The sequence below is a fragment of the Contarinia nasturtii genome, unplaced genomic scaffold, assembly GCF_009176525.2.
Source record: "Contarinia nasturtii isolate CC-2019 unplaced genomic scaffold, AAFC_CNas_1.1 Cnas_scaffold_4311, whole genome shotgun sequence".
NCBI classification, from domain to species: Eukaryota; Metazoa; Arthropoda; class Insecta; order Diptera; family Cecidomyiidae; genus Contarinia; species Contarinia nasturtii.
In genome coordinates, this window is record NW_022201606.1 from 2,211,943 (window position 1) to 2,356,121 (window position 144,179).

Consider the following 144,179-nt stretch of genomic DNA (forward strand, 5'->3'; position numbering starts at 1 on the left):
TGCCCCCCTGCGTAATTGAGTTTTGATGATTCAAATACTCAATTGCGCCTTATCGATTGAGTAAAAAAAAAAATCATTTTTACAATTTTCCTTTTATTGATGCTAAGTTGCACCGAATTTGTACCCTTCATTGTGAGATTGACAATGGTACGCTCATTATTTCCAAATTTTCCTTTCAAAAGACTAAACGGTGGTCTCGACAAAAAAGTTGCTTTGTCGTTTAAATTTTTCAAATAAACCACAAAAAAATCTGAGCCAGGGCTTTTATTTATTGAAAAAGAAAATAATGTGCTCGTATGACAAAAAAAATGTTAAAAGAATGCAAAAAGCGCCATATTTGTCTGCAGTAAAAGCAAATAAACATTTAGCTTTATTCATTTGATGAGCTATTGACCAGATTTTTTTTTTACCACAGACTGATATTTCGGCAAGTCGATTATACGCACTTTTTCATCGCATTTGCAGTTTTAAACACATCATTGAAAAAATTGTTTACCAACCACAAATCATTCTTTACTTTATGTCGTCCCATTATTTGATTGAGATCCAATTTTAACATCAATTGTTATCATTTTGTTTGTGAGCATAAAGGGTCGCACTAATTTGGGACCAAGTGGACTGAATAACTTTTTTTTTTTCAAACAAAAAAATTGTTTAATCGAACAACATGATGTGTGGGCTTCATAGTATTCCCTACTGGAAATTCTGTTTGAGTGAGAGAAATGACACCTTGATTGGTACTAAATAGAATGGACTCATAACATTTTAGATGATAACTAGTAAAAGTTAGACTTAAATAATCCTTTCTATATTAGCTTTGTTTGGAACAATTAAATTCAGATTTTCATCTACGGAGTAGTTGAAATGATTGATCACTTTTTTCACAAGGGTAAAACTGTGTAAAAAACATATTACACACTCAACACATATTGCACATAATGTAGTCCAATAAAAATGGAATTGATATTTTGTTGGATAAATATTTGTTCATACATGATTGCGGCGATATCACACATGTGTTATGTTAAGTGTTTCTATTAAAAAAGCAATTTTTTGATTGCAAAAAAAAACATTGCTGTAAATGTAAAATTGAAGGATAATCGTAAACGAATCTGTCGAGACATTGAGTGTATAAAGTAAACAGCTGGCGCTTTACAAAATAATTTATGTGGTACCGTTTACTATCCTCATTTCTCGCAACTCCGTCTGTGTTATAATTAGCTTGTTGTGTCGAAATAATTTTCCACTCTCGTGTGCAGAATAATTTTCTTGGTGTTCAATGTACATTTTCTGGTCAGATAACATTTTATGTAACCAATAACAAACCGGATTTAATCGTCAAACACATATCTTTTTGAGTGGGTTGTGAATGCAGCAGATGTACCAAATATGTGTACTGAACATGAAACGATGCCAACTAGTTTCCGATGGCAACCATTTTGAGTACATCGCTTTGACTGAATTATCCGCATCACAAAATCACATACCCGTTAATGAGTACATGTTTTTGGTTGGTTTTCGACAACGACGGATTAATTGCATTGATATTAAATGGACTTACGGAAGTTGATAAATGCCAACTTTGAATCGTTCAATATCCAATATGAAAGTTTTCAAGTATCACTCCAATCGATTCATAGACCGAATGGCATTCTGTCAAAATGATAGCAATCGGACAGTGCCAAACATCGAACCGCAGTAAAAAAAAAATGTGTACGGTGACACGATATAGGATGGTCGTTTTGAGACAAGTGACAATTAGTCAAAGAAAATAACTCAATAATTTATTTGTTTATGAAGCAAACTTAATTGCTGTTGATCCACTAGAGAAACTAATGACATGAATACGTCATAAACTCACCAAAATGTGTAGCAACCCAAGTCGGTGTTGAGGTTTTCCTCGATCCAAACTAAAATTAAATTCGAGTGAAATATCAAGTTTCAAAATATCGACAACTTACACTTATACGAATGCGAAAAATGTCCGAATGTAATTTGACACACGTTAAGAAGTATTTTCGAGCATGGTTTAGGTTTTGCATGATTGTTTTATTCGTTCGTTGATCCGTTGGTGTGTAACCGCAAAACATCTCGTGTTCACTTTCAATGAAGACATTTTAATGGGTTTTTGTGTCAATACGAAACGACTTAATTGTACATTCGTGAAAGTGAACATCGGCGTGCTCCAGTTGTGTTTAAGTGCCCATAAATCATATTTCATGCAATAATTCCAACAGTTGATATTACAATGCTTTCACCAAAATAAATGAATTGTGTCATTCAAGGACTAATTACGTCAAAATTGAAGAACATCGAAATTCGTCATATTTTTCAAATTCATTTGCAAGCGCTTACCGCTATTTTGCAATGTGTATGTAATTATGTATGTACTTTGAAACTAATTTGTCTATAACTTGGTGTCAACAGCAGACTACACACATTCAACGTACTTGATACAGTGTGATGATAAAAACGGATGTTGTAAGCCTCTATGTTAACCATATAAATATGTGACGCACTGTCATCCGTTTTGCCGCCCAAAAATAATTAAATTTTTGCTACTTCGCGTACGAAAGTACGCGCATTGGAATTCCAATTATAATTTTATTTGGTATCCGATACAAAGCGACGAAACCATTGTAATGCTTTGTTGAGAATCTCATTAATCATATAAATGCTCCAATAACATACTTTTCTCTTTCGAATTTCCGTTTACAATGTGTAAATGTTTACATTCTATACAAATAATAATCGAATGAGAGTGCCGAAGTTTTATCTGAAACAAACAACGAGCGGGAAACTATTTTGTACACGAAATAATTTCCAATGAATTCAGTTTTGAAAACTTCGTAACCGAAAACTGCACATATTTTTTTCTCAAACATCTAAATTCCCAAACAAATGTGCTATTCTTCCACTGTAAATCAACGCTGACGTTATTCGAAAGATTTATAGTTGATTTCGGGGTACAATGCATTTTGTACAACATATACGAAAATTTTTCGTCGAAAAAAGTCCTTTTATCATGTCGATAATTAATAAAAAATTGTTTTAAAATTTAATAAAAGTACACAAAATAATGGCTGTAAATTTTTTTGCAATCGCATACTCCGCAATGAAAAACGTCTCATTTCCCAATTTACATAGAATTTCACGCATTGGATGAAATTGCAAACATTTTAATAAATGTAGACACGCTTTTTAATTATAACCATCAATTTAAAAGGAATTTTATGGTAAAATACTTATTATGTTCTTACATGAACAAAGTTAAATTTTAATTATTATCGTAAAATATGAAAATAAAAATGTGAACGAACTTCTGATGTTTAATTAATTTTTTTGGAAATGTTTCGTTACATTATGTAAATAACCACGTATATACTTTAACATTTCCTCCATCTCAGTTTCAATAACAGGAAATTTTGGGAATATTTTATAGGATTTAAACTAAATAAGTGAGAAAAGTTCATACCACAACTGAGAAAATAGCCAGAAGCCGCATTATTTGTTTCGTACCGAACGCATGCATAACCTGAATAATTTTATTAAGATGTTGTTTTTTTCATTTTATTTTATATGGGTCAGCGGTAGTTCCAATAGTCCATGGTTATTGTCAAATGAATAAATAGATCGAAGTGACGTGAATGAAAAATGGCTAATTGCATGTAATACTTTTTACGATCTTTATAAATAGTCCCAAAATTGAACAACCTGAAAAGCACGCAACATAACTCTATCTACAAAAACAAAAACTCTTATCACTTACCGCGTAATTGAATTCCTTTATTAATCAATTCTTTTATAGCCAATTTCATGAAGATGGTGTAAAAAGGGAGAATCCAAGGAAGAATCGAGTTTTTGGAACAATGACCATTTACGAATGAAATTAATTGTCGAATCAAACAAATTAATTTAATTTGAGTCCACAATAAAAAAAAATGCTATTACTTGAAGAATTTCAATATAATGATTGAATGATGGCACGACACGACAATTAGATGTTGTTCAAAGAATGCAATAACATAATTTATCAAGTCATTTGTATCGGAAACTTTGTTCGAATGAGAATACCGTAGTAAAACAACCAAAATGATGTCAAGTTCATCGACTAAACCAGTTTCAATATATCGGCACTTATGTTGTGATATAAACGGACCAATCGTAACATATATATATTAAAATCAAAATGTCTGAAAAGACTTTTGTCGAAGTTCGACCACTTCGTAAATGAATAATTTATTGGCCAACTTCTGTTTTCTTTTCTACAAGCATCAACGTGAAGAAATCAATTCAAATGTTAAATTGTCTTTGCACAGACACATTACTGTCCCATTCTATCTACGATGAAGACTTTGGTAAATTGATATAAAAGCACTCAAGAATGACGGACTATGTTTTCTGATTAATTTGACGTACGAAAACAAATAGATTCCTTGCGAAATAAATCTAAATTCCACTTGTTGCATGTACTGCAGAAGAAAACTCATTATCTACCCTGGCCTATATACATCAAACAATTAATAGTGTATGGAAATGTTTGTTGAGTGAAGGGGTGCACATCGTAGAGAAGAAACTTGAGCGGCGATGTTTCGTAGTTAAGTTTTTAAGCATATGTCAAGTTAGATTCAAGACTGTGCGAATTTATCTTGAATTTAATCTCTTCATTTGATATTTCGATGGAAAAACTATTTTCACTTCAACCACGAAAATAACGTTTCAGCTGTGCGATTCAATCACAGTTGTGTTTTTGTGTAACTGCTCAACAGAAGGTAAAAAATCTTGCCTTGGAGGCCACACCACTAATCTCTTGTAAGCCTTGAAGGCATTCAATTTAATTCAGAGCGAAAGCTAAAAATCAAATAACCAAGCTTAATTGCTGTACCACGATACTATCAGTAAATAATTCTGTATTGAGATTTATGCTATAGTTTCGATGTTCACTCACGCGTACATCAGTTAAATACTACTGTAAGCTCAATTCTTGGCTAGTGCAATATTCCAGAAAGAAAATATAAAATATACAAACCAATTACCACGCTGCACTGAGACTCATTGAATGTTAAGTTAGTTAAGTACTTGTTGAAAAATGAAAAGAAAAAAACAACAACAACGATGAATCGAATTTTTAGGTTTCGCTTTGTTAACTTAATCTATTTGAAGCTTGAATGAAATAATTAGTGATGAAGTTTGTATATATACATAAAATTATATAAAAAACATACTTTGGGTTTTCTCCAGTGTCTTCAATAAACAGATCATTGTGGTAATAACGGATGAAAGAAAAGAGTAATCAATTTACGACACTACTTCGAAGAAGCATTCGCCGTTGTGCTATTTATATAAGTAATCTTATCATCCGCTTGCAGCGTCAAAGCATAAAAAAGATAACCCCAACACCGTACAATAGCTTCCATAAGTAAGTTTGACTACAAATGTTTATTGAAAGAGCAAACACTATTGAAAGTTAAAACCGAACATAATTTATCAACAATTTTTCTTTCATGCAGTGGCCGTTCCCAAGATCCTTTTTAATTACTCAAAATTATACTTCATTAGCAATTTGAAATAACCTTTTCAAACGAAACTTTTGTTCGGAATGAATTGAATTCAATGAATTCAATTCATTATCTTTGCGGGCAAACTACGTGTTGACCCTACCATCCAACGTGGATTTTTCTGTAAGCTCTCTGGCTGTTTTTACGCATCGTTACAAAATTCATGATCTTTTATTCAATTTCCACAAATGTTGGTCGCCAAATTACAATTAGTTTTATGTAATCAGCGAGAGTTTGATTGAAAATTGACAAAATATATTCATTCTTGTATTTTCATTTCAACGTGATTCCAAAGCACTCAAACATTTTGAAGATTGTTCTTTTTTATGTTATTTTTCATTACTTTGACATGAATGGGTTCCGATGAAAAGAATTTCATTTTATATACATTTTGTATTTTTGTATACATTCCTAAATTCACCTTTAATATAAGACCGTCGTCCCATTTGATTTAATATGCTTTTCAATCTTTCATTCGTAGCAAATAGAAGCGAAGCTTTTCTCTCATTTATTTGATTGATTTTAAATTGATTTGATCCGTTTCAGTTGAAGAGGATTCTCGCGGAAAATAAGTAAATAATTATCGTAGAATCGATAAGTCGTTTTTGCGTATTTGAATTTTTTTAATGAAAAATATCCGATGTCTGGAGAAAGCAATGTGAACAATTTTCATGTAACCTGAATCCGGCCTGAATGTGAATCACAGTGAATGTTCACTGAGATCAAGAGACAAAATGAGTTATTCATCTTGTAATTTCTACAAAATGTTTTTGGGGCAATGGTACTTTGATATATTTTAATAATGTTCGATTTCGCATTAAAATAAATAGCAGACATTTATTCAAAAACACATCACAATGCCAAAAAAATGCCTTTTTCAAGAATTCTTGTACTTTAGTCGACAATTCCGAAATTTGACATTCCTTTAATTTGGATTATGGGCTATATGGAGCTCTCGAGATAAAACGAATAAAAGCGGCTTTTTCCGTTCACACTACGAGAACGTTACAATTTATGGGTTAATAAATAATAAATGAATTAGATAAGTGTAAGGCCGACGGCATTGCTTTGGGTTTCTCCACATACATATACGAAGTTTTTTTCCACAATACTGACTGATTTGGTGGGTGTAATATATTTAGCCAGTTCCGATGAAGATGCAAAATTAAGCCACAAGCACGAAATTTATGTTGCTGTTGTAAGCATGTAATGATACAACTACTATATGAATTATGTAGACTTCCACAATGTTCAACAAGAAAAAAATACGATGCTGGTACTATTTCTACATACAGAAGAATCCTCTCATGTGCGAAATACTTCACATTCTTCTCTGTATGACCATACATTTACTCAAATCCTTTCTTGAAGCCGTATTACATATTGTCTGTCCCATTAGTGAGAAATTTTCACCTGTCAAGACCAATACAGCCGGCCGGAATCCGGTCTCACGCTGCTGTCTTGTTTAGTGTCTTGTCAATTTTATTACATTCAAAGACGCAATCCAAAAATACTAGTAAAACAATGTAATCAATTTATCCACTTGACGACAAGAAAAAAGGAATTAGAGGAAATCAATGATGCCACACGAAAGGAACTTGCTATAACATCTTGAACTGTATGTATTGGATTTCACTATGGAATGAACCATTGGGTCTCTTATCTCCAAGCATTGTTTTACCTTTTCACGTTCATGCTTATTTTTCTCGCTTTAATATGCTGCAAACATGGTATTCTTCTAATAATTTATCTTATCACCCCGTAAGATTTGTTCGATAGAAGTTCTGATTTCTTGAGAAGGCCACAAAAGTGTGGAAGAGGTCTTATGCCACAAGAAAATCAAGTGTCAAATGTCAAATAGTGATAATAAATAAAATTCCTACTTATTTTTGCTGCAAACATATTTTCGAATAAAATGCTGCTCCCGGTTAAAATGTTGTAATAAATGAACCTTTTTCGCCTTTCTTGCATTTCACAAAGCTCAACATTTCTTTTGGACATATGTTCGAAACGTGATTGAAGCAACACCCGTATGCAATCAAAATATCAATGAACGTGATTGGTACTCTTGGTTGGCGCCTGATGTAGCAAAATCAAAGTGTGAAATAAAAATAAATACCGTCGGTAGCAATGCATGAAGAAGTTGGCAGGCTCAATTTGTTAACAAAATAATATCGGAACAAAAAGGAAACATTCAATATTTTCGTTTTATTCGAACACACAAACAAACGGATGTATAGTCGTTTTCAATAAGATCTGTTACAGCGAACCGTCAAAATTTTGAACAAACAACATACCCTCAACAAAATTCAAACCAAATTGACACGTTTAACTAAGGAGCCTTGTGTACTTTTGAATGGAAATGCGTTCCGAAATTCATTGTATTAGTTTGACAACACAGATCTTTTTGGAAATGACTATACAAAACAAATGTTGAATTGTTCATGAGTTGTCAAATTTACGTTTCCTCGCTTAATTTGATTAAAAGGAGACGCACATAAAATCCTTGAACTCTTTGTTAAGACATTCATGAACAAAACTTGATGTATGTCTTTTATTTGGAAATCAAAAATATTATGACAGGCGAAAATGTGTTTTATTTGAATTTGAAAACTAAATTCAACAAAAGCCTGATGTGCCGATGCAGTGGGTAATGAAATTCCTGTTTTCAATTCACGGAAAAATCATAAAAACATTCATAATTGAATCATGATTACACTGAACTTGGTGTTGTGCTTGATTTCCCAAAAGAACTTGGACATATTATTTCCGGATAACGGATCCAAAGCCTGCGAAAGTTTCAAGCATAAATGGCATTTCTCCAGTGCATTGAAATCCATTCTGTTGTTCTGTTATTTTCATTCCAAGCGATGGCATATACATTTTTTTTATTTAGTTTGAATGAAAACTTTTAACTGAATTTGTGCAAAACAATGCGGTCGGTATTGTTCTAGAAATTCTTTGGGACAAACTTTGATAAATTGTATGTAGAATTCGCATTCCTTTCAATTCTGAATGTGAGATAGTATGGGTAAAAAAAAATTCAGCAGTATGCCATTATAGTGTGTACAATATGACATTCGGTTGGAGAGTCAATGTGTATAAAAGAGGGAAAAGGAAATAAAATAAAGGAGATTTGGGCTTAAATCTGTGCTCATGAATACAGATATGTATGAAATGCATTGTATTTCGCTGAAAACGATGGTTTCCGTTGTGTTTATTTTTATTGGCCATTCTGAGTGGGTGCGCACTTATGGGGGGGGAAGAATGTGTACGGTCAAAACGAATGTTTATTGACCACACAAACGTAAACATAAAAACAAAGGTAATTCAAGACCGAAACGCGTGCTCGAGTGATGTAAACCCGAAAGTCATCCAAAGTATCTTATTTTTTTTTCTTTCTCTGTTGGCAAGCTACTAACCTATGCATCTTATTTAGCCTTGAGCATTCACGCAAACCTTTTGTTCAAAAATAAATATGGTGGGTATATATATTTCCGATTTTGTTACATCTCAACATTATTTATTTTACCATTAAAATAGAAGGATTTTCCTTTTATCATGTCACGATCCAATGCAAAATGCTCACGAAGCAATTTTTTGGCAAGTGTTTTCATGAATCATGAAAGACTTAAAGAAATGTCACTTTTATTACATTTTCTTTATTCTATTGGTATTTTCCGCGGCTTTCATTCCAACATTTTACTTCTCAATAAAAAAAAACCATTTTAAAGCCATGGCAAAAAAGTCGACATTGCAACCCTAATTAAAATATGTATAAAAAAAATTCCGAAAGCTTTTCTCCCATTGAATTTACCAATTGCTTTTTATGGGCCATTATCGACGCAATACTCTTTTATCCGATAGAAGAAAATGATTGGCATACGATCGAAAAACTGAGTAAATACTTTAAAATTGACACATTAGCGCCATCAAATCACATTTTGAACATTCAAATTATGTTGATTGTAAAATTGATTTAATAAATCCAAGTATGTTTTCTATACACGTGACCTAGTTACGTGCATGACGAATAAAGCTTTATACTCCAAGAATATGTGTTTGAGCATATTGATTGAAAAATTACATTCTTTTATGTACGATATCTCTGGCATCGCGTTGCCAACTAAATAGTCCGACTTACAATCATTTCCTATCAATCACGGCTGGATGCTCAGATTATCACCATGAAAACATATATGCTCTTTTCCATTTCTAATTTGATGTGCGAATAAACATTTTGCTCAATCATCGAAACACATTTTTCGATAAAGACTTATGGATTTTACAGCAGTTTAATTTTAAAATGTTATTCAAAGCTAATAAAATTCGATCATCGTTAAAGGCCATGAATTTATTCAAGTTTCAAATCAATATAATGGAATGCGAAATCTATTCCAATCAGTGTGTTGAATTTATATATTTTTTACATACAAAGTTTGAACGAATTCTCTAGTTCTATCAAACATCAAAGCATCGTCAAAGTGAACGTTGATTTGAGTTGCATTTGAAACTTTTTGATGTTTTGAATTTGTATTTGCTTTGAGTTGAGCGTGATGTTGGAATAACATACAAAAAAAGAATGAAACAATTTTTGACCCGGAACAGTGACTTTTTTATAGCATCAATGAGAAATACTACGAGCACAATAATTGGATTTATTTGTGCATTCCCTTTTTGCAATTTTTTTTCTGTTAGATCGTGAAGTAAAAGAGCGTAGAAAAAAATGTTCGCTCAAATTGAGTGAGAGAAAAAAGCTCAGCTAAAGTCGCCTAAAGCAAAAGCGACATCGTCAGACAAAGGGAAATTACGCTCCAGTCATGTAATAAAAATGTGAGATATTTTGCTACATTTGAGATAGATTCGCATTTTGAAACATTTTTCTACCCTATTTACATACTTTTATATTAGCACGTACCATTAACGACAATGAAATTCTCTGTCGCACAAAACAACGTGTTTTTAAAATCGTGATCAAATACTGCTATGACATTATCTTATGCTCATGAAAGGTTTTAGCTATTGAGGCTCGAATTCTGTGATACTGGTATTATATATGTATGAAAAATAGCATCAATAAAACGTATAAAAGGCAATGCGTCATTGATTGGCTGACAACTAGGAATTCCAATCAATGAAATGCGAAATGTGATATACAGTCAAATTCATTCGACAGAGCACAGCAAAATTGCGGCAAAAAATTGTAAAGCTTGTGCCACACGCATCATATCACATGCAATAGAGAGAGAGATGTGATGATGAGATTAGTATGGCAACAGCGTAAACAAAACATTTGACGATTAGAATGTATTTTGCAGAAAGTACATTGTTTGCCAGCAAAACTGTCAATCCCGTGGGAATCGTGATTTTCCATCAGTCGCCGTGCGTTCAAAATCAATATTGAACCAATTTGGTCACAAACTTTTGATGAAAAAACTGTGTCCAATTTTGTTTGTTGAATTTTCCCCACATTTTTCAAGGTAAACACTGCCATTGGCGTCAAAAATGTCGGTGTCGTGGTGTGTATGCAACTGCTTTCATCTATAGGGCTTTTCAATAAAGTACGAATATTGCTTCATTAAAAAAATGGCAAAAAAATTTATCGTTCTACACAATATATTTTTCATTGTGATTCCATTCTAAGGGAAAAAAAGAGCCAAACAAAAAGTTTGATCCACAAATGCACACATACATAGATTTTTAAACGTCTTCGAATATTGCAAGAGACTAAGATTGCCTTCTTTATGTCGTTAAATCGATTCAATTTATTGTGTCATAAAGTAGAGAGAAGAATAAGCATCGACCATATTATTGATGTGTTCATGCTTTCAGGACGGGCTGCTAGCTCCGGTCTATCGTTGAGCGAAAACTAGCAAATTGCGTTTAAACGACATATGCTACACCATTAATTTTACAATAGAATGTTATATTCTCGTAATTTTTCTCTTTTTCGCTCTCTCGCTCTCTCGTTGGCGTTCCAAAGTTCCTTGCACGTGTGCAATGGCTTGAATTTATTAGCAAATGCGATATAAATTATCAGCAGTGTGACATTATGTTCGCAGTATTAAAATTTGTTGCATCATTTAAATTCGCAAATATTTCAATATGGAGCGATTTAATGAGGTACGGATAAACACACCAGGATATCGAAGCAGCCACACAATCAAGATAATGCAATGCAACACTTTTTCAATTTTCGGGATCGGATTACATCTGCAAACAGTTACGAAAGGATATCAATGTGTATGCATTTAATTTCATCTACTTGATGCGACAATTGTGTGCTTAATACAAGTAGCATTTACAAGAAACGAGCTACTGAAATCTGCCAGATATAGGTCAACTTGTTCATTTTAATTGGTGTACGCGTTATTGGTATGGTTTCATTGTAAATTGTAAACATTCTATTACCTCTTAGCTTCATTCACACCAGTGATGTACACACAGTTCTACGCTGGTGTTCTATATAAAAGATTCCTCTGTTTGCTATAAATTGATTTAATGGACTGAAAATCGTGCGAAAATTACTGGGTGTGTGTGAGGGAACAATGTGTTATTTCCGACTGCTTTCCAGTCTATTTAAATGGGTATACAAATAGCTTTTCCATCAACGCGTAGCGTCATTTCCTCAAATATGCTTTGTTTCGTGTATACAACGCAACAAATGAACGATATAATGTCGTTAACAATGCGAATGTTGATATTCATTTCCAAGCTTCCACCACACGGTATGAATACAATTTGTGTTCACTCTTGAAATGTGTGGATATTGTCGAGCCAGTTCTGACGTATGGGGTGTTGTACGTGTAACATCTCACAATTATCTCATCATAAGTTCATTGTCAAATAGTGAAATGCACGTACAAAAGCGATATTTACATGTTTCTAAGCTAAATAGTTCAAGTTTTCCACATAGAAACTGAACATTCGATGCTTACATATGATGGATTGTGCTACGGATTCCGATACTCAATATTTACCGTTTATGGGCACGTGATCGTTCAAACCAATACAAAAACCAGTCAAAAACAATAGCATTCACACATGTCGAGTCAAATGCACCTATTTTAAATTTATAGCACGTTTTCGGTTCATATTGAACCAAATGAATGAGCGTGGGTTTGCATCGAAACAAAAGGGACATTTATTGTAAATGAGCAATTTAAACCCTCAAGTAATCAACATAAATTCCATTGTCATTGCCAACATCTGAACCGCACACTATATTCTTGAAGTTGAATTTATAACAGACATATATGTGTGTTACGTAATTGCCTATTGGCTATGCATGCGTGATGTTTAAGCCGAATCAATAGACCCGCAATTAATTATAGTATGTGACAAATGAATTGATATTGACCATTCAATATGGTATTACATACTCATGCGATTGATGTCGGAAATGCAATTTTCATTTTTAATCGAAATCACCTCAAACAATTCAATTTCAACTAATTTGCTAAATTTCTGCATATTGGTAATTGGTTTTTATTATATTTTATCATATTGGATCACATCAAACCAACATTCACTAAAAACGCTTCAGCTGAGATTGAACGTGGAAATGTATGCGATGTTCGCTCGAACCTGAGCATGTGAACGTGTATCCAGCTCCAGTTTTACTCGGAACACATTTTCAATTGAGTTATAAATTGAATTTCTGAAAGTGGATGGAAATAAATTGATTGAACATTTTAAAAAATTCATCGAAATATAAGTCATCTCAAATGCGTCTTAAAAATTCATTAAAGTTTTGCTAGGAACCGAAGTACAATACCGACCTTTTTTTGAAATAGTAAGAGAATTCGCTGAATATAAAATTTAATATTATAGAAAGAAGTTGAACGGAAATAAAATGAAAATATGTGTTGCTCAGTGTGTATGGAATTGAGTCACTTCTGTCGTCGTTTAAGATGCCTCATATTTATTTCTTGTTGAAAAGTAATTACTGGTTTTTGTTTGAAAAGAAATGTTCAATTTAAATGAAGAATAGAAGAAAGATTAAGAAGCAAATGAAATGCAAAATGTATGGCATGTTAAACAACTTTGTCCTGTGCATGCTTTTATCGCACACCAAGTAAACTTATTATTCCATTGAAGATGACACGAAGTGGTTTTGCCTACGAAAACATACATCACGTACAATGTGTTCAGTGGCATCTCAATTGACACGCAATTTTCCGCTTAGCAACCGACTCCCCAACTCCTAAGATACACGTTCATCGGTGAATGAATGGTTTGCATTTCTTGAAATATAAACGTGCACTAGGTCAACCAATTTGCATGTTTAATATGTGTGTTTAATTTGATTTCCTTTCTAAAATCATTAAATCCCACTTATACTTGGCAAATCCATTCAGCTGCAGTGTTTGCATCTGCTTAAGCCGGAACAGGATTTTCTCTGAAACAGGTGAATTGCATTTTTGGAATTAAGTTCATTTGAAATACTTGTCCCTTATATACACAGTGCCATGCAAATAATCAAGCGCTCATTTGTTGAAAGATGACGTGTTTGTTTTTATACATCTAAATTGCTACTAAGTTCGAATGAACATCATTAAATCAATGCAAAAGAAATGTAAATATACTACCTAGAAGATTCTTTGAAGCAATGAACTTCGTATTGAACGATGAATATGCATGAGTTCACAATCCCACAAAATCGTACAAATCCAATGATTCCACGTTGAGAAAAAAAGAAGAAATATTGTAAATTTGAATTTGTTTTATTTGTAAACACGGACGCGCTCCCCTCCCTCGCTACATTCAAATGTGTTTCGTTAAATTCGACGATGCGGCAATGCGAATGTTTTGGTTCAATTTGTGTCTTTTTTTGTGCGATACACAGCGAAAATAAATGTGTCTCAAAATGGATTTTACCTGATGTGAGAGAGATCACTCACATGAATACATGGATGTGATGAACTCTCTAATGTATCTCTGGTGAGCAATGCTCATGTCTTTATTGTTCGTTTGTTTGGTTCGTTGTGCGCGCATTCCGGCGCACATTCACAACACTCTCACATCACAATACAGAAAATAATAATAAAAGCGAACAAACCCAGATTGGTATAATTGCTCTTTTGTTTGTAGTGAGCGAAACATTAATGATGAGACAAATATGTGACAAGTAAATAAACCAGAGTTTGTTGCATCTAAATAAAATAGCAAAAATCTCCGAATGCAACTGTCAACTGAATTTTCAAGTAAAATTATGTGACAGCAATCAAATAAATATCAGTTAAAATGAATTCTACGGCAAAAAATGTCGCTTCAGCCCAATATGTCATGGCATCGTTTACACAAAGACAAAACATATTTGTCCTCTGAGTATATCGTCTTAACTGCGAATGCTAAATTTCAATTTGGTTTTACCTTAAGGGGGCTGGAATAAAAATGACGGAATTGAATATTAAAATGAATGAAATTTTATACAAAAACAAAAAACTCACATGGAACCATTGCAGACAACATTCAACATCTCAACCGACCATTTAACATATTATGAAAACGAAATTCTAGTTCGATGTAGTGTCTGACCCCTATCTCCTTTGTTTTATGGTTTGGCACGGTTCAGAGTACGAAAAATCACTTTAGCAAGATTTATTTCATTGTATTCGCGCCGTCTTCATCGCCGTCACTCTGTATTGTATTGTAGTCCATATGTTATCAAGCCTTATTAATCTGATTACGTCGACTGAGCAAACGAGATATAAAAAACCATAACATTACATCTTTGATGGTCACTATTATTTTTGAACGAGCCATCTCTGCCGAATCCACAGCCTATGAACAATTGGCTTGTTTTATTACCTTTTTTAGTATATTTTATGCCTTATTCAAAAAGATCTTCATTAGTCGTACGATATTATTCATACATACGGCTGAACTCTTCACACATTTGTTTGTTTTTTTTTTTTTATTGTATACGTCAATGCTTTGTTATTTCAGCCGCTTCCGTATACTGTGATAGCTAGAATGACAACGACACTTGTTATTACAATACACATTTTTCTTTTTTGGAATATGTTTGTTTCACATGAGGCACAACACAACACATCTTTTGGTCATGGACCGATAGTTTTTTATGTGTGTGTGCGTATGGTGTTGTGTGACGCTATCCTTTTTGAATAATAATCAAGTGCCACGTTCAAAGCGATGCTCACAAAGAATCATCGCCATTAATAAACATGCTCACACATTTATCAGTTTCTCTCTCACTCTTCCTACTCAAATATGTACGCATATGAATTTTATTCATTCGCTTCAATTGTTTGTTAAGGAAAAAAAGGACTGAATAACATGAATTAAATGGCAACTACAACCACGAAAACTTTTCGTCAATCGTAAAGAATCACGCAAATGTAGTGGGCTGGTTCGCATTATTTGAGTAGTCAACAAATCTTGGTCAAGACATAAGCTTTAGTCTGAATTGAAACGGTTATCTCTTCTAACGTATATTTACTTAACTGTTTGGACATATTTTCATTCTCTTCGAGTCGATTAGTCGTTCTGCATAGTTTTGATCCGCATAGTTTAATTATTTAAAATATTCGACTGTCATTTCATAGATATAATTTAATTTCTTGTAATTATAAAAAAAGTTAACGATTTTTGTGAGAAATTCTATCTTTTATAAAGTGCTTAAAAACATTTTCTTCTAAAAATTCGTGTGAAAAAAAGTGATGGAAAAACTTTTATCCGTTTCAGATATCACGTACAGATTTTCGTTTTCAATGGAGGCTTTAAAAAAATAACGGAAAAAAATGCAACAGGATAATCCAAAGAAGAAAAATATGTGGCTGGTTTCAAGTGCAATTCTTTTTTGAGTGACGTAAGTGAAATTTAATTCCAGCAAAAGTTGAATCACAAAAGAAGCGCGTAATTTTTATGCAGTTGTACGTGCTGGCGTATTTATGTCTTTTTTCTCTTGTTTTTACTTGAGTTTCAATTTCTTCGCATGGAGATTTTCCGAATCCAAAGACTAAATCGTCATATCTGTTCAGTGAAATATACGTTGTTGCATGGAATAAAACTTCAAATTCAAAACAACAAAATGTGTAAAACTCATAGCACGTGCCACGAAAATCTCATTAGATCAACTCACTACGCATTGTTATTCGGTTTGTGTTTATGGAATTTTCTGCATAACCGTCTTAAAACAAAAAGTTGTTGGATCATTTTGTGCGCGTGCGATTTTTTTTTTCGTGTTATACTTGAACTCATCTAATGTGTTTCATTTCAGTTTATGGTACAATGTCAAAGTGTACGAAAACCGAGCTGAAAACTTCATGCTCATACAACCGCTTAGCTAATGTCAATGCTAGAGATTGTGTATCGTTTTAAGTTTTTTTATGGAAAAATAATGTTCGCAACACATTTCTTCAGATTTGTTATTTACCATACAATTTATGTTCATGCATCATCATCATCCAACGTAACGTGCTCTTGATATGCGCAAGATATATATGTGTGATTAGCATTGCAAGCGATTACATTCAAATTATTTTTAGCATCGCTTTATTATTCAAGTTCATATTTAAAAAAAAAAAGTAGTGAAGTAGTGCAAACCATATTAATTCAAAAATGTTTGTATCTTTATCGTCTAGCCATTGATTGTACCATGATTTTTTGTCAACGATAAACATTAACATTGGATACGAAAAAAAGTATAAAAAAAATCGCTTGAAAATTGGACGTACAAGCATAAAAATCATTGGCAAATCAATAATTTTCTTTTAACGTCGATTAATATCAAATAATGTACGGTTTGCTGCTGGAAAATTTGGCCGAGTACATCAAAATCAATTATGGAGAAGATAAATGGGATGAAATTCGTCGTAGTGTGAGTAGTTTTATTTTATTTAAACCAATCAAGTATGTCTAGAGTTTTGAATTTTCAACAGGCCGGCATCGATGCACCGTCATTCAGCGTACATCAAGTTTATCCGGAAAATTTACTCAATAAATTGGCGAAAAAAGCGCAACAAGTGAGTGCAATCACCATTGGCATTGTTCATGCTTGGATATTTGATTTTAATCATATTTCTTTTCATCATTCTGTTTATCGAAAAATTAGATTTTGAATGTACCAGAAAAGGAGTTCATGGATCAAATGGGAGTGTGTTTCGTTAGTTTCGTCGGTCAATATGGTTATGACCGTGTTCTGTCTGTGTTGGGTCGTCATATGCGTGATTTTTTAAATGGTTTGGATAATTTGCATGAATATTTGAAATTTTCCTATCCTCGCATGAAAGCACCAAGCTTTATATGTGAAAACGAAACAAAACAGGGACTCACATTGCATTACCGCTCAAAACGTCGCGGTTTTGTCTACTATACAATGGGTCAAATACGTGAGGTAAGCATTTGTACGCCATTTTTTTCAACCATGCTGATGGCAAAAACCGATTATGAATATAAACAATGCTATTGTCTGAGTTACGAGAAAACTACCATTCAATTCTAGGTGGCCCGACACTTTTATCACAAAGAAATGCATATCGAATTAATACGAGAAGAAATCCTGTTCGATACAGTGCACGTTACATTTCAATTGACCTTTGATAATCGTGCATTCACCTTAGCATCGCTAGCAATGACTCGCGAGGAAAAACACTTGCCAATTAGTGCATCAGTTCTTTTCGAAATATTTCCATTTTGTGTTGTGTTCGGGTGAGCAATACATTTATCGGTTTTATTTTTCATTGCAAACTCTATAATTGAGTGAGTCTGTAAAAAAAGAAAAATAATCTCATTCTCTTCAACTTGTTTTTTTTATTTGTGTTGATTTTTGCTCCCCATTGGAATATATATAGATCGGATATGGTTGTAAGAAGTATTGGAAACTCTTTGCTAGTAATTCTACCGGAGTTGGTTGGGAAAAAAATTACATCGTGTTTTGACTTGGTGCGGCCGCTGATAGCATTCAAATTCCAAACGGTAAGCGAAGTGTTAGCATTCCAAAACAGATCGAACGATTAACTTAAATTGCTTTTTTCTCTCGCTACAATTGATCCAATTTGCACGTGTACATGCAGATTTTGAATCGAACCAATAATATATTCGAATTGGTCACGGTAGAACCGGTGCCAGATCGCTTGGAAACACATAATAAGGATATTTTGGGTGGCGACATCGAAGGAGATGAACATCGAAACCTACGTTTGAAAGGTATTAACACATTTAAGTAGAAAAATGAATATTTTTTGTGCACATCGCATAGAAGATGGAACTGAGAGAAAATAAAAACGAATTTCCGCTAAGTTCATTATTTCATTTTCAGGTCAAATGATTTACATGGAAAATTGGAGAATGATTATGTTTCTAGGCACCCCCGTTAATTCAGACATTACGTCACTAATAAGTACAGGTAGAGATATAACACTTGATTGAAAAGGTTTTTGAACCATTTATTTATATTCATTTTTTATAAAATAAAACAGGGCTATACATAAATGATTTATCGATGCACGATTTCAGTCGTGATTTGATGCTGGTGAGTATGCGTTGCTGTTGCTGTTCATTCATTCTTAATCCAATCATATTTAACATTGGAATTGTTGTTCTTTTAACTCTCTAATAGGCAGGTACACAACAATCAGTTGAACTGAAATTGGCTTTGGACCAAGAACAACAGAAATCAAAAAAATTGGAGGAATCAATGCGTAAATTAGATGAAGAAATGCGACGGACAGATGAATTATTATATCAAATGATACCGAAACAAGTGGCGGATCGTTTACGGCGTGGAGAAAATCCCATTGACACCTGTGAGGTAGATATTATAATTTTCGAACGAGAATTCACTCGAATGAAATCGCACAGCATAGCTTTTTGATATTATTATTTATTCAAAATGGACAACACGTTTTCAAAATCAATTTTAATGAATTTTAATTTCTTATTTTCCAGATGTTCGATAGCGTATCGATTTTATTTAGCGACGTTGTCACTTTTACGGAAATTTGTAGTCGAATCACCCCAATGGAAGTGGTATCAATGTCGGTTTTTTTCAATATTTTATTTAATTTTGTATTTTAATTCTGATCTCTATACTTAATAACAGGTTAAATGGAATGTACAGCATATTTGACACGCTTACGGAACGCAATAATGTGTATAAGGTGAGTATGAGTTGCTGTTTCTGTTATTCATAGTTAATCCAATCACATTTAACATTGAAATGGTTGTTCTTTTATAATTCTCTAATAGGTGGAGACTATAGGAGATGCTTACATGGTAAAATTAATAAAATCTTGTTAATAAAATGTGCATGGTTTCTCATTGCAAACATTCGTTTTTAAAGGTTGTGTCCGGGGCACCCGAAAAGGATTTCAATCATGCTGAAAAGGTCTGTACAAATCAATTCATCAATTTAATACCACTGCACATGATTTCTTACACTTTTCTAAGGCAATATTTTGAATTACTAAATTAATTCTTTTTTCATGCATTCAGGTCTGCGATATGGCCTTAGGTAAGTACACTATGACAGCACCAAAGTCACCGTTCTGTCATTGTATCCCTTTATTATCTTAGATATGGTGGAAGCAATCACTGATCTGCAAGATCCAAGTTCGGGAACACATTTACGAATTCGAGTGGGTGTGCATTCAGGAGCTGTAGTCGCTGGAATTGTTGGTATGCTATTTAATTATTAATTGTGCGTAATTATCGAATAAAATTTAATTTTAATTCATAAATTAGGTCTTAAAATGCCTCGATATTGTCTGTTTGGTGATTCGGTGAATACGGCATCCCGAATGGAATCCACATCTGCCGCAATGAAAGTGCACATATCACAATCGACCCGAGATTTACTCGGCCCAAATTATCGGGTAAAAGAACGTGGTGAAATTGAGGTAAAAGGAAAAGGTGTTATGAAAACTTATTGGTTAGAAGAGAGGGAAAATCGCCAAAAATTGGGACACATTATACCACAGACCAATACTCCAATGCAATCGTCGGCTGTTATGACTACATTACGTCGTGATTCAATACGTGATCGACGTCGAAGTAATTCCGTATTTGGTTACGCACCAAGAAATCCGGTGAGTCCTCCGCCAACGGACGATCGACGCATTTATTCACCCGTTATGTTTGAAGACGTTGCTATGCATAGCATGTCAAGTTCACCAGTAAAGACACTTTACAGTGCACCGCGTGGCCGTGATAGTCGATCAAACTCAACTGGCCACGTATTTATGAATAGCCCAAGCGAATTATTCGGATCATTAATCAATGATACCGAAGAGTTTTTCGAAGATTTAACAAATAATCGAAAAGTTGAATCGGCCTGTAATTTACAATCAAGCCTGTCAACGCCAGCATTCAGTCCAAGACGCATTCCACGTGCGATGAGTTCAAGTTCGGGTAAACCATCGTTACCACCGCCACCGTCAACAGCACCAGCCCAAATGAAAAGTCCAACAAATTCATTGCGACAAATGCGTCTGAGCGAAAGAGAGTTAGTTGATTATAGTCGGCCATCGTCGTCATCAATGGTACCGCCGATTATGCACAACTTGACCAAACAATCGAATCAGGTATTGGCCGTTGTCAATCAACGCTCAAAAGAATCCCTAAATAAGTAAGTACCAATTAAAATTCATATCATAATTTGATTTCGTTGTGTACGTGCACTCATGAGTAAAATATTTCTATATTTGTGGAAAATTTACAGAGACACTCAAAAATTGGATATAAATAATTTAACCGAGTCAATCAATTCTAGTCAAATCAGTCGAAAATGTCCGATGAATTCAAAAAATCTGCGAGCATTCGAGGAAATGGATAAAATGATGGACGATATTTTAGTGAATGACATATCTGGTGGTATGTGCCCATACTTTGGAACGCACCATCAACCTTCATCAAACTCGGTGTCTAGCTCCAAATCAGACGGACACATTTGTCTAACGAATAAGTAAATAGAATTTTTTTTTTATAAATTTCAATGTCAATAAATAAATTTATGACACGAATGGTATTGTGTTTTTTTTAGGAGTTCACAAAAAAGCGCCGACTCGGCCAGCAGCAGCAAAATGTCAAATAGCCAAAGTTTCGCAAACAATAAGTCACATCAGTGTTGTCCGGGACACCAGAATGGCAGACATCGCGTTCATCCGCACGCATGTATCATCATATAAACATGATTAGGAGGATTGACTCCGAGGAATACTCCGCACCGCCCCGCACATGTATAGAAAATCATCAACATCATCATCCATTCGCTCATTTTAATATGCAAATTCATTTGTTTTGTAAGCATAATTTGCATCTCCTTTGACAGTTGCAAAATCAGTCGAACATTTTCATGATTATAGGGATTTCGTTTGGCCTATTTAAAATACAAACCACAACAGAGAAATAAATAAGATTTCTACCGGAAGCGTATGAGATAACGGAAAAGTTTTTTTTTTCTCTCTCATTTCCCAATTGATTTGAGTCGCATTGAATTTGTTTGTCATTTTGAGTCATTATCAATACGAATTGGCATTGTTACGGGCTGTAATGCATATTTATTCAGACAAAGAAAAAGTAATTTTTTTTTTAGCAAGAAAAACGTTTGCTTCAACATCATTGAAACGAACATCTTAAAATGTTACACTTAAATTAGCATAAGAAAATCCAACAAAAGAACAAACAAAATGCCATTCAGGATACAATGGACAATAAACTGTGCGTCAAAACGCAGTAACTTAATATCTACTTCAACATAGTTTTGAAATTGTGTGAAACAATTTTATTGTATTTATCATATTATTACATATACACAAATTTGTAGTTGAATTACGACAAACCAATCAAAGATATTCATAATTCAATTAAGTGCAAGTATCAATTAAAATTCAAAGTTGAAATCAACATGGTTTGTGAGTGATATGGATATACCAATAGATAGAATGAAAATATGATTTTCAAAAGTGCAATCAATTTTCAAAACGACAAGAATAAAACAAAAATTTAAAAAATATGTAACGTTTGTGTACAAAGCAAAGCTTTAATTGAAAATCACTTTGTTGATTTTGAATATTCTAACAAAAAGAAACCAATTAGTTTATAGCGAGAAAACCAAGTTTTTAAATCGATGTTAACTGTTGTTGCAATAAAAAAATGCTATTTTAGATTATTGCTATTGATGTACTGCACACATCGAATAGAAAATGTATAAGTTCCGCCTCGAAATGTAGGAGAAACGTTTCCATCGAACTGACTATATCATTGAAGGAAAGAATTGAATGCTGCTTTAGATATTCTCGTTTTTTTCAATTTCAGCTTTTGGAAAAGAATTTAGTTTTGAAACTGACACTTCGTGATCGCAATTGAAACGTGCGAAAATGACTAAAATTTAGTTTTGGCCTACTGTAAGCAAAGCTGGTCACAGAATCATTTCCATCTGGGTACATTTTTTATAAAATTATATTTTTAAAGGTGGCTCAATAAGGTAGATAGTGCAACACGAAAATGCATACACATTTGCTCACTAAATTTATAATTTTTTTTTTAAGTCTAATTAGTTTAAAACAATTCAATTTTAACTAAATTAATAATACGTTGAATTCAAATAGTAATTCAAAGAATAGTAGTATATGAATATATTTATTTTGCGTTAATTTTAACGTATTTTTGTTGCACCCAATTAGTATTTTCTTTCTAAAATACAAAACAGGAGGCGCGATATTTTTCTAACAAATACAAACAGTTAATGCAAATGCCACTCGTGAACGTATTTTAGGTGACTAAACTGGTAGTAAAAAATGGCACCAATAATTTAGTACCAATAAATTTCAACAAAAATTGACATTCTTTTGGAGAAATGAAGCCGAAATTGTATTTCAAAATTAATTGAAATGTTAGGCACGAATCGAGTAATAAAAAATATTAATTATGTGTTTTCATTGACTTAATGAGTCTGTTTTTTCATTGTTTATGTCTTGTATTGAAGAGTTAATGGTAAGTTGTGGGACAAACTTGGTGCTTGTATATTTTATTAAAATATGTAAGTAAATTCCGTAATTTCTTTTAAATCGAAAATGATAAATGAAAACCATCTCGTTTCAATTCAAAAAATACATCAAATCACCATCGAACGTATGAACCGAGCATAAATTCACCACAAATTCAAATCTCTTGCGGCCGCCATTTGTATTCACCACACCAACGCAACTCACCGCAACTCACCGCATTGCTGTGTGATGACAACTTGTTTGACTTTTGTTTGCCGTAATGATGTGACATATACATGTACGGAACGCGTATACCAATCAAATGCAAGTAAATTTCCAAAAAGTTCAGCTTAAAAAGAAAACGAAATTACATTAGACGATTAGACTTGTGCGTCTGAATAACTGGTGATCAAACCAAAGTTTCCACAGCGAAACGTTGAAAACAAATGTTTCGTCACTAAGGTGTCTACGATAAATGATTTTCTGAAATCAAAGTGCACGGAATTGGAATTGTGTGTGAATTGAAAGCCGCTTTTGCAGTGTTTTTCTTCCCAATTATTACTTAAAAATGTCTAAAAATAAACAAATCGTGAGTAAATTTATTGTGAAAATAGTTTTGAATACGCAATAATTCCCAAAGAACCTGCAAAATTGACAAAATGCCCATTACAAACGAATATTGCGAGGAGATTGTTTAGCGTCGATCGTTTCTTTGTGTGTGCGATACATTTTTTGATTTGTCATTGTTCTTGATTTGATTGAATGTCGAAGATCTTTCGCCGAATAATCCAATGCAACTGATACAATTTTGATAAATGTTTGCATGAAGCTGTGAAATGCTCGTGATTTATTTATATCGTTTTGTGTTTCAAGAAGAAACAAACGAAATATTGTTCGTTTATTGCTTCGTATTGGATAGTTTTGTTATGTAAACATAACCCTAAATGTTTTTGAGTGCATCTCATCACATATATACTTCCTATTGTCTATTATGTTTTCAAAATCAGCGATTCATTCATATTTTATTTTCAAATGCTAGAAATGTATTGCGCATCTTATTGTAAAAATTGACGCGTCAAATCAGTTACTCCGTCAGTAGCCGAACTCAAAATCGATGGCCTGTAATTTGGTGCAAATTGATTTTCAGTTGCTTTGCGATCATTCATGCAACTGGTCACCAATCATTTGTTGACAATAGATTCAGTTCTAATATAATACCATCAACAAAATGTCAATATTGAAATTGGACGCACTTTTCCATAAGCCGCCAAATCTATTGTATTCATTTTGCCGGCATCGTTTTTGGGTTTACTTCAAACAATGGGTTTTTGTCTGAATACAATTTTCGATATTATTTGATTTTTTCTGATTTTATTTGTTTACTACGCAGATACTTCGCGTTCAAAGCTCGGAAGGAACGAAACGTATTGAAATCCTTCCATCTGCAACGATTCGAGAGCTGTACGATTCAATTCGTGACGCATTTGATATGGATTCTTATAATTTTGCCGTGTATGGCGAACGAAATTATAAAAATGAACTCGCATCGAGCCGATCACAGACCCTTGATGATTACAAACTTAAGCATGGCGATATGGTTTACATAAAAACTATCGAGGCTGGTACATCATCGGTAAGTGGATATGTTTATTTTCAGATTGAAGATTTGTGTTAATTTTCTGTGTCATTTGTACAAAAAGGTGGTGGAGGCATTTGGGCCACAGCCCAGCACAAGCAGCTCAAGCAGTTCAATTTCATCGTTTGCGTCTTCATTCAAACCATCTAAATCGACGCCGCCAAGCAAAACCGAAGTGCAAGAAGATGAAGTTGATACAATATTGGCAAAAACTGATGGCCGTTTGCAACGCAAACGTGATCCAAAACTGTGTCGTCACAATTCAAATGGATGTTGTGTTCATTGCTCACCGCTAGAACCATGGGATGAAGAGTTTCTAAAGGAGCAAAAAATAAAACATTTGTCTTTTCATTCGTATATTCGAAAATTGACGTCGGGCGTCGATCGTGGTAAATTCGTGGCGCTTGAAGATTTGGTAAGTTGCCAAATAATCAGCATTTATCTATAATAACTAATATACTAAAATGAATTTATGTGAAAATGTAATAGGTGTGTAGCATCAAAAGTGGTTGCCGTGATCATCCGCCATGGCCGAAGGGTATTTGTTCAAAATGCCAACCATCGGCTATAACGTTGAATCGCCAAATCTATCGGCACGTGGATAATGTTATGTTTGAGAATACTGCGCTGGTTGAACGTTTTCTGAACTATTGGCGAACAACTGGACATCAACGTATGGGCTTTCTTTACGGTAGCTATGAAGTAAACAATGACGTTCCGCTTGGCATTCGTGCTCGTGTTGCTGCTATTTATGAGCCACCACAAGACAGTACACGGAACTCAATTAAACTATTGCCGGACGAACGAGCCGAAGAGATTGACGAACTGGCAACAAAGCTGGGACTTCGCAAAGTCGGTTGGATTTTCACCGATTTGATCAGCGATAATGCTGCTCTGGGGACTGTCAAACATATCCGGGGTATTGAGACACATTTTCTAACTGCTCAAGAGTGTATAATGGCAGGGCAATTACAAAATCAACATCCGAACGTATGTAAATATTCCTCAAATGGTTCATTTGGCTCAAAATTCGTTACCGTGTGTGTAACAGGTTAGTTGATTCGTATTTATATGACGGTCGAGTTGGATATAAAATAAATATTTTTTTTTTTGTGCGATTCAGGAGATTCATCGAAGCAGGTTCATATGGAAGGTTATGCAGTGTCTGGTCAATGCATGGCATTGGTTCGCGATAATTGTTTAGTTCCAACAAAAGACGCACCCGAATTGGGTTACATACGTGAATCGAGCGATAAACAATACGTTCCCGATGTTTATTATAAGGTGAGTCAAATTTTTCACTTTAGCATTACTCACCTAGTTTTATTCATCACGTGCATACATCCCAAGATTCGACTAGAAATTACAAGTAAAACACCATCAAGTTTTTTTTTGCTTCATTTATTGAATACGTTTACATCTTTATTTCTATAGTTGTGTTGTCAAAGTTTTTTTCTATCATTTTTAGCCCCGTACACAATTGAAGATAGATATAGAATTTTTTGGCGCATTTCATCTTTGTTTCAATTCAATGTCAATTTACAAATTAGTTACTGTTACGATTTTCTATTATTCCATGTGGTATTTGTTTGTGTGTTTGTGTGCCTGCTTGTTTGTATGTTTGTTCGAAAGTGTTTATTTCTCTCTATGGTTCAGTTATTGCAGAATGAATGAAATGTTTATTACCAAATGTCCTACTTCAAATAGTATGTACATGATTTAATCAAATCAAAGCTAATACCATGTGTTTCTGTGTCGTTCATTCTTCATATTTGTCATTCATTGTCACTCGTGCGATTTTCTAATTCAACTAAATAGTTTGGTTCACTGAAAATGTTTTAAAATGGTTAAAACTGTTATACATATATTTATATAATTTTTTTTTTAACTTTTTTTTGTGTAATTCAATCGTTTCGTGTTTCGTGGCTCATTGTCGTTGCCGTCGTCATCGCTCGCGTCTTCGAAATCGTGTTCGCCATTTCGTTTTCTTTTTCGTCAATTATAATAAGATAAATTTGCTAATATAAATTTCATTTTTCATATTGTTTTCTCAAGGAGAATTTGAATTTCAATTCGAACTGAAATGATAGCAGCATTGAAAATTAAATAGAATTCTTCATATGATATCACAAATTCACGTTCATTCGATATTTGTTCCGAGAAAAAGAATACAGCATTTTGCGTATGAATAACAAAAAAAAAAGTCGTAAATTTTTATGATCAATCGAATAAAATGATAACACGAAAATGTTCATTTTAAGTTTTTCTTTCGGTTTTTTTACTCCGTTGGAAATGACTGCGGCGTTAGATTAAAATAACAATTCATTTTCAACTATTAACTTTGTTGAGATCAACATAAGAGTGTGAACGTTATGTTTGGCTATTACATTCGGCTAAATCTTTAATAGGACGCTGATATCTTCGATAAAATCTAACTTCACAATTCTAGTCACTTGAGTTTAAATTCATGTCGCCTTTGTTTTTCGGTTGCAAAGAACTGGGGACTGCATTTTCAACTACACAATTTGTTCATTTTTTTTACACTTTTTCCTCGATTAAAATATAATTTAACATTTACATAAATATTCTCTTAATTTCTACATTTACGACATATATAGGTAATTTTCTTTTCTTCAAGGTATATTTTTATTATTTACTCGCATAATTTACTGTTAGTAGATATTTATTTTGTTTCATTTTATCAATTTGCTACATTTTTTGTTGTGTGATGTAATTCATATGTAATAACTCAATTGTCATCATTATTATTATTATTATTATAGAAGTATGAAGGAGATAAAGATATTTTTCGTTTGAAAAAATTTAAATCAAAAATTCAAATAATAAACTACATAAACCGAAATCGGGAAAAACCGTATTTGCACAAATCGTTTTAAAGCTTGATCACAATTTCGATAAAAATGCTCGCAACAGCGATTCGTTTTCATCATCTATTACACTGTCTATTACAATTGTTATTTACATTTGTTTTCTAGTAAATGTTAGTTTTGTTCTCTTTTTGGCTATGTGATCTCTAGAGCGTAAAAGTGTTTCTTGTTTGGTACCCATAAAATTTCATTTATTTTTTGTTTTCGATTGTCCTATTTCAAAAATCATTGTTCACAAAAACGGCTCTTTTGCGACCCGATAGTTATTCACATTATATTTTGTTTCTTTATTTGGAAGAGTTCATTGTGCATGCTATTTTTCTTTTTCTTGCCATTTGAAAGTTTTGAACGAGAAAATAAAAACAAATTAAAATAACGTAAAAGTTAATTGAAAAAATTCAAACGAAACGAAAACTAAAAAGTAATATGATGTATTTTTTAAATTTTATTTTTGAATTTTATTGATTTGAAACAACGACAAAAAGGAATGTCTATAATATATATATTTTTTGCTTCATAAATTTACACAATAAAATAGACAGAATACACATTTAAACACGCAGTTTACACAAATATATCAGAATATTGTAATTTAACGTTTTACAACGATTGTAATGTTTCATTTCTTTCTTCTTCGTCGCTTCTCAAAATTGCCAAATTAAATATTTGCGATGCAATCACATTGCCGTTCATTTTCACGATTATTTTAATATAATGAAAATTATGCATTTTTTTTCAAAATAGAATTATTAATATTGAAGAAACATAGATATATATGTATATTAAATTTTTAATCGTATCGATTTATTAATATTTTTTTTATTTTAGTAGAATTTCGCCAAGTTTTTAATCGAACGAGTGAAAAAAATACGTGTTGAATTCGTAAATACCTGACCATTTTTTTTCGTCAACAAAAACTCATTTGCTTTTTTCTGAGATTTTCTCTCGAAGTAATTTTTTTCCGGTCATTTATGAAACAAATAAAACGGATCGTTTCAATAAAATAGATATTGATACAATTCTTATAAATGTATTTATGAAAAAAGCGAAAAATCGATAGATTTGTAGTAGGAACGAAAGCGCTAACAATTTATAAAGAAAATCGATTTTTTTTCTTTCCGATTTATATATAATCAAATATATGATGTGTTTTATCGAGCAACGAATAGTTTACTAGCAATAAAGATTACAAATATAATGGTTATAATTTCTCACGAAAAACTTATGAAATTTTCGAATGAATATCGGAATATGGTTACTTTAAAAAAAAAAATTATATCCCTCTTTTTAATTTCCGTTCAGCGTGAAATTGCAAATAGGAAATTTTTAATCAGTAGAGCAAAGATTTGGTGTGTTTCCTATTGTGGATTCGATGATTTTTCTTTTTGAATACATTTTATCGCATAAATTATTATTTAATCGAAAATTATTTTGATGAAAAAAAAATTCAATTAGATCCAATCTAAGTTTTATTCAATGATTTACATTCAATACTAAATTAATTCCGCCACAAAAGCCACATGCAAGCGATTTTTTTTCTCGTAAAATATAAATGTTGCAAATTAGTTACTAAGGAAATAAAAACATATTTTTCATCGGCTACGAATAACATATTTCTACAATAACGAGACAGAAGACGAAGAGAAAAAGTTAGTGTGGAGATTGTATTGATTTGTCAAGATAGTTCAAAATGTTTCTTTTGTCACTTAAAACTATTTTTTTCGCATTGACGCGTCTGTGTATGCCGTTCACTGAATCCAATTTATTACATTGAAGTTTTAAGCTGTTGAATAGCTTGCCCTTTCCACATTTTGCCATTTTTTCGGATACTTTTTTTTTACATCGATACGATTCAAGATGTATTATTTCAGCTACACGATTTATTTACAATTCAATGCAGTACGTTGTTTTTTTTTTTTGTATATGGGGCGTGATATGGCATTGATAGCTCATTCACATTTTGAACCAAATTTGGCGCTAGAAAACCGCATCGAAAAAACTGTATATTTACCGATAAATTGCAAAATGCTGCATAATTTTGTTTCTCAACTGAATACATTGTGTCACATTGACAACTCAAAACGGCATTTTCTCCACAGTATTTGCATGTTTCTTTGTTGAATACAAATAATTGTTTTCTTCATTCTGTTATTGATGCTGAATTAGATAAGATTTTATCTTTGGATGGGAATAAATTTGCTTTGCATATTCGATGTTCATGCAAATATTGAACTCTTATCGCATTAATAACTTCGATTTTCTCGATTTGTTTGCATCGATTTTGTATTTAAGCATTTAATTTCTTTGTTCAGCATCTTATGTCAATTGTTATTTGGTTCGCGATACACAGGAAATATGCGCCGGTTTTACTTAAAATTTATAATTTACATAAATTCATTGATGTTTCTTTCGGTTTTGTACTATCCACAGAATAATTGTGTGCATGTGTGTGTATGTGAACTTTTTTATCAATATACTTGAATAGCTCTCCTTTGAATTTTTCATAAAGCTCATAAATAATCGTTTGGTTACTGATTTATTTCTATACTTTCAATCTTCATTTACTTCTCTTATCGCTTATGTATATATTTTGTGTTTTTTTTTTGTTATACACATCAAAATATTTCACAGAAGAAAAACGATTAAAGCGCTTTTTTTGTATGTTATTTGCTTTTGTTATCCATTTTCCGTTGGATTTTTACAATGCATCTAAAATATGTCATCAACTTGTTGCCGTTTTTTTAATGCTGGTTTTCAACAATCAAATTATTCAAATAATTCACGCGATTAAACTATCACCTCAAACTTCTCGAAATAGTGTAGTTTTTTTGTTTGTATTTCTTAAAGCATTCCCTGAGCTATTTAACATTTTCCAGTTGCCATTAAACGATTTTATTTATTTATTATTTTTATTTATTTGTTTTTCATACGATTTGATACATATTTTATTTCAATCAAATTTTCCAGCACCGCATCATCAACACATATATTATTTATTCAGCCGGATTCTATTTTTGTTTACATATTTAGCGCACGAGAATATTCACACAAAATATCAATCAAATTCACGTCACTTGGAATCCATTCACTAATTATTCAAGTGGTCTACAAAAATAAAACCGTTACAGATTTTTCATATTATAAGCCAATTTTTGCATTTTCTATGTGTGCAAATTGTTGACTTCTTAGTCGTCTGAATAACGACGTTTACCCATTTCATTGTGCAAATTCACATTTAAATTTTATAAAACATCGATTCTGACTTAAGACTTGGTTTATTCATATGTCTTTTTCGGAAAACAACAAGACACATACTTTGTTGACGGAACAAATCGACCTTATATTTGGATCATTACTTTCGTACAACTCCAAAAATAAATATCTTGTCACTTTTCATTCAGAAAGAAATACAAATAAAGTGAGAATTGTCTATGCTTGTTATATATCCGAATTGAATAATCTGTCGAGAATCGAAAGAAAGAAAATTCAATTGTGAAATACATGGAAATGAAATTTGTTTCGTGTTATTTAATGTGCTCCCCCTTGATTAATAAATCAATATCTCCATTTGTCTATTCTCAATTTTCTCCATTTTCCAAACTCAAAACATACATCATCCAATTTTAGAAGTTGATTTGCACGAGTTTAGATTTTTTTAGTCATCTCCATTCTATCTTAAACTAATACTTATATTTCTCAGCGTAAATGTAGATAGTTCAAAGTGTATTTTCTCAATGTATACTTCATAACGAACTGTTACTCACTTGAGTTTTGTTTATTTATTTTTTCTGCTTTAATTATTACGTGAATTTACATGCAATTATGTATGTGTTGTTTGTTTGTCTCATTTTTGTTAAACAGGTACAATGGCGTATTTGTTTTGTCGGTTGTTCACAATTCTATAGCTATTTATATATATTTATTTTGTTGTTTCGTGTTTCGAGCGAAACGATTGCAGATTCAAATCTTGACTGGTGGTGATAAGCGGTTATACATTTATTTCTGGTGTTTTCAAAAAGAAAAATGTAATACAAACAAACCCATTGAACATTGATTTTAAATTAATTATATTTTCTGATTGAATGCATATACATCTAAATAGAATATGGCGAGTACAATTAATGAAGTAAGAAGCCAAATTTTATGTTCTTTTAAAATAAATTGCATCGAATATTTCAGATCATCACCGATGCTGGTGATGCTAACTGAATCGTAATTTTTTTTTTGGCTCTCTTTCAATATTGTCGTTTCAGACGGATCTTTCCAATTTTGTTTAGTTTTTCTTAATTTTTTTTCATAAAAATTGTGCAATGTGGCCTCAGAAGCCGCAATGTAAAACTACCACCATAGAAAATGTCATTGCTTTTTGGTTGCACCGGGGGAGAAAATAGAGGGGGAGCTATTTACAATGTCACAATGTACAATCATCACGAAACAAAAACCCTTTGACATGTTTCTATTTCAATTCATTTTCAATCTTATATAAAAAAATTATAACATTCAATCCAAAACGAACTGAGGAAATGCCTGTGTGATACAGTACATCCGATTTGATCGTAATTGAAACTGTGGCATAAAACACGATAAGCAATTTCTATATGTAAGACGTTTTGTATGTCCGAATTTGTCGCTGTAAAGCTATGTGACATGTATTAATTTCTTTCTTTAATTAGCGAACAGATGATTATCGGCTGAAGCAATTGAATAAACTGACAAAATTATGTAACCGCACAATAAGCATATCATTTGTATAGATACTATCTATCTAGATAGAAAAATGGTCTGCCGTTCTCATCAGATGTGATGGGCTCATGTAAAGTATTGATTTATTTATTTTGATGTGTGCTGAAGTAGAAACACAATGCTTGCTATTGTATCAAAGATGTGAAGTGTAGATGTGTTTGCGTGTTTGTGTCACCTTCACCGTCACCGGTGACAAACTATGACTCGGCTCACACGTAATTCGTGCGCGAAATAATTGACGAAAATGTGTTATTGCCAAAATGAAATGAATTGTAAACAGTCGCACATGAATGAAGATTGAAAAACAAAAACGATGTTCGCGTGATTTTTCGTACCTTAGGTGATCGGACCACAGTAATTTGTGTGGGGATTGAATCGCAAGAAGATGTGTGTGTGTGTTTTTTTTGTCCAGAATTAGGTCTATTTTCAAGTCTCATATATTATATGATGTTGCGTTTAAATGTGTCTGTACTCTATGTCACCCTGTATGAATTTTCAAAGAATTTGTTTATTTGAACAACATTTAGAATGAATACTAAACTAATCGACGCGAGTTTTTATCGTTATCAAATTTTCTATTGATTCTTGAGATCACAGGCAGCGAGATGAGATATGATGCTTGCCGTCTGGTGTGCATTCGATTGAAATGAATTCTTGTTTCGAAAGCGATTTAAATTAATAATTCGATTTTTTTTTCTCTCGGAAATTGGAAGAATATCGATTCGATTCGTTTTGTATTTTGATCCGATTAAAACGTTTGTCCATTTTGTACTAGCTCAAGCGTTTCCATTCAAATAACAACGTGCTTAATCCGGTAAAGCGTTCCATACATAATGATTTATTACAAAGCGAAAGATTACTTTGAATTTGAAGAAAGATAGAAAAAGAAATATATATATGAACCCAAAGCATAAGAAACATATAAATTTTAATATGAATTCGTTCTCACGTCAGAGAGAAAATGAACAGTAAAATTGCTTTTATTTCTGTTGTCACGTTTTTCTTTTACGTTGAAAGGCAGACAAAGAGATCGATCGCTACAGAGATATTCTATTAAAATTGCATAATTTCTGATAAATTCGATAACAATGGGGATCTTGAAGTGCCTCTATTACACAAAATAGTGATGGGAAAAATTGCGATGAATGGACGAATGATAAAGCGCCATGGAAAAGAAATTAGGTCTCTGGTGTACGGTTTTTGTGTTTTTTTTTTTCTCGTAATGACGAAGGACATATTTTGTCCGTACATTTATTCATTCATTTTATATTTCGTGCGTGCGAATCGCACTGAACATTTAATGCGATAGTTTTTTTTCTCTGTGAGTTTTCAGACGTACATTTACATTTATATATTTATTTTATTTATTTTTCATTAGTTTAGTTTTTCTTAATTTTTTTTTTGTTGTTGTTTATGTGTTTCACTTTGTGAATGGTTGGGGTGTTTTGGTATACATAGAGACGATTAATACAATCTAATAAATATGCAGACAAGAGCAATATATTAACATGTACTATAATATTAAAACGAATTAAACGTTGACGGCATTTCGTGTTTGGCTTTCACATCTAAAAGTAGTTTGTTGTGTGTATGTATGTGGTTTTTGTCGTTTTATCCTGACACTGATTGTATCTCATTACTCTTTTTTTCCGTTTGTTCTATTTTGCTCTACATCAAAATTGCTTTCGCAATATGGTCTCCATTTTATCGATTTTCACGATTATAATTTACTCTGAGATTGAATTTTGTTGCGAACAAAGCGACAATAATTTTGTTCATCTCAGTTGACTGCATTTTTTGTGATTTGCTGTCCTATTCCATTTTTGAGAAATTAGATCATGTGCTTTTTTTTATTGCCGCTCGGATAGATTCACAATAAATATAAATATAAATATGACAAAATATATAAAATCACAAGATTGGCAAGGTGGTTAGAGTTCTTTTTATGATCAATTTGGTTCGTTTTGGTTTCTGTTTTTTTTTCATTGCACAGTATGTTCTCTTTTTCGCCGGGAAAAGAAAACCAACATGGATAGAGAGAGAGAGAGAGAGAGAGAGAGTAAAGGGTGAGCTATGGATTGACCAAGAAGAATCGAAGTGAAATTGATTAAATTCCAAGATATTATAAATTATATTTCATTCGGTTTTGTGTCACACACCACACCCTGAATGCGCGCTGATGAATTGGTTCTCTCTCGTTTTATTTGTCACCAATTCCAATCGATTAGATTCTCGATTTGTTATGTCTTAAACCTATATATATATTTTTGTTTGTTTATTCCTTGTTTTGTAGGGCAATTTACGTGAAAACATCCAATTAATAGAATACATTTTATTGATATTTGTTTACATGTTTTTATCCGTATTTAAACACGGCTTCATCATTCTCGGTGCTTACACACTCTTTTTTTTTCTTGTTGTAATAAAGCTAATTGCTATTTGTAAATCGATTTCGTTTTGTGTACATTATGCATCTCTCTTTTTTTGAACGAAAAAACCTCCTTTCTCTCAGTGTGAATGTGTCAGTTTGACATTGCATTTCAAACAAAAATCTAATTGCAGTGTGTGTATATATATGTGGGAATCAACCTGAATTCATTTAATCAGTTCACCATGTTACATGCTAAATAGAATATGAATTGTTTTTCATCATTTTTTTTAATATATACTTATAGTTCGTTGAAAATCGAAGACGAAACCAGGAACGATTAGTGAATTATTATTATTTCTTTTTGTGTGTGTTTTTGTGTTTTGGTGAATCGTCGTATCCAAATGCTTATGACAAAATTTTGTATTTGAATATTAATTCCACTGAAAATGCTTCATGTGATAGATCTTCGCTTCATTTTCTATTTTCTCTCAATTATCATAATTGGCGTGGTCGCCATTAATCATTTTCCTTTGTACTAAAACGATTTGTGTTTTCCGTTCATTTGATACGAAGACAATTTCTTAACTCAAACTAGCATATAGAATGCAGAGAAAGATAACAGCTGGTTTTATATTCTAAATATATTGTTGTTGTACACGAATTGTGATGCCTTTTTTTAAATTTATTTATTTATTTATTTCTCAAATCGCAAATTACGACCGTAAAATAAGTGTTCATCAAACTACGAAACAACGACAAAAAACTAAATCACATAAAATGTCTGGTTAATAAATAGATCTAGAGGGTCGGTGTGTGATGGCTATTATTCGTTCCCGTAATAATTATATTATTATTCAGTGTGTTTTCTATTCGTTTTTATTTTAACTTCCAATCAAAGCTATTACATCGTTTCACATTCGAAATACAAGCATGTTCGTCTCTCAATTCAGATTCTCTGATTTCTCATCTATGGAATATTTCGTCGTATGTATTTACATGCAAATCATCTCTCTTTTCATCTAAATATATTTCGTTCGCTTACACCGCAAATTTCGAATTAAAGCCCGGTAAAGTTTAATACATTAAACGTGCTTTTATCACGCGCACTTTGCAAATCGTCAAATAGAGGGATAAATCTAACGTAAAACATCAATTCATGATTACTTTGATTAAAGTGTTTGTTAAATATAAATCATATTTACTTAATTAGCCTACCGCTCGATAACTGTATGTATGCTCTGTGTTTTTTTTTTTTGTATTCTTTGTTTGGTTTTATGTTTTAAATGTAACTCTCATTAGATTGTTAAATGTTCAAATAATGTTCAGTTTTTTTTTTTGTTTTCATCGAATCCGTAAATTTGTTTTGATTTTAAATATATCACTATAGCGACGTACACGTGACCGTTGATTTTTGTGTGTGTATATATATGGATGTGGATGTCAAGAGTTCGGAGCTTGATTTTTTCGAATCTAATTCTCATGTAAATACACATTTCAATGCATTCTAGTAAATCTACTGAAATTTACCACAGCTGCTGATTATCACATTACTTTTTGGTTTGCCGGCAGTATCGCCCGTTTGACTAATCTTTTCGACCAGTTCCAAACCTTCGACGACATATCCAAAAATACCCGTAAAGCCGCGCATCTCACGTAGAATAATGCGAAACTGTGATCCAACCAAGCCCATGTTATCGTGTCGCTTTTGGCTGCGACGCATGCCAACCGAACCGCGAATTGCCATAATTTTTGTATCGTCTGGCATGAAATAAGCCTCCTCAAATACCGAACGTCCGCCACGACCATTATTTAACTCAAAATCACCAGTTATAATACTTTCATTTTCCCAACATTGGAATATTTGACAGCCCTTGTAGCCGAAACCCAGTTCGCCCAAAGCGAGCGCACTAAAATTTTTCGCCATTTTCGGCGCAACATCACTACGCACTTCAATCAAAATACGTCCGCACGGCGATCCATTGATCTCAATATTAAAATAATAAATTGGATATTGCACTGATGGATTACAGATCAACGAAGCGGCCTGCGGCGACTGTCCAAGACTCGAGCCAACGGTCAATTGTTGCTGTGATGAATGTTGTAAATGTTGAATCATTGTCATCGGCACCGATATGCCATTCATATCCGAGAGATACGATGACGGTGTGTGTCGCAAAGAACCACTGCCCGGCGCTTGATTTTGTTGCGACGATTGTTGTTGGGTGTTTGGCGACGGATGAGATCCAATTGCATCAGGCAAATGACCCGAAAAATTGCTGACCGGTTTTGGTGAGCCGGCTATTTCGGCAAATGTTTTGTGCTCTTGTGATGAATTGTTCAACAGTTGTGGTGATATGCTGTAATTTCCGTTGCTTGCGCCGCCATTATTCATCATTTGAACGTGTTTGTTTGTTAGCACGTGACGTGAGTAAAGCTGCGATATGCAGTAGTTTGCCAACAATAAAATTGAATTATTGTGAGCCAATCCATTGCTTGCCAATGCATTCATTGAATCGCCGTTTGACTGAAGTCCAGCCAATGCTTGTTTGATTAAATCAAAATCGAACAGTGATCCATACTGTCGTATCACATCGTCCAATTTGCACTGTAAATACAATTCTTGGTATTTTGATTGGAGACGTTGCTTCTCCAAATGCATCGTCGAATACAATTTGTATGCATCGGATGGTGATTGTTGATCCAGCATGCTCATGCATAGCTTTGCTTTGCCCAAACTTTCACGCATCTCGGCGATTTCAAGTGTAGGAATATGATTGATAAGCTCAGTTTCGATTTGAGTTTTCAACGAGGTGCTCGCCTCTAATATTTTCAATAGGAAATCGCGTTGTTTTAATACCAAATGCTGTACCTCGACCAATGTTTTTTGCATTGACATTAATTCGTTGGCAATTTCGCTACGCATCGTTTCTTTGGCTTCGTTATGCGATTTGACCGTATGATTGCGATGCTCGTCACCGCCAGCGCACGCTCGACAAATCGTTGTATGGCATTTTAAGCACCATAACGAATTCGGCATTGCATGTGTATGACAATTTTCACCTTTTTTGATAATGTTATTCGATTGTAAACTATTCGGTGGCGGCGTCAATTGTTGTTGGGATTGCGATTGGGACACGGATTGTTTGTCGGGCGCTTTTGGCTTCATGTTCAACATACTGAGATTTTGTGTTAAATACAGTACGGCCGTGTTGGTTGGTAAATTTTCTGGTTTTATATCAGGAGTTGGCGATTCGGTTGTCTTCCAACAATGTACACAGAATAGCTCGCCTCTCTTCTGTACAATCGCGTTGACGCATTTCAAACAGAAATGATGACGACATGACAGAAACTTGGGCAGTGAGTCCGTTTCATTGAACGGTTGATGACAATATGAGCACGAAATTAACTCCTCCAATTCGGTTGGTACAACTAAGTCCATCTGAAAGTACACAAAATACAGTTCGCATTAATTATGATTTTGCCGAAATTTCATTTATATAAATATTTGAGATTGAAAATGTTTTATAGAATTTTGAACAGGATTCGAAATCATTTCATCAATTGTCATTTTACATTTCACCAAAACAAAGAAAAAACTGAGTCACGCTATACCATATTGTATCTAATGCCGTACACCAAATTTGAATTGTTTTAATTTTCAAAAGGTGGATGAAATATTCATATATTCGCATTGTGTCATTTATTTTATTTTCGTTGCTACACACACCAAACCTATTCACAAATATGCATGCACAGTAAGCAATCAAACAAAATGAAATGAATCAATTACAATCATTAAATATTTATATAATATCCCTCCATTAGAAATATTTTCCACATAAATGCTCTCTCTCTCTTTCTCTCTTTATCACGCTAATTGCACATAGGATCATTAATTCAATGGAATTTACTTGTTCCGTTTAAATTAATAGCGCCAAGTGTGTCGATTTCATTGCTTTCACACAAATAATTTAATAAAATAAGATTCATAAATTAAATGTGTCCAGAAGTTGAACAATTCATCACGAGAATTTCCACCATTATCGCTGTGCTGCGCATAAATCTCCGATTTCAGTGCTTGTTATATTTTGGAGTCAAGTATCGATGTATCTCTCTGAGGTATCGTCCGATTTATAGTTGACGATGCACAGACGGGGGCGTTAAATTATAATGAGTACGTTTGGTATTGGATTTTATTTACTCTCTCTTCAACACACACACACACACACCGTTACTCTTTTTTCTATGAAAATAGTCTTGGTGATTGATTGACTGATTTATTTCGTATTCTCATATTTGCAATTTATCGATCAAAAGTCTGTCGTAGTAAATCGGATAAAAATTTGCAAACGAAACATAAACATAATTTGCACAAACTTGTTACGAGTTGATTGATCGATGACGAATGCATTGCAAAGGAAAATAAACATTGATGATATATTTACTTTAGTCAATCAGCGAAAAATAATGATTAAAATTCGGTGGAAATTCAATATAAATTCAGTGATCACACTTATTTCAAAATCAAAACGTTGCCAAATTGTTTGGAAGAAGAAGAAGAAATTCAGTAATTATTGAGAATAAATCAAAAGAAAACGATCGACCTGAATCCATGTGGCACAAGCAATTGAAATGATAATTTGTGTGTGGTACACGTTTTGAATTCGATTGGATGAAACGAGAAGCATGAATAAATTTGTCATCATCATCATATATCGGAAATGTACCAAATTTAATATACATCAGATACGAATAAAACAAAAGAAATTCCAAAAAATAATGATCTCTAAACGCTTCTGTGTGTGCACAAACACACGGACGCATCCACCACATTCAGTCAGTGTGTACATTAAAGATGAAACACACGACGCGCTTCATCGCCAAATTCAATAGCATTTAAATAGTAAACAAAAGGCTGAAAATAAAGTGTAATTTATCATATATTATTTTGTGCTAGTTGAAAATAACGAATAATTTTTTGCAAATCAACAATATAGTATCGAGTCGGCACTGCGAAAATTATACACATTGACATAGGGCCGAAAGCCACACAGTAGAACGTATGATGCGCAAACACCGAACGTGTGTACATCATGTATCGAACGAATGAGAATGAATGAGACAGGCGAAACGAAAAAAAAAGAGCAAAATCATCGCCGGGTCATACACAACAGCAAAAAAAAAATGACGATGAAAAAACAATAGCAAAACCAAACAAAATGCTCGCACATTTTGTGTGCGGCTTGAATCTATACATCAATCTGCAAACACAATCCAAAATTACGTAATACATTTTACACATATTTCACTGCTGAATTTATTTATACTTTGCTAATTTCGATTCGTTGTGTTGCTTTCGCTCTTCGCACAAGAGTGTCTTGTTGTATGTACACATTTGATACGAATATGCGAACTTTTAACTCCGATTTATAATAACAATAATAATAACAACCATATGAACACATACTCGCACTATAAAATTGAAATTGACAATTGACGGCGTAACAAGCGACGAAAACGAATCAAATAAATTTTATTGAAGTCCATACAGTAACAACAATCGCGTTCATAGTACCTCTTTCTCGCTCTCACTCTCTCTCCCGTTCAATTTTTTATTTTATTTTTTTTTTACTGCGTCGACGATGTGTACCGCTGAACGAACAAAACGAAAATAAACACATATTTTATCTCGTAGTTCACTTAATATTTTGTATTCTGACGCTTTCGATGTTTGCGATTCTTTCCGTTGTGCTGTGGTCTCGTTTTAAATCAAGCACACTCGCTGTGGTATGTGTAAATATGTGTTTGGCTTAGGTAAAACACTTTTTTTTTTGGACTGAAGTGATTCTTCCATCTCTGTTTTCGTCAATTCAATTTCATTTTGAATTAAATGTAATAGTCACAAGTAGTGTGTGTATGCATCACAATATTGCTGCCAAAGCAAATGAATGTAATGAGGAAATATTCCAATTAACCACAGAATTTGGCATTTATTTCGCAATAAAAAAATCATTTTAATCGGCTTTAGCTGCAATATTGTCGATCTATCAACATGAATTTATCTCTATGCGTTCAATTTCGGCTGAAAAATAATTAGCGAAAAAAATCGCTGTAGAAAATAATGTCCATAGTCATCGTATGTGTATTAGTAGCGCGCGAATTAGTAAATTTTTCGGTTTTTTTTATTCGTATAGGAAGTATGAATATTTCTGGTTAGGTTAATTACCGCTCATTTCGAATACAAGCCACTTTGTAGGCATGTGTAAAAAAATTCGCACATACGCAACTATTTCGTTTGCTTTGTTCTTTTATATTTATTCACGTTTTTTTGTAAGCCGACACGAGCATACTGGGGCTAGGTATTTTATCCATAAGAAAAAAAAACCTTCACAATAAAAGGAATAGCTCAACGCACTTTGCGTGTAATTCGTGAAATGAGACAAAGAATACAGAAAAAAAAAACGTTTTCATAGAAACAGCGTCTAATCCCCCAACAATGACTTCAATCAGGCAAATTGTTATAGGTGGTCAGTGGAGCATTGAGCTAGCACCTTTGGAATATTTAATAGTTTGAAATCAAAGTTACCATTACACGTGTACATATTACCATGCATGGAATCTATATATTTGAATAAAACCGCAGGGCTTCGGATTTGTAATTACAGTTCCTGTTGTAGTGATTGCGAGAATACATGTATTGTTATGATAAATTGAACTTAAAAACCATTTTCTCAGATTAGGGAAGGAGATAAAATATGCCAAGTACTTCGTCTTTTTTGTTCGCTTTGGCACCACTTTTATGGTTGTGGGTGCGCAATGCATTTAAAAGCACTTTTTTGATTATATACATTACACATCCTTGCTACGCTTTTGTGAGTGCTTTTCTATTATTTTTATTATCGATTTGCTAACGTTGTGTGTGTGAGTGAGAGCGTGTTTAAAACCAACATTAATGGAAATTGCTTTCTTCTCGATTGAATTTTTCATCTGTAAATGTATTGTATGGCTCAATTTTCCACGCGTCCTTATGAACAACAACATTGTGTTTTTTTCTGTACATTAAAACATGTTTTATTTTGGTCGTATTTTCCCATTTTCCGTTTGTCACAAACGCAACAAATTGCCTTCGCACGTTCCTTTTAGTTTTCTATTGTCGCTGTCGACTTCATGCTTATAATCGTATCGTGTCTGTTATTTTTGTTGTTTTTGTTATTATTTTTATATTTTTTTTTTCTTCATTTTGTTTTGTTTGGTTATAGAACATGGTATTTTATTTCAACGTAGATGAATCGTGCTTCAAAACGCGCTTTTAAATTGTGGTGTATTTTTCTTTCATTTTTAGCGTTACACATCTTTTGTTTTTTCATACATCATAAAAGTATTGTAAAAGACACACAGGCGCATGACTTCGCTCAAACTGAAATCGATTTTTCTTGCATTTTTCATCACAAAATGAAACTATTTTCTTCGCCTGTTTCACATTGGAATGAACTCGTGGAATTCGTGGATTTTATGTCATTTAGTACGCTTTTTAATATCACTAAAACGCAAACGCCGGACAGTTTTATGTTTATTCTCGTCGATTGGAAAATTGATGGCAACTTAATGAGCGGTCGTTGAAATATCGTGCAGATGTACTATGTTATAATGTCTCTTTGTAGTTTAAGTGTGTGTGAGTGTGTGTGTGTGTATGAATGTTGTGCTTATCGAATGTATTAACCTACAAACCAATTTGTTTCAATGTCAAAGTGATGTGGGCATGTCACTTTCAATCAAAATAACAAACACTTTGTAGTATACAGAAACCAGTACGGACAAGTTAATTCTTAATTTGTTTATTGACTCTGTTTTCATTTTCACTGGGCATTCGATTGACTGCCACCAAAAATATTTGCATGACTATACGTTCATTTTCTGTTTTCGACTTTGTCACAATATCAAATTGTGTGATTTAAACTCTAAAAAAATGGCAGTAAATGTTTTTTCTCATGAAAATTGTTCCAACTGTGAAAATTATGATACACGTTAACTTAAAGTCATCAGCCCTTAGCTTTCAACTGACAACTCATCCAATTATGGCTCTCTATAATAACAACAGAGTACGTCATAACTCACCATCGTAACGGGTGTTCGTATAAACTTACTTCTAACAATCAAGTTTTTTTTTGTTTTTACATTTTAACTTTGATCGAAAGGACATTGAACAGAAATTGAGTACACATTGACAATGATTGATGTAGAAAAATCGGCTTGTGGCATATATTATGTCCAAATGACGCAACACAATGTTAAACGATACATTGAAAAAACGAACGAAGAAAAATAAATAAGGATTAAATAGAATTTGATGGACAAAAGACGATTATCCACAATTTTCTCGGAATTTAAGTGGATTCGAATTTTTATCGAACATTTTTTTCTGTAAACACATTTTCGAGTACGAAAGAAAAAACAAAGAGGATTTGGATTTGAATTTCCAATTCGATGTTGTTTTTAGGGCAACCGCAAAGTCTATTCTTTTGACGATAATGAGATGTGTTGTAATGATAGCAGCGCAAGTACCTATATGTGCACAATGCCAATTAAAAAACGCTATCATATTCGTAATGAAAGTGGTTTGCATGTAGATTGACTCTTTAGCTTTTGTTGAAAGGAAAAACAACGTGTCGATCATTAATATGAAATAACCGTAATTACGTGTAGCATTGTACGTGCAACGATGTCTAATGACTAGATAAATCTGCGTAAGTTATTCAACGAAACTTTTCTAATGCACGGAACAATGTGAAAACTTTGCAGCGAAACGGGTGGTTAGTTTAAATTCGACCGTAATTTATATTCTTGATTTTTTTCGGAAAAAATTGGATGATTCATTCAAAAGCCAAAAAGATAAGGAATTGAAGCATGAACTGAACAAAAAAAATTGTGCAAGAAAGAAACCTTGATTTGTGCCACAAGCACAAACTTCAATTTACATTACATAGTTCCATTGGTTGAATATTTTATATACAAAATGCTTCAAAAACCCTATCCATGTTACCTTCTTCCATCGATTTGTCATTCTTTTGCAATTGTTGTTTTCTCGCCGAGATAAAACTTGTCTTGAAAACAAAAAGTACATTTGAAAAGAAGAAAAAAAATTGATCCGAAAAGTTACAATGAGAAAATAAAATTAGAAGAATAAAAACCCGAATCATTCGAGTTGCTCATTTACTGGCGTACATACAGAACGACAGAATTAGATATGTATACACAAAATGCGAAGTGAGAACCCGGTAATAATGTTCGCGCGCGTCAGAACAACAGTCAAGGTCATTCGGCAAATAGAAACACACTCACACAGAGAGATAGAAAGGAGAGAAAGAGAGAGAGCGACATAAGCGATACAAATGAGAAAATGAATATATATATATACGCATACACAAACAAAATGTCTCATATGTCGAGCACTAGTGCTTGCTGACTCGAAATAAACGTAAATGCGAAACCAAAACAGTGTTCAAACGGAGCCAGCCAACAAACATAAAATAAAATCTAAAACACACAATCACATCAAACAGCGCAAAGTGTACGCACAGGCATATATCGATAGAGAACAAGTATTAATATTATAGAGTGCTATACATCGTTCATCCATGTAATTCCATAGCGTGCGTGAGAGAGATTCTTTGTGTATATGTAGGTGAATATGTGTTTGTGTGAATACGAAACAAGCAAAAGTACTCCTCAATTTACTCGTGCCTATTCATGTGATTTAAATTACGTTTTTCGGAGAAACATGCGAAAAAGCGAGAGCGAAAGATTCGTTTGTATACAAACAGTGATGCGCGCTTCTTCTGGATGAGTCGAATTGAATTTTGAACGATTCTCTCTTGGTATGTGGAAAAAAACTGCCTATGTAACATCTGTACAATGTAGACTCGCTAAAGCTTTAGCTGGATCAAGTAATATGCGCGCGTGTGCCTGTGTATGGGTGTATGTGTGTGTGTGAGCGTGGAGAAAAGCACATGACGTATTTGAATTTATTGTTGGGTAAAAGAAAAAAGAAAATTTGGAATACATTCCTGAATTAGATGCACACGCTCAGATATGACTTGGCGTATGGTATGAAAATTTTCTTCTTTTAGCCATTTACAAAAGACGAAAACCATGTAGTAACGTGATTTTTATCGAACTTTTGGCTCTTTCATATGGCCATTCTGTTTCGCATTTTCTTTTCATTTTCTCATTATATTTGAGTTGTGTTATTTTGCGTCTTGCATGAAATCTAATTGCTGTGAAAATCTCTTGATGTTCAAGATTTTCAACACATTTCAACAACAGATGGGCTTCTGACGATTTGAACGCCTAACCACTTGGCACAGGGTGCTACAATGCAAAGCGATGGTTGTCTTCAAATGACCTTGGTTACTTGAGAAGTACATAAGTGTTTCAGCAAAACATTTTCCAACTAAATTTCCCAGTGGATTTCATTTCAGCTTTTCGAAATCGAATCGGTGGCAGCACAAAAACGACCACCCTGCCTGTGCTCACACATATTCAGTTCGTGAACGAATTTCTCATTGAAATAGATACAACATTTGTACATAGAGCGTGTGTGTCTTTGTCTTTTGGTTTTGTAATTGACAACCATTTGTAGTTGTTTGCCTGAAACAAGTGCAACGCAAAAATGTAGATAACATTCCCGAATTGAATCAACTTCAATTGAAAACGTTATCAAAGACGCATACAATCAACACTGTGCAGCGTGATGAAATGTTTCCAGTTTGACATAAGTGTACTATTTTCAGCAATTTTAAATTAATGCCATTTCTGCTGACGTGCCGATGTTTTAAAAAAAATGTTGCCTTTTTCGGTGACATTGTGCAACACTCCTTTTAATTATTCACTTGTCATTTTTAACGAATGTCTAACAATACAAAACCAAATTTATCATATCGTATGTATACATTCATGTCAGTTGACAATTACGTTGGATGCGAAAAATATATTTCGCCTATGTATGGTCATTAAATAGGAAAAAGTTGCGGGTGCGCGCGATTTGATAAGCTTGGCACTACGAACGAACTTATTCAAATGGAAAGGAAAGAAAAAACATTCATCGAACTAAAATGTACAGTATGCAAACACACGCAAAACATGTTATATCCCATAAAAGTGAACCGAAGTAGTTTGTTTTCGAGAACGCGACGAAGCCAAAACAATCGAACCGAATTCGACAAGAAAAGGTTTTATTTTTATTTTTTCGTCATTTGTCGACATTCTTGCTATTTTTTCCCTTTTTCTTTACATTAAACATGGAAAAATAATACCCCTCGATTATATCGCTTTGAGCCGCCACTATTTTCTTTCGTCATATTTCAATGGAAATGTTTTTCGAACGAAAATAAATACGAAGAAATCAATATGGTTTTGGATTCGGGATAGGGTGCGGAGCTATTTTCTTTCTTCGTCATTCGTGTTATGAACATTTTCATCGAATCTAATCTATTATTTTACTATCTTTGTTTGTCAAATCAAATCTCCAATTCAAATCACATGTATTAAAATTGCCATGCATGTTTGTGATAACACTTAAGCACGAGCATTCAGTTTTAACGTTGTTAACTCAAACATTTCCTGCGATAGACCACATGTAAGCAAAATCGATCAAGCAATTTTTATAATTAGAATCTCCCTCTCCGACCTGTATTCAGATCAAACGAACAACTTCTTAGCATGTTTACATTTTCTGTGTTGAGATTGGTTCGGGGCAATGATACGAAGGCACAAGCTCAAAACGTTTGATATACAAAGTTGATTCGATTTTGTGAAAGAAATTAGCGAAAATCTGATAAAAATTTATCTCGTTAAAAATTTCCTGATCTTTTTAATTCGATTACATTTTCAATTAAGTCATTCATTTGGAGCGTGGATTTAGGGCTTAGAGATTGTCATTGCAAACAACAACTGCGATTTTCTCCCCCGTTGCTTCGCAAGAATCTCTCATATGACGTCGGATAATGATTGTTCGGTTAAGCATTTAATTTTCTAACGAATACCAACCATACGCTGTTTCTTTTTCTCTACCAAAGAATTCCATTATGGAACTCAAATAAAGATAATCAATAAAAAGCCATTTATTCAGTACATATGCACTGCCATTTTCGCTCATTGCCACGAAAATTCTAATTACTTAAACGATTTTTCCGCACAAATTCTAGAGAAGAGGCAAAAAAAAATAAAAGTCACAAATGGTACAGAGATACTCTGCGAATTATGAAATAGAGTTTCCTGCACCGCAATAAACGGGTCATCTGTTTTATGATATAATCGCTATATTTGTTGAAATAAATAAGCATAAACACTTTGAAAAGAAGTTTTACGATAAGAAATAGTGAGAGTAATGTTCAATTGTTCATATAATAGACACATACCGTTGATTGTTTACGTAATATCACAGAATAGCCGCACTAACACTAGCAGTGATCATATCAATAAATTAGAAATTAGATTTTTATATGAATTTCGTTATACGCGTCCGTGTATGTGGGTATGTGTACTAGTACGTTGATTTTGATACTCCTTCAATATATTGCGATTTATTTTTTTTTGTTTCGTTTGGTTTTATGTTTATTTTTTGCAGTTGAATTCGTTTAGTTTTTAGATTAATAATGTATACGTGTGTGTGTTTCGTTCACGCAACAAAAAACATACTGATGAGAAACAACAGTCAAAATGATGATTTATTTTTGCCTTAAACTTTTTGTTTGACAACCACTTTGGTGTTTGCAAATAAACATCTGTTTGTGTTTCAATATGAATTGTACAGCATTTGTTAATTGCGGTATGTATTCGGATCTCGTTCTGACGTCTTTGTCCAAAATAAAAGCATATGTGTATTTATGAAATCACTTTTGGTTTTATCGTCGAGAAACAACTTCAGACAATTTATTTTTCTTCAGCTAGATTAATGTTCGACTAGTTTTTCTCGAGGATAATATTTAATCAGTGCAACAACTGCTCCAACAACGCTCGTTTATAGATTCAATAATGTTCCATACTGTTGATTTTTCTTTCGTTTTTTTCTCGCACACTCTCTAGATGTAAAACACTCGTCAGCCAAATGTATAGTCGGTGGAAAATCTGTAGAAAAGTTCACTATGATATTCTACGAAATCGGATTTAATTTTATCGATTCTAATTAACGTAAATCATATTCCGGTCACGAATTTGCACATTGAGATTTTGATATTCTCGATTTTCCTATCACTTTTCGATCGTTGCTTATAATGATATGATGAATTAACGCAAACGAAAGAGAGAGAGAGAGAGACGAGCAGTGAATAAGGGAAAGAGAGAGAGAGAGCTGTTATGAAGTCACGCAAAAAAAAAAAATCCAACGTCACTAAATTTTTTTCAATGATATTTTCTATATTAATACCAAATCCAGCCACAATATATTATTAATGGATTAATATTTGTTCAATAATTCCTTCTTCTTCGTTGATACGAACTTTGACTCTTTTGACACAAATGTTATTTTTGTTTCTCAACTTCTTAGATATTTCTCAGTTAGAACACAAAAACGAACAATGATGGGTTGCGTTAATAAATTGAAATATTGCTTCAGCGAACAACAATTCAAGACAAACGTAATAATACGAAGCACAATAAATCGAAATCAAAAAAACACACACACGATGATGAACGAATCAAATGAAAAAAAAATTCGAAATTCGAATCTATTTTTCACATGAATATTTGAATAAATGGTTTTATAGATTGTTGTTGTTGTTTATATACTTTTTTTCTCTCTCATTTGCCGTGGAAATGGCCAATTCGTTAAATTGTTGGCAGAAATGATTTATTTCGTCGTCGGTCGTCGTGTAATCGATTCGATGATATTTTTTCCCTTTCAAAATATATTTTCTGAATTTTTTTCTTACTTCACTTTTTCCGTACGTGTATTAAATTTAATTTAGTGGAATTTCATTAATACGTTTGGTGCGCTGATAATTCGAATGTGTCGACGATCGCTTCGCTCGCTCGATACGAACTACGACTGTGTTACAGAAAATTTTTCTATGTCGATTGGTGAATAATGTGATGTATGTAGAGAGCGAGAGAGAAAAATGCGATACATGTCCATGTGATTGTTGCCGTTGTATATACATGGATTCACGGACGAAACTCGTAGCGTCCATCCGCAAGTGTATTGGTGTGTGCGTATGTATATTATATATTTTAAATACAAAACGCAACCGAGCAACTCATTTGAATCAAGCCGTAAGATTCAAAATGAAAACCTACACAAAAAGCAATACATTGGGGTCTTCTTATTCTCCGCAAGTCAAAACTCTCCACAAATTTCAAATACACATGACTACGGAGTTTCCATTTAAATAATTCAAGTAAATAAAGTAAATAAACCGACCGATATGGCGTAACATGGTGTTGGAAAAAGCGAGCGCCCGAACGGTTTTCATATTGAGCACGGCACGGGAACGATGACGACGTCAACGCTAGGCCGCTTATTTGTAAGCTCGTGTACGTTTGTGCCTGTGTATGCGTTTGTACATAACAGATAGCTTGTCATATGTGCGTGCTTTCAAGCATTCGCTGGAAAGTGCGCCGCTTTTTTCCGTTGGGATGAGAAAATCGCTAAAAAGCCCAACGTGAACATGTGAATGTTCGTGGTGGTGGCGTTGCTGGTGGTGGTGGTGGTGAAGATGTTGTGTGTTTCACTGTGTCAGGAAGCTCAATCGGATTTTTTTTCATGCTTATATAAAAACCCACTCGAGAGAACTATATAAACCACTGAAGATAGCAGAGACACCATTATTTTGGTACATTTAATGCTACAAGTTATTTCAATTCTCCCTATGTATGTGTGTCACTGTGCACCGTTCATCCATACGTTCGATAGAGACAACACTCATTCGAGGCATTCTTTTATCTATTTTTATTCATTTAAATTCCACAAACGGTGCACGATTCAAGTTAGATTAGGTTTTTTTTCGCATGATTTTCATTATGTACTTCGATGTGGTGTACTCTTCGTTTGCATGAAATTAACATTAATTACAATTCGATTTGCATTTTTGTGATTTCATTTGAGAGAGAAAAAACAATCAATCACACAAAATAATCGTATATTCACGCCAATTGCCTTAAGTTTGGTCTGATTTCACACTGTTGCAATAGTGCATGAGATTTATTTATATTTAATGTTTGTTGATTTTGAAGCCAACCATACGTTTAATAGATCAATTTGTTGAAGGCAATAAATAATGATATTGTTCATTGAAAAGTTCAAAAGGTGATTTAATGGGAAAAGTCATTTTTCGCAGAAATAAATTGACTCCCCACCCCTCCAAAAATCAAACAGTCAACAAATTAGGAATATTTTTTATTATTCGTTTCATTCGTGCCTCATTGATGACTACAACAAAAAAAAAACAGCTGGAATCAAACAGCATAAAAATCAAAAGAAACATTCTGTCATATTAATGAAGAAAAAAAATTTAAGACGCACACAAATCTATTTATGGTATTATTTCGGACTATATTTGTTACGTGCTTATGCTTGAGTATGGTAAATGTTCACATTGATTTGCTAAGGAAATGGGTCTGCACACGCAAGTGCGTGTTTCTCCCGTCTTTTCTTCTCTTTACGCATCCACTTTTGTTGTATTTGATTTTTTTTCTTCGTTCGACATGATTAAAATGACTACTGAATAGAGATATGAGCATTGCGTTTGCGAAACAGTGCGATGACGAATAAGAGAAATTTCAAGGTCAAATAAATAATATGGCTTTTTATGTGGTTTCGAATGGCAATACAAGATGGAACAGAACGGCTCGTGTTCGCTCATTCTCTTCTCCTTCTTTTTGTACATAATGTAATTGTGGGCGCGTTGCTTTGAGATGGATACGCTAGGCACATCCGTTCATTTATTATGCTCAAGCAATAACAAAATGGAAAATACTACACCACTTTTCCATCCCTTGGTATCGATGTGTTTGTAGATTGTGTTACATAAACGTGTATTTGTAGCGAGAACAGTTGGAAAAAGCTTTATTTATGCTTGTATACTTTAACACATAAATAAATGTACAGATTTCAAGCTCTTCTATTCGAAACCATTTGTGGCAATTCTATCCATTGTTCGCTTCAAGTACAAAAGTACAATGTGTGTGGGAAAAAAGGTCAAAAGCTCATCGACTCGATGAATGCTAGAACTCTCTATTCGCCGTTTTGTAGCGACAGCAATGTAATAAATCATTTTCCAAGTAAACATATCGTTAAATGTTTTCGGATATTTTTGCAATATATTTTGCTTCACTTCTATTTAATTAAAATGACAATAGAAGTGAAGCAAAATAACGTTTTCAAAAATAATTTTTTTTTTTCATTGCATTCTTTCATTCATTACTTGAATAAAAAAAGACGAACAAAGAACCTCGAGAGCATAAATGGTAAAAGTGTGGTTGAATCAGCTGTTTAATCCATTGAATTCTATAGAACGTACATTTCAGCTCGCGGTTAATTTACAACTTTTTATACAGATTAAAATGTTTGCCAAGCAAATGTATTTAAATGTAAAAGAAGTCTTAGATCCTATAATCCTGCCGTTGCTCAGCGATAATGTTCAGCATTTGGTTGGAACATCAACATCCGATGTTCGAATATTTGTTGATGTAGGTTTCATGTGAAAAAAAAGTAGCCTTGAACTCTAGCCGCTTTTTAAGTGGTTGTAGCGGTCACAGTGATGATGGAAAATGTTATAACAGAATATGTTTGGAACATGGTCTTCTATTCATAGCGCTTTTTCATTTTGTATTTTCATTAAATTTTCATTTAAATATCATATTCCACGAAAAATGAAAGGGATTTTGGACAATGGCCTTTGTTTATTTCCCTTTTATCGTCAGTTTTTCGTTGATTAATTTATGTAATTAATTCATATTACTTTGCAGCTTCAAAATGCATTTATTATGTAATATTGTCATCCAAATGAGAAAAAAAGAACCGTAATGCCATCAAGCACAAAAGACACGTTTGTAATTATAATCCAAGCCGTGATAATTGCAGATACATTATGAATGTTATAATGGTGACGTAAATATTTTATTTTCATAATGCAATCGTATCTTTACAAATTCGTTCATTTTAACCGTCGAAAACTCACGATATATCATATATTTGTCCATTTGATAAACTATTTGTGATTCACATTGCAAACATGTCAGATATGACAAATAAATCATTTTATCTTCAAAAGATTCTACACAAAGATTTGCTGACTAATCATGGCCAGTACATGAAACTTAGTTCAATTTGGTGGGAAATACAAGAAAACCGTCAAATAATGGATTTGAATGATGATTTTAATTTTCAAATGATCCAAAAACTGAGTAGAACTTTGCAAGAATTCGTGAAAATATTTGATTGCAGTAAATAAGTTTTGATATTGAACATTAAATCATACATTGTGTTCAATCAAGTCACAAGACATCAAAAGAGATAAAAAGAGAGAGAAAAAAACACACGTGAACGACATTCAATACTCACCTTGAACGTATGTTTTTTTTTTGTATCGGCTAAATTAATTTAATGGTACATAAGCGAGCCGATGAAGCCCATTTCGTTGTGTTCAGGTATAACCATTGAAAGTCAGCGCATATGACTACAATTAAGAACTGGTATAAATGGATGTTGAAAACGTATTATTTCAAGATCATTAAACAACAAAACTATGAATACACTACAATGTATACTGTTGGCTGGTTGACGTGAATTCGCTTTACAAGATATCACATTGTTCAATGTTCAAACATTTACTATTCACAAGTACATGAATGAGCTGTGGAACGATTGTTTCGACCATTATTATTATTATTATTCATTAAGATTGTTCAATAGAATGGATGTACAAGAAAAGATTTTTGAACTTTTGGGCGGTAACAGCAGCAACATTGCTGCGAGAGAACTACAATGTTTTTCTTGGAATTAATTCACTTGAATCAATTAGTCTTGATCCATTTTATGTTCGAAGTGTAATAAACGTAACAATTTAACAAACTTTGTTTTCCTATTCAGACATGAACCATGAACCCCCATGAGAATGAATTATCATCGCTTTTGTTTCGATTTTTTTAAAGCGTAGACGCACGTGTGTTGAAAAGCAATAGTTACAAATATTGTTAATTTGATACTTATTTTAAATGTTTTTATTAAATTATATTTTATGTTGTGTTATTTAACTCGATTATTAGTGTCGATTGTGGTTCATATCGATGTGCAAGCGTACATTTCTCGCTAGGGGTGTTGAAAATTTTATAAATATCTGTTCGATTTTCTGGAGTGCAAGATTGTATCGTTTTATGGATTTAACGAGCATTTTTCCATTTATTTAGTTTTAGTTTTCCATAAAGGCAATAATGATGTTCGATAGAGACATAGCGAAAGAGTGTATTTAATTTCACATAAATGAATTGACCTATTAACCTGACCATGACCTAATTCACAAAACGCATATTTTCCCTATTTCCATCTTCGAACGTGACCTTCTGTTACGCTTCGCTTTTACGACAGAGAAAATAGAGAAATAAAGTGATGATGGTAATATTTAGAGATTTTTTTATATGTGAAAATATTGCATTAATGCATGAGAGAGTCGAAGAGTTGAAAGAGTGAACAGAAAATAGAAGCGGAAGTTATGGAAAAGGATTTGCTATACTGTATATACTGACCTAAATTATGCCAGTTTGACGTAATATAGCCGTATATGATTTCTTCCTGTGTTTGAAATATTGCATCAGCCTCTGAATCTATGAGTTGCACATGAAGTATTGTATTATTGTTGGACTTTAGACACTTGAACTATTCAAATTGTTATGGTCACGATTGGATGGAAAATTGAAGTATGTTTTGATGCATGAAATCGATTTTGATGAAATCAATTTTTTGTTGTTGACTGAAATGTTTCACCCCTTTATCACCAGATCATACGTATATCTATTTGTACAATTCAATTTCAATTTCAATTTTGCACATTCATTTGATTCTCTCTCTGATTTTTTTCTGTTCGATTGCAAAAAAGCGGAAATGAAAGTGATTGCATTTTCTGTTTATCTCTTTACAGGTGAAGGATCAATATGGCAATGAAGTATCTCGCATGGCACGACCATTACCAGTCGAGTATTTGTTAGTTGATGTACCTGCGTCAACGCCTCTCACACCGATATACACATTCACTGCACGCGATACGAAGGATATGTTCCCAGTGGAAAATCGTTACATCGACGGTCAACTACAAGATTTCAATGCGCTGAGTGCATACATCTCAAAATGGGAACCAAACGAATTTCTTGAGGCAATCTCCGATTTTCATCTGTTACTCTATTTATACTTCATGGACATGCTACCCATGAAATCGGCCATGGGCCCATTGTTGGAAGCGGTACGCAACAAAAACTATGCAGCCGCCGTGCAATGGAAGGAACAAGAAGTATGGAGTACACTCGAAACATTAATCACAGCATCAAGCTCTGCCAGCGGGTAAATTTACGTTTTTGCACATGTCTTACTCATTAAATGTTACCCCAACTGAATTAATTTAACTAATTAAAATTGTTTATTGTTGCAACAGTGGCATGGAACATTATCCAGATACAAACTCAGTACCAACAGCAGCCGATTGGACCTGCAACCATTGTACGTTCATAAACCGTGGCGAACTCAGCAGTTGCGAAATTTGCAATTTGCCCAGGTAACGTTATACATCTTGATATGATTCCAATGGAATTTATAACATTCTAATCACTTTTTTTTTTTTTCTTTTACAGAAATTAATACCAATCCTACGGCTGTGAGAAAACTATGATTTACTATATTTTTTATTGGTTTCTTATTGCAGTAAATCGTTTGAATGAAAACAAAAATGAAGCAAACATTTCTTCTTTTGTAAATCAATACATATTATTATTATGAACTGAACACTCTCACCACAACAGACATAAAGTAATTTGAATTAAATTATGCTCAGGAGGCAATTTAAAATAAATAAATTTATTACAATAAAAGCTATTTGAAAATCACACCCATCGTGTTTTCTTCACTTTATGATAAGCTATTCCCATTACAGCAATACACTCATTGAAATGTCAGTGAAATATTATTACAAATACCTATAAATGATTTAATGGATATGACAGAAAATAAAAAAATTATATAATTTTATATAAAACTTTGATTGTCTGACACGTATATATGCTAACGATAAGAAAAATATAATATAAAAATTAAATAAACGATTAAATGTAAGTAAACAGTTTGTTAGATTGGAGGATTTTGATTTTTTTTAATTAAAATGACTTATAATTGCAGAATTGAAAAAGTATTTCACTACAAGTCCTGCTTGAAACTCTTGCCAAAAATAATATTTCAATTGATGATTTTAAATTTACGATTTAATTACCATTAATTTAAGCGATTACATAAGAGAACTTTACTACACTTAAGGGAGTTAAGGTCAATGATAAAGTTTTTGGTTCCTAATACACGTGAGAAAATATTTATCGAATTTATGAAAAAGAATGTACCTAGATCGGGGCATTTTTTAAATTAGAAACAAAATTAATTTATGGCCTACAAAAGGAATGCTATTGACTTTTTTTTTCATTAATGATGAAGCATTTAATACAAAATCAGTGACTTTTAGATAAAACTGCAGGAACTGTTTGAGCAAATAAATGATTTGGAAGAATTTCATAATTTCACAACGGCAAAATTTAGAAAACCACAACATAAAATGTCAAACAGATGTTGTGCGTAAATTTGCTAATGGCAATATGACTCTCAATGGGCAGACAATCGTGAAACGTTATAAATTAAATTTTAAACATATGTCGCTACCATTTTTAATCATCATAATATAATCTCAATTTCTCAAAAATCACATTTTTCTACTTTATAAATGGCCAAGTTTCTGTTGCATTCTGATGCGTACAAACAAACATAAATTCATACTGTAAAAAGGAAGAATTGCAAACACACACACACACACACATACACCACCATAACAGAGTATCAAAATTCTATTCAGAAGAATTTGACATCTGACAGCGTATGTCAGTGTAAATGTGTTGAACCGCTATGTTGAACGTATTTCGGCTGTTGATTTTCATCGAATGAATTATTCGTAGAACTGATTTCACCACAGACAGTCATCTTTTTGTTTGTTTTGTAGTCAATGTCAAGTTACAGTTTGTCAACTATTATTTACAGTAAACAAGAGTTCTCCGAGGAATAAAGGTCGTACATAAAAAAGTAATGGATCAGAACGGTGCCATCAAGGCGGAGCCGACAGAAAATGCTCGGCAATTGCCTTTTGATCCGGATGAAATCATTTTGATCGATGATGAAGATGATATCGACGATAATGAAGTTGAAGTTTATCCAGAAGTGATGTGCAAGATCGAAATAGATGCGCCAAACAATGAAAATGTTCAAAACGATGGCAATGCGAAAAAGAGTGCAAAATTTTTGACAAAACCGACAGCCAAAGTTGTAGAACGACGAACCGGCACAATCAGCGTTGACAATTTTCGACGTCATCAAAATGCAGAGCATACAGTTCCACTTCCAGTCACATTGTGTTTCAAGCCAATTACTCACGATACAAATCAAACGGTTTCACAAATCGTGCACGATACGGCCGGCTTTACACGAGTCATGGTTTACGCGGCAAATGGAAATGGTGTCGCTGAATCAATGGATCAAATGGAGGTGAGTGATTTCAATATGGATGAAGAAGCAGAACAATCGACATTGGATGAAGATGCACCGGTGGTACCACAGCCACTCCCCAATACTGGATACATACTAAAGAGCGCTGTACCACAATCTGAACCGAATAATGTGAATCCGCTGTTCTGCGAATTTTGCAATTTTCAATACGCCAACAAGAAATCATTGTACAGCCACAACAAGACGCAAAAACACATTCTCAACGTAGCAATGAAAAAGTAGAAAGAAAATGATAAATCCGAACAAAACCATTATATCGTTTGTTGTGAAATAAATATCATCACGTCATCAATAAAATGTGTTATCTCATTTCGTATTCGATTTTCTTTGGGTTTACAGTGGATGATGCGGATGATTTTTTTTTTTTTCAATTTTAAAATAGCTTCCATGCATTCAATATTAACGGTAAGTGTGATACCGACGAATACAAAGTGTGAACAAGTTGTAAGTATATAGGTTGGCTAGGATAGAGAGCCGTTTATTAAAATTCATATAAATTTAAAATTGTTTTGCCTTCATTGAATAAGTTTGATTTTGTTTAAATTATTTTGACCAGAAAGTGAGGAAGTTGTTTTAATAGATTCGAATAAATTTTGAAGGGGTAACAGTGCACAGATCGAGGCTCATACTTACAGACTCACACGCGTGTGATGTATTATATACTCAAACAAAGATGCTGGCGCGTACATCGTATACAAACGAGGAAAACGATGAGTTGGTGTGTAAGCATGAAAGTCGATCTGTGCATTATTACTCATTCAAACGAATTGTGTTTAAATCAAACACGTCGATTCAAGTCTTGTACACAGTTCGTTTAGAAGTTGCAATAATGCATGGTCTGTTGCGTTATTTATCTGATACTCACAAAATATCTCGGATAAATATCTATGCTCAGTATATGGTCTGCATCATACAATCGAAATATATTTAACTTTGATTTTTAAAAAATTAGAAATTCTAAAAACTCTACCCCCAATAGAAGTGGGCCACTTACCATGTAATGAACTAATTTAAGGTTAGTAAATTCGTTGATTTTAGTTTTCAAGAAACAGCAGCAGTCAAAGTTCAGTTCAATTATTCTGTACATGGAATACCGTAGTAAAATGAAACATGAAATTATATCTTATGTTCGAGCTGGAATGAAATTAAATCAAAACAACATCAACCGTTTAAAAGCTACAAAGATGATTTTATTTCACTTTGATGTGAAAGTTAATTGATGATAGTTCAACACTCAGTTAAAATTCTTGAACATTGTAGAATACAATTATTTTTTGTAACTAAACTGAAGTGAACGTGAATAATGCTTAATAATAACAAGTTAAAATATAACTTTTGAACAAAATATTAATAAAAAATGTTGAATCAAAGACTCATTGTCGAAAGGTTTGTGTGTGAGACTTAATACTCAAGAAATTCACAATTTGTTATTGGCGTACAGATTAGCACTTTCGTCAAACCACCTTCTTGAACCCCTGCCACCGTTTCTAACTTAACAATGATGTCGTAGATTTCAGAGCACCATTTTGATGTGCCGTATTTTTTCAGCAAAGATAAGCATTTTGGTGTCATTACATCGTGGAAGTGACGTGCACAGGTAAAGTTGAATCCTCGCGTTCCTTCAGCTTCAAGTTCTTCTATCACGTCCATACAAATAGAACGATACAAAAAGTCCGATTTGATTTGGTAATTTGATTGCATGCTTGACAATTCCAACCGTGGCATCTTACAACGTTCACACACGCACCGGAAGTTGAAATTGGATTGCAATATTTGCTGCCGTATTGATTTTTCCTCGGTCAAAACGCTGATATCATAAGGCACATACACCTGTTCATTTTTTCGAATTGCTCGTAGGGCAATGCAGACAGTGAAGCCATTTTGAAATCGAAGGTAAGCATTTGGGACACATGAATGATTAAAATATGACCCTGGTATGCTCATGCGATAATCGTAATCGTTCAATTGCGATTCGCAATGTTGACCAAACAAGTTGATTTTTGCACTTTCAAGTCGAAGCCGTTGAGCTGAATATTTTATAACCATTAAATGATGACCGATCAAATGCTTCAAAAAGCGTTTGTGTGCCTCAGAGTGAAAAAATTCTGTCACACACGGCAGTTTCATAAGTGATTGATATATGAAGTATATCTGTTGCGCAAAATATTCATGTGTGTGGTTCTTCAAATTCGGATGCAATTTGAAGAATGCTCGATAGTTTAATTTTGGATCGCCCAATGCTTCAGGTGCTTCGACCAAATCGTTTTTCATCATTTCTTCGACCACAGCAATCAGCTCATCAATATCGGAAAATGTATTTATTGCCAAAAGAATTGATCGAACCATTGGCATTCGCGCACTAATGATTCCCGTACTGACAAAATAGCTTGGATTAATGTCACACTCAATCGAGTGCAAATCGTTTTCCGCACATTTCGGACATATCAAAGTGAATGAACATTTTTGGCATGGCTTCAAGTTTTCGTCGCTTCGCAGACAAATGTTGCACCGTGTGTACCTAGAAGGATGAAAAGAAAAGAAAAAACACGAAATTAGCGAAAGAAAATCAAAATGTTTTAAGTATAATTGTACCTTTTACTCGAATTGGCAAAATAATTTTGATCGACCATCACGGTTTTGCCCACTTCAATGTCCTCTGTTGCAACAATATGTCGGCCATATTGTTCATTGTTTTCGATGTTCAACACATTTGCAAAACACGGATATTTTTCATTTGACATAAAATCCAAGTTCGGCTCATACATGCCACCTTTATCTTCATCATTGTCCATCATGCTCAAGGCGGTAATTTTGCGTTTTTCCAGTTTGGTCATTTTATCCGACGGATAATTATTTTCCATGGCGAGCTCAAGGTCAACAAGACACTTTCGATACATTTTCATGTTAAAAAAACATGACGACCGATTTGCGTAAGCTAACCCCATCAATTCTGAACCGTTTTCAGCATAGCATAATGATTGATTGTACAACTCCATTGCATCAATCCACTTCGCCTCGTTAAACATTGCGTTACCTTTTTGCCGATAATGAAGTGATTTTTCCGAATTTTTTTCCTTGAATGGACCATGTCTTGCATTTGCAGTAACAGAAAAATAATTGTGTAGATTGTAAATTTTGTCGAGCTCTTCAGAATCCACTAATGGCGATGTAAATAAGTCGATGTACATCGAACTTTCTTGATCTGATTCTTTTTTCCACAACATCTTTGAATGTGCTCTTATGCAAAATATATGTTTGACAAGATGTCCGATGATTAAACACCACAGCCTCACAAATCAGATGTAGAACGCTATGAAATTATTCAAGATCAGCAGCATCATTAAACTGATGCTATCGAAAATGTCGGATACGTGAAGGGAGTATTTGACACGAACACATTCACAGTCACCGCAAAAAATTTATAGGCTTGATTACACATACACATACATACAGTGCCTTTATATTCAAAAATTACTGTATATGGGTTTTAAAAAATGCTGACAATTTTATTTGGTGTATGAAAAGCATCGTAAATTGGAAAGTGACATTTGAAATGAGAGTGGAGAGTGGAAATAGCCAAATCATCTCTTTGAAATAATTTCCGTTAAAACTTATTATATATTTTTTGTTTCGATTTTATAAAAAAAAACAATTTTAAAAAATTCTAATCCATTTGGATCCGAATTTAAAAATGATCTCCTAAAATATGTATTTTTTTCAATTGCGTTTTCAAAAATCGCCATTTCATAAATGCTCGACAAATCCTTGTTATCAAATAGTTCGCCACACACCGTTTTCATGATCATAAAAATTCTCGGAAATATTGTAGCAAAAACAAAGCCTACTGCTGTGTTTATGAAAAGTGTATTTGGATGTATTGCAGTGCACGCGGTGAAACAACGAAATAAGCAGAAACTGACGAAATAAAGAAATGTAAGAAAAGGTTGTTTATATCATACAGCGACGGCAATACAGCAAACATAGTTATTTAGGTTTGTAGTGGTAGCTATACTGTTTCAAATACATAAACACAATCAATCTGGGTTAGCTGTAATTAGTTGCGACAAAGAATTCACGTGAACCGGTTGACACTTGTTTTATATATTTTTGTAAATTGTGCATACATCGTCTAAAAATTTGGTACTGTTTTTTTTTAATTTTAAATATTAAATTAGTGTTACGTGATTTGATTTTATTGATAAAAAATATTCAAAATGCCGTCAAGAAAGCCAAGACAAAAAATTAGTCGCGATGCATCAATCATTGATTGGGTACAAAATAAAGATGGAACTCATTCTCTGATTACATTGAAAAAAAATAACACACCGAACATTAATAGCACCGTTAGCAGCTGGGCAAAGTTGTTTAAACAAAAACTAAGCAAAAATGAAGAGAATTCGGATAAAGAAAATGAATATATTTCATTGCATTTTGAAGAGATGAATTTTTATGATGAAGCTCCTGTATTAGATAGACTCACCGAATCACCAGTCCATCCAGACATTTTTCGTAAAATTGAAATGATGACAAAGTGAGGAAAAAAGTGAAATTCACCTTGATAATTAGTACAGTAATTATTCAATATTATTTTCGCAGGCAACTTGATTTAGCACCGTTACCGCTATACCCTATACCAAAAGAAATTTGGAATGCTGTGGAAAGTGGAAAGCGATTACCGTTTGATTTCCCGACCGAAAATTTTGCGTACCGAAAATCGGCCGATACCTACTTAAATATCTCAAATACAATGGTATACTTGGAAGAAGCAACACAAACGCGTATTGTAGAAACTTTTGACACAGTGGACATTGAGGTTTTCTACACCGGTGACAATCACATATTTTACTTTATGAACGAAGTATGTTTGAGTGTGGTTGACCATTTCTATTTGATTAATCTTATTATTATTATATTTGGTACTTACAGAGACGAATGGCAGAGATCAGTGCTGCAATTGATGAAAATATGTTGGATCAATTTTATCTGACACTTCATGAAAAGACAAAATCGCCAGTGGAAATTGCACCTCGTTGTTACGAAGGCCATATAAAAAGCAACAACAAGGAAAAGATTTTCATTGAAATAAATGAAACATTTATTGAAGAGTTCAAATCTTTATTTACAAAAAATTCTTTTGACATTCATTTTGTTTTGAATCGAACTCCCTTTCAACTGCAGCATCTTGCATTAGATATTCTACATGATCACAGTTTATTTGAAGTTTTGATAAATAATGCCAAATATGACAGTGATGAAAATGAACTTTCCATTGCCGATCGACAAATTTTTTTGGACAAGTGAGCATAAAAAAAGTTTTCCATTTAAAGCAATAAAATGATAATTTTTTTGTGATTTTTAGGTCAAATTTTAATCTTAACTCAGAGCAAAGGGAGGCAGTTCGAAACATTGTGAATGCCACAAGTTATCCTTTGCCGTATGTTTTGTAAGTTTTTTGTATTGATTTTTCGATATTTTGAATAACTGACTTTTCGTTTAATTTATTACAATCAACAGATTTGGTCCGCCTGGTAAGTTTGGTATTTTATGATTGTATTTGTTTATTTTTTATTTACGCATAATATCTTTGATGTAAATCTAGGCACAGGCAAGACACGAACATTGGTGGCGGCCATTCAACAGATAGTCCAATCTACCGACAAAAATGTACTCATTTGCGCTCAATCGAATGCAGCATGTGATGAAATCGCAGAACGATTACTGCCCGTATTAAACGAACAAGAAATGTTCCGTTTGTACGCACGATCATTTGGCGTTCACAAGCTGAAAACAGAAATCGTACCATACTCCAATTGGATTGGATCCAATGATACGGATTTTTGCTATCCACCATTGGAATTTATAAAAAAGTTTCGCGTCGTTGTGTGTACATTGTGTACAGCAGGTCTTTTAACCAGAGCAGCCATGCCAACGGATCATTTTAACTATGTGATTATCGATGAGTGCGCCAGCGCACATGAGACAATGTCATTAATTCCTATAATTGGTATGTTTGACTTGAAATTGAATTAAATTACATAAAGTTTTTTTCAAACTACACTTTATTTCACTTCAGGCCTATGTACTCGACCCGGTAAGGTGCTTGCAAACATAGTGGTTGCTGGGGATCCGAATCAGTTGGATGCGGCTACGAAGTCTAACGAAGCGATTAAATTAGGATATCGAACATCTTTCTTGGAACATTTATTCAAACGTCAGCTATATCAATATGACTCAATAACAAAACAATTCTCCGGCAAATATATTACGCAACTAGTGAGGAATTATCGCTCACACCATTCCATTTTAAAAGTTCCAAACGAACTGTTTTATAAATCAACTTTATTGGCAAAAGCGTCAGAAGGTACACGATTTATCAATATCACGCCTCAGCCCACGGGATCCTCTAACATTTATTGACTGTTCAAATATTTTGCTTTCAATTTATTTTCAGATGCGACCGGATGGTTTATTAACAACACAATTTTACCTTCGAAAAATTTTCCCATCATTTTTCGATCTGTGCAAGGTATTCCAAAAATATCCGACGTCAACAAAAGGTAAACACTCAAACATTTTTTTTTAATTTAAAGCAATCTAATGTACGGCACACACATTTTTTTTTTTGTAGCATGTTCAACTTAAAAGAAGTTGATATAGTTATGGATTATGTGAAAAAATTGCTAAAAATGAAACTTAACAATGGAAGATGCATTAAACAAGATGATATTGGTATTGTGACACCATACAAGATGCAACGTCGTCGCATTTCACATGAATGCGATGTGCTTCATTTGGACGAGATTACAATCGGAACCGCTGAGGTATTTAGTCATTGGCTGCAACATTGATACATTTTTATTAAATTCATAATTTTCTGTGCAGGTTTTTCAAGGTCAAGAAAGACCGATAATGATTGTGTCGACAGTTCGGTCGGGTGGAAATAAGCTCGGCTTTGTGAACAACAAACGGGTATGACTAACACATTCTGTACAAATGTCCAAGCAATTATTATGTTATGACTTTTTCTTTTCAATTTTAGCGGTTCAACGTGATGATTACCAGAGCAAAATGTCTTCTAATTGTAGTCGGCGATCCACATTTATTACGTTATGACGCGAACTGGAAGAAATTCATTAATTTTGTTCTAGAGAATGATGGCTTGATTCAGAGCAGTTATCGATATCCCCAATAGGCTACCAAACTAATATCAATCAGCCATAACACCACTCAAAAACAATCGTGTATTTAGAGTTAATATATATTCATTTCGATATGCTTTTTCATAAACAAAAAAAAACTAAAATAAGTAACGTAAAATCGAAACAAAAAGAAGATACTTATGTATATAATATTTATATGCATCAATAAAAGAAACCGTTTATCTGTAAACCGTATTTTCATTATGATGAATTTCAAGAGTATTGTGCATACAAATGTATTGAATCAGTATAGTCATCGATATGTTTAAGTTCTTGCATCCGTGACTCATTTTGCCTCACTCAAACATCATTCACAAACATTCATCACAAATAAACATTCCGTATTGAATTCAAAAAGTGAAAAAATTGTGATAAGCATACAAGATTGTAAGAACTGTAAGCGGTTTTCCTTTTTCAAAAATAATCAGAACAAAACAGAACATAAGAAAGCGAAAAATACACCATGCAATCCATTCATCGACGGTCAAACAAAACAAACTCATATTTCCAAATAACGTTTTTGTCAACAAATAACATACACTCAAACAGTGTCAACGTTAAAATCGAATACAATACAGCCTACTTCATCAATTTGACAAAGTGAATGCACTGATGTGTTAGTATTGAAATTCACGTTTGAATGTCAAGTGTCAAAATTGTTCATACATATACGGCACCACATCGACACATCGATCAGTTTATTTATACCGAATCGTTGAGAAGCTCAGTATTAATTGATTTCATCATAGATTTGTTTTTGTACTCCGTCCGACTTTTATTGCATAGAATCCTACTCAAATCAATTTTATATTCATAGATTAAAACTTAAACGAATTTCAATTAATTGAAGAACATTTTTGCTATTGAAAAATTGCAATTAATTGAAGAAGAAAAAAATGTCATCCAAATTGAAAAGTAAAAAATCCAAAACGAAGCGCAGTGTAAATACCACGTGTTGGGTACAAAATAGTGATGGTACATTGTCGCTGACAATTGGTGCAAAAAAATCAAATAATGATTCTGAATTGAATGATATAACGACAAACTGCGAAGAAGACATAGAGGCAGCAGCTTTTAAAGATTACAATGGCAACGTAACAAACGATCCGATGAAAATTCCACAAACCGTCCAGAACGATGTAATTCAGAATGAATTAATGTCCACTGCGATACAACTTCCAACCACACCAAATTTACCGATTAAAATATTGAAATCAAATTGGTTACAAACCGGAGTCAGCTATCAAGAGCAGCAAAAGATAAAACGTCATGGTGAAATGACGGCAGAGTGAGTAGACTAGATCATTTGTATCTGTTTGGTGTGCATTTTTTGATTATACTATTTTTAGACGATTAGAAATGGCCACAATACCGCCATACACAGTCCCTACCGCCGTCTGGGAGTCATTGGAAAAGGAAGAACCATTGGCACTAAACTTCTCGGTTGAATTGTATCGCAAGAAGATACAGCATTATCACAAGGCATTCAATACTATGATCCACCTTGAAGAAGCAGCCAATGTCAAATTCATGAAGACATTTGATCAAACTGCTGTACGAATTTTCTATGGAGGAACGGGACGGATTTTCTTTTTTTTGAATGAGGTGACATTTGATGAAAATGTGCAAAACAAACACAAATATAACTGATTGATTTTTTTGATTATAGGACCGAATGGCCGAAATTTCAGCGGCAATTGAAGAGAATTTATTGGATGCACTGCGATTGAAGCCGGTAACAACCGATGAATCATGGTTGGAGAACTATTTTGGTTCGATAAAAGGAAAGGACGAGGAAAAAATTTACATTGAAATGTATGAGCAATCGTATGCGGCATTTAAGAAAGTGTACAAAAATCAGCCCTTCGACATTTTCTTTCGCTTCAATCGTTTGTCATATCGTATGCAACACTATGCTCTGGACCTGATGCGAGACCATCGTTTATTCAATCAATTGATTGATAATCCGGCATATGATGATGTTAAACGACCAGTTGCCCCCACAATTCTCAACAATTTTGAACTGAGGTAAAACAACAAATATTTTAAATCTGATTGAACATGCCCAATTGCAATAATAACATTTGTTGCAATTCTAGCCGTGATTCCATGTTTCAACTGAATCCCGAGCAAGAATCGGCTGTGGAAAATATTGTACATGCGAAGAACTATCCATTGCCGTACATTTTGATAGGTAAATTATTTACATTTTATTGTTTTTTTTCTTCAAATAATATTGTTTTTTATAGGGCCACCCGGCACAGGTAAAACGCGAACATTAGTTGCGTCAATCGAACAAATCGTTCTTCTAACCTCAAAAAATGTATTGGTGTGTGCTCAATCGAATGGCGCATGCGACGAAATTGCCGAACGTTTAACGGCCGTGCTGTGCGAAGACGAACTATTTCGATTATATGCAAAGACATTTGATGTGTGCAAGCTGAATCCATTACTTGTGCCATACAGCAATTGGACTGGCCAAGAATTTCACTATCCATCGTTAAAATTTCTACAAAAATTCCGCGTTTTAGTTTGCACATTGTGCACTGCAGGCACTCTCACCAGAGCTGGAATATCTGCAAACCATTTTTCATATGTTTTTATAGATGAGAGTGCTAGGTAATTCTATAATTATATTCAACGGAGTTGCAAAGTTATTTCTAAATAATATCTCTTTTGTTTTCAATAGCGCATTCGAAACGATGACGTTAATTCCGATTGCAGGTAAAATTGCATTCGTACAAATGAAGCATACTAAATAAAAAAATGTATTTTTCATAGGTTTATGTACAACGGTGAACAAAATACATTGTTCTATTATTCTCGCTGGTGACCCAAAGCAGCTGGATGCGGTTACCAAATCAGAGCAAGCCAAAGAACTAGGATTTCGAACGTCTTTTCTTGAGGTATGAAATCTATTACGTTTTTTTTTTGAAACCGATTTTTTTCCCATTTCTACCACATTTTATTCCTTCTTCTTTCCAACAACATTGTAAAACAGCGTTTGTGTGAACACAAACTCTATCAACGAAATGATGGCACAACGGAATTCAATGGAACTTACATCACACAATTGATTCGCAATTATCGATCACATTCGTCCATTCTGAAATTGCCCAATGAACTTTTTTATGAAAACACACTGATTCCGATTGCATCTGAAGGTGATTTTGAACCAGCGAGATTTGAGGAGATAAAAATAAATGCAATTTTTTTTTTTTTTTATATAGACGTGACTGGATGGTTCATAAATTCGCCACTGTTACCCAGTAAACGGTTCCCAATCATATTTAAATCCGTTCAATCGTATAATGTTGAACGATCTGAGGTGAACAAGAGGTGAATTTAATTTGTTTGGAAGCGTGTATTTGTGTTATCTCATATTTCAAGGATATTTTGTTAATGAACAACTGCGTTTCTCTTTTTTTTCTAGTCTATTCAATATCATGGAAGTGATGGCTGTGATTGACTTCATCAAAAATCTATTGTCACCGTCATACAACCATTTTATGAAAATTTCACAATCCGATATAGGAGTCGTTACACCATACAAGGTGAACAATACAGCTTATTTATGTTTAAACAAAAACACCAAATTCATTCTGTTTTATTTTATCAGATGCAACGTCGAAAAATTGCACAGGCTTGCCACCGGTTAGGTTTTGATGATATCACGATCGGAACAGCAGAGGTATTTGATCATTGGCTGCAAATCGGTACATTTTTTATTAAATTCGAAATTTTCTTTGCAGGCGTTCCAGGGACAAGAAAAACCCGTGATGATTGTGTCGACAGTACGGTCTGGTGGAAATCGATTAGGTTTTGTGAACAATGCCCGACGTTTTAATGTAATGATTACGCGTGCCAAGTGCCTTCTAATTATCGTGGGTGATCCACATTCCCTTCAAAACGATTCAAATTGGAATAGTCTGATCGAATATTGTCTTGATAACAACGCAATGATTCAAAGCATTTATCGGTATCCATAGACAATTGCACGAAAAGTGAAATAGTGCAACACTATAAAATGCCTTCATAGGGAAATTAATTTTGAAAAATTCCAGTCACAAAAGATCTTTTCAGAATAAACGAAATTTAAAAAATGAACTTAATTATTGAATATTTAATACAGAAATACCAATTAATAAAATTACGAATTTTGATTTCAACAACAAAAAAAAACAATATTTTTGTTTATTATACTACTGGCAGGACCTTTTTTTATATTATAATAAAGTTCGAAATCATATTTTTTCGATTTTTCAAGCCTTTCAAGCGGCGTAAATTTCGAGACCAAAAAATATTTTCAAACCTTGACATCGAAATATTCTTTAATTTAATAGCAGAAGTACTCGCAAAAGATTTTTCACACTATCATGATGAACTCATGTATGACATTTGAAAGTATTCTATTTTCTAACAAAACACTATAAAAAATATGTCTGACGTTAATTTTGCCATAGAAATTATTTTTGAAACACTTTTCATAACTATAAAGTCACAAAAAATTTGAATTTTTGTATGGGAGCCATGCCTGTATGCTACCTTAATGACGTGAAACTTTGCACAGACTATTTTTTACACAAAAAAATAACATTCTGAAAGTTTGAAGAGATTTCAATCAAAATAAGGGGTACCTCCCATACAAAATATTCGTTTTTGAGCCAAAAATTGAATATTTTGTATGGGAGGTACCCCTTATTTTGATTGAAAACTCTTCAAACTTTCAGAATGTTATTTTTTTGTGTAAAAAATAGTCTGTGCAAAGTTTCACGTCATTAAGGTAGCATACAGGCATGGCTCCCATACAAAAATTCAATTTTTTTATGATTTTTTCAAGGAAACTGTATCAAAAATTGATTGTATCTCAAAACTAACCTCGTATTCGGTTTTCTCGTGTCAAAAACCCCCCAATACATATTTTTGAGTGTTTAAGTCTACATTAAGTATGACTTTTGGACGAAAATTGGACTCTTTTTCATAGGTATCACTCCAGGCATGAAACTTTTTTTCCATCAACCAAAGTCGCTCAAAATCTAATGATTTCTATTCCTCGCAACCCCCAATCATCCTGTAAAGTCAAATTTTGAATTAAGTTTCTACGATGAGCGCAATCTTGCTAACAAATTTTGCGTACGACGTACAACGTACGACGTACAGATTAACAAACACCATGTTTAAAAACGCCAAAATCGTGTTCTCTGACCTCAATAATAGGTAAAAAACATGTTTCTGAAATTTTCAAAATTTTGACCGATTACAATACTTTTCACCTTACACTATGTGTGCGGAAAAGTAAAAATAACAATAGAAATTTTAAACAAGATTTACGATCATTTTATAGATTCCTCGAAAAATGATGACATTTAAACAATAAACTCATTGCATTAAGTCTAAAAAGAATATTTATTTTGAATGGTGCAAATTCGCTAACAAAAATTTACGGCCAGCAACCAAATTGTTTCATTGTGTATGTAAGAATTGGACTGTAGTTTGACAGCAATCATCGAACTGTGCAAGTATTAAAATTTGACTGTGTGCGAGATTCAAATGAGTGGGTCATTTGTATACTTAAAGCACCGCTGTTGTAAATGAATAAAAAAAACTTTGTGACGCCAGTCTACATCCTTTGATGCTTTAATTCTCGTTGTGTCACAGTTTCAGTTGGGTATTCACACTTGAAGCACGCGTGACCAATTGCATTTCATTCATTTTGTCGAAATTGGTGAGTAGCTTTTTTTATGAGATATCACGAGCACCGAACTAAACTATTTAATCGATTGTCGTATTTAATAAATTTGTATATTGAAAAAGTCAACTCGTTCATATTAATAATGATCAATACGAATATTTTACAATTTGCTTGTGATTAAACGCCATGCTTGTTTTACATTACATTCAGCATGCTTGTGTCAGAAAAATGGACCAGAAAATTCGTGTATGGCTAAAAGAATTGGCTACAAATGTGTTGCAGACACTGGACAGTGCTGAGGACGGGAATAGAAACAGTCGTTGTGGTTGTCTAAAAATATTGAACGACGTTTCAAAGTAAGTATTGCTTTTTTATCATTTTATTTTTTCTTTTAAGACATTCATATTCAATCGTTGGAATTTGGTCGATCGGTAGAAAATTGCGTGAAGCCGTGAATGCATTTCCAGATGAAAAAGAAATTGAATCATCTCAAGAGAGTCAATCTACTCAACAATCGGCATCAACGTTGGGTGTATCTGGAATATTAACTGGAACTGGTCACCAATCACGATCTCGCACAACAAAATCTTCAAGCGATGCAAATGCTACAGTGGCGACAACTCGACCGAAAAGGAAATGTACACCAAATCCGAAGTATGCAAATGAATATCCGTACGTGAAACTACAACGTTTGGATTTAAAAAAATTGACAGTATACCAGCGTCGAAAATCGTTCGATGTTCTTCCAGGTAAGATATAGAGATTCATTTCAATACTTATACCAATTATAAATGTCAATCAAAATGTTGCAGCAAAAACTAAACAACCAAATTCGATCGAAGATGTGGCAAAAAGTGGGCCGGATTCTCAAATTAGAAATAATATCAAAAAACGACGCAGAACAATTGCATTGGATCGACCAAACGTTGATGGTGAAAACACAAAAGTCGAGCACATTAATGTCGAGCGAAAACAAAGTGTTATGAAAAACACAAATCCAAATATTTACTACACAAACAATTTGTATCAAACATTATGTGTTTTCTGTGACAATAAGGCAAAGAATATGGTGTCGCATTATGTAAAACACCATCCAAATCATGAAGTGGCCATTGCACGCCCATCGCCATCCATGGCAAATTCGATTCGTGCTCAAAGTCAACGCTTTGATAGCTTTCGTAGTAAAATAAGTGGCATTTGCTTCTTCTGCGAAGAGATAAAAACGCTAACAAAATCTTCTTGGATTAATCACATTTTGACGCACACCGGCGAATCACTGTTTCACTGCACCAGCTGTAAAGCCGTACTTAAAGATCGGAGTGACTTCCATTCGAACTGCAACCAACGAAATTTAATCACAATTTTTGAATTGAATGACTCACCGGAGGGCGCATTAACCGCTTTTATGTGCAAGGAATGCAATTACTTGCAAATCAATCAAAACCAACTGACTGAGCACTTGCGAAACCAACACGGCTTCAGTAAAAAAGAATCTATAAAATATTTCGAAAGAATCACATTGATTCCAAACATGAATCCAATACGGGAAATCTTTGAATACGAATTCCTGGATAATGATACGCTGTGTAAGTGTAACATATGTAATGTGCAGTTGGCCAATCTTGATGAATTTCAAGTCCATTTCGACAGGGAACACACCCAATTAGAAACTCCAATTGATGCATACACATGCCCTTGTGGCCAAGTCAAGAAGCTACATGGAACCAGTATATTACGTGCACTCGGACATATGTATAAGCATTCCGAAAATGTATTCAAGTGTCTGAGTTGTAAGGACAACGTTGACAACATATATTACTTTGAAAGAGGTATATTGCATCATCTTGCACACCAACACCTGAAGGACGAATGGAAATTCCAGTATTTGCATCGAGAAGCTGGAACACAAACGGTCTTCATCGAAACTACCTTCAATAAATTCATTTGTAATTGTTGTAACACGGAGTTTAAACAAGTACGAAATGCGCTCAAACATTTCCAAGAGCTGCATCCAACACAACTTATTGATTTTAGAGCGGTTGTGGTAAAAAAGAGTTCCCGATTCGCCCATAAATTGAGTGATTTTCAGACGAGCTCCATGGCCACCAATGACTACATCTTTCGTCAAAGTTTTCTTTGTACATCATGCGATTACGTTGGCACCAGCAAAGAAAAACTTTTGACCCATAACAATGAAGCACATACATCAACGATGCTTGAATTAAAGCTTGGCGCCCCGATGCTAATTCATTTGAATACACATCCAGATGAATGTGAAAAATTGAATGAGATATTCGATCGTTTATTGCTTTATTCATGCTACTGGTGTTACAACGGCAATCAAACTTTCATCGGCTCAACGGTGGAAGAAGTTCATGATCATTGGTTGTCTGAACACAGCGAGCAACCAGAAGAAAAATTTCGTTTTTATACAGAACCTTTGGTTAAATGTTATTACTGTGAGGTTATTACTACATACAAAGGTAACATTTATTGGAACATTTTATTTTGGATCGATTTTTGAATGATTTTCATTTTGGTATGAATTCAGGTATGCAAGAACATTTCGAGAAAAAACACAAATCAAGCAACATTCACTTTGTCAATGTGAATGTTAACGACAAGTGCCCGATGTGTGATCATGTATGCGACAATCTACCGGAACACATTGATACCAAACACAACGCAATACTGAAATTGGACATGTTCAACGTGAATCGGTTTGCAACAGAGGAAATTAAGCGTTTGTTGGCAATTGATGTGTATAAAAAACAACAGTGTAATCATTGTGGCGAAATATTTGAACGGGAAAAAGAATGCCGATTTCATAATGAGAAAAAACATTCGGAAGAAGCGGTCAGCATGCGTGGTGTCTTCGATAATGAACAAAAAGGACTGATTTCTGCCTGTTGCGATGATTTCATAAGTCCATTGAATTTCTTTAATCATTTGAATGAACATAATTTTGAATTTTTATGTCACAATTGCAATCTTAAATTTGAACAATTGGAAACGGTAGCACAACACGATTTGGTCATACACAAGTCACACACATTGCATATTCGCCGTTCAAGTCTCAGCCGAACACTTCGCAATATGTTTTATCGTACCAAAATGTGTTATGGCAACGGACTAGTGCTCTACAAACAAAATGTGCGTGGCACAGATTACGATGATACAATCACATTTGAGCGTTTTCTTCTAGAAAAAATTGATGAACACACCAAAAAATACAACGCGTTGACCGCAGACAGCAGTTATTCCAATTATGAATAATTGCAAAAATAACAAAACATTTTCATTTCTTTTGTTAGCTATAAAATCCATGTCATTTCGTAACTTTTTTTTGTATTAGATATTGTTTCTCACACAGACACTTACATTACAAACAATGTACTTCACATAGACACCCAATTAAAATTGCTTCATTTTAGGTGAATTAAATATTTACATTCGAATATCATATGTGTTTTTCTACAAATTAATTTTGTATTCAAGTTCATTCCAATCAGGAAGCCGTCCATTGAATAATCAATGGACAAGGCAAGTAAAAAGATATTAAATCGTTAAATATGTAGACATTCATAAGTGATATGAAACATTTTAAGGTAATAGCATGACACCAACTTTGCGACGAAATATATCCTCTTATGATAAATAAAAACACTTCATTATTCGCTCATAATATATATTCTTGCCAATTCTGTAGAGAAAACAGGCCAAAAATACATTAAATGTACAAAATAAAAAATAGAAATATAATTCAAAAATCGTTTTCCATTTCTTTATTCGAAAGCAAATGTCAGTTTTTACAATGTAAATTTTCAAATCAGAGCATAGAGAAAAATGCGTTGTTTTGACATAGCCGAATGACAGTTAAACTATCTGAATATGAATAGCTGTACGTCACTGATTCATTCCTTATTCTCTTAATATTGTTTTGTTTTGTTTTTGTGGTTTTTTATTATAATTACGTAGATTTAACATATTTGGTGGATAAATTCGCTATAAATTAACCTTCGATTTATATTAATTTGTGTAATATTAGTATTTCATAAGACTTAGTAACCAGATGACATTTGAATTCTTTGAAATTTGCATTTTTAACACACGTACGCATGAATGTGATGACTTTTCATTTTGAGATGAGTTGAATGAAGCCGGACATGTGGTTTTATGTGAGCGTGTAATGTGTGCAGTGCACATTGAATCGACAAAATAAGAAGAGGTTTATTGCAAAGACAGCTCTTTAGCGACGATAAAAAGATAAAATACACCAAAAAGATTCTGTACAGGAATTCAAATTTAATAAAAGTTTTTCAAAAATGGGAAAGAAAAAAGTGAAACGAAATAAAATTTCGACCCAGTGGATTGAAACAGAAGACGGAACATTTTCTTTGCTGATTGAGGCAAAGAAGCCTGCCAAACACGAGACAGATTCCAAAGAGGATAAAATTATTAAGGTAAAATTGTATTAAGCAATGGTTTTTAATGAATATTTTTTACGAAAAAAGGATTTTCCTCATTTTTAATGTCACATTTTGCCTGCAAAAACATCAAACAGTTTTCCATGGAATATAACTGACTTCCAACGATCATATATCTGAATTTTGATATTTTCACTTTCTATCCAGTGTTCTGTGTTCAGTGCTGATTCCATTGCCATCATTTACAATGTAGACTTTAAGTATAAACAAATGGTCACTTATTTTGTTAAACAATGTCAGTTATAACGAAATGTAAACATTTCTCGTGTATACATAAAAACAGAAAATTCGTTTTGAAATGAAGTGTATGAAGGCGCGATGTGCGATGCGTTGAACAACGTTAAAGTGCGTCAGATTTGCGTCATTTTATTCACCATGAGCGTTTGAGATTCTGTCAACCATCAGTCAAATTGTACAGCTGTGACAGAACAGATTCATTTTTTTTTTCGATTTTCGTTTTTGTGATATATATTTTATTTATTTAATTTTGTATCTAAGTATTGTCTTTAATCAAGACTTAATACATTTAAACGTTGAATATGATAATAATCTACGAAACATCACAATTAAGATTAAGAGTAGAATAATAATAAAATTTACAAAAATGCCCAGATTTATTCGATGGGTAAATGCATAATATTTTTACTTCTTCTGATATTTATTTTTCATTCGTTATCATTTATTTTTCATCAAATTGTTCAATTTGAATGCATCAATAGAAAGTATTTGAATATTCATGGCTTGTTTCTTTTATATTTTAGTTCAAAAGTCTAGTGGATAAGGAGAATGGAGCGGAGAATCAAAATTCTCAGACTGAAAGTGCGCTGCAACAAAATGGTGACAATAACGGTCATTCTAGTTGCGTTACTGAAATAGACACGGCTGACACAAATGATCAACAGTCGAACGAAGAACAATCATCATCATCATCGTCATTTGAAATGATAGAAAAACTTTCAACGTTACAAATCAATGACGGTGATGACGTCATTGAAATTGCCGCAGACGTTAATAGTACTGAAGATTTGGACAAGTCTGATTACTACTCTGTTGAAGAATCGGATAATCCAAATTCAAATGATGGTATGAATTTTGTTCAAATAACCGATAATAAAGAAGAAATTACTGAAGTAGCAAAAGACAGCGACAATCTTTCTGAAGACAAAGAGAATGTTTCAGAAGACAGTGACGATGGTTCTGAAGACAAAGAGAATGGTTCAGAAGACAGCGACGATGGTTCTGAAGACAAAGAGAATGGTTCAGAAAAAAGCGATGAAGAATTTTTCAATAATCTTTTTACCGATAAACAACCGCACATAACATACGAGTCAGCTGCAACCGACGCATTTCCATGTGTTGATGATTCAGATAGCGAGAACAATGAAGTAAACACTGCCAAATCGGTGAAATTTTTCATCGACACAAACCAGTCGGTGGCTTTTGCAGAATATAACAATGTACAGTATAAAATAGGATTTTTAGATTTGACAGCCGAACAGCATGACTTATTAAAACTAATTATCGAAACTTCAGTTGAGCTCTGTTTTGAGCCTAACAACATTGTCTTGCAAAACAATAAACTATGCATCAAACGAATCGTGGAAGGTGAACGAACATCGCCAAAATTGGAACAGCCCAATAGCATGTGGTTCAAAATTTTGAATTTAAGTCGAATTCAATTCTCGAAATTCGAACCATTTTTGGCCAAGTATGATGGTGAAATTTATTTCGTTGGTCCAAAACTACATGCAGAGTACATCAGTTTATTGAGACGTACAAAAAAAGATCCGGGAATTGCTATTCGTCTTCGTGAAGCTCGTATTTTTGTGGATTCGACAAAACAGGTGTTGGACGTTATTGAAAAAGTTTCGTTTGATAAACAACAAAATGTTCTCGTTATTTCTGCCAAAAACGATTCGGAGATAACGTTGTCAAATGGTAATGATTCAAGTGACGTACGACGGTATGTGCTTAGCAATTTTGACAATCGCTTAAAAATCTTGGAGGTCGAATCCACATTGATGAACGCATCAATCGACGATGATTGTACGGAAATCTATGCCGAAATCGATTTTCCATTCACAAATGCCGAAACAAATGTACAAAAGAAACCCGAAAAACAAACAGAAAAGAGGGCACAAAAAGTAGTCGAGTTAAAAGCACAAAAGTCACCAAGTATACATGGCAGTTTACAAAATATAACAGCCAACAAATCACAAGCACTCTCTGACGAAGATGATACATGGAGTCAACTAAACTGTCAATATAATTATCTCGAAGAACTGCCACTGGAAATGATGTCCTTAAAATCGTATCCGGTGCCCAAGCAGATAAAGGACATTGTTAGCAAATCACTTTCATCAGAAGAATTGGCCAAAACTGATTACGCGTAAGTTTATTCGTTTAAATTCTGAATTGATAAAAGCACAAAATCAATTTTATTTTCAATTTAAAAAGTGATATGTTGAAAAGAAAGAAAACATTGCGAACATACCAAAGAGACTATATCAATGGATACAAAACGATGATTTATTTCGAAGAAGAAGAGCAAACACGACACCTGGAAAAATTTAATCAGTCTGACATTCAAATTACTTACCACATGGATCGACAATTTTGGTTTCCAATCAGTGTAAGTATACAGTACCAACGATTTCAAATACAAATACAATAATCGAGATATTTTCCGTTTGAAAAAATTTAGCCAGCATTTTCAGAATTGAGCAATGCAATCGAAGAAAATTTAATTGAACGATTCATTTTGACGCCAAAGTATACTGATTTAAAGTTGAAGGGTGAAATATGGGGCCAGGTCCTTCGTGTAAAAGAACAAAAAATCTATATTGAAATATTCAGGGAATCAATAAACAAGGTCCATCAATTGGGATTCAATAAGGGCACATATTACGATATCTTTTTCAAATTAAATCGCGTACCTTATCAACTTCAGCACTTTGCATTGGAATTCATTGAAAGTCAGGAATTATTTACTCGATTGATAAATAATTCTTATTATAATTGCAAGAATGCCATGTCAATTGTGCCGAAAGCACATGGTACAAAGATGCCAAAAAGACCCAAACTCAAGTAAGTCTCTTTTTAAAATTGCTTTGAATCCATTTGAATGGTTTTTTTTATTTCCAAAGCTATGAGAACACACTGCTGAGCAACTTGAACACTGAACAAGAAAAAGCCGTTCAGAACATAGTTTGCTACCAAGATAAACTGCCTTATGTTCTGTAAGTGTTCATCTTTTGTATTGACTATTCCATATTTTGAATAACTCACATTTTGTGTCATTTATTACGATCTACAGATTTGGTCCGCCTGGTAAGTCTGGTGTTTTATTGTACTTGTTTATTTTTTTATTTATGCATATTATCTTCGATGTTAATAGGTACTGGAAAAACGCGTACATTGGTTGGAGCCATCGAACAAATAGTGCGAATAACGAATGAAAAGATTTTAGTTTGTGCAATGTCAAATGCTGCTTGTGATGAGATCGCTGAACGACTTATTGATATTTTAAAGGAAGGCGAAATGTATCGATTCTACGCAAAATCGTATAAAAATGAAAAGGTTAACTATCGAGTGCGACAATATTCGAATTTCGGTCCAACTGGAATTACCTACCCGTCGCTTGAATTCCTTTATAAATTCCGTGTACTTGTGTGCACTTTATGCAGTGCCGGTTGCTTATCAAGAGCACGTGTAGACAAAGAGATCTGGAAGCCGGATCATTTCGATTATGTTATCATAGATGAAGCAGCTAGCGCGCTTGAACCTATCGCTATGGTTCCCATTGCTGGTAAATATGACTTTCTTGTATTACTAAGATTCCATGACTGAATTCTAGTGTTTATTCGTTAGGTGTGTGCACTTCGCTGAAGCAAATCCATGCAAAAATTGTGGTAGCTGGTGATCCAAAACAGCTCGATGCTGTCGTCATGTCAGAGAAAGCCAAATCTTTGGGCTATTCAACTTCGTGGCTCGAACATCTGTGCAACACAGATCTCTATTCCCCTCACACTGTAACTGGCCAATACAACGAAACATACATAACGCAACTCGTGAAGAACTATCGATCGCATCCACACATTCTCAGAGTTTCGAATGAGCTCTATTACAACAATAAGCTAGAGCCATTTGCAGCAAACGGTAGTATATATTCATTGGATATGCAGGATTTTATCATATTTACACATGCGTTTTCTTGATTTAGATATCACGAGCTGGTACATCAATTCGAAATTCTTACCATCAAAGCATTTTCCAATCAAATTTCTGTCGGTGCAAGGAAAATGCCAAAAATCCGTCGAAAATAGTTGGTATAACAGCGAAGAAATCGACGAAATTATAAAGGAAATAAAACAATTGTTGCCACCGTATTCGAAAAAGCATGGACTTAGACAAATAACTCAGGCTGACATTGGAATCGTTACACGTATGTATACTGACTTTTTTCTATTCAATTATCGATGAAAATTTTCATATTTTGTTTTTTCTTTCAGCATATCGCAAGCAAAGAATTCTACTTTCTCAAAAACTTCGTCGACTAAATTTTGGTGATATTATGGTTGGGACAGCGGAAATTTTCCAAGGAAAAGAGAAACCAGTTATGATAGTATCGACAGTAAGATCCAATCGACAATTAGGTTTTGTTGGTGAACCAAGGCGATTAAATGTGGTCATAACACGTGCCAAATGTCTATTGATCATTATTGGCGATCCATTTACATTGAATTTAAGCAAAGATTGGCGACACCTCATGAAGTATTGCTACGATAATTCAGCTTTCGTTCAGAGCAAAACTCCATTTTCATTTAAGTAGGTCACAAAAGTTCCTTTTTGTACTTACCATTCATCAAAATAACATAAATGCCAGTTATAAAAAGGTTTTTTTTAAATTATAGAAAGTAAGAAAGTTGCTCAAACAAAAAAAAAACACAAACCAATATATTATAACTTTTATTCCTTTATTTAAAAAAGATTCGTTTATTTTTTCATATTTGAAGAGTGCCTTCGTTCCAACGATGGATATACTTTTAAAACTTACCATTTAGTAGCACAAAATATAACACCCACCTTTCAGTTAACAATCTAATTTACAATTTGTCATAAGAAAAGAATTGATGTGTTCATGCCATTCCAAAATATATATAGAAAAAGTTAAGTGATTAAAATCTATTTTTTGTTAAAGGTACAAGAAAAGAGTCTATTCAATATGATATGAAAAAAAGCTTAATAAACGTATACGCCTTAAACTACACACATAAGACAAAAGTGAAACCGATCAAGGGTGTGGGAGCACACGTCAAAAAGAAAACAATGGCTATGATTAAAAATAATTTAAATACGCATTCAGTTTTTCTTTTACCAATACGGAAATGAAAATTGATTATTTTATTTATTTCAGTTAGTGTTGCAAATAGTTATTATTAAAGATACGAATAAAAGTGAGATTATTATATTATATTCTCTTGTATTCTATGGCTATTTAATAAAATTATCTGGTATGAATTACAAATAGCTAACTAACAGTTATTATATAAATTCACACATAGTGGTTGACATATCATGTACTTTTATGTTTGCCGGTTGTATTGTGTTTTCCAAACAAAAAAAAACACACACGTAAACATTCACTTTGAGTGAATTTTGACAACAGAAAATTACAGGATTATTATGTTGTTCGTTTTGGTCGCTTCTAGTGTGTGCAATGCATTACTATTTGATGTGATTTAGCAAGAAAAAATTATGATTCATGAGAAACTATAGATTCAATCCGGACCGAAAAATAAATCTACCTCAACCGAATTTTATAAATATTTTTCTAAATAAAAAAGAACTTATAAAATGAAAGTTTTATTCTGTTTTAATGGGGATTTGACCAACTAATATTGCTACAGTCTACAACTAAGACTACAAAATAAAATTGGTATTTTTGGGAATATTAAATACAAATATTTGCATCAGTTTTTTTTTCATCAATTTTTTTATATATATTTTATCAACTTGAGCACAGGCAAAGTGAGTCCGAGCGAAGAAGAATTGTGAATGGCAAATGATTATTTTAAAACATTAATTTTAAATCGATTTAATCGAAAAAAAAAATCGGTTGTTTGCCAAAATAAATCGCTTCTTCAATCGTTCACTTTCTACATTAAGCAGTTTCGTACATACATAAATCACCAACGAATAGGAAATTTTGGATTTTTTTTAATGGTCAATTTTATTTCAATGAATTCCCAAATTCAAAATTTTTAAACCATTTTTTTTTTTGTTAAATTGAGTGGTTAGCATTTAGTTCTTATTTTACATAAAAGGTGATGACTACATTTTACATTGCGGTCTCACAACACAAAAGAATTGCTTTTTTTCCATTTAAACATTAGAGTTTTGTTACTATTTGCTTACTGACTACCATGGCTACAACAAATATATATTTATTACTTTTAATTATAATCGTATTTTTTTTTGTTTGTTTCAAATAGTAGATACTGTGATGGTAATTCACATGGGGTTATTTGAAATGATAATTGTTTGGAAAAGAAAACGATTTAATTTAAAAATTTATGAATTTTGTGTTATATAAAATTGACATTTAAAAGTAAAATTGGAGTGTAGATTTTGTGTGTCGAACACCAATTTTACAAATAATTTACTTTTATTGTCACTTTGTATGAAACTCAAAGCAGGATAAAAGAAGAACAAACACAAAATTAAAGTGAAAAAAAAATAATGCACAAAATCTACAAGCTTGATTCTATTGAAGGTAAAACACTTAGTTGCTGGGTCGTTTCAAAATAACCCTGTTTCTTCAAATCAAAAGCCGATCTAAAAGAAAATACAGAATTCAATGATAAAGACATTACAAAAATATATACGTTGTTAATGGCGCGCATGGACTATATATCTCAGTGTGAAATGAGCGGTGAAAATGCTTTCGAAATATCAACTGGCACATCCGGAGCATATTTGAGCAACCAAATGTGCCGGCATCAACTCACAACGACAAACAATATGAGTTCGGTTTTATGAACCTAAAAAAACGTGATACAGTTTTTTACATCAAGCTCATTTTTGTTGTTCGGTTTTCATTTCAATATTTAACTTGTAATTACTACAACAATTATTGCTTATGATTTGGATATATATGTATATACGTTATATACGTTTTTTTTTGTTTCAAATTAATAAATGGGCTTTTGTTCTTCTTTACTTTTTACTGCACTAACTATATTCACGCGAAACACAAACGATCGCATGTGATGAAAATTGTGAGCATGCATTTATAAACTTTGGTGGTGCAGTTATGTATATATATGTTTTTTTAAATATCATCATTTCAACTCAATCGAACAAGAATATTGTACATTTAGTATTAGTTTGTTTGCATCTTTTTTTGTTTCGCTTCGTCCATGTTAATGTGTTCAATTCTTTTTAAAATAGAAAATAGTATTGTCCAAGAGAATATGTCGTTTGAACGATTGTTCTTATTTGTCGCGTTGCACTTCAGGTGCAAAATTGTCAACAATAAGAACAGGAGGTGGACATGTATGTGTTGTGTGTGTGTCCTCACCGGACAATTGTCTGTTATGATTTGTTTTTTTTTTGTCTGAAAACATTGCTTTTTTGTGAATTAAAGCCTACCACTACAGAAGAATAAGTAAACAAACAAAACAGACACAGTTTCGACAAGCTAACTACGTTGGTAGTTTACAACTTACAGCGAATAATGTAAGCACAGTTAGTGAATAAATTTATAGAATAATATTTATTTAGTTCAAACATTGATCAACTGTAAGTTAATGTCTATTTCTAGAATTAAACACTAAATGTCTATATGGTTATGCTCTTACATCGTAATCTTTTTTTTACGATAGACTTTCTATTACTAGATTATTTATGTGTGATTTCTCTGATGAAAATTTACCTTCAGTTTTGGTGTTGCTCCACCAATAATTTCACATTTTATCCAAAGTTAAACCCATCAAACGTTTCCATTTGCAAATAATTCTTTTCTTCTCGTTTTGTTTTACTTTTTTTTTCTCAATTTTTCGTTTTAATAGCCATTATATTTTGTTATTACGTTCTAAGCATTCAGACTTTTAAGATCCAATTTTATATATATATGTATGTATATGTGTGTGTTAAGGGATCTAAAGTGAATGCATTTAATTTGTAAATACTTTTGTAGGTTTATGTCATTGAATAATTTACTTCATTTATATGTACAACTATTTTTTATTATATGTGTTTTCATTTTATTTATTGGGATGTGTGAGAATTTATAGCTATATTCTAGTTTTTCATTCTACTTGCGAAAGGGCTTTAGTTCTTTCAAAACACAACCACAATCATGATTTATATTTAATTGTATGATTGATTAATCATTTTTTTTATTTATAAAAAAACACATCCTTCAAAAAGGTTTTCCTAATAATAATTTTCTCTCATACAATCCCATTTTATACTTGTTCAATCTTTAAATGTTCAATGATACAACATGCAACTGTCATTTTCAAAAATGATTTACGGAATTCAGAAAGTATGGTTGAAACGGTGAACGTTTTGGTAAACTTTGAAAAATGTTTGCCAAAACATCAATCGTTGCAATGCCACGATTCCTTTTTAGTTGGGTTCAGTTCACATTTAATATTACATCTATATATAGTATTTAAGTTACTGTTTTCGTGTGTCTTCTAAATATATGTGAAGGTAATACAATTACAATACAACATTTCTGTATGCTTCGCATCATTTGCTTTCTCTTCTTTTCTCGAACCGAATCGAATAAAAATCATAAATAGCCAGAGCAGACATTACAAAACAAGATAAGTACACTGCGTTTTGAAAACATATTATTTTGCTATACCTCAACCGTGTTAATAACATCTTATGCTGTGATATGCTCGGTTTTTGTTCGAAATTGTCTAGGTTTGTACTGTGTTTTTTTCATCAAATCAGCCTCAAGAGCTAATGGTTATTATACACAACTTTTGAGAGTAGATTTTACCAATTGCTTTAGATCGCAAAAAACGAACACAAAGTAAATGTCCATTGACAAAAAATGTATCAATACCACGATTTGTTTTATATCAAATATTAAATAATATTTTGCTCTTGATACGACAAAACAACAAATAAATGGGTTTTCTATGTCACTATGATTTGTATGATAAAAGTGCTTGAAAGAATCGTTGTTAGTACTAATTCGTCTACATGAACCAATTTATTATGGGGTCGACACAACACAATTGTCATATATATGCCATGATCAGCATTTCACATAGAAAATATTGTTGACCATCATTTACGTGAAATGTTGACCATCACTTTCTTAGCACACATTTACCAGCTACAAACATATCTATGCTATAAGACTTTCACTACCTCTCAAGACTTTTTTTTTCCAAAAAAAGAGACAATAAAATAAATAATGTTTGCACTGTGACTGTTTGTAAGTTGCGACTAAAATAAAACCCAACCAAATGCTATCTATATACAGACTATTTGCAGAAAATCTGTCATCGTTCATTACTGAATGGCTCGGTTGGTACTTACAGACACGTTGTTATGACATTCCCCATTTTCATTCTATTGAACATTGTTTCAATTTTTTTTGATCGATTTTCGTAATCGGTGTGTGGCTGAACACAATCACATTAATCTCTGTTTTGCAAGGAGAAATTCAAATAAAATTCAATTAATAACTGTCTTTTTATGTGTTTGGTTTTATCAAGAGTTTTTTTTTGGAATAGAAAAATTTGATATGAACTGTTGTTTTTATCTAGGTAAACTAAAGTGGAGACAAAGCTAAGTTGCCTAGTTGCCGGTTAAGGTTTATCATTGTACAAAATTGATTACATATATAATCACATATTAATTTACAATTACATGTGCTTGAATCACTTTACCAATCGGACCAAACAAAATCTGTCATCTAAGCTGACATTTTTTTTTATAAATATCAGAAATGAAAATGAAATCAAGGTTGGATTAAATATATCTTGTTTATTTGTTGATGGATTTTGTTGCTTTCGCTTTCGGGGAAAAATGTATATTTATATAAATTATATATAATTAATTGTAATAAATAAGTGCGATAAATATGTTGTTTCTTGAGAATTTGCTTCAGCTAACTAAACATATTATCATTATTAGTTGCATCATCTAATTTGTCTTTGAATATACGTGACTTCAATGGAATTGTTTAGTTTATTTGTATACATATTTTGCTACAATTTATTGTAAGTCAAATGTTAGGTTATGTTTTACATATAAACAAAAGAAATGCTTTTTTTTATTCACGAACTCTGCGATCAGATTTGTCTATGGTCAACAATCTATTACTAGATGATTTCAGGCTTCTCAAAGAGCAATTATATATCAGCTCTTAGCAAAGAAAATACACATAATTTATTTTGGCATTTATATAAACTAATAATTTAAATAAAATTCAGGATGAAATACTGTACTAAATAGAGATCGTTTGAAGTTTGATTGTTTGTGTGTATGTGGTCCTAATATGGAAATAAACAATTTTCCAATAGTGTTTTTTTTTTTAATTTTATTTACAGTACAAAATTCGGTCAAAATTGTAAAAATCTGTCTAATAAGTTGATTTGAAATAGATAATATAATCTGTTTCATGTATGATTTCGAAATTTCTCCACCGAAAACAAAAATTTGATTCTAAATCTAAATGGTATTGATACAAAAATTGTGTACAGTGAACAATTTGATAGTATAGCCGTTTATTTGTGTCTAATATTTTTGTTTATATTATGAGGAGATTACCAACAGACGTTTGGCAAAGTAAAATTTTAAAATCTAAAAATGAACCAAATGAAAAAATCAAATTAAATTCGTAAGAGTTTGTACGAAAAAGAAACGTTCAAATGTTCAGCGGACAACTAAAAAGCAACTCACTTCATGACCTAGAATACTTGCAAAGACTGAATAAACTACAAGAATATTTGAAAAAATTAGACGTATAGCTGTACACTTGAGCATATCACTTAGTTTTGTTTTTTTAAGAGGAAAGACGATCGATGAAATGATGATTTTTTTTAGCCAAAGAGGTATAAAAAATTCGAGTTTGTACTTGGTTTTCCATATTTTGTGAAGCATTTGTTTCGTTGATCGCCAATTATGTGGCATTAATTGATGTAATTGATTTGCGCAATTTTGAATATCATTAGTCAATCGAATTTAGTTGTATGTGATCGGAACTCACACACATCGCGACGCATTTTATAAATATTTAATTTGTCACGAAATATTTCTTTTCTTCTTGTTAATGGTTTTTAATTTAGAATATTCACAGTATTATATCTTTTTATTGCTTATCAGTACCGTTTTTTTTTCTCTCTTTATTATTGTCAGTAAATTTCATTAAAAATTAGTTTAGATAAATCCTCTTATCATTTACCACTATTTAGTTTTGTTAAAATATATTTTATGAGGAAATTTATCATAAATGATATGGATTTGAGTCTTAAAATAGACATTTTATATGTTTGAAGATTTTAATAAATTAAGTGTGTATTTTATGTTTTTTTTTTCTTTAATAAATTACGTGTATAGTATTCAGTATTTCTATGTTTGTATTTACTTCATCGCAATAGAAAGTACTATTTTTATGCCGAAATAGAAGAGCTACATTTTATTTACAATTTTAATCACACAATTTTTTGAATGAGGAATACGCGATGAATCCAATCAATAAACTTTTATTTGCAATTTATTTATTTTGAACACGAGTTTTACATGAGATGATAAAAGAGGAAAAAGGAGCAGCTTGAAATTTTACCGAAAATCAAACGAAACGCAAAATTATCTACATTAAATATATAAGTTAAATGCAAATGATAATAAATGTTATTTTCGCGTTGATTTGAATGTATCAATACATAGTTGAATAAAAAAAAGAGAATGATTAGAATTAGCAGAGTTTGAAGAGCTATTCGTCTAGAATAAAAATGGTTAAGCGAAATAAATTTTTTTGTTCGGAAAGAATGTCAAACGAAATGAAAAAAAAAATCAGATAGCGAATAATATGAGAGAAAGGAATATTTGATTATTTTCAGTGCGAATTTATAAAATGAGGATTCAGGCAATCATTTACTTTCTGCATACAACGCTCACAAAGTCTATGAAATAAGAATGGTATAGTTTTGGTTTATTTGTCTGCCGTAACGAAACTCGCAAATGAAAAAAAATATCGAAAATCTAATACAAACTCAAATCTTTAATACATCACAAGACTATCTAAATTAATTTTGATTTTGGATTATTTACTGCTTGTTACCGTTATTAAATTATATATAGTTGAATGTTATATACAAAAAAAGAGCAAAAAGAGTATTTTGATCTGACATTTCCATGGGCTTAGAAAAAACTAAAAATTAGAAAATAAAATATAACAATGAATTTAACAAAATATACAACAAACTTACCCGCAACTTAGAAAAAAATAAGCTGAAGTTATGATGAAACATTAAATATTCTAAAATATATATAGATTATATGTATATAACACATGTATGAAACCGAATTGAGATTTGTAATATGATGATATTGACTAGCGTATTAGAATTAGTCTTTCGGTATATGCGAAGTAAACATGCACATTTGTACACATTGTACAGAGTCTCGGTAGAAATATAACTAAATATAGGTTCATTTTGGATCCGGTTCACCACAATAAATTCGTGTTAAAACCGCGGGTAAGTTAGAAATTCAGTGCATGGCTCTCACAGTCAGCTATATAGTGGTAATGTATTTTCTACAGTATTCCAAGTAAAAAAGCGGTGCTTATTAGTTTATAAGTTTATAAATAGACAAAATTAAAAAAAAAAAATCCAAAGATTTCTTTTTTTTTATTAGCACAACCTACAGTCAAAACAAAGGAGAGAAACAAATACTCCAAATAAACATGTGAAACTAAAATAGTGTTCAAAATTAAAAAAAATAATAATAAAAATACAACAATACAAATGTATTTTCCATGTGAAATGGATTTATTTTTATTAAGCTTAAATTAATAGAAAAAAAAAATGAAAATTTATGCAATAAAATACTAAATTAAAAGAAGTATGAAAGTAAACATATATTAAAAGGGACGAAATACATTTAAGCAAATTCATTTGTCTCTACAAGTGTTTTAAATTTCAGTTTCCGGTTTAAAATCAGGACATATCGTTTTTAATGAGTGCTGCTGACTTTAAACCAACTCCAATTTTACACTTCAAACCAGTTGCTATACAGCCGTGAATTTTTTTGTGTGTTTTTTTTTCTTCTTTTGTTTCGCTGTGTACCGTGTGCTGGTGTCCATTGAAACAAACGGGAAAAAAATGTTCGCATTAAATCAACGGATTAAAATAATAATGGACAAATAATGTACATATTCAAAAGAAATAAAAAATAATAATAATTTAGAATGAAAATGAAAAGAAAATTGAAATTACACACAAAATAGAGGTCGATTCATTTCTTAAGTACATACTGATACACAGAATTATTCCATTCAATATTAATGTTTTTTTTATGATGAAAGTCATTTTCTGGACATACAAAAAAAAATTGGCAAAATTATTCTCAACCGGCTACAAAAACTGATCTACAAGAAGCGTTGATGCATTTTTCTGTTGTTGTTGTTTTTTTTTTCGTTTAGTTCCTTCAATGTGAACGTGTGGGTTAGTAGATGGACTGATTATTTCATCAGTTTGGTTTTTCTGATAAAGTGTTAGAATACATATAATGTCGGTGAGGGCATGTGTAATTGAATCTATGTGTACTTCTGGATTATTATTATTATCATCAGTATCATTATATCAATAATATGAACTATTCATAAACATTACAACTAGTTACTTATAATCAAAACAACACATTCATTTGTTTTTACCATATAATCGCATGTAAACAGAGCGAGCATGTTTGTTCGTACTTCTTGAGTTCTAATTGTAAACTTAATCAAACCTAAGATCAAAAATAAATCGGATTAAATGAATGGGACCAAAAAATAGGGAAATATGAAAATGTGTTTAGATGTTGTGAATTTTGTTGTTGTTGTGAATTTGTTTTTGCATGGGTGTTTGTTATTTTTTTTTTTGTTTCGAATATAATACTGCTTATTGCAAATTATTGCTTACGAACTATTATCAACTAATTTTCCATAAATCGACATTTTTATGTTGTTGAGATAATAACTTTCTTTTTTTTCTTCAAAACTGAGCATTTTTCTCTCATCAATTGAGATATTTGTATTTTTTTCTCTCTCACAACAACACAAAAATTGCTTCAATTTAAATTTTCCATATGTCTGTTTTTTTTTCTTTAATTCTATGTGTTTGTTGAATACGAATAATTATTATGCACTACATTATAGAATAAAATCCAAAAGCAAGAACGAAACAAAAAAACATAATATCTACCAAAAAGTAAAAAAAAAATTTGTGAATTTTTTTTTGGTGGTGTTTGTGGCTTATGTCAGTGTTTTTAATGTATTTTTTTTTTACATTAAAATGTAACAAATTCATTCAACCAGAAAACCAGAAATATTGATATATTCAGGCGGTTAGTAAGACAAAACAACGGGAATCTAAGTTGTTTTACAGATCGATAAAAACATCATCAATCGCAGAGACATACGAGAGGCTTTTTCAAAATCAAATCATGTTCATAAATCAGCCATATGTGTTAGTAAATCGGTTTTACATTTATGGGACAAAAACACAGTGGAAAATATTTACCATAAAAAAAGAAGATGTAGCTAACAATTAAATCGGTAAAAGATTGTTCGTAACTACGTTTGTATAATATAGAAAATGAATTTAAAACAAAGCCGCTATAGTACCGCAGAAAAAAAAGATGAAGTAATAAAGTCGCAATGTTTGATCCAGGCAGAGATAGATACTGCTTGACAAATGGTCTGTTGGTAGTATACTACAATAATATATTATTGTCTGTATACATGTTTGTATATTTAACGGAAATAATTTCGAATGCCAGAACTTCAAATTATTATTTACATTCCATCTCATATAATGGACTTACACAAGGAAACCAAAAAAAAAGAAGGAAATTCAACAGATTTAAATAGATTATAATTGACTAAATGTTCCATAGTTGTTAGTGATATGAATTAATTTCGTTTGAAATTCATCTATATTTTTGTTTAATAAATCAAAATAAAAAAGAATCCGAATTACTTTTTTGTTTGGATTTACATAAAAGTGCCTTAGCCAAACCGAACCAATACACTAAAATGAAATAAATGAATTTCGCAAAGAAACTCAAAATCCTAAACATTTATTAAGCTAAAATCAAGGTTGTGACTGTGATATCGATGCTTCAGTGCAATTGGCAATTTGGATAAAAATGTTGTCACTTCCATTGTGGTTCTACAGAATTTCAATGTACAGTATTTTTGTTTTTGTTCGTAAACATTTACTTGTGAATGGTACATATTTGGAGTCGATTTTCTTTCCAATCAAATCATGTTATTAGGCTATTTTGTATTTGTATTTATAATTGACTATAAATAAAATGAGACCATTTCTATAATATTAGATTCATTTTGATTACGGTTAATGAATACATAGTTAAAAAAAAAAATCTGGTGAGATTCTAGTAAATGTTCAATTGATTTGGGACTCTTTGAAATGTTACTCTCTAAGCTAAAATTGATAAAATTTTGAACGAACAAAATAAAATCGAAATTAAAATGAAAATGAACAAGGTACAGATAAGTGTTATATTCGTTTAAAAACTGATTGAACGGGATTCACTTTAGAATAGTGATGAATTTAATAAAATGGTTTACTTATTTTGGTTTCTTCTCTCTCTCTCTCATTGCAATACATATCTCGGTTTGAGTTTGTTTGATGCTGAACACTGTCTCAGCACATATTTTCGATGGCACTCATTGCAAATGATAAAACGCTGTCTAATTTCCACTTCATTTGATTCGTTGTTTGTCCCGCTGTTTGGTCTCTCTCTAATTTAAAATCTAACACGCATCTTGTGTTATGAAGATCCATCATTTGTTATGATTCGCGTGTTGTATAATTTGTTTTTGTTTTTTTCTTTGCTATTTGGCACGCATATCCTCGATTCGGTAAAGACAATTTTTCTGGATCTCTCGGTTGGTTTTATTTGTGTTTGCTTTGTGTCTTACTTATCTCTATGTAAATTATTAAATTTGTGTAGCTGCGCGCTTGCTTGTGGCATTCGTATTGAAAGTGTTAAAGATTGAATTAATGATTTTTTTTTTTGTGTTTTTTTTTTCTTGTTTTTCATTTCTTAATTTGTCTCGTGTTCAATTGTTTTGTTAATCTATGCATCACACATAGTTTCTAAAGTTTTTGTTCATTTCGATTGATCGTTTCGCGTTTAGACATACATTCCGTAGATGTTTGACCAATCAACATTTTGGAAACTGCTCATGTCTACATTTGGTATGCCATACGGGAATGGCTGAGCCATCTGAGCGGTGGCTGCCTGGGCCTGTGCCATGCCCGGTGGTTGATGAGTTTGTTGTGGTTGTTGTTGAACGTGAGCGGTTTGCGGTGCTACTGCCGCTGACGATGTGGCACCAGCATGAGGATGGCCTGTTGCGGCTGACGCAGCTCCCGTCGGCATTGGATATGGCGCATATCTTTTACAAAAAGAAGAGAAATTCAAAGTTTTGGAATCGTCGATCAAATCATTGATTTGTGTGGTTGTTCGTGTGTTAGTAATTACAATAAATACGATTAAAATGAAATGAGTGGGTGATGGTGTTAGTGAGCAAGATATAATTAGATCTGCATTCAAATGTATTTACATTGTCTACATAAAAAACATTTCATATAATTGTGCATTATCAATGTGTGTACTTACCTAAAACTATGTAACGGTGGATACGCGGAGAACACTTTACCAAAGTTGGCAGCAGCGGCATTTTGTTGAGCCTGCAAAGCAGCAACTTGAGCTGCCTGTGCCTGAGCTTGTACTACTTGCAGTTGAGTTGGATTGATCGCACTTGCGGCAGCAACTGGTCCAGCCATTTGGCCCATTTGGCTCATTTGGGTCATTTGGCTCATTTGGCTCATTTGAGTTTGTGGTACCATTCGAACGCCCAAACCGCCGAGCATAAAACGTTTCTGCAACAATTGTGCAGTCGGTGCGACTGATTCTTTCGGTTGAGCTTTCTTGCATTCGACTTTCTTATTTTTGATAGTATGAAAGTGAATTTCGCATACTCGATCGACAACATCCTCATTTTCAAATGTGACAAAACCAAAACCACGATGCCGTTTTGTTTGTTGATCCATTAACATCACAGTCTCTTCAACTTTACCGAATTGATTGAAGTAGGCTTTTACCTCATCGGATGATGTGTCTTGGCTAACGCCACCAACGAAAATCTTTTTCGTTTTATTCGATTGTTTCGGTCGATTTTTTGGTGTGGCATGCTTTGGATCGATTTTCTTTCCATCTAATGTGTGAATTGGCACTTTGAGAACATTTTCTACGCTACTAGGCTCTGAGAATGTGATAAAACCGAATCCACGGCTCCTCTGTTAATTAAAAACAAACAATGAAATCAGTTATTTTTTGCTATGTTTAAAATTACAAACTATAAAACACAATATGAGAAAAAAAAAAAAGCAAAAATGTTTACCTGTGTAACGGGATCTTTCATGATAAGAACATCTGTGACATTTCCGAACATTCCAAAATATTCTTTTAGTTTATCGGCCGATGTTTGCCAGCTTAGACCACCAACAAAGAGTTTTCCTGGTGCAGAGTCTGTGTTGTTTGGTGTCGATCGACCCGATGAACCTGAATGCGATGCAGTAGTTGTACCATTATTTATGGTCGTTGTAGTGGCTGTTGAGGCAACAGCAATGGCTGCATTTTGTGGTTGTTGCTGCTGTTGTTGTTGTTGTTGTTGTTGTGAGATGACCTGTTCATTTTTAATCACCGCAAGGGCATTATGCAAGTCATGTGAGATCAATGTGCCATTCTCGATGGTAGCGCTGTAAAAGGAAACAATAAATGTTCATTAGTTTTTTTTATCAAATTAGCGGTGGTGACAAGTCAAAATGTTGAATATATACTAAAAAAATCGAATGACGACATCATAGGGCTAATTTAATCGATTTGTCCGAAACATATTCTGGCACCCACACCAATAAATAACATTAACATTCAGTTTGCGTGTCTGTCCTCTATATTAATGCTGTGCCAAATTCTTTTTTTTTCCTCATTTGATATGACTCATTGAAATGCCATTGAAACGAGCAACGGGTTGGTGAATGGAAAAAGATTTGAACTATATATTGGTAATCGTGTTTGAGCGCGAAAGAATAACATAAGTAAAAAGACGCGGGGAAAAATATTGAAGCAAGTTCATTGTACGACCTTCAACTAGTGCCGAGTCTCGTGATTCAAAGTCAAAAACACAATAACCGTATGCAATAGACTAAGTGCATACAACTGCAATTATAATGTGGTCGCTGTTTCGGTTCAATGAATAAATTGTCTATGCCTATTTACAATAAAACGGAAAATTGGCTGAACATCAAAGAAGAAAAGAAAAAAAAACTGAGTTTATTCCAACTTATTTTTATTGTGTATGTATTGTGGGTGGTATAAACACATTTCTTCATTGCATATGTGCATCCCAGAGTATATTCATTGCTTGGATGACAAGCTTGATGGAAAATATTTTCATTATTATTTTCATATCCTTTCATAATTTCTCACATTTTTTGATAACACTGCGAACGCTCCATTATCATGTCGCTTACCATATTAAACAATAAAATAAGACTTGAATGAAATTCATGCCGAATAATTTGAGTTATTTTATTTTGATGCAACCATTATATGTTAAGGTACGTGTTCACAATATTCAACAAATTGAAATTGATTCAAAACCATTTCGGTAGTTGAGTAAATATTGAATTCACTCTGTTTAGTGTGTTTATTTCATAAATGAAGAAAAATTGCGCCTAAAGCGCAATGGAAACATGCATTGTGTTCACTATTGTAATCATTAAATCAACAAAATAAATCTCAGCAAATGTGAAATATGTGTGTACTCACTGAGAAATTCTCGGTGAATTTGTTCTCAAAGTCGAAACAAAAAAAAAAACTTGGAAAATAGTGGGAAAAAGAGAGCCAGAGATTTCATTGTACAATGCTATGTGTAGTTGAAATACGATGAGTAATGTTTGAATTTGTACAGCAAAAAGCAGAGCAAACAATGAAAAAAGCATGCAGAAAAAGCAAATGATGGTTTCAGGATGTTCATGCGTACATTCATGTGGAATAGTATTTGTTTTTTGGAAATTAGGATTTTTACGGTCGTTGACCCGCTCGTCATCCACTCATTGAATCGCATAATTTGGAGTACATTAGCGGCGTTTTGCCATTAAAATTCGTGAAAAATGTACCACAAAGAGTTGCCATTGAGCGAGGATATTACACAAGAAAAACGAATTATCGAAAAGAAGAAAAAAAGGGTATATTTGGCACATAAAACGATTTGAAACAAGAGAAGATTGACGTGTATCATGGGAGCATCAATTTTCAATTGCTTGAAATAACATTTTCTGCGAATCATTTGAAAATCCGGTTATTTTGAGCGTATTGAAGGCTGTGGCCATTCATTATTTTCCATTGAATACATATACCAAAATGAAAATGCCTTCATGTGTTAGTATTTGAGAGAAAATCTAATAAAACGTTTCAAAATGTTCGGTCGTGTGTTTTTTTTTTGTTCGTTCCCATTGCTTTCATATAGCGAAGGTGGCTAGAGTGCGCACACTCGGCAAATAACCGATGCAGAATGCGAATGCGTGTATCCCGAAAACTCGACATCATTATTTCTACTGTTACAGTTGCTCTTATCGGCATTTCTAACATACACACGACTCATTGGTGATTTAAAACGCCTTATTGATTTTCTAAAAGAAAGCAAGCGACAGCAAATGTCTGCACTGCGCAAACGTCAACAAATATCGTGCACATATTTAATAAATGTTACCGTATTCGTTACCGGAACGCATTCTGCAATGCCAGATACATTGGTTGATATCTCTTTTATTGTGGACTGTTCACCATTTATTTGCATTTGATGAAAAGGACAACCGTTCTCTTCTTCAATATCACGGCATTCGAAACGTTTTTGATAGGAGAACGGTTTTTTTAATGTGTAGGTGATGAAACACTCAGTACACATTGAACGTACTGAATGTACAGTGCACAGAAACAAAAATGGAAAGAAAAGTCCAAAAGTTCTATTAATTTAATTATGCAAATGCATAAACTTAACGTGAGTTTACTTTTTCGTCTTGTGTTCAACTCTCGCGACTTTTTACTCATATCAATTCATTAACATTTCATCATAAAATCAACATAGCTAATTTACTCTTTAATATTAATTTGAAAAGGACTCTCAAAAGCCAATAAATTAAACCTAATTTTCCAGCATTGAATATTTCGCATAAAATGTGGACAGTATAAAATAACCGTTATTCTTTATATATTATGGCTCCACATTGAATAGCCTACAAAAAGTACCATTTCAATATTCTGCTCTAAAATTTTCATTTGATTTTCTTCTTGGTGGCCATTTTCTTCCGTAGCCGAAATTTGACTCGAAGCCGTAATGACGTGTACGTGATGAGAAAAGCTGAGCAAAATTAGGTAAAATATGCACAAGCTGCCGTTGAAGTTTTTTCTCTTCGGTCATAATGACAAATAAAAATCTGTATCAGCGGCTACTCCGCTGTATGAAACAGAGTATCTTTTTTTTTCTAACGTTAAAATTTTTTCATGCTCATGCTATTGGTCTTGCTTCGTCTTTCCACACGAGAGTTTTGGTGCGCGTGTCCCTCTAACTGTGTGTGTGAAAATCGCGCTTGTGTGCGTGTATCATTTTTATGCTGAAATTGTAGCAAAACGTTAATCTTGTATGAAGCTGTCTCTTTCCTTCGCACGCATCGCATTGAAAGAAAACGCGCGCGAGACGGGGTGGTTGTCATGGCATCATACCGACTAGCTCGTATATTGTAAATTCAACCCTAGAGTCATTTCAGTTGGCTCGAAGTGCTTGTGCGTTATACATATCGTCAGTATTGGATCCGTTGCGATAGATTCACACTTGTATTTGAAAATTCTGCTCATTTCATTCAATTTAGTTATTGCAAAATATTAACATTTTAAAACTTGAGTTTGTTCATTTTGTGATTTCGATGAGAAAAAAAGCAACCAGAAATTGTTTAGTAGTGATTTAAAAGTTGAAATAAAAACGAATTGTTATCAAAAGTTGATAAGACCCACTTTGAAAGAGCAACAACAACACCGCAGAGTCCATTTGCATTTAAAACATCATACACATAGCTTGATAACAATTATATTGTCCTGTCACAGCATTAGTTTGAATTATATTAACTTTAATGTTGTTTCGGGACATTAACATTGTCTCAATGCTGATCATCATAATTGTCCAACATATGCAAGTTTCGCTTTTTTTCTCTCTCTCTCTCTGTATTTGTCTTTTATTTGCGTGCAAGTTAAAGTATATACCGTTTGAACTGTAGTGAACCGAAAGCGAAAAAGAAAAAAACTAATGTACAAGCGGAAAAATAGCATTCGAACAAAATAAAATACATTTTACTATGTAATAAAACTATACATTCGCGACACGAGCTCTCTAGCTAGTATTGATTAAACCGTAATTTCGTGGCTTTTCCATCTTACACGGGTTTTCGGTTCGTTCACTTGCTACAGCCGCCATTTTGTTTTCCATCGTATGGATTCTACGTGTACGGTACAAAGCGAAATAATTCGGTCGAAACCACGAAACAAATTTTCGCTTTGCAAGACATTTTTTTCGGACAAAATTTCGTCAATTTTCTCTGTTTTCTCAGTTTTACCTTGGAAAAATTGGTATTTTGGTTTTTAATTGGATACTTCATTACATTTTACAGTTTAAGTTTACTCGCAGTGTTTTCTTTCTGTTTTTTTCCTTTAATCATTTTTTGGGAGTGGAGAAGAACTGCGAATATAAGGATTTCGTTTTGCATGTCAGTTTCGTATAAAAACGAACAGTTTTCATGTTATGAATAGCATAAAAAAGTGATAAAAAACTTTCATTTACGACCCAAAAAAAATACATCACTTTGGCGGTTTTCTAATAATTTTCAATTTACGATAAAAAAAATTGGCAGGGGAATTATGCCACTCCCAAAGAAAAATGTATTCATTAAAAATCACTTATATTAGCAGACGTTTAATTAATGCAAAATGTACGTTTTTGTGTTTTGCCGCAACGCTGGCTGTGATTTTAAATTATTCAATTCATATGCAAAGGAAATGAGTTTCGCTTGAAAAACATGCGTTGATCCAGTTTTAGAATGGAAATAATTAGCCTGTACCTGTGACACACTTTACTTTCGACATTGAATGTTCACATCTATGACCCGAGCATAACTGGAATCTTGCCATAAAGTAGATAATGTGATGATAATAACCATGGCTCGCATGCAGTTAGTGTAAATAAGGGACCATTTTCGGCTCCCTATCACCGCTTTTATGCATTATTCTCTTCTACTGATGATGAATCGACCCTCTTTTTTCCTTTATCTTAATGTATAGAAACACATATGGCATTCGCATCTAAAACTAAAGAAATGAATCAAAGAGCATTGCAACAACTTCCTCGAAATATCGACCGATCTGTACCGTATCAAAAAATAGAATCCAGTTTTGCATACATCGAAGGGTACTGAACAATTACGGTATTGCATTTTGTTTCAAGGGATGAAGTAATCATTGACGATGCGGCGCGTGTTTGAGTTTGTTGTTCAGCCAACGTTACCGTTGGTTGGTTCTTCTGAATGAATTCAGAAAACGACATCAATGTTCCTTCCATTTCTAGTGTTATTTCTGTTTTTGATTTCAAAACAACGACCACGCTCTTGCTGCAAAAAAAATATTCTGTGAATGATGTGAATTCCCGCCGGGGGAATTTTCAGTATGATAAAAACGAAGAAATAGGAATAAAAGAGAGACTTTTTTCGGTTTGTTTATATTCACTTCAAAAATAGGGCTTAGAAAGCATTTTCTTGTGAATGCTTGTTTGTTACATAGGTACAGAAAGAGAGAGAGAGAGGCTACAGAATAAAAAAGTTTGCCTAACAAGCGAACGTTTACAAGATGATGAATTGAATCCTGGTAGCAGATACAATGGAATTCATGTTTTTATGTGACCCGCTTGCACGTTGTGTGTGTGACTGGCATCATTGATTAAATGTCCATAGCAACAACACACAAAAAAATGTCTTTAATGAAATGACACCGAATTTTTACCATCGTTCTGTGTTCCATCTTCATCGTTCATCATGCTTTTAGGCAGTTTGGCAAATGGAAAACTGCATCCACAATTATTATGGGAAATAAATCAAATTTTGATAGCAAGAAATTGATTCGAAACGATAACATGATAAACGATATTAAATTTGCGTAATACACCATGAAATATGCTATCGAAATAACTAAAATGGGGTTTAAATGATTTACAGCACACGTAAATGGAGAGAGAGAGAGATATTGACGACTCAAATTACGAAAAAATTTCAATTTTAAATAGCGACCAACTGAAATATTACATTCCATTCGCCATTCCATGGGTAATAAAATATATTGCCTAAGCGTTCAGTGCCGCATTTGAGTATGTGTGTATCAAATTTCCCGTCTATTAAATATTGCAGACACAATTTTCAGAACGACTCGAAGCAAAGGAATAGCATAAACTTCAACGACGCACGATGGCTTTGTCAATGGTGATAAACATGATCCAGTTGAGACATCATGCAAATTGTATGTGTCATAATGTTTATCAACACATTCACCGAATGAAACATGGAAAATGTTTCAGGTCTTGTTTTGCACACTCTAACTTTCGATGCATGCACACATATAAATCGTAGTGCAAAAGATACAAGTAAAAAAAAAACCAACATGTAACACATACAAGCACACAAAATACGGTCACAAGGATTTCGTGACACATGCATCGTTTTTGCTGTCACCATATACAGCAGTTTATCGGCCTTTTTGTTGAAATACTAGCTGCTGTTGCATACAAGTACTTTACCCATGTCATTTGCAACGACACGAATGCACGGAAATTGAATTATTCGAACTACCTTTGTGATTTCAATATACAGTTTACATTTATAATATTTATGTTCAACAACTTTATTAAAAAATTTCATTTAAGAAAAATGTAATTTTTTTAACGAGTAGGTTAATTGACCTTTGACCTCTACATCGGTACCACCAAGGTGAAAGTGGATTTGATTTCCATCTTTCTTCTTCGAAATTACTTTCTTTCATCTTATTTAATCAACTTTCTTGTGAAGGGCGAATGTAAAGCGATTCAATGCGACAAAGTAAATTTAATCATTGCAAGGATGGAATGAACGCAAACAGATTTCACTAAGCATCAGCAACAATTCATACGAAGGCTCTCTTCGTCGAATGGGATACAACTATTTCCGGATCTTGTTTAGAAAAGAAAATTAATAAAATTCAATCAAGAGATTTTTCCGTATCATAGTTGCAAAAAAGTGATTTACTCTTACATGAATATTCTTTTTTTCAGAAGAAGGATCTTTTTATTAAATAGAAAAAAATAGTTTATTTTTTTTCCATTGCAGAAAGTCAAAGAGATGTCAATCAACACAATCACTGGTAGTTTCTATGTGAACAAGGAACTCTGAATCGTTTGAAGGGTTATCGTACTATTATTATTTCATTTCATTTATATATGAGTGTTTTTATTTCATTTTTTTCGCGGGAAATTCCAACTGAAACGCTTAGTACTATCCAGTTTCGATTGAACAAAAAAGAGCTGAGTTCTGGGAGAAGGGTTTGCATTTAGCGTTGAACCAGAAAAAATCCAAAAAGAAATATATACATATTCAAAGCTCAATTTCATCGTAAAATGATAAACACATTCATGTAGAATATTTTTAGTATTATAAAATGTTAAACAAAAAGAGTGAAATAAAAAACGATTCTGATGAGAATAAACAATTTTTTTTCATTAAAATTGATAAAAAAAATAAAAAACTTTAAAAAATGTTTCCGATTGTTCGAAGTCGGCTTCTCGAGTTATCTTGTATTCAATGTGGAAATATTTTTCACTTCAATCTCATGGGAGATTTGCGATGAGCATTTTAAAATATGTAGGAGATGAAAGGAAGGAAAACAGTTATCATGAATGTAATTCGATTAATAATAATCAACATATATAAATCCTTACTCACGAAACGCAATCAACACCTAATCCTGTTTTCTTCGCACATTCATCGAATGGCGACGCGTAAAACGCATACACAGATTTCTTGCAATTCTTCTATGCCCGCATAGTCTTGTATGTGAAAGAATCAGTGTGATAATGATTTTAAAATTCCCATCCTAGCACCGGATAACGCATAAAACTCATCCTGATTGACTTTCTATTTTCATTCAACTACCGCTTGCGATAGAAAACTTCATGAATGTGTCGAAACAAATTTATCTTCTTTTTTTTGAAACCGAGAAACTTTTATCGGCATCAAATTCATATGTAAATATATGCATATCGCAAATAAAACTGGAACATTGTGCTGTAATAATGATGTCCAATAAAGTGAAAAAATGACTCGATTATTTGGTCATTGTTAGGCCCATTTTTCACTTATATGCCATTAGATATTCAGTTTCCAGTTGAAGCATATCGATTTTTTTCGTCCTCCCGAAAGATTTCATTTCCATTGTTGGGCAAGCATTTTTGGAAATTGGGCGGCAAAATGATTCGTACATTTGCCAACAGATTGCTTTCGCTTAAGTTGCAAGGAAAATATCCCAAACGAATTGAACAGGAAACATTTTCATTGCAACATAGTCACGCCATCTACTGTTGAATGGTGGAAGAAATCCACGCGAATTTTTAACAGTGGAGCAGGTTTTTAGAAATTCTATGCGTTCGTTTGTCGGCGATGTGAAATGGATGTAGGGGTAAAAGTTGTTCTGTTCAATATCGACCACCATGGCTGTAAGTGATGGCAATTTAGTTGTCAACATTCGGTTCGGGTGTAAAGTACGCCAGTGAGAATTGTGGGAACCGCAAAAATGACGCTATGCTTGAATAAAAAACGCAAATAAGCAATAACAGAGACTTATTGCCTTATCAGAAGAAGCATGTTATGATACGGTTATGTATCAAAGAGGAAAATGGTGCAAAGCGTAGAAGGCGAAGTACGGTTTTGGATATTCTCTGTATGTCGTTTCAATTCGATGGCAATGATAGTGGCACGAATATCCGAAAGCTAGTCGTCGAATCAATATCACGTTGGAAAAACAAAAGGGGAAATTGATGGTGAATTGGATACATCGAAGTAAAAACAAAATAAAAAAAACACCGTAATTTTGTTATCTTCTCATATGAAAAGCGTTTGATTAATCGCCATGAATATCAGAAAAAGAGTGGAAAATGGAAGAAGTAGCATGTTTAATCATCGAATAACATCATTTTGAAATCAAATCCTCGTCCTTAACTAGCTGACGTTGACGAAGCACTTATTGTTGTACTCCAAAAAATGTATTTTTTTTTTTTGTCTAAATCTAAAACAATATTGCGCCAAGAGATACACGATTTTGATAAAAGGAAAGCTATTTTTCGATTTTGTGTATCACGGTAACGAACAACGTCAATCAATAAAAAATTGAATCATTTTGAATTGAACAAGGCGAAGGATGTGCGTTGGTTGATTATAATTTAATGATATTTTTTCTTTCGTGAAAATCATGCTCAAGCTATAAAATGTGTTTAAAGGGATAAAAACGAGCATTTGACAGCAAAAAGTGCTATTATATTCTTTTTCTCAGTATTCACTTTCAAAGGAATCTCAACTCATTGATATATGAACTTTTTTTCTTGAAAAAAAAAAATTCTTTTATAATAATAGATTGAAAAAAAAATCACTTGAAATCATGTGACGATACTAGAGTATTGAATTGCTTAAACAAAACATACTATCACTTTCAGCCCATTCGCATCGATTCTTTTGTGTACGCAGGAAATGGTATTTAGCGAGCAGCAAAATCAAATACCATTAAACCTATATCCTGTATTCTATTAAGAGTTCGTGAGGGACTATGTCTAAATTGCTATCTCATTAAAGTAACCCCGAGAACGGTATGAGAAATGCGCGATGAAAAGAAAATCTACAGCAATACATTTTCGCCTTGAAACATAATACGCATTAAAATGAAGAAGAATGGAATGCTTCCGTTGAGCATTTATCTGTGGAATATCCGACCCGCATAGAAAAGAATTTTGATACGTTTCATGATGCTCACAATAAAAAAAAATCATTTATTTCCAAATAATTAACAATCTTCAATTATCTTTTTCATCTCAGCGATTTTTAAGCAAAAATTACATTCGCGAAATTCATTCATTTGGCATTTTTTTATCGACAGTAAATGTGACTATTGATTTCTCGCGCCCCTATCCATTTCGTATGTTGTTTCAAACACTTTTCATTATCATCATTTCAAAATCAAATTAACAACATCACGTTCCCTAATTTCTTGACATTGTTGTTTGTGTTGATCTGTAGTGGTTTGGCACCCATACAGTCTTTTACTTCTATTTGATTTTCTGTATACGTTTAATGGAACACAAACTGTGGGAATTTTTTCCACGAAAAGTAAATCATTTTTTTTTTTTGCTCTTGTGTAATTAGTACTGACCGAATATAAAAACCAAAAGCCAAGAGCACATTGTGACTGTAAACGTGAAGTCAAATAAATCTCGCCTTCCGCACGTTTTTGTTGTTCGTTGTGAGCAACGTCGAGAAAGTGTAATTAACAACACTAAAAATTTGATGAGGCTTGTCGACAACAACCAAAGTTTAATTATAAAAACCATTCACATTCAATTTATTAAATTGTCGAATTGTAAAAAATATATATATCAACGATATATTTCTCGCGGCAATTTCTCAGTTCCATAATTATTTGGTTTCTTCTTTCGCTTCGGTTGTATCGTATTTTGGATAAAATCTTTTGAAAATTAATTGAACTAGTGTTTACATGCGTGAAACAAGTTCTAAAAGTGGAAAAATTAATGTTGGTACATGAAATGACATCAACTAAACGAAAAAAAAAAAAAAATTGGACGCACCATAAATAAAGTTGTGTTTTTATCTAGTTCGTTTGCGCTGCTAATGGGCAAAATGAAATTTGAAATTCGAAGAGGAAAAAAACTCCATATATTCGAACTGAACCTGACAACCAATTAATTATAAATCAAATACTGTCTGTTAAGACTTAGTTTTTTGCAATTTAACCATTTTCACTATTTCAATCATTTTCTTTTGCTGTTCTTAGACATTAGTCGTTGCCAAAGTTTTTTGTCGTGTGATCAAATGGAGATGCTCCACAAATGGAAAATTCGGATATGTCACACAACAAATTGGCCCAGTACGCACAAAAACGCGAAAGAAAATGATGCGAAAGCAGAAATTGAGAAAGCCGATAAAGTGATATGTTTTCTTGGCGACACAGAATTAATAAGAAGGCTTTTGCGAATATTCGAATATTTGTCGAATCTGTTAATTAAAATATAACAGTCACAAAAGTTTCGGTTTCCTCATTGACATTTTATTCGAATTCGGTATCATGATCTACGCTGATTAATCTAAATGACAGAAGGTAGGAGTGATAATATATATGTTTGTGTTTAAAATTGAACAAATAAATGTATTTCAGAATACAGTTTTAATCAGCGATAATGAATTTATAGTCAAATTTCAGAGCGATTGTTGAATTTTCACGGAAATATCAATGAAATTAAAATAAAAATATTTTCTTTTGTTCGACAACTTTGTCTATCAGAAGGTTCGTGTCGAACATTGTTCGTACTCATGATGATTGCAATTTTATTTATATATAAATAGGTTGAAAATAGAATTAATGATTGGAACGAATGAAACGTGCTTAACAATTCTTTTTTCCATTCGAGAGGACCAACATTTTTTTCATTTGAGTATGACTAGAGAGTAGTTTTCGTCTTTATTCGTAAGAGGGAAATATGTATTTGAAGTGAGCTTGAGTGAGAAAGAAAACTTGATTTCTGAACAAAGCTAAATTTGGATTGGCTTTTATTCGTATCCACTTCCATTCTCAAGAATCTCAACAAACAAAAGTGTACGTTTTTCAAAAGTTGAATAAATCAATTTGAAAAGAAATTGCAGAAGATGTCCAAGATTGTAGCTGACTGAAATATGAATAATCTATTTTCCCCCTCTCTCTCTCTCTCTGCTGTTTTTATTAAATTTTATTATATTATGTAGTATTTAAATACTACAAAGTTGCATGCCATGCAATATTGTTTATGCAATGAGCACAAAAAGATAACAAGGAAAACGAATCCTCTTGTTCAAAAGAATAAATGATAAAATTTATTAAAATATGGATGCGATAGCTTTCATTATTACTAATGCATCATATTGTGCAAAAATGAGAAAGCAAGAAAACTCTCAAATGAAAATGAAGGATCCAAAAAAAGTCACAGCCGAGGGTGAGAAGAATAAAGAGAGAAAAAAAAGAATGTAACAATAATGAATGATAGAAATGGCAACGTCATCAAGTCTGCCCTGGTTTGTCGTTGGCTTCTGTGGTGGTTTTTGGCATTGTTGAATGGAAACGAGCAGCAGCCGTTTTTCCTTGCTCTCTTTTTTCTCTCTCTTCTTTCTAAGGACTTTCTTTTATTATCATGTTTATTGTTTTATTTATCAATCAGCTTGAAGCATCGTACGAAATGTGGTTGTCTATTCTATTATTCATGTTGAACGCGTCCCAAAAGTATGGACTGAGAAAAAAATATTAAATATGTAACATAAGTGGTGCTTTCCATTATGAACAACGTCTCTGTCGATTTTTTTTCCTTTTCGTCATCAGACGGAATCGTGAAAAAGTGTTTCCGTTGGCAATGATTCTTTGGAAAAATAAAAAATGAACAAAAAGAATGCAAATCAGCATCAAAGAACAAACAGAAAAACAACACGCTCTATATCTTCAATGCCATGAAAAGCAGTAATGTTTGCGATCTCCACTCGAGAATCATGAATTTCAGCAACGACACGCACATTTCCATTCCGCACATCAAATTACTTGGCCCGAGCAGTTGAAGTTGTTTGACATTCAATCTTATTTTGCATATTCAAATGATTAAATACTTGTTGGTATTGCTTTTTGCGCTGACGTTTGCAAGCGGATTAACAAAAATGATAACTGTTGAAAAACGGGACGACCGAATGTGATGAGAATGAAAGAATGGAAATAAATGTGACAACATGTTATATCTTCATTTGGTTTTTATGCAATCGATTTGACGTTTGAATGGATTCATTCGGTTATATGCGCCCGAAATCAATTCGATTCGAGCATCTCATTTTATTTGTAATTCCAACATGCATTCACATCAACTTTGATAATGATGCAATGTTTGGTGTGTATCCCTCTATGACAATGCATGACGGAGTTGAAATCCATTTGCATGACAACAAAAAACGTTGACATAAAAATGTCAACACGGTAAGGTCGATATGCATCGTATGCATTTTTCCAAATCTCGAGCACAAAAGCCACATACGCAAATATTTGAATGGTACTCAAATCGATTGGACGTCTATTATTATTTGGCATTTTATTGAAAAGTTCTGAATTTTTCTCGTTCGATGAACATTAAGCAGCACACATTTATTTATCTTGGCTATTGCAACACACTATAGATACTGTTAAGCCATTTGTTTACTTTCATTTCCATTTCCAATTCGATTTTATATTTTAAAATCGATTGTAATGATATGGTTGCAGGATATTGCTTTGACTGACTCAACAATAACGAGCATCCAGTTGAATGCATTTGCAATGAAACAAACGATAATATCAGATATATTTTTTTTCACCACGTAAATGTCTATCAGATCGCTATTTGCTTCAAGAGGAAAATGAATGTTGGTGAGTGAAATGAAATTATCAAAGTTTTTTTTAAATTTCTTTGATGTTCATTACTATCATAAATTGAGATCCACAAGTATGGGTGCTGCGATGCTTTTACATCGTTCGTTCGAACATTATTCGAGAATGCATTGTACGTAGAATGTAAAATCGAAATTCCTTTGAGTTTTTGTTTAAAATATAATTTTAATATTATTGCCCAGATAGCTTTGGCATAATAGCACAGGCATTCTACACGAAGAATTTCGATTAAATGTAAAATAAATATGATGAATAAATTGTTTTTGCCCGATATGAATTGAGTCGGTTGTGATTTATTGATGTTTGACCTACTTTATTCCATGTGCAATGCTTTTGACAATGAAATACATGATCTTCAATTTTATCTCGATGTGCTTCCATTCCATTAACGATTGCCATCCTCTTATAAGATATATCATGCATAGACATTTTCAATCATTCTTTATGAATATAAAATGGATGTGATTTGAAATTCAAATGATGGTGTCAGTATATCAAATGCATTACATTTTATGAAAACCTATGTTGCCTACGATTGAAATGTGTTATAACTTAATATGGAAAGTTGTTATAGTTTCATTTTTGAGAGCCTCCAAATGGCATTTCCTTTTATCTTGAGAGGATTCAAATTGATTGCAAATAATGCATCGAATACTACATAAATTACGTAAATTTTCGATTCGAATGAAATTAGTTACAACATTCAAGGGCAATCTCTAGTCACATTAACCATGTAAATTTGGGTCAACTAAAGCTTTTCCACTCTCTTTATCTCATTGTGCCTGCCTATTCATTGGATTGTGTTCAAAGCATGTGCTTGTACCTAACAGAAGTCTTTAACGTTCGTTTGCAGTAATTTTGGGTGGTAGGACTCAACTTTCGTTTCCGTAAACAACCTACGTCATTCCACGGAGTTAAAATCACTTATACCAAACACTTTTTCGCATATTCCATTTGAACAAGAGAACATATTTCATTCAATAAATAAGAATGAAAGTAGGAATATGGTGGATTAAATGGTTTGCAAAACATTATGCGCACACAGCACCGAATATTTTGTGCGAACATTACCGTGTGTGTTAAATTATCTTGGGTGAATTTGATGGAAATTTTTCTGTTTGCAAATATTGTTATTAAATACGAGCAGAGTAAATATGTTCGACGGCTTTGCAATGTCTGTTTGTGCGAGGGTATTTCGTGTATTAAAAGGGTATAATTACATGTATGTATAAATTGTGATGCGTATTTAAGATATGTGTGTATGCGAAAAATACTTTCCATTCTGTCGATAATAATTCATATACGGGATTATTCAGCGAATGGTCCTTCGCACTGTCGTGATAATAAATTCTCCATAATTCTTAGCTTTAGCATAATTCTTAATTTAAGCTTTAATACTTCACACATTCATTTTTGTCATGTTTACATTTCGTTCCGATAATTCTCTCGTTGCTTTACGACCACTTTTGCTTTCCACTTAAACCAAAATCCAATTTATTTTTCGGCATAGTTCAATTTTAATCGACTTTACCCGGCCAATGTGTGTTTGCATCAAAAAATAATTTGTTCACAACATAGAAAAACAAAATGTTAAACGAATTTTCACAAACAGAGAAACCCCAAAAAAGGAGCAGCCAAACCTTAAATATGTTTTATTATTTATTGTGAACCAACTGTCTATTCCCCGTGGATTTTAGCACAGAGAAGCTCAGGTAATTATGCTATTTTGAATTGCGTCAATTCATTGGCGTGTAGATACGATAAACCGATTGCTATTTCAAAATACCAAAATTCAGTTAGTTTACCGAAGGTCGAAATAACATTTGAATGTTTAAAACAAAATCGATTAAAATGCCAACCATTTCATCAGCTACTTCTGATTGGGGGGATAAGTATTTTTCAACTCCTCATAATCGCATTTGTTCCTCAGCGATGCATGTTCACGAATGGATTTTTTTTGTTTGGATGGCTGGATGCAAAGAAAAATGTATTCGTAAAATCGTATTTGGCGTGAGGTTATTTGCATTTTTTCACGTTATAAATTTGAACCATAGAATGAAAATACCGTACAGATTATCAACTGGTATTGTTAGACGCATCAATTCACACGAGGATTCTGTGTATTTGTTTTGTTTTATAAAAAATGGCTCGTTTACATCCAATACAACTTACAACATGAATGAATTCAAATGAATGTGCAATGAGTGCGATTTCGCGTATTTTCGATTGTTTATACACACCTGAAACGAGATGAAAAAAAAAATGTTTTATTTAATTTGATTATTCCCATGAAGTGAATGAAATTCATCTGAATTTCAATTTAAAATATAACTAACTATTCAACGCGTGTCCTACAATAATCACACAAAACCACTGAAACGTATATGCAAGTTGTTCAATAAAATAAAGCTTTGTTTAAAAAAAAAGCACGAGAAATAGCGCACCAATAAAAGCAAAACTGACTGCTTTTCATTAATTTAATTCGTTATTATGCATTAGTTTTGAGTTCGAAAATTCACAACAGTTTGTCTGAACTTTTTTCCACAGTTATCATAATAATTTATTCGTATCTGTTGAAATTGCAATGGATTTCCCTGACAACCGTACCGTAGCTAAAAACGCTGATGCACCATAAAGTGTTTGCCTTAAGCTTAGCTCGTAAATGAGAAATTGAGTCAGGAGTGTTGCGGGGGCTGTATAAAAAATGAAGTTCGAGCACTGGCAAAACAAAACACAAATTATGATAAAAGTAGAAAAAGTTTTTCGGAATGATTTTGTTCGGTTGGTGCGCTTCGTTAGTTTGCGTGTTGGTTTCGCTGTCCAAATTGCACATGGGACCAATTCCCATTTTATTTTCTACAAAAGTGTGTTATACAAAGCCAACCAAGCAAGAAAACGTATGTTGAAGAATTGCTATTGCTTCATCATATTTGTTGCTGTTGTTATTGTTGGCTCTGCTTCGCCAAGTGGTTGCATCGATATTCATAACTTTGTTATGCTGCTTATGGTGTCACAATGCATTTGGCTTTGCCAATATAATCCAGCACATAATTTCAAATTATTTTCGGGCTTTATCTAGAATCCGCCGAGGTATAGTTGCCAAAATTCAAATCGCTTTTCACTTCGAATGAATATTGCATCAACACTGTCCGTGTCGATGTCGAATTAAGTACTTTCTAACATTTCAAAAAGAAAAGTTTTTACAGCATAGCAAAATAAACAGGAAACTTAAAGTGAAATTTGATCAACCAGTGTCCAAGTTTGCTACACTAAAATCTAATTGAGAAACTTGCTCCCTCTCGAGCAAATGCCAGTTCCGGTTTTATTCGAAAACGACGACTCACAATTACATGAAATAATCATTTATGTAAATCATTCTTCAATTATATTTGTCCTGTTAAGTAAATCCCCAAGTGAATTGAAGAAGAAGCGAATCGAGGGTGTACGAAATGTATTATAATTGGAAAGTACGTTTTATTGTTTCGTTTTGGCGGATCCCAAACGGGATTTCCAAACTATAATAGTTTTAATAGAGCAGCTGCGAAAGCTTTTTTGCCCACCAAAGGTTTGGTCCACAAGCTTTTTTGATGTGGGAGACGGAGGGAGAGATAGAGTTTTCAACTGAATAAGGAAAGCGAAGTGGTTTCCGATGGAATGGTAAAATGTCATGCGCAAATAAATCGAAACTACAATAATAATAATTGGTAGTTTAAAAAATGCAAACAAAACGAAGAAATTGTAAGACTTAGACTTCTCAACAAGTTTTACGAGCCACGAATGACTTAAAGTGTCTAACATTGTGGGAAAATCCGAATGAATAAAAGCAGCACCGTCTAGGTATAACGAGCGTTATTGTCCTCTTAAATTGAGACATAAATATTTTGTATTACATTCCGAATAGGGTGGCAACTTGACAAGTCCTCTTTCGACGACGCACTCATTTCTGATGATTCTTTTTCCCAATCAATTTATTGGTGTTGTCGTAGACTGTAGATTGAATCGAAGCCACTTGAAATCCCTTAAATTAACTATTGATGAGATGGAATGTAATCGTAATGCTATTTTCATTTGTGGGATTTCAGCGAGAATAGCCGATTTCCAGTTTAAAATCGAAGATTTGGCAGCATTTATTGCTTTTGCCATTGAGAATTACAAGTGATTAGCTTGTACTTCAATAAATACACAAAAAAAAAATCAAATAAGAAGAACCAATTACGGTGGATCTGAACAAGCGGCTATTGTGACGGCTAATTATTGCACGTAATAAAAGAAACGACAAATATTGAATCAAGATTTAATGTTTCGACGAATGAGCTTATGAACGAAAAGGGAAACATTTCAAGTTGTCGAACGATTAAAAATAGAAGTCCGATGTTGTTAATCGTGTCGTGAAAAAAAAATGTGTAACTATAAATCGATATTAATTGTTATCAATTTTTCCCCGTAAACAATGTTGCCATTAAAACATAAAGTTCCCGTAAAAGGTCAAAGAGCATCATAACGTTGACAAGGCAATATCAATAAGACAAAGGGGTACTAAAATACATTGCATTAGAGTGGGAGTTGGTCACATTAAATAAAACACAATGCAAACAATTTGTCGAAAGAAGTGTAAATCGAATTTATGAAATATTTCGTTTGAAGCCGTATTTTTCGTGTGTCAACATCACAATTCGAGCAGAATAAAAAAAGACGAACGAATAAACACACATACACAAACTGGCGCCATTACAAAAACTGATCAATTCCATTTTACGTAGTTTTGTATCTTGAAACCGAATAGAAAAGCAATTTTCCGTTTTTTGAATTGAATTCCTTGGCCGACAAACTGCCACACATTTTGTGGATGCCATTTGCTTTGGCTCGAAAAATCGATATCGAATTGATATAACTGGTGGATACATTCAGTCAGCAAAAGTAATATTTATTTATACAATATGCTGAAGCTGATACAACGATATAAAGCAGCTACCCGAACGAAATTATTTTATTCAATGCAATCGATAATACCCTCCATTTACGATAAGCGAATTTTATCAATTCAACCATCGTTCAACGTTTGTTTATTTTATTTGGATCATGGAAATTTAAAATGAAATTAAATTTAATGAAATGATGTATTGTTTGGCCATTATTTTTCATTTGAATCGGTTACTTTTGCAATGGTTATGTTATAATAGATTCGTCCTCAATAATATCCTTGAATGTTGTTGTTATCATCGGAACACAAGCGCAACGGAGAAGTTTCATAAAATGTTCATTTCACATTGCAAGTATTATGCTTTTTCCGTTTGTCTTTCGTAGTTATTTGATACGTTCAGCTTCAAAGTACGATTTGAACGGCTTCCTCATTCCGTATGGCATGGAATTTATGCGAATATCGTTGAAATCACTATCTATTGGAATATGAGAAAGCAAACTCGAAATGAGTAACAAATGCACAAAGTTTTCGAAAGAAACCGACCGACAAAAAGCAACAATATTTCGCATGAAAATTATTCTCTCTATTCGGATTGGAAACGGACGACTCAAACTGAATTTATCCGATTACCAACAAAACCTCTTTATGGCTCGTTATGACCAAGAAAACTAAAAGTCGAAACGCACATGTGCTGGCTTCCGATTATAACTAATACCAACTTCGCTTATAGGAAACTTTTTTGCTCACAATTCACAATTCAAAGCAAAACTGCGCCATTTGAATGAAAATGAGCTAGATTTTATGCCATTAAATCAATAGGTGATGATTTCGGGGAAATTTTCAATCTACGCCAACATAAGAGAGATGAATAATGCTTGCAATTGAATCATAAGATTAAATTTTATTTTGGAAATGAGGAAAAAATAAAACATGGAGAGTGAACTGAGCTAAAAAATAATCTGCAAAAATGTTGCAGAATTATCCTCAACCTGAAATCCGTATTTAACCACGTCATAATCACTTTAAATACCATCAGGCAATTTGATAATTTAATACAAACAATCTATTATTAGGTGGTATCTAAACTATTTACAGAATTTGAATTATGTAGGATGCGTCCGGTTAATGCTATATATGACCCAATTTTGAGTACAATATTTATAAATTACAAATCAATTCCGATGTTAATCTCTTACAGTTTTATACAGCTCACGGGTGATAAGCCCTCTAGCACTTTTAGATGAGCACATAACGTAATGGTATCGAAGCATATATTGTGTGGGCAAATTTAAATCCATTGAACCGTTTGTTTTAGTTTGGCTAAACTTGAACGCAAATATTTGACACTTTTGCTCTGAAATAAAAGAAGAATGGCTCTCTGACCACATTGGCTTATGCAAAAAGACGATCAAAGCAGAAAAAAAATATTTGAATTTTACTTGTACAAGCATAACAAGCGCCAAATGGTCAAATTTAATTTTCATTTCAGTATAACAACTTAAATATAGTCACACGACTCGTTCATTTGGCCGACATGTTCTCTAATCTAATTTTTGGGGCGAACTTTTTGAAGTTTTCAATGTGAATAAGTTATAAATAAAGTTTTATGTGGTAATACTTGTCAGAATTCAATTCGGCAGAAAGGTGACTAATAGTTTGACAGAATATCCAATGCGTTTGGCTATCGTATGCGACAACAACACGACACAAAAGTGGAAAATTTAAATATACCAACTAAACGATGTTATTAATGAGCCCGATGTCATGGCGTGAGACCGTACGTCGTGTGCTCGATGTATCGTGTGTGTGCCACATACAATGTGTGGGTTCTCAGTACTCATTCTATACATGTTTCATTCGATTTTTCTTTTATTAGTTTTTAATCATTCAAACATTCGATCGATATTCGGAGAATTTGTATTGATTCTCTAAGAAAACGCCGATTTGTTTTAGTAAATTATACATTATAGTGAAATGGTGTCTGTAATATATGAAGCAGTTTTATAAACGAACATTTTTCGACATGTTAAAAGATAGAGTTTCATCCCCAAAATAATTTAAACACTATAATCAACGCAGCTTATTCACTCTTTGTTTCGAAATAAATATTCTCCAAAGTATTCATAAATAAATTACCAAGCATGAATAAATACGTATGAAACATTCTGTCGAGTTTTCAAACTATGTTGCCCAATGGTATTTTGTATGTTCTAGAATACTGCTCGAAAATAGTAGATCATGCGAACTTGAATTTTGAGTGTAATTATTTGAGAATATTTCAAGCGTCACTATAGTGACTGTCCAACAACAAAGGAACATTTTTCTCTCACGAAAACAAGTTGAAATGAGACAATCAATTAATAAAAACGTAACGTTGCTCAAATGCCATACATTTTCGGCATGTTAATCAAATGCTTTGGTTGGCATTTGACTTTGGGCCAAAACGAAACAACATTTGTCGGACTCAAGTAGTGAGACTTGTGGTGAGAATAGAAATGACGTCATTCTCGGGCAATTGATTTAAATGCTTCATTGCATTGGATGAGTGCATCACAACAGTGAAATAGAATACACACAGTGATAGAATCGGTTTTTGTGTTCTATTCAATGTTATTTAACATATGAGCATTTCTACCCATTACTTCTCTCTTTGCGCTCACAATTCACAATCATTGAAATGTTCAAAACCAAAAACTGAGCGGCAATAAGTTTGTCAAGAATCGGTATGTTGCGACGAATCGAGTTTTCATTGAGCGCTACGTTCGATACACATAAATATGCGTATACAAATCGATTTATTTAAGTAATTAATTCAATTGAAGACAAATAGATGTCAGTATAAATATGTCTATAGATATGCTCAAAGTTGTGCTTAATTTGGACGAGTATTTGCAATTTGAAATGCAAATTTGAATCAACGCACCGAAATAGATATTTGACATAAGTGCATGACGCATATGAAATTCATTAGGGTCCCTTCGACTCGTTTGCTAAGTGAAATACCATTCGCATATTATAAATTATTTGGCAACGCATCAAAAACATATAATCATTAACGACTGTTTACGTTGACGAAGTTTGATACTTTGTATCAACCAAACCAAGCTAATTGATAAATTCTTATCGAGAATGAATTGCGAAATAGGAAATTGGATTTCGTGAGATGTGAAGCGTATACATGCAATCGATGACATCGATCAAATTAAATCAAAAAATGATACGTATGTTATATAAAAGATGATCCAGCTTGAATATTTCATGTTAAATGAAAATTATAGTTTTGTAATCCGAGTCAATACTCATGCATAATAATCTGATTAAATTTTCAGCATTTATGCAATGATTCGATTTCGATTCAGTTCGTTAGCGTTGCGTAATCAAATTCAAAATAGAATGTTTTTCTGATTAAACTTTTCTCCCGATAAAAACCGTACGCCAACTGATACATTTCCATTTACGGAGCAAATGTATGAATTTACGAGGAATTCGTTAAAAATTTAAATCACGTTTTCGAGTAATTGCTACTAAAATAATTAAATTTAATGTGCAATTCATAAATTCACATTTTAAAACTGTTCTATAATCAAATGTCGAGCGAATTCGTTGCGTTAATATTTACATATTATCAATTCGTGCTTGTTGTGAACATAAACGATTATGATTTATGCCAATCGAATATTTGCAAAATTCTAGAAAAAGAAGAATGTTATACTGCGACGAAATATTCAAGTTGCTTTGAAAAATAAATTGAACCAATAGCAAAATACATTTTTCGAGAAAAAAAAGAAGACATTCAAAGTCTCATGCTAAAGGGAAATTGCCGAACGAAGAAATATTCTATGTAATAAAGAATGATTTATAAATAAATGTGTATGTATGTGTGTTTCTTTAGGCGAAAAATCTTTTGCTTTCCGAAAAAAAAAACGATGAAAAATAGAATAGCAAAAACAGCACTACACTGACAGCAAAATAAGCTGTTACTGTAGAAAAAATAATGAGCTGTGACATGCAAACATAATGTTGTTTATCTTCTTTCTTCGGTTGGTTATACTTTACACTCGTTTCTTGCCAATTTTTATTCTTGGTTCTGTGATTTTTCTTTTGAGCCGCGCATATACATATTTCTCATCCATTGCTTTATCTAATCTTTTTGTTTCATTGTTATTTACGCCGATTTAGATAAAAAAAAGAGAATGAATCGCATTTAAATGGAAAAATAAATATTGTATACCAGCATCTTTGAGCCTCTTTGTTACTTTTGGGATTGCCTGAAAATAGGATTGAAAAAAGTTTGCGGTATTCTTTTTGGAGAAAATCCAAAACAAAAAAAAATTGGGCGAAAGACACGGATTTTTGTGTATCATACGTAGCTATTTATTTTCGTACTCCTTAACAATTCAAAAATGGATTGGAAGTTGTTCACTCATACGTATCGGTATGGAATCTTCATGTCGGGTACCGTGACTTAGTTGACATTGTAAGGACTTACTTCAGTAAAATAACCTGCGAATATATTCAAAACAGAGACACAAGAGTGTTTATCTCTAGCCAAAAATCATATCTTTCACAATGTGCTGCATAAATATATTTTTTTTTGTTCTCATTCTGACCGCGCGCATTTTGGCACTGTCATTGATTCTCACATTTTCTCATGCAAAAAAATTTGCATATGCGAAACGTTGCATTCCCAAACAAATTCAATTGTATAAGACAATTTACAAAGAGAATTGAATGGAAAATTGCATCGTATAGTTTATAGCTTAGATGGAAATAAGGAAAAACTGCTTGACTTTGCTGTGCACCAAAATCCCTCAGCACACTCCAATTACATATTTTGAACGATGGAATCAACTGACTTTCGAAAACTAATTTCCATGCTTCTTTTCATCCGGAACTTTGGCAGCCATTTCGATATAGCATGTGTGCGAACATTTTGTTCCGATACCATTCACCGAATGGTACGTGATTTGTTATTCGTAATTCGATGTTGTTGTTTTGATGGGAATAAAAAACCAAACGAAAAATAAAAGAAAAAATTATGCAAATTGGAATAATATAGTTCTTGACATGAAATCAAACCGTGTGTACGATAGTGTACTAAGAAGAAATCGATTTTATACCGCTTGGCTACAACCTATAACGAAAATAAACTTCTGGCAATTTTGATCAAATCATCCCTTAAATTATTATTCCTTTTTTTCCATGTTTTTTTTTTTCATTCTACCTTGTTTTGCATTCAAGCGATATGGTAACGCAAGCAAATGTTTGAAAGCAACAAACTTTCATTATTGAAACGAAATAACGAACGTTATAAATGAGTATTTCATTGTTTGATAAAAAAACAAACGTTGAAAAACCTACCGTTGATTTTTCAAACACTAAAAATGTACATGAACGTTAAACAATAAATTAGAAACTTTTCCCGAATGATAGTGGTGGAAATGAGTGCGCTTGATACATGCAATCACGGTTCGAAGTTTCAAATGGTTGTGATTGCGTTTTTTTTTGTTCGTTTCGGTTTCGAATTGCAAACACATCAAATGTATTTTATGTAGCAAATAAAATGAGGTTCTTTTCTATCGGGAAATCGAGAGTCATAATAACGAATGTGTTGTACAAACGGAAACACGAATTTCTCATTCCAATGTACATGGTCTCCAACCATATTTATTGTTCCTCATACAGTATGTGAGTGTGTCTGTGTGTGCATGGATACATATTCCATTTGATATTTCTATTTTAGCATTGATTCTATCTTATTTGTGATGCTTGGTGATTTGATGGCATGCCGTGGATGTAGCTAAACAAAAATAACATCGAACCAAATTACAGAAAATCGATATGCATTTTTCTTCTGGTAGCAATCAAGCGCATGGAAACTCTGGTTTATTTACATTTTCTTTGTGCATTTAGATGACATTTTTAAGCCACGTTTTGGCATAAATCACAGCGCACATTTCCAACGTCATGTTCATATTCATTGGTTTTATAAAGCCATCGATGTAAACAGTTTGCACAATTTAAATTCATATTTGCATACAAACAGAGGTTTAAGTCCCTGTTCAATTCTCATCGGCAACATTAGAAATGTGTGCGGCAGTGTCGACTATGTGTGCTCGCTATTTTGCTGTCACTAAATCGAGTCTACAATGTAACGCGATCGGGAATTTGGCTGGATGTGCCTGTCATTTCGAACGTACACACGCTATATATATTAAACATGTGTGCAGTGTGCATGTAGACGGTGCACCAATATCAAAGGAAAACTGGAACAGGCGGAACGGGAAATTGATATGAAAAGCTCTTTGCAGAAGTTTTTGATGATAGTGTCGACCGTAATCACATGTGCATACTGGTGTCGCGTTTGTTTGGAAACAATTTCGAATACAAAATGCCATACATTCAGTATGATTCAGTATCCTCCCGTTCGTTCTCTCGTTCTCATACCGTGTTGGTGGCATTACATTTTCACTCCAAACTATTTTTACTATTGTGGCTACAGTCAACATCGGTAGTAAATAAATATGCATTATTTAATGTAGATGAGCATCTAACCGTTACGAGATGACCTCTTTCATTCACCAAATATTCATTTTCACATTTTCATTGTAACATTGTTGCTTGTCAACCCAAATTTATTTCCCGCTCGAACATCTCTGATTTACCGAACATTTTGCGATTTATCTGTATTGCCAAATGCACTTTTCATAACGGACCATCCATTCATATTTATTTGACATTTTGACCCCAATCACTTGCATTATATTGAACTAAATGCATTTGACATTTTTGTTGTCATTGGCATTAACAATTTTACAACTGATCTTTTCAATTCGAAACGAGAAGTGCGCATAGAACAACTTTATCAATTTTGATGTTGAACATGAACGCTTTCGTTGTTGTACCATTCATCTAACATCATCTTTTGGCTCGATGATTTTAGTGATGGTGTCAAAATTTATTAAACACTCACTTCGGCTTGAAAGGCTTTTAGTAAAATATGTATTTTATTGCATGCTAAAATTCAACAGTTTCCACAAAATGTGATGCAACAAAAAAAAAATTCGATTCACATTATCATGCACCAGTTCTTGGTGATTTTAAGAGATTGGTATAGTGGTATATTACATAAAAAAAAACTCATCTTGACGGAAGAAATTTCTACAAAAATGGCTGACGGCACACATATAATTGCGTTTCTACCATAAATTTTATGAAATATTTCGGATTTCGTAAAAACTGGAGAAGTTTTGTGCATAGTTTGTTATGCAGTGGGCGCCTTCGGCGGTGTCATGTTCTGGTTTGAGCATGATGCATGATGCTAATAATTAGTCTAACTATGCAAAACCACTTGCCAAATGGCAATGCAAAACCGTAAACAACTTATGCTCGTAGCAATATCGCTCCAAATGGTAATACGACATAACGATTATCTAGTCATGTATTCGCATTACAACGAATGCTCTTGCAAATATCGCGCATTATGTGCAATCGTAAATGGAAAATCAAAATGTTATGAGTATTTTGAATCCCTTTTTCATTCTTTCTCTCTCACTTTTTAAATTGTACACCAAATTAAAAAAGTGCATTTCACTGAAAAAAAACAACAACATTTGTTTTCATCTTCATCAACTGTGGAATTATGTGTTTTTATAGCAACAATATATAATGATTGAAATTGTGTCCGTACAAGCGGTGTCGCGGAAAATTGGAACCATCGATTGCCAAATGCAAATGTTACAGATAAAAGCAAACATTCAAATATTTTGTAGCACTTTTTTTTCTGTGCCAAGTTGCTGTTGGCAAAATAGCACCATTACCATTCGAATCGAAATTCGTTTTGAAATGATTGCGAAAAAAAAACATCGGAATCTACGCGAACGAATTCGCAAAATAGCAAGAAAAAATCGATTAAATACACGAATATGCGAGTGGCAGTTGTTCGAAAATTGAATTCTTCCAAAGCAGTGACCAAAGTTTGTCAAGCGTGTGAATGATTTCGTAGTGGTGGTGCTAATAAAATGTTATCGATCGCTTTCGAACATTCAAATATAACATTTATTCTTCGCAACATTTATTCGTTTGCACAAAGAAGGAGAAAAAAAGAATTGCTCAATGTTTCAACTACATGTTTGCGTTTATTGTGAAACGCTAAAAAGTACAAATATATACCGAACGCTCTTTCAATAAAAACATTTAACCTGAAATGGAACTAACTTGGTGAGCACTTCCAAAAATGCGCAACGATTATTGATAGCATTTCGTATTTTAATTCAATGTAACGTTGCCCATCTAGATAAATTTCATCATGTGCCCGCTTCATGTGCTCCGAGTACACGGTATGTGGAAAAATAGCAGTCTGTGTTGCCACTTTGGACAAAAAAATTGATAATTTATTGCTTCGATATTTTTTTCCCCATTTATGCTTGTTCGGTGTCGCATTTAGCACAGCATGTTTGATAGTTCGTTGTTTTCCGTTTAATCAATCGCCCAAATGCAACACGAAATGATGGTGGATGCCAACATCCGAACAGCTTCTGGCTACAAGTTTTCATTTTCTCACACATTTCAATTCTGACCCATTCGACCCAATGTGAAAAGAAAACATGTGCAGCATTTAGTTGGCACGAAATTCAGTATGTTCATTGCTATTGAACGCAGGCATCATCGAACATTTTTCCACTTTTGATTCAGACCGTTTATTTTTTCCGTCGTTGATGTTTATACTCAAGTTTCACAAATATTATGGCTTTACCCAAATGACGATTTTGCACTACTGCATGATGGTCGCGGTCAGTGGAACGATAAAATAACAAAGTCGATGCAAACCAAATTATTTGACAATCACCCACTAAACCACACACACAGCGCAGCACATAAAATGTCCTATGGTGTTAGCTGTGTCCATTTGTTGACACTTAAGCCACCAATCGCATCTCATTGCCGTAGTTACGCAACGGACGGTGGTAGTTTCTTTTCAGGACGATAAACAAACATGTTTACGTGTTCGTATATTAAAATCAGAATATTGATTAATGAATATGACTTTCGGATCGATAAATATTGGTTCCATGGTTACATCTGCTGCTGCTGTTGCTACAATGAAATAGCAATACATCAGTGGATTTGTTCGAAAGATTTTGTGGTCATCAATTATCGTGAATATTACCGTAGCTTGAACATAATGAAAATATGGTCAAATGAAAGTCATATTTGTTTATCAGCGCAGACTCCTGACGGCAAATTATTACAAATATATCTGATTTCGTTAGCAACAATCATACTATTTTATGTGAATAAAACCGCATCATTAACGTCCATGTCGATCAACCAATCAATTCTTCGGCAAAGTGGAAAACCGTCCCATGAATCAAAACCAAATCACGCCAAAGAAACTCATGGATTCATGACTGCATCGACCTCGATTTTCATAAAATCACTAATTACAATCTCTCAAACTCTACATCGCATGTAATCAGTGCGAATAGTTTCGATGCTTTTGTTATTATTCACCACCCTGAATATGATATCGGTAAATGGTGATGTCTATGGATGGTTATCTTTCAACATTAATTAAAATTCAATTCCTATTTAGTTCAATAAATATTCTAGAAAATTGTGTTTTTAATTGGCTTGGCAACTCTATAACTGATCGTGGGGGCTGTTCATCTATGTGTAGCAATCTGATGTATGTTTGTGTAAGTTGTGCCCATCATTTTTTGCGGAAAGCTTTTGAAATTCATTTGGATCATCTATAAGGATTTGATTGCCTTTGGGTCATACTCGATTGAAAATGAAGAAGACAAACATTAACGGAATGTGCACATTTCATTAAACAAAATCAAGATACTGGCCAGCTTTTTGCATTGCCTCATTTGCCATTAAACATGTTTTAATCAAAGCAAATCAATGAGTCAATACGCAGTTTTTTCTTCTCTTTCGACAAAGCGGCTCTGTATCAATAATGAGTTTCGTACCAAGCAACAAAAAAAAAACACCATTAAAGTCAGGCTGATGTTTTTCAGATCGGTCAGAGGTAATAAAAAAGCGTGTTCTATTTTCACATTTGAACGATTTTAATCGGAAATCAACATCAGACTTTGCATTCGTTGTTGCGCTTCGTTGAATATGAATAAAACAATTCAAGTTGCCTGAAAAGATGAATTCTGCCGAATCTTTTGCTTCCTGCAAAACGTTTTTTTTCGCTTTTTTCCGAATAAATTTGCTTTTTATGAATCATTTATACATTTTTTTTTGTTTAAATTCACTGTTCCAAACGGCTCTTGGTTTTTTTTGTGATTTGAATATGATTGGCTGGAAAAATGAGAAAAAACACTAGCTTTTGAATTGAGCCCATCCGTACTGATTCTCAATCTATGGAAAAAAGTAATAATGTTTGATGTTGCCAAAAACCAAATACATTAATGCCAACGCAATCAATCATCCGGTAGCAATCGAGTATGCGATTGATGAAAAACACGTATTTAATAGATTCCACACCAGTTGAAGATACTTCCATGTCAAGATTATGTCTTCACATTGAATTGACCTGCTCTCTGCACTGTGTGGCATCGTATACATTTATTTCAAGCTACCTTAGTCGAGGCAAAACAGGACCCGCAATTTTTTTTCATATGTTATTCAAGTCTCGAGTCAATGAACGATTTATTAAAAAAAGGAAATTTACATTCGTCTAACTCTGTCTCGCTGTATATTCACTTATTTGATGCCAGTATATTTTTGTTTGTGTATTTTACACAAATTTCAATAAAGTAGCTTAAGGCCATCGCTACCGTTTTATTTAAAAAGCGCGAGAATTTTACCCGTACTCATTTATCATTTCGTATTTTCTCGATTTGACACATGCACCAACATAGAAAAAATATTCACCAGAGAAAATAATACCAAGAGATCGCAGAGAAGAAGAAAAAAAAATATGTAAATTCAACGACATCAGATAGACGACAGAAGCAAAAGCTGAATTATCGTTTGTGAAAATAAAGGAAAATTGAAATTTCCATCACAAAACGCTTCGTTATCTCAGTGAGCAATGACATTTGGGTCTCATTTTACTGCTGCTTCATTAATGTTTCCATGCTTTTGGCGCTTTTTATTTGCATGACGCATCCCAATCCATAGCAATGGAAATGCTAAAGCTCTTTTGGTATTTCGGTTTAAATTTTCGTTCCTTTTCTTTCTTTTTTTCTTTCTTTGTGTGTGCAAATGAACTAATTAGCTCTCATCAAAAGTGAAATGAAAAATAGAGAGAGAGATAAACTAAAGAGGGTATTTTGATTTCTTTTCCCTTTGCGATGAAAGACATTTGGTTTTGAACTAAAAGAGGTCACTTGAAATTCGCTCATAGTATGCAGAACCATTTGAAATTGATGAGATCAGTGAGGGGTTTGGGTGGCACACAAACGATCCAAATAATGCAAATGAGGACATGTCAAGTATGTTTCACACACTCATTCGCACAACGAACGAAAGAACACATTATGTAATTTATATGTTGTTTGCTCAACTGACAACATTCGTGTCCAAACAAGCAAGAGGTTGAACTTTTTTCCAACATGTCCAATAGGTACAGGTGTTCCTACGTCGATATGAACTACCACAAAAAGCACACAAATCATCGAACAATCCATTCTATTGAGCAATGAATTCAGTGCGGTTGTTTAATGCTTATAGTCAATGCAATGCCAGCAACAAAATCATCTGAGCTTTATTTATAACGATGATAAGAGCCATTTATTTTCATAACCTAAATTAAAGCGGAGAAATTTATGATTTATTTGGCATTGGGATCGTTTTTTTCGTTCATCTCTTTCTTGGCGAATTTTAGCAGGGCTCTTAATGTGTAATGATTTTATTGTTCGAGACTACACATCTTCATTGCCCCAAGTACTTCCTAATTGCCATTTAGTTCGTCGTTTCCGGGTGTATACCCTCAGTACAATTTATGTTGCATCAGGTGACTTTATGTACCCATGTAAGTGCCACTTCGGTTCTATAAATTTCACCAATGGATTCGGCACACCGAACATGTTTTGATAACAAATCAATGAAATTGAATACTTTTTTTTTTTTTTTAAGCAAATTTTTCATCTGCGCATTTCGATCGAACCACAAATCTCTAGTTACTAGTTAGAGTTGACATAGAAAATCAATTGGCATACATACTGGAATGCTCACTTGAATTACATGTCATGTTACGTATTTATTAAATAAATTACGTTTTACGTTTCGTACATTTATATTTATCGAATCCTGCAATGATGTAACATTCACACACACACACACACATTCGGTGTGTGTGGTATTTTGATTTTTGCGAATAAATTGCATGTGATTTCTAATGTATATCCATGTAGACGGCAAATCATTTTTAATAAACATGAGCATTTGCATTTCCAAAAAATTAGAAGGGAACGTCATTTACTGATGCAGCAGCGAATCATTGAATTCATTTTTCAGTGTTGAAAACGAAACTGAATATGATTGCAACAATTATGTCGGGCGCTTGTTTTATACATATTCATTCGATATTTCTTTTCACAGGCAAAATGTGTGTTTATTAAGTGAATTTCGATGTATATAAAAGATAAATTGATGCCGAATAATATACCAATCATCATATGAAATACAACATGCACACGAACACATGTTCAATGTACATTAATCGTTTGTAAATGTTTGTGAATGCAGAGCATTTATTGAGTCTCAATTTGAATCGAGAATGATTCTAATTTTAGAGTGGCAATATTGCAAAAGTAGCGCAAACAACAGAGCCGAATTAAAACAGTCGACTGCTCAATACAAATAATGATGCTGATGCTGATGATGATTATCATCGTCGTCGTCGTTGCATAATCCATTTCAATGGATTGTACTCAATTTTATGGATACTTTGTCACTAAAAAGTGGCATTCAACGATGCAAATCGCGGTTATTCGAATGATCGATGTAATTCGGTGTTCGTTTTTGTTCATTTTGCGTCTGCCGTCATTTGGTCGGTTTTATTTTCGGCTGGACGGCATTTGAATTTAAATGTATCAGCATCAATATTCGATATCCAAAATGTGATGATGGAGAAATGCCTACAATTATGTGCGATGTTATTTATTTCAGTTATCGTTTCGATTGAAATATCTCTAATATTCAAACACCCACGTATTCGTTGGTTGGTTCGTTCATTCGCTTTATATGCATGGCCCATTACCATTCTCAAACGGACAACACAGGACTTTGTGGCTGTTTGGCCTTTGTAAAATGACGAAAATAGAATTGAAAACCAGAAATAAATGCAGTTACACAGCAAATAAAAGTGTCGAAAGAAACAAAAAGTAAACAAACTATCACAGAGAGCATATTCAACTAGTTGCATCATACGTCGTTGCCGATGCTGACCGTATTTTCGTTCTGGCTATTTTCAACCGATACACTAGTTAATATGGTTCTTTTTTCTACATTGTATTTTCTACTATAAATACATTCGACTGATCCAGTGTAGCATTTGAATATTCATGTTTGTTGATCCGTGGCTTTGTGTAATGCCAAATATTGAATTTTGCAAAGAGACACTGATATTGAATTGTAAATTTTTCGCTTGAGTGCAATGTGCTCGATTTGCGATAAGAGTCGGTCATACATAGTTGAATCAATGGATTTGAAGCATCATATTCAAATGCAGTCTAATTGAAATTTAATGATTCTTTCGACGAAACAAAGTTGGTAGATTTCTATTTTCTATTGATCAATGAGATGGACTAAAAATCCAAAAAGGAGAGTTAATTGAAAACAGAAAATGACCGACAAATACAACCGAATGAGACATTCTGTGACTCGATAATTTCATGCTTTTGCAAACGAATTAAATGAATACATCGAAAACAGTCATTCGTAAATTGCTAAATGCTACTGGCAATTTGGAATGCACGCTGGTCTCTATGTACTGTATGAATATATATGCAAAAAGTTACATTGATGCCATGCACTGTGCATTGCGTACGAAGATCGTCAAACATCGAATAATGAAAATTCAAATGCGTATTCAATGCATTAAAGACAATGTTATGTTGAGATTCACACATGCATACACGCAATGGATTCGGATGGCGTTCGTTTGCTAAAATGAACATGAGAGAGACACATAGAATTGTAAAATAGCTACAGGATATATGTATATGAATAATACAAATGTTCGAAAAACATTCATCAAGAAATGTGTTAGATTGTTGAGATTGAGAAAGAGGGAAAAAAAGAAGCAGCTTGAAGCTGTGATTGCACGTGTGAGTTGAATGGCATCCATTAAGCGCCATGCGAAATGGCAGCCCGGTAATGGCAATGACGCTGACAATGACTGCTCGATGATGCCTTGTTTGAGTTAGATAAATTTTTCGTGTTTTGAGTAAATGAACCAAATCACAAGTATCATTCATATTGGATGAATGCCTGAACGAACGCCTTCACCTTATTCAATGCCACAATAAGAGTGAGCGATAGATGCAGAGAGAGAGAGGGCGGGAGGGGTGTGCATGTGTCAGTATGCATCGGTATGTTGTGTTGGCAAATGAAAATCGTCAGTTTAGAAGCGCATTATTTATTAAAAGCATTTTCATACACATAACATTCAAAATAATGTGCAACTACGTTCAATCCAACAAAGTCTTCTCCGTACACCAGACTCATCTCATTCTTGAATCTAAAAAGCATATACTATAAAGTTTCCACTCAACACGAACAAAACATAAACTTTTCATACATAATCAATGGTTGAAAAAAGGCAGAAAAAAATGCATACAGCTGCAAAATAAGTCGACACAAGAGAAAATGCTTTGTACAATACAACAACTAACGAACACATCATTCTGACGATGAAAATTTAAATAGATATCTTCAAGAACTTAAGCGACGATGAATTATTTCGACGTCAACATTAACAGATATGGTGTACAGCATACAGCCAATGGCACCACATAGCACATTCTAAACGATTGTGTGCAACACAACCGACAATACGAAATTCGCACATAATTGTTAATTTAAATATTGTCAGCAAACAGGCATTGTTATTATTTTCGTTGTTGTAATTCGATGAACGCAATTCGAATATTTCAGATGAATAATATCGAATGCCATTTCTATATTCTTGTGCATAAAACCGCCGATACCAAAACCAATGCACCATTTATCAAACTTGCACACCATGCCATTTTTAGTACAGTGTGAACATAAATTACATGGTCATAAAATTCTAGCGGTTCGCTTAATAGCATCTCTAAAACTATTTTTTTTTTTTGAACGAAAATAAAAATAAATTATCCTGGCAGCCATTTTTTTCGCCTTTTTCGTCGATGCATTTCATTGGCTCACGATAGAGTGTTTGCACTTCATCCATGGACATGCACATAAATTACATTCGACCACTTGTCACTATGATTTCTCTACTCATTCCAAATGCCTGTTCGAAGTCAGGCGATCGTTATGCAGACCCAGATACAACGGAAGATAAGTGGATTGCATGCAGTTAACATAATTTTATTGGTTCATTTTCTATAATGGCCCATGTAATTTATCGTTTTATTACAGTTCTCATTATATGTTCGCAAACTAATGTGTGTACCTGCTGCTGAATGGGCCACCTCTCCATAATCTGCAACAGGATTATGGTTTAGCGCCAAAATTGCTTCTCTCTCTATCTCGATCGGTGAATGAGTGCTTTTATTTACGAAAGAGTTGGAGTTTGTGTGCGTATAAATGGAATGCATTGAAAATTACAGTTTTCGAAATTGACTTAAATGCATGCGGTTAGACAGCTACCAAAATGATGTAACATTTACATCAAAGCGGATAAAAACCAACGAAATCTATAAAATGCATATGCTTTGCGTGTGAAAACCATTTCTGCACCACATTTTATAGACATTGAAATCAAGTGCCAACTTACAAACAAAATAAAATAATATTAATAACATGCAAATTAAATTATTTGCTTTTTGGCAACATCGTGTACGGTGTGTACCTCTCATCACCGTAGGCAACTAAACAACAAATAGTTACTGTGCGTATCGTATTTTGGTATCTCTCTCTGTGTTCGTGGTTATGTTGGCTCAATAAAACCATAAATTCTAAGCTTTTGAATGTTAGCTGAGTAACTTCGAATTTTGTTTTTTTAAATTTGCTACCACATACCAAATGCCTTCTAAAGAGTACTACTATAAATGCACGTGAATTTTCGTAATCTCTTCGCTTGCTACACAAATTAATTCAATCATTCGCAGGAATTTAAATTAAATGTTTTAAATCAAGACCAAGCCTCAAGTAATTACTATGAAATGCATTTGGATACACATTTTGGATTCATTTTCATATTATTTATAGTTCCTGTCAGAACTGATTACTACCGGTATCCAATTGAATCGTTCTTATGTAAAGAAATTGAAATGAGTTTTGAAGATTAATGGCTCGACCTTATTTTGGCACGAAGAAAGAGAGTTGAGGTTGGTTTTTCACATCTCGAGCATTTTGTCGGGAAACAAACAATAATTCACTCAAAGAAAACGAAATTGAAACTGAATAGCAATAGTTTCACTTGAGCATTGCACTGTGCTTTATAGCATGTTTGTTTGCTAATGGCTAAGGATGATTTTAATATATTTGATTTTCATTGCAATGCTTGCCAGATCATGCACAGATAACTTGTAAATTATTATCCTCAGCTGACTTGTATGCTTGATTGAAATGGCATTCCATTGTGTTTGTAAGTAATCAACAGCATTAGTACAAATATAAATTGGTATGGCAATAATTCATCAAACAAATATTTTGCTTCCGAAACATGGGAAAATAATAATTTTCAAGGTGGATTTATCATATTTATTGATTGAACAAATGAAAATGAGCATTTTTGGCATAAATAACAGTCATGGTCCATCATTTATCTTGAGCAATTGCCAAAGTATTGTACAAATAACAATGTTAACTTTACTAATTCCAAAAAATCATGAAAGGCTCAAAGCACTTCGTTCAACTACAAAACAACAGAGAGTGCTTGGCATTGTTATATCAAGGGTCTTTTAGTTTTTCACACTTAACTCCCTTCTTTATTACCTATTTTCGTGTTGGATTATTGTTTTTCCTCATCTTCAGACTTTCATTTTGAGGACCAAACATACATAGGTTGAGAATACAGACAAATACATGTGCCTTAATCAAAATCGTGTGTGTGTATGCTTTTCTCTTTTGAAATGAAATTTTATGATTGACCTAAGCATGAATGAAAAGACAAAGCTAAGGTAGATAAAACCGATAATGGATTCAATATTTCAGAACTTAAATAAACCATGTCTCGACTATCTACCGGTGCGTAAACACAAAATGGATAAGTTTAGCTTGCTCCAGCCAATCGCATTGAGTCCGACAAGTGCCAAGCAGTATCAACTGCACACACACAGAATATGATCTTATATCGTCCGAATTTCAAGTGAAAAATGAAGCGAAGCCACATTCGATGACACATAAACCCTAATAAACATAACAGCTTTAAAGGGGATGTCGACTTTTATTTCACAGTTTTTCCCCGATGACTCATTTTGTCTCTTTCTTTTTCCAGGTGCGAAGTCTTTTGCAGTTTTTTTTTTTTCAGAATAAAATCATATTGTTACATTGTACCCTTTCGAGTAAAAGTCTTTGGAGAATGGTTCTTTCATCAATTTTTCACATTGAAAACTTTATTTACATTGATGGGGCTTCGTTGTGTATGTTGAATTGTTTTTGAAAATAAGGATGGTTTGACATTTTCTGAGCTTCTCGTCAACATAATCGCATTACCATTCCATTTCCGTAGACAATTTCGTTTCCAAATCAAAGACAATAATAGATAGGAATACATATTTCAGCGACTCGGCGCATTTATATGTCATCAAGTTTAGTGCTGACTCAAACAGTTTTTTGTGGTTTTCTTTTCGTTGTTGTTGTTGTTGTTGTTTTCTTCACTAAATCCCATTATAAATGAGGTACAGATGATTGACCGGACATATTATAAAATATATTATATATATAATATAATGGAACGATGTGAAATGAAATACAATTCGATTATTTCCACCGAATGGACACATTTCCTATGCAATTTAATGGGTTGGCACGAACTCACATTCAATATCGTCTGAATAATAAAAAAATGTGTGTATCAATACGACATAACTCATATGTATGTATTTATATCGGACGTGTTCCAAAAACGAAAGTACAAATTGCGGTCAGAATTCCATTTTGCGGTTCAATTTACTGAAGGATGAATAAATTTTCATTTGTGAGCACGTATGTAAATGTCACCATTTGTCCGGATATTGTACAAATATATGAATATATAGAATTCGGTGACGTCAAACGAGCTTTTGTTACTAAAACATTCATCCATTTCATGATTTATCATTGTACTTTCGTTCGTTTGCACATGCATGAAAATATTCAATCGATAGAATAAATAAAACGAAATTCCAATATCAATACAAATAAAAAACGAATTATATTTGTTTTATGGACGTTCGATTGGTTAAATTGTTTTAAAAATTAACCACCAGTTTGGATTGATCATGCATTCTTTTTTTTCTAAAACAAATCAACGGTCTCATTTCAAACATTTAAATTGTAAATTTGATTCGGCAAAAATGCAACGAATTAATTCGCTCTCATATTTTTGCCCACATTCTTTTATGACGATTCGCTCTAATTGAAACGTATACAAACAATTGTAATTCGCATTCAAAATAAATATATTACGGAAATTCAAATTAAAATTGCAAAACCAAATCAATAATTCTATATAGTAGTTTTTTTTTATTGTATTAAAAAATGATTGCCAAAAAAATGTTTCCAAATCAAATTCAATTGGATTCTCATTTAAGCGGTACTTTTTTCTGTCATGTTGACCAACAAAATAAGTGCGGAATCAGCGAAACGATAATTTCAATAAGCGTTACAATGTGCTAATGCCGACCTTCATTTAATGCCTGACTTTCGCTTGGAATCGCGTGTATTTCACCAATTCACCGCATGACCGAATGCGATTTCTTTCTATCTCACTTACTACGTGTGTTTATTTTAGTTGCGGCTTTTTGCATTTTTTGTTTCTCTTTCAGTCAGTGTTTATTTATTTTTCTTTTCAACCATAATGGCACATTCGCACGTCACACGCTTTTATTGCAATATTTTTAATTAGAAACGTTTTAATAACGTATATTATTAACCGTTTGTGTAACAATGGATTAACAACACGTGTAAATCACAATATTAAAACGCAAGTGCAATAATTGGCACTTGAACTAGTGTCTACATATATTAGGTTCTGCGTAATCACGTTAAAGTGAATGTGGTTTAATATGGATTGATTGTTAGCTGGCAAAGAGCAAACATCGGTTTTAGCTATGTACTTTCGGTAAATGGCTGGAATAGACTCCAATTTGGAGTGAATTGTTTGTTTCCAATATGTATTATCTGACTTATAATAAGTATTGTTTATAAACAAAACTTAAAACTTAATGGATGCGCATATAAAAAGATCGTGAGCCTGTCAACGGTGAACAACAGAGATGTTGACGTTCTTTTTGCTATCACATATGCGCATGTAGAACCCATCACCACAAAATGAATTTGTATTTTATTCAGTTTTAGATCGCGCTTTAAGATTCAAGTGGTGATGGCAGTTGATTCTAATGGGTTTTAGCAAGAATCATGCTGCTTTCCCATCATCCATCCCATCATTCAAATCGAAAAGCAATAGACGAATTCATTTGGATGTTTTATAGTGATATACCGTTTAGAAGCTAAATCTCTTTCAATCGGTTTCGCAATTGTTGAGTTCGTATATTTTGTGTCATTTCAAACACTCGCATGACACAACCATACCTTTATATAGAACATCAATTTTGCACCTGCGAAAATGGAATTTTGTGAATCGATATCACAACATGGTTCCATACACTCTGACACATCACATTTCTATAAATTATTCTCTCGCTCGCCAAACAAAAATGATTTTGATAATGGATTTTTTCCAACGTCAAACCGAGCAGAAACTATTTTACCATTGGACCGCAAATCACAATGACAGTACATATTCTGCCGTTTTTCATATTGGAATACGAGATGTGTATGTGTGAGTGTGCCCATTCAAAAAGCATTCCAGAATCGATTATTATTTGAGTAATAACTATGCTGAGCACTGAGCATTGTGAACTTATACCAGCCGCAGCATCCGTGACTGTTATAGAACGTTCTTGTTTGTGATTGAAAAAGCAAACGAATGAGTTTCAATGGACACGGGATACGGGGAGTTTTGAAATGTATGGTCGCTACCGGTCGGCGGTCCAAAAAAATTAACACAAAAATAATCTCTCATTTCCATTGTTGCCGACACAAAGAATGTTTAATACTTCCATTCTCATTTGTTTCTGTGCAGCTCTATCAAGCGGTGTTCAAAAATACAATTGATTTTTCATCGTCAGCTCATAATATGATTATGACAGAAAAAAGGACCTTTTTATTCTTTGCCATTCTTTATGTTTGGCATTGTGATAAAATTCATTCCTGCTCACGAAACAGATCGAAAAATATGCTGCATGCTGTTCTCCAATGACGTTGATAGTAAGCAATGAAGTACACTAATTTTAGTAGTGCTTTCATACATATTTTCTATTGTTCACGTTGCAGTCACACAACGTATATTGTTGAACCACTTTTGAATCATTTTAAGTTAAACATAAGTACAGTCCTTCAATTAGAATACGAGCAACGTAGAGAGTAAAGCATTTGACTGATATTCTACGTATTTTAGTTATAACCTGGTTTTATACTATTCTCTATCAGAAGCAATGACGTAAGTTTAATAAAAACAAATATGGGAGCATGATATGGATACCGCCACATTTGATTAAGATTCTAAAATAAATAAAAATCGAATGAAGGATATGTTAATATATTGATGTTCGTCGTCGTTGAAAATATGGGGTTTCTGAAAGCAATAAACTGAAATAAAAGGGTTTTCCCGCTCCTCGGTAGTCGTCGCTACTCAGTTGATAGTTATCGAGTTGGGCGGATATCGGATGTATTTAATCTGACTACTATTCAATAGAGAAAAGTGAAAAGCAATTTCTACTTATAGGTTCCGATGCGCCTTAGGATAATCATTGTGAAACGCTTTAATTCCACTTTATGCACAATAATTGCTGCTCGTGCACAACTTGAGATAAGTGTGTCAATTTCAAAATATTGAACGTTATCGACGTAGACTGGAATTAAAATTGAAATTTCTCATCGAGATTTCGCAGTTCAAAGCCGTTTTTTAAAATGACAGAAAAAATATCGTGCATACAAATCGATAATATGAAAGCGAATTAAATCTAAAAGCACACAACAACTGCACTCTTTCGAACCACACTGTCGAGAATTGAATGAAGAACGAACGTTAAAAGCTTCGAAATTGGTTTCACTTACTAATATATGCATTGCATTAATTATTTCGGTTTGATGCGTTCAGCATGCGATTTCCTCTTCATATGATTTGTCATGTAAACAATGAGATAGCGTTTCGATTAACACAGTTAAATGCATTAAAATGTTTCACATAATTAACACATTCCATGAACCGATTTTCTTCATTCTTCTTATCTTCATTTCTCATTTATGATTATAACATTCTAATTAGTCCATGTTTGGATAACGAAAAAACAAAAACAATATTTTATTTGAATGATTAAAATGAGTAGATGCTTCTGATTCTTGCTCGGCGTTTGCACGGTGGCCGGAGCATTATCTATTTAGCATTAGCGTAGTTTTTTTTAGCGGTGAAATGAAAACAATTGTTGTCGAGTGCATTACGATGGCAAGCACGTAGCTGCCGGATTGTGTGCACAAGTTGTAAGCACCGAGAGACGGAGAGTGAGAGAGAGAGAGAGAGAGAGAGAGAGAAAGACAGAGAACAATCATAAATTCGTATTACAGAGATGTTTTAGTTACTTAGGCGAAACTAATGCACTCGAACGCAACTACAAACAGTTGTCTATTTGTCTATTCGTTTGTTTGCTTACTGTAGTGCTGGCAAATATTCTTTCGGAATTTCGTGTTACGTAAGAGACCGAACCATAATGACTTCTAACCTTACACGCTACGCGTATTTTGTTGTTGTTTTTTTTTTCTCTTTTTACATTTCTTTCATTTTAAATCTGCCTCATGCACAAAGGCTGTGCAACGACGATGATAAATACGCTCTATAGATTGCCTTTTGTTATACATACAGTTAAACGACGAAATGCATGCTTTGTTTACGTTGTTCGCGTACGTTATGTGTGCATTTATGGAGCTGCGAGAACGATATTATCATGATTATTGTTATTACGGGTGCATTTTTCTTGCTTTGTGTTGTTTGCTTGAAATATATCTAATTTTTCTTCGCTGTTTTTGTGCTGTTTTTTTCCCGTTCTGTAAAGGAACTCATATGAGGGCACATTTATAATTTCCGGACTCGCTGACGTTTTTGTTTCACATGACTCTTATATGTTCATATTCGAGGCGTCTCTCAACCGTTTTTTCGTATATGTTTCGTGCATCATTTCGAAAAAAATTATGCAATTTTCGTATTACTACGTACAACAGTGTACAAACAGAGAATATATCAAATAGAAGCGAACACGAAAGCAAACTATAGTAACGCATTTAAAATATGCTCTCTATGTAATCAACTCTTGAATACAAAATTCATTGAAATGGCAAATAACTACAAAAAACGCGGCAGAAGCGACGTTTTGGGTCGAGAGAGAGAGAGAGAGATGCGTTATATGCATAAAATGCAAATGGTGTGATCGCAAAAATTGAAGAAAATAATTGTTCAAAAGGGAGGAATTCTAATTCGGTGGAGAATCTCAAGCGAGAACAGTGATATTGTTGTCTTTGAACCGAAAAATAATGATGAAGAGAATCGAAACTAAAGAGCATAAAAAACCGAAGCGACGACAACAGAACGCTTGAGTTTATTTCTATTTAGTGCGAGTACTTTTTTTCATCGTTTTTTATGTTCGCGTTCACCATGATAGTCTACATACAGTTTTTTTTTCTCCCACTGTATCCACTGTATAATCATCACTTGAAAAAGACCGAATTCCATTGCTAAAAATACCAGTACCATATACAATGGAAACTATACAAATGGATATCTTTTGCTAAAGAAAATATGTAATTATCGTTGCATTAGCTTATGAATTCTTTTTTTTATGCAGTGAACCCATTAATTCCAATGTTTCATTTGCTTGAGATTAATGAATTTCAATTAGTTTTGCGCTACGAAGTACGAAATTGGAAATTTCCTCTCAAAAGTTAGCAGTTCAAGTATTCGTTGCTGTCGCTGGTCTTTCGCGTCCTCTTTCGCATTTAATTCAATTTCTTGTTGGAAATTAGTTTTGTTGTCGTTACAGTGTTCACAGTATTATCGTTACTGATGTCAAAACAAACCATTTTTTAAAAAGAATGCCAAACCGGCGGAATCATATTCGAGTGAGTAGTGTACCTACTTGAAGTTAGATTAAATTCCATTAAGACACTCTTATATCGGTCTTGATATTTTGATTACGATGTAGAAAAAAAGGGAAATACATTCCGTTTATGACTGAATTGAACAAAGAAATTCATTCAAACGACGATTTTGTTATTTCAGACATAATTTGTTGAAATAAGAAAACACTTGAATAATCTCAATCGTGTTTTTTTTTCTTTAATATTATTTATGCGTCTCTCTGAAGTTAAATGAATTGGATTTATAAACAAAATACATACATAAAATCATGCGCTGGCTTGATCAAAGTAATGAAGAATACCATGTGGCTCGCATTATGCGTTCGGCATTCAATTGAATTGTTTTGGTGTACAAATCAATTGCTCTACGGACTTAAAAGAATCCACATCCACACACACAATGTTCATTTGACTGTGAAGATCTTATCGTTTGATATACTGATATTTCATTTCGTTGATACATTTGAAAGTTGAACGCGATGCTCAACAAATGGCAAATTTACTGGCACGCAAATTGACTGACGGCTTTTTGAGCGGCAAGTGCAATGGATGAACAGAAAAAAGAGAGAGAGAGAGAGAGAGAGAGAGAGAAAAGCGCTGTTCAAACATTGATTGATTGACAGAATGCGAACATTCCAACAGCTCTATTACATTGTTGTGCAACAAAATTGAAACTAAAGATGCACTTATTGACGAGTGAATGATTCGAAAGCGAAAAAAACGGAAAAACTCTATTAAATTCCAGCCAGTTAGATTGAATGTGTTGTTCCGCTTAATAGATGCTCTCTCATATCAACGGCGATGCGTTTTTTCGTCTTCTTTTCTTGCATTCGATTTTGAAAATGTATTGATTTTCGCTTATACATGTGCAAAAGAAAAACGATATGAGTTCCGCATTGTGGCTAACGACACGCTTTAAAAAACTAGACCGATTTTTGCGTTCCGCTCAAATGATTGAAATATGAAACTGTGATACATTCCACAAAAATAAATCTAGTCAATTTTTTCAGTAATGGACCTTGTACCGTAATGAGAAACCCGACAGGAAAAACAATTATTTTAGATATTTTGGTATGCGCGTAAAAATGGCTAACATCAAAGAGAAATGTACAAAAAAAAAAATGTTGAAACCAATACAAAATTTGAAAAAGTGTTACAAATTGCGTTGACTCTTTACAATGTACAGGCATCAAATTTGATGAAAAAAAAAAATTCAATGGTTTTGAAACAAACTTGGCACTTTGTTGTGCTTGACACTCGAAATTATTTTCTTGTTGCTCCGAACGAGAAATTTGATATGGCGTTTTGTTAACATATGGACTGATCCTACGAACGGATCGAACCGAGAAAAAAGAACAAACTCTTACATTTTACAGGTTCATCTTTCATCAGACAAATTGTCACTGCCATTCTTAATGTTTCAGTCATTAAATGTTGATTTTTCACAAATAAACAACGTAAGAAAAAGTTTTGCAGCTCACCAGAAGAACACAAATCGTAACAATCGTAAAAAGAAGCCATAAATTACATAAGTTCTTTTTTCTCCTCATTTTTCATGTCTCTTTCGGTGAAGTGGAAATATCTGTGGATGCCTTTAAATTTGAATTGCTCTCGGGTTATGTTTGGGGCGAGAAAATAAGAAAATTCGGTTGTGAAATATTTTGAAGCGATTTAGTTTAGCACACGCGTGTGTGTGTATAACATTACAATGGGGACGATGTCTGGAATACATTTCATAATATAATTCCAAAAGGTGGGTTTATGAACGCACAGTGCCGGCAAAAGAGCGCATTGGATTTGTGAGTTTCAGGAGAATTTACGTATCCGAAAGAGAGAAAAAAACTGGTAAGCACATCAACAGATTAATGCCATGGCAATAAAACAAAATTTATACAGATCCGCCTAGCCATAGTCAACTACTTTTCAAGCTGGTAAGCTTTTTGCGACCCGTTTTTTTCTCGCTCTTCATACATTTCGAGCGAGAGCGAAAGCGAAATTTTAAATTGCTTTTTGCATTTCATTCATGGCAACGTAAGAACGTGCAGAGAGATAAAACGACAGATTTTGTGTTTATGTGGGGCTGACGTAAGCATATCACAATCATTGTGCAACAATTTAAAGAATGTGCTTTTCAAATTGAAGTTGAAAGCGACGTGGAAACAGCAACAACAACAACGATCGCAGTAAAACATAAAAAAAATCGGTGACAAAGTTCTCGAATGCGTATTTATTATGGTATGCTATCACCAGTTCGAACGGTTTCACGTGATGGTTTTTTTTTATTTGCAATTACTGCAATTTATGGCGTAGCCTTGAAAATATACATTTCATGTTTTACAGGTGTTTTGCACCATTTGTTACTTTATTCGCCGAGGTGACTGAGTATCGCTTTAAGATGATTTCTGAATCAATTTTTTCACATCGTCTCCAGCCATTAATCATCCCACTCCGTTAGTTTTGACTGTCAGAAAAGTTTGGCCATTTGAAAAATGTTTGCGCCGAGTGGGCCAAATGTCGACAAATCTTCTATATCTTAAATCGAATCAACTTTGAGTGGAGTTATCGCTTTGGAATGTAAATGCCGTTTCATGACAACTTCCATCCAAGGTTTTAAGGTTTTATTTAGATTGGCGACAAAAACGATTGGAATCAATTTTAAATTGTATATTTCAATTTTTGCGCTAGAATGTAAAGTTGGAAAGTAATCAAACTTTCGAGATGACATTTTTAATTAAAATAATGTTTCAGTTCGTTGTTGCACTTGCCATGAATAGTGTTCAAATCAAATTAGCACAAAGCCAGCAAAAAGTGCCTCTCAGTTTTGGAAATGTTTTTCTATTAAATAATGAAAATGGCAAACAATCAACAGAAGTGACAACTCAATAGAATGGTGCTTCCATGCAAACATGAGCTATGGAATTAATTGATTTTTCATCTCTCAGTTTCAGAGAGTTTTTCATGCAAATTCTGAATGGTCTATGTACACTTTACATCTTTATCGATCCGTTTGCAGTGGCGAACGGTGTGTTGAAACAAAAATGCAATTCAAAAAGTCAATAGAAGCAACTACAAAAAAAAAATCCGAACAGGAACAAAACAAATTTTACAAAATGCCCTGTATGCACTTGATGCAGACGATAAAATGAAATGAGCACAAAAAACAATGGCGGACAGTCACCGTCATCAAAGCAAATACGCCAAACTAATTAAATTAAATTCATTAATGTTTATATCCTATTAAGCGTCTTAGTTAAGTTGGAGAAACGAGATAACTGCAAACTGGCCACCATGTTATTGTTGTTGTTTCTCTCGATATAACTTATACACAATGATCGTCTGTGTGTTGGCATTTGTGTGTAAGCCTTTGAAAACATTATATCGGCAACCGTAGAAGTGCTTGCCAGCTGACGCTGTTGTCGTTTTATTTTGTGTGCCGTCTTGAAAACGAACCATATCCCAATAACATATAAAACAGAGAATATTGCTTTCTCTTTGGCATGCTTTTAGTCCAATCAGGTAAATTTGCGAATACTTTTGCTATAAATGAGAAATTCGGTGCATTTTTTTAGATAAAAGAAAATAATGGGGTATTTATTTTGGATACGTGTTACAGCTGCACATTGCGAAATTCTTAGATGAATTGTTGTTAGCGACTGAATTTCCATCATCTGACGATGAATGTAATGCATGAAAACACGCACTCACGAAGCATAAGCAAATGTTGGCTGTTTGTTCGGTTCATTTTGAGACGAAATACATTTGAAACTTTGCAAAGATGTACCCCGAGAAAAGTTTATTATGAATTAAATTCCACTGCACTTCATATTCTCAACGTCATTTTTCTGTCATATCTTTGTTGATACAAGGAATTATACATGCACGAGTCTACATCCAAAAAAATCGCTATAAAATAAAGTTATCAACCTTTATATGTGTACTCATTTCGAGTCATCACCAAACATAATAAAACAATATTTCAATCAAGAGATACGCTTCGTTTGCATACGAACACAATAAGTGGCATTGTTTCCAATTCTTTTCTTTTCCTTGGGAATTCAACACGTTCTGCGTGCATAAACTTGATACATTAGTCTGAGCACCGATAAATAAGACAATTTCAGCAAATAAATTCATTTTGTGGTAATTGTTAATGATTATGTCTACGTTTTTCGGCACAAATGAAGAAAGAGATTGCTGGCAAATCTTCATCAACAAACATTATTCATGACGATGATTGGTTTCTCTGTGGGCCTTGTCGTTTAATTTAAAACCAATTCCAGCAATATATTATACATAAATGGCCTTGCCATTTTTGAAGCGATTGTTTAAGAAACTTAAATTATTTCACAAAAATACTTTAAAGCCCATCGCACGCATCAAATGATCTACAGCATGAAAAGCAACGTTAATAGCTCTTAGCAAACAATACAATTTTAATGAAGCAAACACAATATGTATGTATGTGAATTATGTCCATTTACTTGGGGCCAATATAAAACAATGTTTCATAGGAAGGTTCAATTGTTTGTTGCATCCAAATTGAAAAACAGAGACACACGCACAGAGAGAAGCTACTAATTATGAAAGTACTAAAAATGGCAATCAAACCGGTCCCCGAATGTAAAACCCATTTTAAATTGGTCTTCATGATATGAAATATTAACGAATGAAAGCTGGAATTTCACTCAATGCATCACAGAAAATCAAATAAAGAATGACACAATACGGTGATACATCGTAAAGGTTTAAACTCATTAAAATTTCAGATGCTAGAAATTTAATGCTTACCTAGGGTTGCACATAGACAAACTAGAAGCTTGATTTCGTTGGTATTCAGAATGAGAAAAATTGTGTGCCGTGAACATTGTTCATAGCGGAAGATACGTTATAATTGAGCATACATTTTAGTCTGCGATTGTTTCATTGGACCATACATTATTTCCCTTCTGCATTGTACACCACTGGCTTGTATGTCGTTTATTTGAAGTAAAATATGACTCTATGCGAGGCTTATAATCCATGCACACAGCGGCAAGCCGTAAATTATGTTAAAAACAACGCATAAACCAAACCATACCATTTTTATTGGTATAAAATCTAGTGTACGTGTATCTATGTGCCAGTGTGCCAACAATTGCCGCCAACTATGTGAAATGTAAACGTGTAATTTTAAATGTTTTGTTAGCCACATTTTTTTGCTATCTCTCTCGCTCGTTTTGCTTCCAATCTACTGAATGTAACTGCATGTGTAGCATTGATATTGAATAAAAATTTGAATACGTTTGGCGTACATTTGCTAGAAAAAACTCAAAATGGAAATACAAAATATGATATTGTTGGGGCGATCGGTTCGAATCAGTAATTGTAAATTATAAATTATTATGAATAATGAGTGGGCATTAACCGTGTTTATTTTGATTCGATTGCACTTCAGCTGCTTTTGATGTTTATTCATTTTTCCCATTTTTGGTAAAATGGAATGAACAGTTTTTTCCCGCAAATTAAACATTGCATTGGCATAATTACATTGGTATGCAATTGTCGGTCGTACCAACAACTCAATTTATTCCAGTTTTCTGTGTTTTTTCCATTTATTTATTGGCCACAACTCTCAAATATCATCACAATCAAATTATTCAGAGGTACGTGATTCTATGTATGCAGCCGTTGTAAGCTATATTTGCATATTCCATTGGCTATAGTGCGCATAATCGGACGATTCGTTTTGTATGCGATTTGTCATTACTTCCTTGTCGTTTATAAATTCAAAGTCTGAATTGACAAATAGATTCACATTAATATACTCGGGGAGTTTTCTTCACACAAATGGTCAATTTTATTGTCATACTTGATCGATTGATTGGCAACAAAAGACCACATTTGAAATGGGTAGTTCACTTAAGGAAAATGATGCGCATAAAGGAAAATGACCCGATTTATTTACATGCTGCTATAAATCATGCTTCTGCCAATATTTAGCTTGATAAGCTTAAAGTTTCAGTAAGCACAACTAAACATTTCACAAAAGATAACGAAGCGAAACACATGTTTTTTTTTTTTCAAATCAATGACCGCTTTTATCTTCTTTTTTCGAGTGAAATCGGAGCATTTATGTATATACTTTGACATATTATCTGCAATATTGGTCCGTCAAAGACCATAGCCATTAATTTAATATTATTCATTTTGTGAAGCTACCGAGTCTGTCTATTTCCGAACAGATCGTTAGCATCTATTCAGATAAAATGAATCTGCAAACATTTGGAATAGCAAAGATTACCTATGAATCTGAATAAAAATAGCTTCTTTGCAAAAAATAGAACCCCAGTGACTGGCAGGCAACAGATTATATTTTATTGAAAAAAGTCCATTTGAATTAGTCAGAATGTATCAAGCGTCGACCTGTGTTATATTCTATTCGTCAGTATTTCATGTGAAATTTTGTGACTGGCATCGTATAAATATTCGAATATTGCTGCCATCAATATCAACGAAGCGTATATCATAAATTTATTTATGAAATTATCGATTTTTTTCAACAACAAAAAGATACAAACTCATGGCTGCTTTGCGTGCATACAAAAATATCCACATACATATTTTAAGTTGTAATGGTTGTGATAGCTCAGAAGCTTTTGCTTGCTCAAATTGATAATCGCTCTTTCTATCTGCACTTCCGTCATTCGTTGAACTTTTTTTTTCTCTTTTGTTCTTTTCATCGGAAGTGGTGGAAGTTGGCGTCTCTATTTTGCAGGATATTTTCCGTTCATTTAGAACCAAATTCAATGCGTTACCATTATATTTCATCGTTGTTCGTGTCTTTTCATCCTATCAAATGAAACCATCTGCGTCAAACTTTCACGCACACATTCATTTATAACTTTTGTTTCATGCCAACATCAAACTCATCCTTCAAGTCAAATCGACGAAGTTGTCGGTTGACGGTCGTTAAAAGCGTTGTCAGTATTCTGCATTTTGGATCATCAGTTTGTTTCGTTCATTATTAATAAATTTGAATTGGCGCAATAATACATTGTTGGCAGTTCGGAATATTTCGAAATAACATTTAATTCTATTGATTTTGATAGAAACAGTTCTATGTCGCTATCCCCATTGATGTGGTGAATGACGATGAGTTTGACTATTTTCAAAATCGATTAGAGAATGTTTGGTAATGTGACAGTGATAAAAGGCAATTTATGTAAATACAGCTATGTATATTGAGCTGAAATTGGAAGAAAAGTTTATTCAAATTTATGTGCGTATTCATTTCGTGATAGGCACGCCATATCAAAGCAAAGCCGAAAATTGATTTCAATTTATAAATTCGAAGAAAACAAAATGTCACTGAACAGTATAGACGGCCATTTAAAGCAGAACCAATTGACATCGAATCGGGGGAATCGAAGACAAAATCGAACATAGCGATACTGGCTCGTCTTCAATGTAATTCAATACAGCTTAAACCTTCACTGCAATACGATTTATTTCTTTATTGTCTCAAGCGTTCGAATTTCAGATTTGAAAATTATGTATTTATTCAATAAAACAATTCCAAGTCGGCGATATGTGTTCAAAAGTGGATATGGATTCTACTCGTTTCTGTATAAATATGATCAATTTTCATATATATCGCTTTTTAATATCGTTACGACAGTCTGGCAGAGATCGTGTTTCACATGAAATCATTGCAAAAGGTGGCAAGTAATATGCGATACCGAAGTAAAGGAAGTAATCGATAATATTGTCAACAATATTGGCAATATGAGTCGAAATAACACGTGCAATTCTTCATTTGCTGCAGAGACTATTTTTCGCAAACTCAAATTCGCAGACGTTTTAAATAATCGCTTTAAAAGAAGTGGGAGCAAATTTCCTTATTATTATTATTCGGTAAGGGTCAAAGCCATTGGCTTAATTGAATTTCGTCAAAGTAACGTCATTAATTAGTCCAATTATGTGAAAGTTTTTTTTTTTCAACTTCAAGCAAACGAAGGAAGTTCTTAGACGAAATCTTTATGTGTATCAATTATGATGGTGGTTTTGTATTCATTTCATCGCGTTTCTGCATCGAACATTACAAATTAGGCAGGCCTTTTACGAAGCCGCATTGGCGTGTAACGTATACCCCATCTAAGTCTCGCGCATTTATCACACACAACGCGCAAACGTTTGAATTAGCAATGAATAAAAAATGCGACCGAATACCATTTCTCTTTTCGTAACAAGCATCTGTGAATATTCATAGCAAAGTCTTATGCTTTTGGATGTGCTGTATCGACTGAATGAAAACAAGACATGCCATCTGGCAGCTGCAACTCTTTTCGCCGCAGTGACTTTAAATCGTGAGCGTATTGCAAAAATTAGGCCAATCGATGAGCAAGACTTTATGACACAACTTTAATTGCTGCTGTGGAATGGCAAAGTGATACAAAACTATGACTGTAATCATAATGACAACGATGTCACAAAGTTGTTATAATATGAAGTTGTGTCTTATAGTTTTACTTGTTATCTGTAATTCTTTTTCATTTTCAGCCTCATTCTCGCTCGCATCTTCACGGTTGGTAAATTGTGATGATGTAAAAAAATGGATTGCGGATTAGATGTTTGAAACGATGATAATGCTAATGATGAAATTTGAATTGCAATTAATTTTTCATGTGATCTAATTGGCTACAAAGAGCCATGTATTCAGTGAGAAACTGCATCGAGCACTTGGTTTCACATTAGTGTGTATGGTTTTACATCAGTATTGTGTTAGTAGAGCTTAAAAACTCACTTTCTTGGCTAGTACGGCCGTCAAATGAAAGTACGGCTCGATCATGCGATTAACAGTAATAATGGTTAAATTACAAAACAATGAGCCAAATTGTTTTTCACATCGTATGCACAATAACTGTCCCATTGCCGGTTGTGTAACGGAATGCTGTACCATTGATTCTCGCCATAGAAAAAGCAACACTGAACCAAAAGGCAAATGGCAAAGTGATACAGCAGCAACTGTTTACTTGAATACACATAATCAATAATAAATGGGTTCGTTGACGACGGAAGGCAAAGCAAAATGCAATGACTACCGAGCCATGGAGACCGTTGCTTGCTTTCTAATTTCACTGTTTTTACTATGCCAGTAGCAAAAAAAAAATGTATTCGATTCGCCACCGCATCGCGCTCAAAACTAAGAAATGTCTGACTGGCGTAAATGCATGCAGACAGACTAATCTCTATTGTTGTTGTATTTTTTTCTGTGTATTAAGCTGTCGCATGTCACACTGTTGCTTCGTTAACAACAAATTCCTGACACATAAATACTGCAATACCTCACTTTGTATGCAAAAACACCAGTAGTGAGAGAGTGCGCACCAGTTTACAGTAGGCAATATTCATGATTTTTTTTCCTCGTCATTTTTTTAATGTTCGCGCCTTGTCACACGACAACGACTAAAAACATTTTTTATTACAACTTCTACTTAAACATTTTATCGCAATTTATTGTCTTGTCTCGACCTATACAAGATGCTCACCGAAGCACTTTGGCATCATAGCTAAAACCCATTCGGGGACCAGAGAGATACGGAATTTATATTAATGTAACTCAACAAGTCGTCGCATTTACCTCTATATAGTATATACAATGTACAAGTATACAAATTAATCATTAATCCATGAATATTTTGTGTTTACTCGTTGTATTCGAGTTCGTTTAATGGCATCGAATGTATATAGCTCTGATTGTTGCGAAGTAGATGATTTTGACTTGAAATTCATGCATATAAGAAGAAAATCGCGGAAAGAGCAAGAAAAAAAATTACTTTTTTGACGTCGTGGGCGGGAAATAAGCACACAACAAACACGACGAGGTCGGCTGGTTTATGTACTTTTCCACAATGTATTTGAGCTTACTTTCTTGATGCTTAAGTTGAAATTAACGACAACTCTGATTCCGTTTCTTACCGCTACAACTACCAGATACTGGCTACACGATGTTAATGCGTTAAATCAAACATCACACGAAAACGTTTGCGTTGTGGTTACCATCTTTCCTCGTTCCGAACACCACCACCAACAAACGTAATGAAGCAAATAAGGGCACAAACACTAGTAGGTCATTAACCAATGAATTTGGTGCTCAATATCTCACGCACAAACGCTACTGCATCAAGCAATTCCAATTTAATCGGTTCGCGGCACACGACATTTTCGGCGACATTCTCTTTATTTTCCCGATATTTTCACCAATTAAAACAACCACACGC

General features: G+C 33.3%; 9 protein-coding genes and 1 long non-coding RNA gene across 21 annotated transcripts in view; 7 read left to right on the forward strand and 3 right to left on the reverse strand.

The window, feature by feature from the left end:
• Positions 1–16,273: 16,273 nt before the first annotated feature.
• LOC116350627 (soluble guanylate cyclase 88E) lies at positions 16,274–23,423 on the forward strand. Of its 2 annotated transcripts, none has more exons than XM_031782475.1 (19): positions 16,274–16,392; positions 17,168–17,403; positions 17,465–17,548; positions 17,638–17,919; positions 18,028–18,233; positions 18,377–18,500; positions 18,599–18,731; positions 18,844–18,930; positions 19,004–19,056; positions 19,144–19,335; positions 19,473–19,561; positions 19,627–19,684; positions 19,773–19,799; positions 19,867–19,911; positions 20,019–20,037; positions 20,100–20,201; positions 20,268–21,150; positions 21,244–21,486; positions 21,565–23,423. In XM_031782475.1, exons 2-19 carry the CDS (start codon positions 17,320–17,322, stop codon positions 21,707–21,709), a joined length of 2,856 nt encoding a protein of 951 aa, XP_031638335.1. In that variant the 5' UTR covers positions 16,274–16,392; positions 17,168–17,319; the 3' UTR covers positions 21,710–23,423. The 2 variants fall into 2 exon arrangements, with proteins under 2 accessions (XP_031638335.1, XP_031638336.1); XM_031782476.1 differs by having other exon boundaries at positions 21,295–21,486.
• A 373-nt stretch (positions 23,424–23,796) lies between these two features.
• Positions 23,797–55,234, forward strand: LOC116350901 (nuclear protein localization protein 4 homolog). Of its 4 annotated transcripts, none has more exons than XM_031782887.1 (8): positions 23,797–24,098; positions 24,900–25,142; positions 25,210–25,560; positions 25,635–26,196; positions 26,269–26,429; positions 54,278–54,693; positions 54,785–54,904; positions 54,981–55,234. In XM_031782887.1, the coding sequence occupies exons 1-8, from the start codon at positions 24,078–24,080 to the stop codon at positions 54,985–54,987; spliced, it is 1,881 nt and encodes a 626-aa protein (XP_031638747.1). In that variant the 5' UTR covers positions 23,797–24,077; the 3' UTR covers positions 54,988–55,234. The 4 variants fall into 4 exon arrangements, with proteins under 4 accessions (XP_031638747.1, XP_031638748.1, XP_031638746.1 ...); XM_031782885.1 differs by lacking the exon at positions 23,797–24,098 and adding an exon at positions 24,707–24,833; XM_031782888.1 differs by lacking the exon at positions 54,981–55,234 and having other exon boundaries at positions 54,785–54,908.
• LOC116350902 lies at positions 30,299–49,181 on the reverse strand. 7 transcript variants are annotated; one of them, XM_031782892.1, is made up of 3 exons: positions 49,076–49,177; positions 47,564–48,226; positions 30,299–38,586 (listed from the first exon to the last, which is right to left on the reverse strand). In XM_031782892.1, the coding sequence occupies exon 3, from the start codon at positions 38,584–38,586 to the stop codon at positions 36,661–36,663; it is 1,926 nt and encodes a 641-aa protein (XP_031638752.1). In that variant the 5' UTR covers positions 47,564–48,226; positions 49,076–49,177; the 3' UTR covers positions 30,299–36,660. The 7 variants fall into 7 exon arrangements, with proteins under 7 accessions (XP_031638752.1, XP_031638750.1, XP_031638751.1 ...); XM_031782890.1 differs by having other exon boundaries at positions 48,933–49,177; XM_031782891.1 differs by having other exon boundaries at positions 47,564–48,272; positions 49,076–49,174.
• A 3,008-nt stretch (positions 55,235–58,242) lies between the features above and the next one.
• On the reverse strand, positions 58,243–60,301 carry LOC116350808 (SET and MYND domain-containing protein 4-like). The gene is made up of 2 exons (XM_031782753.1): positions 59,536–60,301; positions 58,243–59,461 (listed from the first exon to the last, which is right to left on the reverse strand). Exons 1-2 carry the CDS (start codon positions 60,165–60,167, stop codon positions 58,345–58,347), a joined length of 1,749 nt encoding a protein of 582 aa, XP_031638613.1. The 5' UTR covers positions 60,168–60,301; the 3' UTR covers positions 58,243–58,344.
• Positions 60,302–61,014: 713 nt separating this feature from the next.
• On the forward strand, positions 61,015–64,332 carry LOC116350699 (putative helicase mov-10-B.1). The gene is made up of 11 exons (XM_031782599.1): positions 61,015–61,474; positions 61,540–61,801; positions 61,870–62,240; positions 62,303–62,386; positions 62,458–62,471; positions 62,543–62,947; positions 63,017–63,304; positions 63,395–63,500; positions 63,572–63,764; positions 63,826–63,912; positions 63,983–64,332. Exons 1-11 carry the CDS (start codon positions 61,158–61,160, stop codon positions 64,133–64,135), a joined length of 2,280 nt encoding a protein of 759 aa, XP_031638459.1. The 5' UTR covers positions 61,015–61,157; the 3' UTR covers positions 64,136–64,332.
• A 433-nt stretch (positions 64,333–64,765) lies between these two features.
• On the forward strand, positions 64,766–68,238 carry LOC116350742 (putative helicase mov-10-B.1). Its single transcript, XM_031782655.1, has 12 exons — positions 64,766–65,430; positions 65,492–65,747; positions 65,812–66,170; positions 66,242–66,336; positions 66,392–66,761; positions 66,832–66,866; positions 66,924–67,048; positions 67,144–67,306; positions 67,373–67,481; positions 67,576–67,696; positions 67,762–67,833; positions 67,895–68,238. Exons 1-12 carry the CDS (start codon positions 65,039–65,041, stop codon positions 68,129–68,131), a joined length of 2,334 nt encoding a protein of 777 aa, XP_031638515.1. The 5' UTR covers positions 64,766–65,038; the 3' UTR covers positions 68,132–68,238.
• Positions 68,239–69,750: 1,512 nt separating this feature from the next.
• Positions 69,751–73,292, forward strand: LOC116350723 (zinc finger protein 37-like). Its single transcript, XM_031782629.1, has 5 exons — positions 69,751–69,867; positions 70,045–70,190; positions 70,270–70,583; positions 70,647–72,317; positions 72,386–73,292. Exons 2-5 carry the CDS (start codon positions 70,063–70,065, stop codon positions 73,108–73,110), a joined length of 2,838 nt encoding a protein of 945 aa, XP_031638489.1. The 5' UTR covers positions 69,751–69,867; positions 70,045–70,062; the 3' UTR covers positions 73,111–73,292.
• Positions 73,293–73,871: 579 nt separating this feature from the next.
• Positions 73,872–79,848, forward strand: LOC116350826 (putative helicase mov-10-B.1). 2 transcript variants are annotated; one of them, XM_031782795.1, is made up of 10 exons: positions 73,872–74,297; positions 75,083–76,710; positions 76,779–76,953; positions 77,026–77,408; positions 77,468–77,560; positions 77,638–77,651; positions 77,719–78,129; positions 78,192–78,479; positions 78,544–78,765; positions 78,833–79,848. In XM_031782795.1, the coding sequence occupies exons 1-10, from the start codon at positions 74,160–74,162 to the stop codon at positions 79,150–79,152; spliced, it is 3,672 nt and encodes a 1,223-aa protein (XP_031638655.1). In that variant the 5' UTR covers positions 73,872–74,159; the 3' UTR covers positions 79,153–79,848. The 2 variants fall into 2 exon arrangements, with proteins under 2 accessions (XP_031638655.1, XP_031638656.1); XM_031782796.1 differs by lacking the exon at positions 73,872–74,297 and adding an exon at positions 74,754–74,946.
• A 9,567-nt stretch (positions 79,849–89,415) lies between these two features.
• LOC116350827 (nuclear polyadenylated RNA-binding protein 4) overlaps positions 89,416–144,179 on the reverse strand; it is a 105,274-nt gene continuing 50,510 nt past the window's right edge. Inside the window, exons 2-4 of the mRNA XM_031782797.1 lie at positions 91,999–92,356; positions 91,215–91,894; positions 89,416–90,990 (exon numbers count right to left, since the gene is read on the reverse strand). Coding sequence (XP_031638657.1) covers positions 90,726–90,990; positions 91,215–91,894; positions 91,999–92,356 — 1,303 coding nt within the window. The 3' untranslated portion in view covers positions 89,416–90,725. The remainder of the gene's footprint in view (positions 90,991–91,214; positions 91,895–91,998; positions 92,357–144,179) is intronic.
• Positions 94,567–99,260, forward strand: LOC116350829. Its single transcript, XR_004202055.1, has 3 exons — positions 94,567–94,659; positions 94,973–95,033; positions 99,053–99,260. It is a non-coding gene; the product is annotated as an uncharacterized LOC116350829 (long non-coding RNA).

What these genes read in the sequence shown, in the direction of transcription:
- LOC116350627 (XM_031782475.1), top strand. Translation starts at nt 17,320, where the DNA reads ATGTACGGTTTGCTGCTGGAAAATTTGGCCGAGTACATCAAAATCAAT. An exon ending in TCAGTCGTGATTTGATGCTG is followed by an intron (nt 19,057 to 19,143) that starts GTGAGTATGCGT and finishes ACTCTCTAATAG; the next exon opens with GCAGGTACACAACAATCAGT. An exon ending in CCAATGGAAGTGGTATCAAT is followed by an intron (nt 19,562 to 19,626) that starts GTCGGTTTTTTT and finishes ACTTAATAACAG; the next exon opens with GTTAAATGGAATGTACAGCA.
- LOC116350901 (XM_031782885.1), top strand. Translation starts at nt 24,738, where the DNA reads ATGTCAATATTGAAATTGGACGCACTTTTCCATAAGCCGCCAAATCTA. An exon ending in CGTTACCGTGTGTGTAACAG is followed by an intron (nt 26,197 to 26,268) that starts GTTAGTTGATTC and finishes TGTGCGATTCAG; the next exon opens with GAGATTCATCGAAGCAGGTT. An exon ending in TTCCCGATGTTTATTATAAG is followed by an intron (nt 26,430 to 54,277) that starts GTGAGTCAAATT and finishes ATCTCTTTACAG; the next exon opens with GTGAAGGATCAATATGGCAA.
- LOC116350902 (XM_031782894.1), bottom strand. Translation starts at nt 38,586, where the DNA reads ATGGACTTAGTTGTACCAACCGAATTGGAGGAGTTAATTTCGTGCTCA.
- LOC116350808 (XM_031782753.1), bottom strand. Translation starts at nt 60,167, where the DNA reads ATGTTGTGGAAAAAAGAATCAGATCAAGAAAGTTCGATGTACATCGAC. An exon ending in TTTGCCAATTCGAGTAAAAG is followed by an intron (nt 59,462 to 59,535) that starts GTACAATTATAC and finishes TCATCCTTCTAG; the next exon opens with GTACACACGGTGCAACATTT.
- LOC116350699 (XM_031782599.1), top strand. Translation starts at nt 61,158, where the DNA reads ATGCCGTCAAGAAAGCCAAGACAAAAAATTAGTCGCGATGCATCAATC. An exon ending in TATTTTACTTTATGAACGAA is followed by an intron (nt 61,802 to 61,869) that starts GTATGTTTGAGT and finishes TGGTACTTACAG; the next exon opens with AGACGAATGGCAGAGATCAG. An exon ending in ATATCCGACGTCAACAAAAG is followed by an intron (nt 63,501 to 63,571) that starts GTAAACACTCAA and finishes TTTTTTTTGTAG; the next exon opens with CATGTTCAACTTAAAAGAAG.
- LOC116350742 (XM_031782655.1), top strand. Translation starts at nt 65,039, where the DNA reads ATGTCATCCAAATTGAAAAGTAAAAAATCCAAAACGAAGCGCAGTGTA. An exon ending in CATGGTGAAATGACGGCAGA is followed by an intron (nt 65,431 to 65,491) that starts GTGAGTAGACTA and finishes TACTATTTTTAG; the next exon opens with ACGATTAGAAATGGCCACAA. An exon ending in GATTCCGATTGCATCTGAAG is followed by an intron (nt 67,307 to 67,372) that starts GTGATTTTGAAC and finishes TTTTTTATATAG; the next exon opens with ACGTGACTGGATGGTTCATA.
- LOC116350723 (XM_031782629.1), top strand. Translation starts at nt 70,063, where the DNA reads ATGGACCAGAAAATTCGTGTATGGCTAAAAGAATTGGCTACAAATGTG. An exon ending in ATCGTTCGATGTTCTTCCAG is followed by an intron (nt 70,584 to 70,646) that starts GTAAGATATAGA and finishes AAAATGTTGCAG; the next exon opens with CAAAAACTAAACAACCAAAT. An exon ending in GGTTATTACTACATACAAAG is followed by an intron (nt 72,318 to 72,385) that starts GTAACATTTATT and finishes GTATGAATTCAG; the next exon opens with GTATGCAAGAACATTTCGAG.
- LOC116350826 (XM_031782795.1), top strand. Translation starts at nt 74,160, where the DNA reads ATGGGAAAGAAAAAAGTGAAACGAAATAAAATTTCGACCCAGTGGATT. An exon ending in AAGAGGATAAAATTATTAAG is followed by an intron (nt 74,298 to 75,082) that starts GTAAAATTGTAT and finishes TTTATATTTTAG; the next exon opens with TTCAAAAGTCTAGTGGATAA. An exon ending in TTGGCCAAAACTGATTACGC is followed by an intron (nt 76,711 to 76,778) that starts GTAAGTTTATTC and finishes CAATTTAAAAAG; the next exon opens with TGATATGTTGAAAAGAAAGA.